General features: G+C 33.8%; 10 protein-coding genes and 3 pseudogenes across 18 annotated transcripts; 8 read left to right on the top strand and 5 right to left on the bottom strand.

Annotated features, from left to right (window-relative positions):
- Positions 1-17,945: 17,945 nt before the first annotated feature.
- On the top strand, positions 17,946-28,384 carry LOC129887904 (uncharacterized). 4 transcript variants are annotated; one of them, XM_055963145.1, is made up of 5 exons: positions 17,946-18,195; positions 19,060-19,101; positions 19,937-20,023; positions 20,621-22,069; positions 28,020-28,384. In XM_055963145.1, the coding sequence occupies exons 4-5, from the start codon at positions 20,623-20,625 to the stop codon at positions 28,052-28,054; spliced, it is 1,482 nt and encodes a 493-aa protein (XP_055819120.1). In that variant the 5' UTR covers positions 17,946-18,195; positions 19,060-19,101; positions 19,937-20,023; positions 20,621-20,622; the 3' UTR covers positions 28,055-28,384. The 4 variants fall into 4 exon arrangements, 2 of the variants coding, with proteins under 2 accessions (XP_055819120.1, XP_055819121.1); XM_055963146.1 differs by lacking the exon at positions 19,060-19,101; XR_008766511.1 differs by lacking the exons at positions 20,621-22,069; positions 28,020-28,384 and having other exon boundaries at positions 17,957-18,195; positions 19,937-20,301.
- A 2,229-nt stretch (positions 28,385-30,613) lies between these two features.
- Positions 30,614-34,394, top strand: LOC129887903 (zinc finger protein 4-like). 4 transcript variants are annotated; one of them, XM_055963143.1, is made up of 2 exons: positions 30,614-30,837; positions 33,302-34,394. In XM_055963143.1, exon 2 carries the CDS (start codon positions 33,397-33,399, stop codon positions 34,147-34,149), a length of 753 nt encoding a protein of 250 aa, XP_055819118.1. In that variant the 5' UTR covers positions 30,614-30,837; positions 33,302-33,396; the 3' UTR covers positions 34,150-34,394. The 4 variants fall into 4 exon arrangements, with proteins under 4 accessions (XP_055819118.1, XP_055819116.1, XP_055819119.1 ...); XM_055963141.1 differs by having other exon boundaries at positions 32,868-34,394; XM_055963144.1 differs by lacking the exon at positions 30,614-30,837 and adding an exon at positions 31,775-33,068.
- A 13,045-nt stretch (positions 34,395-47,439) lies between these two features.
- Positions 47,440-50,660, bottom strand: LOC129884431 (protein OBERON 3-like; annotated as a pseudogene).
- Positions 50,661-53,501: 2,841 nt separating this feature from the next.
- Positions 53,502-54,461, top strand: LOC129884430 (protein OBERON 3-like). The gene has a single exon (XM_055958727.1). It carries the CDS (start codon positions 53,502-53,504, stop codon positions 54,459-54,461), a length of 960 nt encoding a protein of 319 aa, XP_055814702.1.
- An 8,768-nt stretch (positions 54,462-63,229) lies between these two features.
- On the bottom strand, positions 63,230-64,165 carry LOC129887901 (uncharacterized). Its single transcript, XM_055963139.1, has one exon. It carries the CDS (start codon positions 64,163-64,165, stop codon positions 63,230-63,232), a length of 936 nt encoding a protein of 311 aa, XP_055819114.1.
- Positions 64,166-68,732: 4,567 nt separating this feature from the next.
- Positions 68,733-70,493, top strand: LOC129887902 (zinc finger protein 4-like; annotated as a pseudogene).
- Positions 70,494-72,892: 2,399 nt separating this feature from the next.
- LOC129884429 (protein OBERON 3-like) lies at positions 72,893-86,034 on the bottom strand (annotated as a pseudogene).
- Positions 86,035-88,700: 2,666 nt separating this feature from the next.
- Positions 88,701-98,828, top strand: LOC129884428 (protein OBERON 3-like; the record flags this gene model as incomplete). Its single annotated transcript, XM_055958726.1, has 5 exons — positions 88,701-88,760; positions 88,820-89,729; positions 91,228-91,781; positions 96,703-96,957; positions 97,423-98,828. Coding segments are annotated over 4 exons (1,608 nt in total), but the record flags the coding sequence as incomplete, so codon positions are not given.
- An 85-nt stretch (positions 98,829-98,913) lies between these two features.
- Positions 98,914-101,296, bottom strand: LOC129885213 (probable ascorbate-specific transmembrane electron transporter 1). The gene is made up of 4 exons (XM_055959410.1): positions 101,025-101,296; positions 100,576-100,624; positions 99,617-99,816; positions 98,914-99,361 (listed from the first exon to the last, which is right to left on the bottom strand). The coding sequence occupies exons 1-4, from the start codon at positions 101,193-101,195 to the stop codon at positions 99,113-99,115; spliced, it is 669 nt and encodes a 222-aa protein (XP_055815385.1). The 5' UTR covers positions 101,196-101,296; the 3' UTR covers positions 98,914-99,112.
- A 4,726-nt stretch (positions 101,297-106,022) lies between these two features.
- LOC129885212 (probable transmembrane ascorbate ferrireductase 3) lies at positions 106,023-109,264 on the bottom strand. The gene is made up of 4 exons (XM_055959409.1): positions 109,003-109,264; positions 108,597-108,645; positions 107,270-107,469; positions 106,023-106,477 (listed from the first exon to the last, which is right to left on the bottom strand). Exons 1-4 carry the CDS (start codon positions 109,162-109,164, stop codon positions 106,214-106,216), a joined length of 675 nt encoding a protein of 224 aa, XP_055815384.1. The 5' UTR covers positions 109,165-109,264; the 3' UTR covers positions 106,023-106,213.
- A 4,612-nt stretch (positions 109,265-113,876) lies between these two features.
- On the top strand, positions 113,877-115,797 carry LOC129887900 (U-box domain-containing protein 21-like). The gene has a single exon (XM_055963138.1). The coding sequence runs from the start codon at positions 114,014-114,016 to the stop codon at positions 115,364-115,366; it is 1,353 nt and encodes a 450-aa protein (XP_055819113.1). The 5' UTR covers positions 113,877-114,013; the 3' UTR covers positions 115,367-115,797.
- A 2,069-nt stretch (positions 115,798-117,866) lies between these two features.
- On the top strand, positions 117,867-119,180 carry LOC129884427 (putative clathrin assembly protein At1g03050). Its single transcript, XM_055958724.1, has one exon. The coding sequence runs from the start codon at positions 117,867-117,869 to the stop codon at positions 119,178-119,180; it is 1,314 nt and encodes a 437-aa protein (XP_055814699.1).
- Positions 119,181-120,727: 1,547 nt separating this feature from the next.
- LOC129887898 (zinc finger protein 3-like) lies at positions 120,728-130,687 on the top strand. Of its 3 annotated transcripts, XM_055963136.1 has the most exons (4): positions 120,811-120,899; positions 124,009-124,048; positions 125,403-125,569; positions 129,641-130,687. In XM_055963136.1, the coding sequence occupies exon 4, from the start codon at positions 129,650-129,652 to the stop codon at positions 130,556-130,558; it is 909 nt and encodes a 302-aa protein (XP_055819111.1). In that variant the 5' UTR covers positions 120,811-120,899; positions 124,009-124,048; positions 125,403-125,569; positions 129,641-129,649; the 3' UTR covers positions 130,559-130,687. The 3 variants fall into 3 exon arrangements, with proteins under 3 accessions (XP_055819110.1, XP_055819112.1, XP_055819111.1); XM_055963135.1 differs by lacking the exon at positions 124,009-124,048 and having other exon boundaries at positions 120,728-120,899; positions 129,892-130,687; XM_055963137.1 differs by lacking the exon at positions 124,009-124,048 and having other exon boundaries at positions 120,730-120,899; positions 130,165-130,687.
- Positions 130,688-144,179: the final 13,492 nt, after the last annotated feature.

Raw genomic sequence — 144,179 nt, 5'->3', positions numbered from 1 at the left:
CTTTCATTTCAAACTCCTTTTTCAGGCATTTTACTGCCTTTGAAAGTTCTTCTGGAGTTCCAATAATATTTAAATCATCAACATATACTGCTATTATGACAAATTCAGATCCATACCTTCTCATAAAGACACAAGGGCAAATTGGATCATTTTTATATCCTTCTTTTAGCAAATATTCGCTAAGACGATTGTACCACATTCGCCCTGATTGTTTCAACCCGTACAAGGATTTTTGAAGTTTTATTGAGCAATTTTCTCGAGAATCCTTGTATGCTTCAGGCACTTTGAACCCTTCGGGAATTTTCATAAAAATGTCGTGGTCCAATGAGCCATATAAATAGGCAGTGACCACGTCCATTAACTGCATTTCAAGCTTTTCATGAACTGCCAAATACATTAGATACCTGAAAGTAATTGCATCCACCAAAGGGAAATATGTTTCCATATAGTCAATGCCAGGTCTTTGCGAAAAACCTTGGGCTACAAGTCGTGCTTTATATCTTACGACTTCACCCTTTTCATTTCGTTTACGCACAAAAACCCATTTGTGCCCTACTGGCTTGACACCTTCAGGTGTTCGAACTATTGATCCGAAAACTTCACGTTTTTCAAGTGAAGTTAACTCTGCTTGAATTGCATCCTTCCATCTTGGCCAATCATTTCTCTGTCTGCATTCATCGACAATTTTTGGTTCAAGATCCTTATCTTGTTGCATTATTTCAATGGCAACATTATAAGCAAAAATATTATCGACCACAATATTATTTCGGCTCCACCGTTTTCCTGTCGAGACATAACTTATTGAGATTTCTTCATTCTCATTATTTTCAGGTACTTGGACCTCCTCGGTGGTATCACCATTTGTTGTGTCTCTGGGCTCTTCTTGAGCACTCGCCTCCAAATTATGATCTTCTTGATCATTTATTCCTTTCCTTTTCCGAGGATTTTTATCTTTGGAACCAAATGGTCTTCCACGTTTTAAGCGTGGTCTAGACTCATTTGCCTGAACAAGTTGTCCTACCGGGACATCAACTCGAACTTGAGCATTAGCAGCTGGGATATGCGATTTAGTAACCCGTGGAAGGTTAGTAAATGCATCCGGCAGTTGATTTGCAATATTCTGCAAATAAATCATCTTTTGAACTTCTTGCTCACATTGATTTGTTCGAGGATCTAAATGAGATAGTGACAATGAATTCCAATCTATCTCATTTTTCAACTGCTTATGTTCTCCCCCTAATGTTGGGCATACTGATTCATCAAAATGAAAATCAGCGAATCTTGCCGTAAATAAATCTCCAGTCATAGGTTCTAGATATTTTATAATAGAAGGAGATTCATACCCAACATATATTCCCAACCTTCTTTGGGGACCCATCTTTTTGCGGTGCGGTGGAGCAATTGGGACATATACCGCACACCCAAATATTCTAAGATGGGATATATTTGGCTCCCTTTCAAACGCCAACTGTAATGGGGAAAATTCATGATAATTTGTTGGCCTTATGCGCACAAGTGCTGCTGCATGCAAAATAGCATGCCCCCATACTGAAATAGGAAGTTTTGTCCTCATTAGCAATGGTCTAGCTATCAATTGGAGACGTTTAATCAATGATTCTGCTAGACCATTTTGAGTATGTACATGAGCGACCGGATGCTCAACTTTTAATCCAACCGACATACAATAATCATTAAATGATTGATATGTGAATTCACCAGCATTATCAAGACGAATTGTTTTTATTGTATAATCTGGAAATTGTGCTCTTAATCTTATAATTTGAGCTAACAATCTTCCAAAATCCATGTTGCGAGTTGATAATAAACACACATGTGACCATCTTGTAGATGCATCTATCAAGACCATATAATATTTAAATGGTCCACATGAAGGGTGAATTGGACCACATATATCACCCTGTATACGTTCCAAAAACGCAGGGGATTCAATCCCAACCTTAGTTGCTGATGGTTTGATAATCAGTTTTCCTTGAAAACAAGCAACACAAGAGAATTCCTTAGATTGAAGAATTTTCTGATTCTTCAAAGTGTGTCCATTTGAATTCTCAATAATTCTGCGCATCATATTATAACCGGGATGGCCCAACCAGTCATGCCAAATGATAAAATCATTAGAATCAGTAAACCTTTTGTTTACAATGGCATGTGATTCAACAGTACCAATATTTGTATGGTACAACCCAGAAGAAAGTGCAGGTAATTTTTCGTGCACAATTTTCTTCTCCATATTTATTGTAGTAATATAAAGGTATTCAACCTTTCCTTCATTTACAGTCTCAATATGATAGCCATTTTGGCGAATAACCTTGAAACTTAACAAGTTTCTTTGAGACTTACTACAATATAATGCATTATCAATTATCAATATCGTTTCTCCAGGTAGTAATAAGACTGCTTTTCCAGAGCCTTCAATTAATTTTGTACTACCAGATATTGTATTGACATAGGCCTTTTTCATAATCAAATAACAAAAATATTTTTTTTTTTAATATCGTATGAGTTGTGGCACTATCCAAAATGCACATATCTCCATTATTCATCTTGAATCCAATTGAACACTGATAAATTTATTTATCTTCATAAAATAAAAATGCATTGTAAGAAATAAAATAAGTAACAATTTTGCTAGAAAAACATAAGTCCTTTTTTTTAAAAAAGTTAAATTATGGTAATTTAGAATTTAAAAAATTATATGATTCAATTATGATGAATGTTACAATAATTTAGTTTATGGAATTGTATACTTATTAACCTTAAATAAATATTATACACAAGTATTAAAAACAAATATAAAATATTATAAAACATTAATATAATATTATTCATCATGTATAAATAATTTGTTTATTGACAAAAATAATACAATCATTATATATTATTAATGTCTAAAACATTAACAAGAATAAATAGTTATTATAATGACATTAAATAAAGCGAATATTATTTTTAGTAACAATATGATATTAAGATTAAATAATAGCACACTAATAGTAATTAATTACAACATTGTAAAATAGCACAATGTAATAAATAATATACAATTATCATAAAAATGTAACCTTGATTATTATTTTTTTTTCTTCAAATACATAAACGTAAAAACACAATAATTCAAAGTACATGATAACATATTGAAAAACATGAAATTAAACATCAATTAAGATCCTTAAAAAAATCTTCAACCTCCAAATGAGTAATATCATTGAGGTCATTAAAATCATTATCCCTTAAGGCCATATTTGCTTCAATATTATCATTATTCAAAGGCCTTGCCTCAACATTATTTTCGAACGCCAAGTGTGACTCTATCCGAGCATTAGAAGAAGAGGCACCACCTCTATTTGCCTTTCTTTTAAAAGAATTTTGATAAAGTCTTACAAAATGCTCAAGCGTCCGACATTCATTTTTCCAGTGGCCTTTCATGCCACAACGATGACAGTTACTTTTTGAAGGGCCATTTTGAGAACTGATATTGTTCTCCCTTTTATGTTGACCACCACCACGACGATTATTATATCGTCCTCTGCCATTGCCACGCCTACGCACATTATTATGACCTTGATATTTATTATGTCTTCTTTCAGACTGGCCATGTGCTTTTACCATATTTGCCTCCGGTAACGGAGCAGTTCCAGTGGGACGGGCTTCATGATTTTTCATTAAAAGGGCATTATGTTGTTCAGCCACCAGAAGGCATGATATCAATTCAGAGTATTTTTTAAAACCCTTTTCACGGTATTGCTGCTGTAATATTACATTAGAGGCATGAAAAGTAGTTAGTATCTTTTCTAACATGTCCTCATCATTTATATTTTCCCCACATAATTTTAATTGGGAAGTTATTCTAAATACAGCAGAATTATACTCAATTACGGTTTTAAAATCTTGAAACCGTAAGTGCATCCACTCATAACGAGCCCTTGGCAATACCGTTGCCCTGAGGTGGTCATACCTCCCTTTTAAGTCTTTCCACAATTCAAGTGGATCTTTCACTGTCAAGTATTCCATTTTTAGGCTTTCATCTAGATGATGACGAAGGAAAATCATAGCCTTTGCTTTATCCTGACTTGATGCTGTATTTCCTTCAATTATAGCATCACCAAGACCCTTAGCGGTAAGGTGAATTTCAGCATCAAGTACCCATGACAAATAATTTTTACCATAAATATCAAGTGCCACAAATTCCAATTTTGACAAGTTTGACATGATGAAAATTAATTTGAAAGTAACAAAGATAACTTAAAAATTAAATTTTTTTAGTAGATATACCTGATATAGAAGTTAATTTTCTGAAAAATTAGAGCTTCGTGCTGATAACGTGTTATGAATTAACTAACTTGACAATTTTATAAAGGAAGAAGAACAAGAGAATATGTATATAGAAAGTATTAATAGAGAGAGTAGTAATATAGAGAGAGTAATAGTAATTCTTTTGTTATGTGTTTGTGTGTTTTTACATTGAAGTTTAAGGCTATATTTATAGCCATATTTACAAGTGGAGGAAAATATTAATGGACATTTTACCCATTTAAAAAGTAAATGGATTATCCACCATTTTAAGTGGACAACCATTTTACTTGGTTGATATTACTTGGTTGATAATAAGAACTGATTAGTGATTAACAGTTTGCAATAAATATCAAGAAGTAATTTAATTTTTTTTTATACATTTGCAACAAAATGAGGCATTAAAGAAGGCGAAATGATCTTGGAGACCTCTCTACTTAGCTCACTTTGTAACCTAGGCCCTTCTACTTATGACTTTGCCAAGTGAACACTTAAAGTTATTAAAACACATTATTTTAAACCTCTCTGATCATGTGTGTCTCTCAAGCACGCTGATGTGGATAACACATCATTATCCACATCAGATATAAATTGCCACATCTTTTTTTATTACAAATAATATATTTTTGAAAAAAAAATTCGAGCTCATCTTCAAAGCCCTTTTTTTCTCGATTTCTTTCCAATTTTTCTTCTCTTCCCACATCTTTCATCTATTTTGCTATTTATATCTTATCTTCTTTGTTTTTTCTTCCCTTGTAAATTTTTTGTGTTGAAGAAGAATTAGAGGTAAGTAAAGCTTTGTTATGATATTTTATTATAAATTTTGTTATTTAATGGCGGTGATAAAGTGACTAAAATGGAGGGTGAGAGAAAGAAATGAAGAAGATGATCACTATAAAAAAATTCAGCAAAAAATGTTATATATAAAATTGCGTTCAATTTTGAAAGTATTAAACATATGTATTTCAAAAACCTAAAATCCGGCTCTATTTCACGATGAAGAATCTCTCTTCTTTTTTTTGCCCTTTTTCTTTTACCCAAATCTAAATAAATATCATTTTTCACAATCGTACTAGAACTTTCAAATAATATAAAGAATAAGAAAAGAGAGAAGGGGAGAATTGTGTGTAAGAATATGAGAAGAGATAGAAGAAGTGTGTGTGTTGGTGGTGGGGTTTGGATGGAAATTATGAGGAAGAAGAATAAGCATACAATAGATTGGGGGAAGGGAATTTTTTTTATTTCTTTTAATTGTTATATTTTTCCTTTTAACTTTAATATTTCTTAAAATTAAAATAATTGTCTTCACTTATTTTTAAATGCGTGTAACCACGCTTTTTATCCGATTCAGCAAAAAAACGCCATATAAGCTTGGTCATTGGTCAAAAGGATTTAAAATAATGTGTTTTAAGAGCTTTAAATGTTAAATTGTCAAAGTCGTAAATAAAAAGATCTAGATGACAAATAGAATCAAATACATGGGCTTCTGAAGTCATTCCGCCCTTAAAGAATATATGGATATTTTGTTGGATTAATTGGGCTATTTCTTCTAGGCCATTGGGGGTAGAATGATGGACCTATTATTCAACTAGCCCATCCTATTTTTCTTGTAAGATTAACAATTTAGTCAACTCATTATTTTTTTCCTTTATTGGTATTTCAATTCATGAGGTACAATTTGTGACCTTTTTGGGTGTGTTTGCATGGAGAAAAATATATATTTTTTACATTTTAGTTGGTTAATTTTTTAAAAATAATTGATAACATTTTTGATGTTTTAATTAATATTTTATTTTATTTATGCTTTTGAAATTTCTCTGTTTTTAGCACCATAAATTTATTATATAATTAAACCAAATGTTTATATTAAAACTGATAGTACTGGATGATATGTAGTATATAATTAATGAGTTCAACCTATCGAAATATAGATAATATTACTTTTTGAATAGATAAAAATTAATTTTGGACCTATAATTTTAAAAGTTTAACGGGTTCAGTAATAAGAACCTAAAGGTCAAACTGATTAAATTTATATTTTAAATTCACATTTTCGTAATAGTACACCAATCCTCTCGAAATTCTAAAAATGTCTCTAAATCTTAATAACTCAGCTGATTGATTACATGAAATTTTACTTTATTTATAAAGGATCGATTCTTCGCCTATTAATTCCCTCTCCTATTTTTGTTTCCCCGACACCCAATTTTATTTATTTTTAGAATAGATACCTAAAGAAAAAGTGTTGAAAAGAAAGGAATAAAAGGCATTCTGCGATTACAATTATTTTTCTATTATTTTTTCTTATTTGATTTTGAAGTTACTTTATTACTCCATCAATTCACTTTTACTTATCTGTTATTTTAAAAATAAATTTTTACGCTTTACTTGTTACTTTTAACATATTAACAAAAATATAATTTTTTTCTTATTTTACCCTTAACATTGATTACTCATCCCTATATCATTTTGTAAGACCTAAAGCTATTTATCAATTAATATGGCGTATCTAGAGGGGCTCCTTGGGTTCACATGAATCCAAATTCCTCTCCCGAGATCATTTATAATAATGTTATATTTTTTACATAAAAAAAGTTAATTATAAATGTGTGAATTCATTCTTCAAGTATCATGCAATGTGATGACGCTTGGGTGCACCTATATAAGTGGTTATTAATAGCACTTTTATCGTTTTAATTAATTATTATTATTTTCCTTTAATCTTTCATATATTCAAGTCTGTCAGATTGAATATTTCTAATTTTTTTGAAAGTTATTTTATTTTAAAATTAATTTCATAACTTCTTAGATACCTATAGAAAAAGTATTGAAAATAAATGAATAAAAAGCATTCAACGAATGCGATTTACTAATAGTTTTTTTTCTTATTTATTTTTGAAGTTACTTTATTATTCCATCTATTCATTTTTATTTGTCTTCTATTTTAAAAATAGATTTTCACTTTTTAAAATTTAAATCTTATTTTTATCCTTTTTTGTTCTTTTTTATAATTGGGTAGCACCTCTCAGTAGCTATTTGTAACATTTTGTTGTTTTAATTAAAACTTTTTTTCTTTAATCTTTTAAATTTTTCAAGTCTGTCACATTGAATTTTTTTAATTTTTTAGAAATTTATTTTATTTTATTTTATTTTAAAATTAATATCATAACTGCTTAGACACCTGAAGAAAATGTATTGTAGAGAAAGGAATAAAATGCATTCAAAGAATGCAATTTACTAATATTTCTTTTTACTTATTTATTTTTGAAGTTACTTATTATTCTATCTGTTTATTTTTATTTGTCCTCTATTTTAAAAATAGATTTTCACTTTTTGAAATTTAAATTTTATTATTGTCTTTTTTTTGTTCTTTCTATAATTGGGCAACACCTCCCTAAGTGGTTATTTGTAATATTTTTATTGTTTTAATTAATACTTTTTTTTGCTTTAATCTTTCAAATTTTTCAAGTCTGTCACATTGAAAATTTTTAAAACTTTTAGCACAATTTTTTTGTATATAAAATAAACCAAATGTATATGTAATTACTATTTGAATCTATAAGAATAAATTTTGGATGTATAATTTAAAAGTTTAACTGGCTCAGTGATAAGAATCTAAAGGTCAAATCGATCAAATTCATATGTTAGATCCACCTTTTCGTAATAGTGTACTCATTTTTTTGAAATTCTGGATACACCTTTAACTTTGGAATAACCTCAAAAACTATACTGAAAATATAAATTATATTAGGCAAGCCTTGTACGACGAGTTTGAACATGCAATTTGTGTCCTTTTGTGGCTAGTATTGGGCCCATTCATTTGAACTAAGGGTGTGTTTGGTATGGAGGAAAACAATTATTGATACTAATGGAAGTAAGGAAAACAAAAAACAAGTTGCATAAATTACATTTTAAATTTATTATTTTTTTCCTACTCACCAAGCACCCTGATCCCTATCCCTTGGCCATTCCACCCCCTGCCACCCTTGAACCCCAAACCACCCGCCATCTCACCCCCATAATATTTTGATAGATTATATATAAATACTCTTTTGAATAATATTCTTGATTTACTTCTCAACTACTAAAAAATAAGTAAAAAATTCACTTGTTTTCAAAAAAAAAAATGTCCCTTCGTACCAAACACACCCTAGGTCTGTTAAATCAACCAAAAGAAAGTTCGACATTAGTACGACCAAAGAGCACAAACACATGATTTTGGGTTCATCATTTTGAAACATTCTTCTAGTTCCTAAGAAATTAAAAATTTATTAGCTTCGAAAAAACTTCAAATATGTCAAACCTACACTTCAAACTATGACCGAAGTTCAACTATTTTTACTTTGAACTTAAGTTATATGAAGATGAAGTTCAATTATTTTTGTCTGAACTAATTTTGTTGTGTCTGAAATTGCCCCATATAAAATAAAAGTCCAAAACATTTTTAAATTTGATCTTAAAAATTAAATAGCGGTATCCAAATAATAACCCATCAAAATTTTTACTCTCATTACTAGAGAGCTCCAGTCCAGTCTACTTAAGACTTCCAGTTCTAGTCCAACAGAGTAGATGGGCCTCAATCTCATCCATTTTCAATTATTTTCTTTTGGAAAATTACATAGTTCTTGAGCATAAATTAAAAATAATTAGTACTATTGTTTTTGTTTGCTTATTTTTAGATTTATTAGTATTACCTAATTGTTTCTTTCACTTTGTTTATCTTACTATTTTGTTGATGTTACTGCTTGTTATTACTGCTTCTTTTCATCTATTCTTGAGCTGAGAGTCTATCAAAAATATTTTTTTTATTATCATAAGGAGAATAAGATCTGCGTATATACTATTTTTCTCAGACCCACGTATAATATTATACTAAATTTGTTATTATTATTGTTGTTGTATCTTTCCTCAAAAGATTAAATTAAAAATAATTGATATTGTTTTTATGTTTCCTTATTCTTTGATCTATTTAGTATCACGGAATTTCTTCATCTGAATGAGCGATAAAAGAGAGCCGAACTCTCTTTGTTTCGGGATCGGAAAGGTCGGCCGATTACCTGATTGTTTCTTTCACTTTATTTTTTTTATTATCTTATTGATGTTACCGCTTGTTATTACTATTTTTTCATTTATACTTGAGTTGAGAGTATAAAAAACAAGCATCCTACCATTACAGGAAAGAGTAAGGTCAACGTATATACTATCCTTCTCAAAATCCACCTATGAAATTATATCGAACTTGTTATTATTGGCTGAAAAAGAATATAAATAATAATCTACGTGGTGGATTCATGCACAACTTACTATTTTTATAATAATAATAATGTCAGAAACTCATTGACAAAAGAATACAAACATACTTAGTACGAAACATTTTTTAAATCCATATTAAATTAAAGGTTGGAGAGGCTCAAGGGAAAAGAATATTCTTTGTAATGAGTGATTAGTTTAAATTAAATTAAAGGATTACAGAACATTGGATAATGATATCTAAATATAATAAAGTGCAATTGGGATTTAAACAATTAAATAATAGTCATGTGATCTAATTTTCAAATATGATGATATTTCATCTTCCATCTTTTTATAGAAAAATAAATATTAAATATAATAATTAAACTCTAAATATATTTAAACATATAGTAGATAAGGATTTGTAATATTTTTGGCTTTTGCTATAATTATAATTATCGTAATATTTTATTATCTACAAATAACCCATAGCCTACACCCTAGTTCCGCCCCTGCTCTAGAAAATTGGCCAAAAATAATTAGTGAAATTAGTGTAAGTTTGCATTAATATATTTTACACTTTCTGTTAGAACACTTATTTGCTTCCTCTTCTTCTTATGTATTATTATAAGAGGAAAGTTTCCTTCGATACATTGTTCCTAGAATGTCTGTCTAGACTACTTTGGTCACGAACAGTGTAGGAATTATAAAAAACACGAGGGATTCAAAAGCTAAGCAATTCATGTCTTCTTTGCTGAGTATATCTGTCACCTTATTATGTTCTCTGAATATAAGCGTTGATGGTGCTATTTCACGTTTGATTTTTTCTAACCTATTTTGAAAATCGCTTTTCTTTCTATCCCACAATAGCAAGACAATGTTGTAAGAGTCTCTCGATAACAACCTCTCTATCCTATAAAAGTAGGACAATATTTATATATATCCACCTTCTCCGAAGTTCATTTATGCAATCTCACAGATATATTATTATTATTACTTCCCGTTAAATATTTAATTGAGAACAAAAATGATTTATTTTGACAAACTCAAAAACCAAAATTATTCAAAATTGTTTTGTTATTTTCCTAAAATGGATACATGAGCATGTGGAAGTAGAGAAAGTTCTAAGAGGAAGTGTTTTCATGTCTTTTTAGTCTTCCATTATTAAGTACTCCCTCCGTCCTTTTTTACTTGTCAAATTTTAACTTGACACACTTATTAAAATAATAATAATTGATATAGTGAGTTTACCATTTTATCCTTATTAATTGATAAAGTTTTAAATATATTTATTCACTATATTTTTCAAAGATGTCAATTCAATATTAATAAATTGAGGATATAATTAAAAGAAAAAAATTGTCTTTTTTGATTTATCAAAAACAGTAAATAAAAAGAGAAATTAAATTAAAAAATAATTAACAAATAAATAGCAACGGATGGATGAAGTACTATGTAGCATATGAAGCTGTCGGCAATTAATGCTTCTGACTGTAATAACATATAGTTTGGATTTTGGAATTGTATTATTGTCACCTTTTATTCAACAACTTTAAGGGGCAAAATAGCTGTTGTTTTTTAATGTCTTTTGATGGCAAAGTGGTCATTTGGACATTTACTACAGTAATTTTTTCATTTTGATTTGATTTTTATTTGAAGGTTGAGAGATGAAAACTATTACTTATTCCGTTTTATTTGATATGATATGTAGTTTGATTTGACACAAATTTTAGAAAGAAATAAATAAAGACTTTTAAAATTTATGATCTAAAATAAATCATAAATATTTATATCGCTATAAATTATTTTATTAAAAATAAACTAAGCATTTTAAAGCAAACGTTATATTCGATCATAACTTTAACCTGTCCATCCCAACCCATCACCTAGGTCTCGTCATAACTCATAGGCATGAATATCAGTATTAACTAATTTTAATTTACTACTTCAAAATATTTTTATATTTGTAGAACTTGAGAGAGAGATTATTTTTTTTGGTTCGAAAAGTAATCCTCTTTCACGAACACACATATTAATTAGTTTAAGAACCCAAATATTAAAAATTAATTGAACAATAACCATATAGAGTTTGCTATGAAAGTTAATTAATTAGTTTTTTAAAAGTCGATATCTATTATACTTTCTATCCATAGGGTTAGGGGTGGGTTTTAAATTTTAAAAGGAATGAAATGATTTGGTCTCACCAGCTGTCCACTATTGACATAAAACTATATTATTTTTAAATATGAATATTAAAAATATAAATTTAATATAGAGATAATTACATTATAGTGCAGTTCATAAAGTTACATGACATAATTTAAGGTTTCAAATTTTTTTTTGATCGAAAGTCATTTTACCAAAATATTCATAGGTTAATATATATCAAAAATAAAAAAATCGTCTAATTTTGCTTGAGTGACCCTTAAATGCTAATGTCATGGATCGTGATGAGGCTACACATACTTCTATCTGGATACTTACAAAGGATCCATAAAGATTTCAGAAAAAAATTGACCGGAAGTCATAACACCAAAATATTCATGAGCTAACATGCATAAAAAATGAGAAAATCATCTAATTCCGCTTAGTAGCTCCTAAATGCTATAAATATATCGTGGATTGTGCCTAGACTACAAGTACTGATCCTCGGAGTACTTACGAAGGGTGTTGTAAAGGTTTCGAAAATAAATTGACTGAAAATCATACCATCAAAATATTAATGGGTTAAAACACACAAAAAATGAGAAAATCACCTAATTCTGCTTGAATGACCCCTAAATATTGTCAATATGTTGTGGATCGTGCCGAGACTACATACTTCTCCCTCGGGTACTTACGGAGTGTCCCGTAAAGATTTCAAAAAAATTGACCAAAAGTCATACCACCAAAATATTCATAGGCTAACACACATGAAAATGAGAAAATGGGCTAATTTCGCTTGAGTGGCCCTAAATGCTATAAATATGTCGTGGATTGTGCCGAGGCTACACGTACTGCTCCCTTGGGTACTTACGGAAGGTCCCGTAAAAGTTTTGGAAAAAAATTGACCGAAAGTCATACCACCAAAATATTCATAGGCTAACACACACGAAAAATGATAAACTCGCTTAATTCCGCTTAAGTGACCCCTAAATATTATAAATATGTTATGCATCGTACCGAGATTACACGTACTGCTCCTCTGAATACTTACGGAGGGTTCCATAAAAGTTTTAAAAATAAATTGACCGAAAGCCATAACACCAAAATATTCATGGGCTAACACACACAAAAAAAAAAAGAAAACCATCTAATTCCGCTTGAGTGACCTCTAAATGCTATAAATATATCGTGGATTGTGCCGAGGCTACACACATTTCTCCTCTTGGTACTTACGGTGGGTTCCGTAAATGTTTCGATTTTTTTTGACCAAAAGTCATACCACAAAAATATTCATGAGCTAACGCACACGAAAAATAAGAAATAACCTAATTCCGCTTGAGTGACCCCTAAATGCTATAAATATGTCGTGGATCATGCCAATGCTACACGTCCTGCTTTCCAGGATACTTACGAAGGATCCCCGTAAAAGTTTCAGAAAAAAATTGATCGAAAGTCATACAACCAAAATATTCATTGGCTAACGCACACGAAAATGAGAAAAATGCCTAATTCCGCTTAAGTGACCCCTAAATGTTATAAAATATCGTGGATGGTGCCGAGGCTACGCATACTTCTCTTCTGAGTACTTACGGATGGTTCCGTAAAGGTTTGGAAAAAAATAGATCGTTAGCAATACCACCAAAATGTTTATGGCTAACATACAAAAAATGAGAAAACCGTCTAATTTTGCTTGAATGACCCCTAAATGTTATAAATATGCCGTGGATTGTGCCGAGGGGTCCTATAAATGTTTCCAAAGAAATTAACCAAAATTCAATTCACCAAAATATTCATTGGCTAACACAAACAAAAATGAGTTTAATTAGATATTTAGGAACTAAAATTAAGAATCGTTAATAATTCATGAGAGACTACAATTAACTCATTCTTGTTTGGATGGTTGTTACCCATTGTATTGTATTGTACTGTTAGCTTATAAACAGTATTTAATTTGTTTTGATTGTTACTTGAATTTTATTGTATCGTATTGTTTAAATTCATCATTAAATAAAGAAGAAAAAATTGATTTTGGGTAAAAATTGATTTGTATGATCGCGTCGTTACCTTAATATTTTCTTCTCTTTTTATCTTTATTTATTGTTTAATAATTCTATTTTATCTTTTACTCTATTTTTTTTTATAGTAGCTCTACTTGTTAGTATGTTACACTACTTTTCTTATAGATTTATCATTCAAACTGTTGATATACAATATATGTCATGACAAATAACGATACAATTTATTCAAATATTATATTTATTAAAATAATATTTGTAATATAATATAACATAATACAATATAATACGTACAATATATAGAGTTTGTTACACCCATATAAATAAAATGATAGTAGCTCTACTAGATAACTGTATATAAATTGTCCAAAATTCTTTTGATTATTACCTCTAGCTTAGTTATATAGATTTATAGGCACGTGGCTTAGTATACCCTTCATTTTTCTAATTATTATCTCAAGTTATTTGAAAGAACTAATATTGATTAATATAGGGCATAACGATAAAATTTATAGTTGATTAAGAATTTAAGTATAATATGAATTACTTGAGTTTCATATTGTCACTTTGAAAAAAATATATACAGTCCAATATCTCTACATACAATAACATCTTCTATAATTATATTTCACTATAATGGTCAAAACAATTTGAAATCTATTTTTTATATTATATATATTGTTTTTTATAATATATATAACATTTTGTTATAGTAGAAAAAAAATCAAACAGAAGACACTGCTATGGAAAGGCTTAACTATATATGATAAGTATTATGGACAAAAGGAGCAATAAAGTCTAATGAATTGAGTTAGCATATTAGGATCTTTAATTATTAAGCAACTATTATAGAAATTTGAAGTGTCTAGATGGATTTGACCAATTATATATATTTTTAATTTTGTTCTTTACAAAATATAGTTTTATTCACTTTAGTTTGATTCCACATCTTAGATTTTTTTATTTTATTGTAGTAGTTTAAATTAATATAATCCAAAAAATATGACTGGCTTCTACAACTTGCATTATGGAAGTGGTGGAGCCAATATCAAGGCAATCATTATTTGAACCAAAGGAAATAGATGAGGGAAAATGATGCGGATTGACAAATATTATTACTATATTATGTGATAAAAGTATAAAAGGGGAGTCTTGAAATAATTAGTAAAGTTGTTGTCATGTGACCAGGATGTCACGAGTTCAAGTCTTGGAAACAACCTCTGGCAGAAATGCAAAGTAAAGCTGCGTATACAATAGATCCTTGTGGTCGGGCCCTTCTCCGGACTCTACGCATAGCGGAGAGCTTTAATGCACCGAACTGTCATTTTTATGATATATCCAATTTCTATGAAAGCTCAATTTGTATAACTATGTTTCAAATCTTTGCTATTTTTGAAAGTTCTCTAAAAAAAAACAATTACATATAATATATAGTTTAAAATGTAACGAAATGTCAAAGTAGTAAACGAGATTGAGACAAGGGAAAAATAGACCTCGCAGAGAATAGGAGAGAGAAATGTATATTAATTATTCAAAGCTAGGAGGAGGTATTTGATTTTTAAAGTAAAGTCTGAGAAGTAAAATAACTTTCACCATAAAATGTTGTGAAACAAAGTATTTCACAATCTCATTTTTCTTTTCAAATGATAGGGATTGGTACCTAGCTATATATTAGCTCACTAATTTCCAATTGAGCTAATATAAACTTAAAAACTTTATATTCCAAAAATATATAAACATTTAAACTTAGGAATGGAGATGAGCACATTTTGTGGAATGGAATCTGCCAAAAAATTGTTCACACAACTTTATAGAGACTGTCTGTGGTCCATGCCCTTTTGTCTAGTTGCAATGTGGCTTGTTGCCATCAAATATGGTATGTTGCAATATGGGCTATACATAAATGAATGTAACTTCACATCTATAATGTGGATCTGGGGTGGGGGTGGGGGTGGGGGTTGCAAAGCAACTAAAATAATTATTATCGGATTATCTATTTTTAACGGTTCTAGATTTTTTTTAACGAGTTTATTGATTACCCGATAGTAAATTAAATAAGTATATTCATACCATTTGGTATATTAAGTTCTCGACTTAGAGTTCATACATACTTTTATTTCTTACTGTCCTCAAACTCTCGATTATTCTACAATGTGATAGTATTTGATTTTGAGCAAAATGCAATCTGTCAACTCATGCCCATGATTTATTTGGTTTGTCACCTTGTTTCTAAGTAATTTTCAATGGTTTTTTTGGTGTCAAATCTTAACGACTAAACTGATAACAATCAATAACCGATAAACAAATATCTTAATGATTCTATAACGGTTTAGCATGTCTACAAATCGATAACTGATAAGTCGAATCAATAAACTTCAAAATCGAACCGTCCAAACCAATACTCAAGTACTAATCACTTGTTTAATTCACAATCTACATTATTATTGGATCTAATTAAATCAATACGAGTTCATCATACTCTATTCAATTAGGTGTTCTTCACAAACCTTAAAATAGGGAGGAGTCTAGAAATTTCAATGTAAATTCATGTTAATATATACTAGGATTAATGGAATGGAATCAACTCATCAAAAAAAATATATGTAGCCCAAGCTCTCTGGTCCCTACCCAACTCATACAAAATTTATTTTTCAAACTTCAAATAGTATATTTCAGATTTGTCCCTCAAATAAGAATTAAAGGGTAAAAAATACATCTAAATTATTCTATTTTATTGAGTTTTATACTTGAAATATTGAGAGCGTGAGTTTTCTACCTGAACTATCACTCAATGATTAGCGAAACATATCTAGACATTGACTAGACCAAATATTTGTCTAGAAATGTTCTTGTCACGATCCGATCTAGGGCCTAGTCGTAACACGGCGATCGAAACCGCGAAGGACTCCAATCAAGCCTCTTGTACATATCATAAGCATACACAAGGTAAAATAAAAGCGGAAACATCATAAGAGAATCTAAACCATGAATAGGAGAATGTCGCATGACAACATAGACTCGAAATATTTGTCCAACTAGATGCCTCTACTCATGAATATGGGCGGGGGCTAAGACATGTCCCTAGCTCACCCTCAAAATGAAACATAACGAAAATCTTTGAAACAATAACCAACTCGATGACTAGTCCCCGATAAATGAGGACTCACCACAAACACCGCCGGATAGAAAATGAATATGATCTTCAACCTCACCCCCTACATTATGAGATAATGTAGGCAAAAGTATGCATTAGTACGTTGGAATGTACTAAGTATGAGGGCATGACATGCAACGTAAATCATGGAGTGCAAATGTCAAGTAAAAGACATGATAAGATGGAATAAGTAAAGTCATGAGAAAATCATATTGACCAAAGCATTTAAAAACATAAATTCAAAATCATAACATACTTAAGAGATCATACATATGTGGGATAGGAACCATAACCAACAATAAGACCATACGAGCTATAACATGAAATCCCGTTGTCTCCCCATACAACGAAGAAAAGGGGAATCTACTTGCCAAGGTAGACTCTACACTGCTAGACGGGTTATACATATGCTATATATGGATTCAATAGCCAAGCCATGAAGGCAATCTATGGTGGCACGTAGTTTATGAGACATGAGGTTGCTACTAGGGCTTTTGGTAGGCCCCCCACCTCAAGTCCACTCGGTGCTAAGTAAAATCCCACGGAATACATACATAACATAAAATTATAATTACATATATCATGGTCATGATCATAGAGTAGCTCATTTTCATAAAATTCTTGTAAGAATTGTCCTTTCATCATTACAATCATATTTGCATAATTCATATTTGTTACATTCCGTATTTTTGCATTTTGGATTATTCGTACGCTAACGATTATAAATTCAAGGACTTTTAATTTTGAATTTTAAAAGGACATGATTTGTTGTAGATGCCAAGTTATATGAATAATTTATGTGTAGTAAAATACATCTCAAGAAGGACCCTTAAGCCAAATCAAAATAGAAGCCATCAAATATGTTTTTCTTAAAGTTACGTTTCGGGTAAGCTGACTTCGGGAGGCCATAACCTCTTTATAATTTGAGAATTTGGGAAAACTCTCAACATGAAAGTTGTAGATAATTGAAATATCTTTCCAACCATAGGTCGTGGGACGAAATGTGATATCGGAGTAATAAGATATAGACGTTTTAAGTCTGACAGGCCAAACTAAATAGTGAATTTGGCCCAACCCAATTTTAATTCGGGTCAGGCCCAATACCCACGAAATTAATCAAAATTCTATGTCTTCCTTCATAGTTTAGACCAAGAAATATCTGGAAATTTCCAGAGAGAGTAAGATAAGGGAAAGCTAGAGAGAAACACCAACATCCACCACAATTAAAGCCCCGAATCTCAAAGCTCTTGAAGAGAAAATTGTTGTACGTCGCGTTGGCTTCAATTTGAGCTAGAAATCAGCCAATAAGGAGAAGATTTTATGTGGTGCTGCAAATTTAAGGTAATATTAAAGTCTCCTTTTCATTGTTAATAAGTTTAGTTAGAGTTTTAACGGATTAGAACGGAGAAAATAGTGTTATAAACTAGTTTGGTGATTTGTTGAGAGTTATGGGTTAAAGGGTTGATTTAGGTAGATTAAATAGATGGAATTATCTTAGTGATAATGTATAATAATGTTTGATATTGTTTTGATGTTGTTGATGAGTTGTTGTTCTTGAATTTGGAGGAAAAAGGTGTATGAAGATTGTGAATGTTCAAACCCGTTTTTGGAATTGAGTAGCTGGTAGTAATATTGGAATATCTCATTGTGTAGACCTTCGATTTTAGATATTAAACATGTTTTGGAAATCTAATACACGTACCTACAACTCTTATGTTTATGTCTTAGTCTATATCTGCTGTTATGATGTCGAAAACTGAGCATGAATCTTAAGACAAATTCTGTCCAGATTCTGGATTGAAAATTCCTTCATGTATAGCTGTTCGTATTTTGATGATATCTCTTTGTAGAAAATGAATTTTGAGTTGATTTCTTTTGCATTGGAAACTTAAGACAGAGATCTAAATGTTTCATGAAGGTTATAAAGTCCAGTTTTGCCGTTTTCATTTTCAAATTTTAGATACAACGTGAGGTACTTGACTTTCCGAATTTACTGCTTTGGTAACATGAATAATAAATCTTATTTTGTGTCAATATTTTGGATTGTTGATGTTGGTTGATGATCATATGGCTGGTTTGAAAGTGGGAAAAGTGAGTGGTATAGGGGAGGTGCTGTCCAATTTTTTTTAGAAATAACCTACTAACGATAGACTACGTTTTATTCTTGTCCATAGCTTAATCATAGTGCTTAACGTTTTAATATAGGTTGAGACAATATTGGACAACATATACGTATAAACGCTAAAGGTATGTAAAGTTAACATTTTCTTCTTTTGGCATGATCCATATGAAACGAACGAATGACGTATGCTTAAATTCCAAAGAAACTCTTATTCGTAGATATACTCGGATGGCTACCGTTCTTGATTTTCAAAATTTATATTGTTATGTCTTGACTCATGTGTATAATTCCAGCCATCCTAGTTGGTATAACTCATGTTGTGGTATAATTCATATTTTAGTATAATCCATAATTAGTGTGATTTATAATGACTATTGTCTTGGTTTTCAAATGATGGTCTGTTTTGCTTATTCTATTAAGTCTCCGATAATGATTAAATTTCACAAGGTTGCTAATGATATCTTATTCGTGCATGCTGTTATGGTATTATTCACCGAGTCCTACGATAGGCCGGGTATGTTATCATGTATGGATTCCACTACATTATTCACCGAGTCCCTTACTAGAGGGCCGGGTACGTGATATGATAATATGATATTATAATGATATGACGATATGATTATGGCACCGAGTCCCATAATGGGCTGGGTACGGTATCAGTGTACACTACTCTATTCACCGAGTTCCTTGCTAGAGGGCCGGGTATGGTATATATATACATATGACGATATATTGATATAATTGTGATACCGAGTCCCATAACGGGCCAGGTACGATATATGATGATGATATGCATGTCTTTATTTTATAACACAGGTACAGTGATTTATTGATTATGACACTTGACTCCTGAATCTTTATTTCAGATGTGATCTCCTTTACGATATTTTATGCTTTATATACTCGGTACATATTTCGTACTGACCCCCTTCTTTGGGGGGCTGCGTTTCGTGCCCGCAGGTACAGATACTTATTTTGGAGAGCCGCCACCTTAGGATTCTACTCAACGGGTTGAAGTGCTCCATTGTCTCGGAGCCTAAACTTTTGGTACTAATCCTTATAATGTATATATTTGTGTATTTTGGGGGTACGGCGGGGCCCTGTCTCGTCATATGCTATTGTTAATCCTCTTAGAGGTCTGTAGACACATGAGTGGGTTGTATGTAGATATTGTCTGATGTACTAGTATGGCATATGTTTTTGGACATTTACATTCGGAGTGAAAGCCTTGTCGGCTTACGTATTATGTTATCTTATTTTTGACAATTAAGACTCCCCAAGAAATAGCTAATTTTGGTATATATATAAGTGACAGTTTGAGACAACGTGCTACCCATATAAATTCTATATCGTGTTTAATTGTCGATTGACAAAAGATAATATGTGTGTATACGAGTGTCCAATTCGGACACTAGTCACGGCCTACGGGGCTAGGTCGTGACAAAAGTGGTATCAGAGCAGTTCATCCTCGGAATGTCTACAGACCGTGTCTAGTAGAGTCTTGTTTATCGGTGTGTTGTGCACCACATCTATAAACAGGAGGCTACAGGACATTTAGGATGTTATCATTTCTTTTACTTTAAATCGTGCGATAGAGCTGTATTATCAGGATAATTTCTCCCTAACATACTATTATATTTACAGCGATGCCTCCAAGAAAAGCGACAGCTGCCCAAAAGGGAAAGTCAGTAGTAGGAGAGACTAGTCGGACCCCGAGGATTACTAGGGCCCGTGCCCAGTCTATGCCTGAGGTTGTGCTCCAGTCGGCGAGCTCTACTACACCGCCATATGAGGAGAGAGAAGCAGCAACTGACACTATGGATCGGGGGGTTGCTTCACCGCCAGCTCCAGAGGCTCCAGTACCTGAGCCTCCAGCTCTTCAGCCAGGGGCAGAGGACAGGGCTATGAGAGATGCAGTTCAGTTGCTGACCAGAATAGCGACAGGGCAGGCTCGCAGGCATGGGTTAGGGGTTGACTATGCTGATAGACATGATAGTTTAAGGGCTCATGATTTCTTGACTTGTAATCCTCCAGAGTTCTATGGGTCAAGGCCCGGGGATGACCCGCAGGAGTTTATCCGACAAGTGCAGCGTACGTTGAGGATAATTAAGGCTTCTGAGACAGAGTCTGTTGAGTTAGCTTCCTATCGGCTGCGTGATGTAGCTGTTAATTGGTATGAGTCATGGGAGTTATCTAGGGGCGAGGGTGCTCCTCCAGCGGTGTGGGGTGAATTTGTGGAGGCCTTCCTTGGCCACTTTCTACCTCCAGAGATGAGACGAGCCAGAGTAGACAGGTTTTTACAATTGAGGCAGAATGGCAGGAGCATCAGAGATTATAGCCTTGAGTTTGACTCGTTGGCGAGACATGCGCCAGCTATTGTAGCTGACATGGCTGATAGAGTGCATCGGTATGTGATGGGGCTGGATCGTTATTTGATTGATAGCTGTATGGCAATGGCTTCTCAGCCAGGTATGGACATTGCTCGGGTACAGGCATATGCACAGGGGGTAGAAGATCGGCACAGAGGGCGTCAGCCCGATAGAGATCATGATAGAGGCCAGCGTAAAAGAGCTAGATCAGCTAGTTATTCTGGGGAATTTCAAGGCGGGCAGCCTCAGCAGTACAGTAGATATCCTTCTCAGCCAGCCTGGAGTGCACCCCCACAATTCAAAGGTAGTAGATTCGATAGCACAGGGTATTCAGGATCCGGTCAGAGCTCCAGGGTTTCAAGTTCACAGATAAACAGGGGTTCGCGTCAGTCGAGACCACCTTTGCCTCGGTGTCCTCGTTGTGGTAGGTCACATTTTGGAGAATGTCGTTTTTCTACAGGTGCATGCTTTACTTGCGGCCGTCAAGGCCATATTATGAGGGAGTGTCCATTTAGGGGTAATTTAAGTGGTGCAGCTCAGCCTACTGGGTCAGTTGTTGGCTCATCTTCTTCTGTAGCTATGCGCCCTGTGGGGCAGGGTATTCAGATAACAGCAGGCCGTGGTAGAGGCCGTGGTGGATCTTTCAGTTCTAGCGGTCCTTCAAACCGCATATATGCCTTGGCTAGTAGACAAGACCAGGAGGCGTCGCCAAATGTAGTTACAGGTATATTATCGATTTTCTCGCAGGATATATATGCATTGATAGATCCAGGTTCCACCTTATCATATATATCTCCCTTTGTTGCTAGTAGAATCGGAATAAAATCTGAATCAATAGAACCATTTGAGGTAGCTACACCGATAGGAGATTCTGTTATAGCCAACAAAGTATATAGAGATTGTTCGGTGATTATATATAGTCGACACACCAAGGCAGATTTGGTAGAGTTAGCTATGACAGAATTTGATGTTATTATGGGCATGGATTGGCTAGCTTCTTGTTATGCTAATGTTGATTGTAGAGAAAAAGTAGTTCAATTCCAATTCCCAGGAGAACCAGTCATAGAATGGATGGGCAATACAGCATCACCGAGGGGTAAGTTTATTTCATACCTCAAGGCAAGGAAAATGGTTAGAAAGGGTTATATTTATCATCTGGTTCGTGTCCATAACTTGGAAGCAGAGGAATCGACTCTTCAGTCAGTTCTGGTAGTTAACGAATTTACAAATGTATTCCCAGATGAACTTCCAGGTCTTCCTCCTGAGCGGGAGATAGATTTCAATATAGATATATTGCCAGATACCCAGCCTATATCTATTCCTCCCTACAGAATGGCACCCGCAGAACTGAAGGAGTTGAAGGAGGAACTGCGAGACCTATTAGAAAAAGGCTTCATTAGGCCCAGTATATCACCTTGGGGAGCACCGGTATTATTCGTGAGAAAGAAAGATGGGTCACTACGAATGTGTATTGATTATAGGCAGTTGAACAAGGTGACAATAAAGAATAGATATCCTCTCCCCAGGATTGATGATTTATTTGACCAATTGTAAGGTGCTAAGTGTTTTTCAAAAATAGACTTGCGGTCAGGCTATCACCAGGTACGGGTAAAGGAGGCAGATATTCCAAAGACTGCGTTTAGGACCTGATACGGGCATTATGAGTTTCGGGTGATGTCTTTTGGGCTGACCAATGCCCCAGCAGTGTTTATGGATCTTATGAACCGAGTGTTCAAGCCATTCCTAGACCTGTTCGTGATTGTATTTATTGATGATATTCTGGTCTACTCACGATCGGAAGGGGAGCACGTAGATCATTTGAGGAAGGTACTTGGCGTGCTCCAGCACCAGAAGTTGTATGCTAAATTTTCTAAATGTGAATTCTGGTTGACTTCAGTAGCATTCTTGGGGCACATTATTGGAGCTGATGGTATTCGAGTAGATACACAGAAAATCGAGGCCGTAAAGACTTGGCCTAGACCTACGACACCTACTGAGGTACGTAGTTTTCTTGGGCTAGCAGGATATTACAGGAGATTCGTTGAGAAATTTGCTTCAATTTCAGCACCTTTAACAAGGCTAATTCAAAAGGCCGTTAAGTTCCAGTGGACCGATGCCTGTGAACAAAGCTTTCAGTTGCTGAAAGACAAGTTGACTACGGCCCCAGTTCTAACCCTTCCTGAAGGACCAGATGGCTATGTTATTTATTGTGATGCTTCTGGTGTTGGGTTAGGATGTGTATTGATGCAACATGGTAGAGTCATAGCTTATGCCTCCCGACAGTTAAGGAAGCACGAAAGAAATTATCCAACTCATGATCTGAAATTAGCAGCAGTAATTCATGCTTTGAAACTATGGAGACATTATTTATATGGTGTACATATTGATATCTATACGGACCACAAAAGTCTCCAATATATCTTTAAGCAGAAGGACCTGAATTTGCGACAGAGAAGGTGACTAGAGTTGCTGAAAGATTATGATGTTAATATTCTATACCACCCAGGGAAAGCAAATGTTGTAGCAGATGCACTTAGCCGTAAATCCATGGGTAGCCTGGCAGATGTACAACCAGAACGAGAAAAGATAATCCGTGATATTTGCCAGTTAGCTAACCTTGGAGTCCGTTTGGCTGATTTTAGTGATGGTAGAGTTTTTATTCGAGGAGTTGCTGAATCCTCTATCATAGAAGCGGTAAAGCAACGCCAGTATGAAGACCCTATTCTGGCACAGTACCGAGATGAAACCCTTCAAAAGGAAAGGACCCTATTCGAGGTCACACCTGATGGAGTGCTAAGATATAGAGGCAGATTATGCGTACCTGAGATTATAGGGCTACGACAACAGGTTTTGGGAGAGGCACACTATGCCCGGTATTCTGTGCATCCAGGGTCGACAAAGATGTATCATGACCTTAGATGTTTATACTGGTGGAATGGCATGAAGAAGGATATAGCAAAGTTTGTAGCCCAGTGCCCAAACTGCCAACAAGTTAAAATTGAGCATCAGAAGCCTGACGGACTATTACAAGAGATAGAAATCCCGACTTGGAAGTGGGAAGCAATTAATATAGATTTTATTACAGGCTTACCTCGCACTCCACGGAAGTATGATTCCATATGGGTGATTGTAGATAGGCTGACAAAATCAGCCCACTTTCTTCCGGTTAGAACTACATATTCAGCGGAGGACTATGCAATGTTATATATCAAAGAGATAGTAAGACTTCATGGGATTCCCATATCTATTATCTCAGACAGAGGGGCTCAGTTTACAGCTAGCTTCTGGAGATCATTTCAGAAGGGATTGGGAACACAAATAAATCTTAGTACAGCATTTCACCCTCAGACTGATGGGCAGGCTGAACGCACTATTCAGACGCTAGAAGATATGTTACGGGCCTGTATTATTGACTTTAGAGGTTGTTGGGATGACCATCTGCCACTTATTGAGTTTGCCTATAATAACAGCTACCATTCTAGCATTCAGATGGCACCGTATGAGGCTTTATATGGCAGGAAGTGTAGGTCACCTATTGGCTGGTTTGATGTTGGTGAGGCTAAGTTAATCGGACCCGATATGATTCAACAAGCTGTTGATAAAGTGAAGCTTATTCGGGAAAGGTTATTAGCAGCCCAGAGTCGACAGAAATCATATGCAGACAATCGACGTCGACCCTTAGAGTTTCAGGTTAGTGATTGGGTATTTTTGAAGGTGTCACCCATGAAGGGGGTAATGAGATTCGGTAAGAAAGGAAAGCTTAGCCCGCGCTACATTGGCCCTTATCAGGTTACTCGTAGAATAGGCAAGGTTGCATATGAGTTGGACCTACCATCTGATTTGGAAGCAGTGCACCCTGTTTTTCACGTGTCGATGCTTCGCAAATACATTGGTGATCCTTCTAAAGTATTCCCCATGGATGATATCCAGGTGACGGAGGAGCTTTCTTACGAGGAAAACCCTATAGCTATACTTGATCGCCAAGTCAGAAGGTTACGTACTAAGGATGTGGCTTCCGTCAAAGTATTGTGGCGAAATAACAATAGAGAAGAGATGACCTGGGAAGCCGAGGAAGAGATGAAGGATAAGTATCCTCACTTGTTTTCTACGCCTACAGGTAATCTAAACCTCTCGATTAATTATATTGATTGACATATGAAACTATTTGTTGTTGCAAAAAAAAAGACTATTCCCCCAAATTTCTTATAAGACTTTATGAGGCGGGTTTAACATTCGAGGACGAATGTTCTAAAGGGGGGAAGAATGTTACATTCCGTATTTTTGCATTTTGGATTATTCGTACGCTAACGATTATAAATTCAAGGACTTTTAATTTTGAATTTTAAAAGGACATGATTTGTTGTAGATGCCAAGTTATATAAATAATTTATGTGTAGTAAAATACATCTCAAGAAGGACCCTTAAGCCAAATCAAAATAGAAGCCATCAAATATGTTTTTCTTAAAGTTACGTTTCGGGTAAGCTAACTTCGGGAGGCCATAACCTCTTTATAATTTGAGAATTTGGGAAAACTCTCAACATGAAAGTTGTAGATAATTGAAATATCTTTCCAACCATAGGTCGTGGGACGAAATGTGATATCGGAGTAATAAGATATAGACGTTTTAAGTCTGACAGGCCAAACTAAATAGTGAATTTGGCCCAACCCAATTTTAATTCGGGTCAGGCCCAATACCCACGAAATTAATCAAAATTCTATGTCTTCCTTCATAGTTTAGACCAAGAAATATCTGGAAATTTCCAGAGAGAGTAAGATAAGGGAAAGCTAGAGAGAAACACCAACATCCACCACAATTAAAGCCCCGAATCTCAAAGCTCTTGAAGAGAAAATTGTTGTACGTCGCGTTGGCTTCAATTTGAGCTAGAAATCAGCCAATAAGGAGAAGATTTTATGTGGTGCTGCAAATTTAAGGTAATATTAAAGTCTCCTTTTCATTGTTAATAAGTTTAGTTAGAGTTTTAACGGATTAGAACGGAGAAAATAGTGTTATAAACTAGTTTGGTGATTTGTTGAGAGTTATGGGTTAAAGGGTTGATTTAGGTAGATTAAATAGATGGAATTATCTTAGTGATAATGTATAATAATGTTTGATATTGTTTTGATGTTGTTGATGAGTTGTTGTTCTTGAATTTGGAGGAAAAAGGTGTATGAAGATTGTGAATGTTCAAACCCGTTTTTGGAATTGAGTAGCTGGTAGTAATATTGGAATATCTCATTGTGTAGACCTTCGATTTTAGATATTAAACATGTTTTGGAAATCTAATACACGTACCTACAATTCTTATGTTTATGTCTTAGTCTATATCTGCTGTTATGATGTCGAAAACTGAGAATGAATCTTAAGACAAATTCTGTCCAGATTCTGGATTGAAAATTCCTTCATGTATAGCTGTTCGTATTTTGATGATATCTCTTTGTAGAAAATGAATTTTGAGTTGATTTCTTTTGCATTGGAAACTTAAGACAGAGATCTAAATGTTTCATGAAGGTTATAAAGTCCAGTTTTGCCGTTTTCATTTTCAAATTTTAGATACAACGTGAGGTACTTGACTTTCCGAATTTACTGCTTTGGTAACATGAATAATAAATCTTATTTTGTGTCAATATTTTGGATTGTTGATGTTGGTTGATGATCATATGGCTGGTTTGAAAGTGGGAAAAGTGAGTGGTATAGGGGAGGTGCTGTCCAATTTTTTTTAGAAATAACCTACTAACGATAGACTACGTTTTATTCTTGTCCATAGCTTAATCATAGTGCTTAACGTTTTAATATAGGTTGAGACAATATTGGACAACATATACGTATAAACGCTAAAGGTATGTAAAGTTAACATTTTCTTCTTTTGGCATGATCCATATGAAACGAACGAATGACGTATGCTTAAATTCCAAAGAAACTCTTATTCGTAGATATACTCGGATGGCTACCGTTCTTGATTTTCAAAATTTATATTGTTATGTCTTGACTCATGTGTATAATTCCAGCCATCCTAGTTGGTATAACTCATGTTGTGGTATAATTCATATTTTAGTATAATCCATAATTAGTGTGATTTATAATGACTATTGTCTTGGTTTTCAAATGATGGTCTGTTTTGCTTATTCTATTAAGTCTCCGATAATGATTAAATTTCACAAGGTTGCTAATGATATCTTATTCGTGCATGCTGTTATGGTATTATTCACCGAGTCCTACGATAGGCCGGGTATGTTATCATGTATGGATTCCACTACATTATTCACCGAGTCCCTTACTAGAGGGCCGGGTACGTGATATGATAATATGATATTATAATGATATGACGATATGATTATGGCACCGAGTCCCATAATGGGCTGGGTACGGTATCAGTGTACACTACTCTATTCACCGAGTTCCTTGCTAGAGGGCCGGGTATGGTATATATATACATATGACGATATATTGATATAATTGTGATACCGAGTCCCATAACGGGCCAGGTACGATATATGATGATGATATGCATGTCTTTATTTTATAACACAGGTACAGTGATTTATTGATTATGACACTTGACTCCTGAATCTTTATTTCAGATGTGATCTCCTTTACGATATTTTATGCTTTATATACTCGGTACATATTTCGTACTGACCCCCTTCTTTGGGGGGCTGCGTTTCGTGCCCGCAGGTACAGATACTTATTTTGGAGAGCCGCCACCTTAGGATTCTACTCAACGGGTTGAAGTGCTCCATTGTCTCGGAGCCTAAACTTTTGGTACTAATCCTTATAATGTATATATTTGTGTATTTTGGGGGTACGGCGGGGCCCTGTCTCGTCATATGCTATTGTTAATCCTCTTAGAGGTCTGTAGACACATGAGTGGGTTGTATGTAGATATTGTCTGATGTACTAGTATGGCATATGTTTTTGGACATTTACATTCGGAGTGAAAGCCTTGTCGGCTTACGTATTATGTTATCTTATTTTTGACAATTAAGACTCCCCAAGAAATAGCTAATTTTGGTATATATATAAGTGACAGTTTGAGACAACGTGCTACCCATATAAATTCTATATCGTGTTTAATTGTCGATTGACAAAAGATAATATGTGTGTATACGAGTGTCCAATTCGGACACTAGTCACGGCCTACGGGGCTAGGTCGTGACAATATTGTTGGGCCTTAAGTCACCACATAGGACCCTAAGTCACCTTTTAGGCCTTAGGTCACCACATAGGGCCCTAAGTCACCTTACTTCATAATTTGCATGAAATTCATATCTTGAACTTAGAGTAAAACTCAATTGCATAGTCAATTGACTTTGAAAATCATCTAATTCACTTGAAAACATGCATGATCATAAAATTTATATCAACCTATACATGATTCATATAGATAATATTCTTTGGAAGTATAATTCAAAATACTCATAATTTACATAATGAACCATAGAGATCAAAATAGGAGAATTCATGAGAAAACTCTTCAATTTAATGCAATAACCATCAATTTATATCAAAATAGACTAATGATCATACTTTAAATCATAATTCATGCAATAGGAATAGAGATCATAAAATCTATAAAATACCATACTTTAATTTGATAAAAAAACCTTGAAAAATTGATTGGACTTCATAAATGAAAGAATTCATGAATTAATACCCACATACCTTAAGTGAGAATACCAATTAATTTGGAAGAACTTGAGAGTTTTGATGGAGAGCTTGAGTGAATTTACTTGAAGTCTTCAATGGAGTGTTTGACAGTCTTTTGTAGAGAGAGAAATATTTGAATAGGTGAATTGTAGAAGAATGAATAAAATTAGGGGTTTAGGTTAATTTATAGAGTTGAATTAGGTCCTAAAAACGTTTAGGTTCATTAGCTAACAATTTAGGAAAAAGTCTAATGTCCTTACTAAAAACTAAATTCGGCCAAAAACACATTGCTAGGTCCGCGACGCGGAGGCAAGCAAGTCCGCGTGAGCATTTTGTGGGGTGTTACAGTTCTAGATGTGTTTGTCCATAAAATCTCCGTCCACCTGACATATATAACAACTTTATTTACTACACATTAATTTTTTAAATATATTTTTAATTGAATTATTTAAAACTCTAAACTCTCTCCTTTTAAATCGAGATATAGATATCACGACAAAAACGAAACCACAATTAAGAAGGTGACGAAGAAGATGATGGAATACACAGTTAGAATACCATGCGACAAAATTTTATAAATAAATAAATAAATTAATAAAATAATATTTTATTTTATTTTTGAAAAAGGAAAATTAAAGATAGAAGAGGACAGAGGTGGGGGATGGGGATGTTATGGGTTTCCATTCAACAGGTTAAATGAAAAAGTTGAACAGAATCTTATGCCCCCTTTTAACTTGATTGATGTAAGGATTCTGTTTTCTTCTCTCTTTTTATGTGGGGACCTTTAAGTACTGTTGTACATTTTTTGAAAAGTTAGTTTAATTGGTGGAATAAATACCACAAAATATTTTATAAAATTATTTTATTTAATGAGTATTATTTAGTCTTAATTTAAATTATTTGACATTTGAGTATAAACAACACAATAAGTTATCTCATATAGAAGGTTTGTGATTAAAAATATAATTTTTTTTAAAAAAGTTTTTGAATCAATAATAAATTTATATTATAAAATATAATTTTTTTTACTGAACCAACTTACTGAAAAAATAAATGAATTTTCACTAAAACATTGAAAAACTTTTTAATTTTTCCTTGTAAATAGACTATTATATTTTTTTCTCATTGTTCAGTTAAAATATTTGTGAAAATAACCATTGAATATGTTTTTGTAGAAAATTTTAATAATATAATAATAATTTTTTTAATAATAAATAAATAAAATAATCTCATAAAATATCCCAACTCATGAGATATACTTGGCATGAATAATTTTACCCTTTTCTGAATATTATTTTGGAAAACTATTTGAACATAAAATTATTATAATTTTCTGACATTTAGAAAGCAATTTTTCACAAGTTTCACTCTTAAATAATCACAAAAATTTAAAAATAACTCTTGTATTATGTCTAAACTCCAAATATAACTTCAATTTTTAAAATTTTATAATTTTTATGTCCGAACATATACTTACTTATTTTTCATTTTCCCTAACCGCCCACCCCCACCCACTAAACCCCACACCTCTTTCCTCTGTCTTATTGTTAAATACCTTTTTCAGCTATGATTATGAAGAACAAAAATAGTGTATAGTATAGTACTAAACTACTATACTATGTATTATATCTCCTTTTCATTCTGACTTTCTCTGACATCCCACCATTTCTTTTCTTTTTCTTTTCTCTCTCTATATCTAATGATCTTATCTCCATCTTTTCTGTTCTTCTTTGTGTAGTCTCTTATAATTCTGCCTCACCATATTTAGTAAAAACTAAAAATGCTCACAAAGAAGAAGAACAAGAAGTGTTGTCATATCACTGAAAAAATTATTAATAAAAAAAAGGTATGTTTTTGAGATATGTTTTTTCCTTCAAGATTTGATATTTTCCCTTCTTTTTTTCTTGATTTTTTCCCTCTTTTTTTGTTGATAAAATGATTTGTAAGAGTTCCTTGTATCTACTTGTTTTGAGTTTTATATTATTTAGTATTATTATTAATTGTTTGTAAATTTTGGTACTTTTTTGTGCTTAATTTTTCTTGATGTGTAGCTTTTTCTAGTATAGTTTGTATATGGTTCTTGTTTATTTGATTTTAATCAATTGGGATCTTATATATATATTATTAGTTCTTTGGACTTTAGCCGACGTTCTATAGAAAATAGTCTACCTTGTAAGTCAGAGTAATATCTGCGTAGACGCTATCATTTCCGATTTATTGGTATGTGGACAATTCTGTTTTTTTAGAAATATTCAGCAAAGGGGAAAATGAACTTTTGTTTTTATCTTCTTTAAATTATTCATTTTTGTACTGAATTTTTGAACTATGATATAGTTAACTTGAGCTTATGATATGTATTTTGATAAGATCCCACTAGAAGGAAAACAAAATTGGTTGGATTGAAGAAGTCAATTGAGTCAGTAAAGTTTCTAATCTTTTTTTGAAAATTTTTAGTCAATAATAGAAGGTTTTAGATTCTCCTTTATATTTGAGATTAGATTAGTTGATTTGCTGCACTTGAGACATAATCTCTTTGTCATGAATCTCTGTATCTTCAAAAGGTAGGGATAAAGTCTATGTAGACTCTATTGTTAGGGTCTTTCGGAAATAATCTCTCTACCTCCACGAGGTAGGAATAAGCTCTACATACACTCTGTTGTTGATGTTGTTATATTTAGCCAATTGTTGTAAGGATAATAAGTGTGGTAATTAATTCTTTCTTCTAATAGTTGGAAATATGTTATAGTCTTGTTAATAAGTGTAGTAACGTAGGTTATATGTCTTTTAGCTATCTTACGCCCGACGTTGGAAATATAAAGAACTTCTAACTTTTTCATTTTTATTTTTACTTTGTATGGTGTGGGCCTTAAGATGAATTTAAATGATGAAACATAGTCAATGAGGATTTAATATCTGCCGATCCCAGCTTGTTTGAGACTGAGGTGGTAGTAGTAGCAGTAGTTGTTGTTGTTAAACATGAAAACAACAAATTCACAAACAAATGAAGAATTAAAAAGAAACGACCAAAGAATACCCAAATTTTGGTGGGGATCGGATTGGAGTTTCCTTAGGTAGTGACCAACCTACAGTTATCATTAAACTTCCGTGCAAAAAGCAAAAAGTTTACAGAGTGTTATGCATCTCGTTTCTTGAGAACACAAAACAAGTGGATGCAATTTAGCTTAGTGGAACCTTTTTTTATGGATCGGTTTAAGGAATTTTGACTGAAATATTTTTGGCGTTGTTGAATTGTGTTAGAAGGTTCAAGATGCTTCATTGTATGGTCAATTAGTCAATCATTCTGTGGAAAGAAGTGTATCGATTATTTATACAAATAGGACTTATGTCGAACGTAAGAAAAACATGGCAATTACATCTCTTGACATTATCTCCCGTTAGTTGTTCGTTCTTTGTCTTGTCAATTCTTTTTTTATCATTTCTCGGAAAAGAAAAACCAATGAGATTTGCGAACTAAAAGAAAAGAAGATAAAGATCGAGAGATACTACACATATTTTCTGATCTCTCCTAGAGCTCGCATTTGATTGGAGTTCATGTTTGGAGTTAATAATTTGTCTTAAAAGAAAATTTCACATGCAAAATATTTTCTTAAGCTTACGACAATTTATGTCTTGAGTTGATTTGAGGAAAATTTAGCCCTAGAGTACTGTAACTTGCAGTCCTGCTGTAACGTTATGTTAGCAACAAGTCTAAGTACATTATAACCTCAATGTTGAATGTTGAAAGAAGACTGATCTTTTTTTGATATCTAAGGAACTTATCGTCTTTTGTATGGTTCATTCTGGTTGATTTACAAGAATGTAATGATCAAAAAACATATAATCGTAACACATTGTTTGATTTCTCATAAATTGTAGTCTAGGATATCGATAAACAAGAGGTGAAGATGAATGTGAAATACAAGTGTCTGTGATGGTCTAGTTTTCTGGCTTTCTGAGATGATCTTCGGAGCACGTTTCTGTTATATGTTGCTTGGACTTTTCAAAATGTGCTACTTTTGGAGGATCCAACACAGATCAAGAGGCATGTTTGAAGAGTCCGAACAACATAGTTTCTAGGTACTCGTCTGAAGAGAAATACATGTTTTGTTTGTCCAAGCTCGGAACTTGATTACGTTATAATTTACTTATACTCTGTCTCTGGTTTGCTCAAGTACCTAGAGAATACTCTCGTGTACTTCTTGTTTGCATTTCAGTCAGACATATGCTGTGATGATTTCTGCTAACCAACACATGGCAAGGGAGATTATTTTGTCATTCGGAAAATGATTTACTTCACTGTATACCTGCAGGTTAATCAAGGATTGTAAGTCATCATTGCGTAAGTATTTTTTGACCTGTTTTTACCTAAGTATCAAATCTGCACAGTGTTTTTTTCCGGAGCAGCATGAAGCCGCCAAATTTCAATCTTGAATCGGAAGACGAGTCCGAAGTCAGCAGCAGCCAAGTTGCCTCCAACACTTCTGTCCAAGAAATTTCTCCTGATTCTTACAAGGACAACACGACCAATTCGTCCTGTCTAACGAACTCTCTCAATCTTCAGCAGGAGTCAAAACCGGTTACACTTGAATTGACTCTTGGCTTCAACATCAGTGATACCGAGTTGAAGGGCAATCCCGAGGCTGGTGATGAAGTTGTGCCTCCTCCTCCAGCTGCACCAGTATCGAGGATATTCTCGTGCAACTTTTGTAGGCGCAAGTTTTATAGTTCACAGGCTTTAGGAGGACATCAGAATGCACATAAGAGGGAGAGGACTCTGGCAAAGAGAGCGATGCGGATGGGAATGCTATCAGAGAGGTACGCTAGCTTGGCATCTCTCCCCCTTCACGGATCTCCATATCGATCTCTTGGCATCCAAGCTCATGCTTCCGTGCTCCAACGTGCCTCACAGCAACAAGAAAGGCATATGCATGCTATTAGAGGTGGGGCAAGATTCGAACAAGGCTATTTCGGGGTGCCAGTATACATGGAGGATGATGACGTGGAGATGTTTTGGCCCGGGAGCTTCCGACAAGTTGATGGGGTCGGTAACAACGTCGTGCTTAATTCAGGTCAGAGGTCCAACATAAATTTTGTACCTATGGCTCCACCACCTAATATTACAGAACCATCATTGCCTGATCTCAATTTGAAATTGTGACACTCATACCATTCACATTTCTATATCTATTCCGACGTCCTCCTTTTCCAACAAAAAACGCGATGTCACGTTGTCTTGCATTCACGTTGTATTGTACAGGGAGATTGATTGAATTGAGATTTCAAGTTTTATCACCTTAGACTGTTTTTATTCCTGAAATGTGCTTAATTCATTACTTTGTTTATATAACTTGTACAAGATTATAAGGAAATTTTCACATTTTTGGGACACTATTGATTACCATCTATCCTCTGTATCTACTTGTTTTCTTGTGAGTTATTGAGGAATGTTCAAATGGACCAATTTTTGTAGTTTGCAACTCAATCAGGGGCGTAGCTAGAGCGACAGAAAGTGGTTCGTTCAACCCCCTTAGTAGGAAAATTATACCGTATATGTAAGGTTGAAATTATTTTTATGTATAAATATTGACTAATCTTGTCTGAATTTCTTGCGCAACTTATAATATGACTAAACATCCTTATAATATGACATAGTTACAGATACATTCTTTGCATTTTATATATATATAATTATTAGTTCGTTAACTATTCTTCTAAGCAATCTTGATTATTTAAATTTGTCAAAAGTGAGCAATTTCGGTCTCGTTCACATATTTAACAAACTCTATCGATTAGACGGGAAGAAGTATAAAAAAAGGATTTAGCGGGAACTCATTTGAGTCAATAATAACAGTACCACGAAATTTTGACGTATCCCATGAGTCTCTTGCTAGGATCAAAATTGGCTCGACTTTGCTTGCAGATTTTTTAAATCGCAAGTTATTTATTAGTAAGATAATCAGAAGATAATTAATTAAATTATATAATGAATTAGCCAAAAGAAAGTAAAGTAACGTGGTACCTTTTCCTTGGCATTAGAATTATATAATTCAACTTATTAGCACTAAATGAGAATTAAGTGTTTTTAATGTATACTTATTCTCTTTGTAACAGTGAAGAACCCAAACATTTTTTTATGGCATTTACTGACATTTAATAGCAACAATCATAAAGTAAGAAAAAAATATAGCTATCAATTAAAATATCTTTTTGATTCACTATTTTATTTTATGATACAAACTTAAAGTAAAAATTAAAGATCAATGTGCAACGCACATTCCCAGAAATTAATATATATAATGAAAGGAAAACTTTCCCATTATTAATTATTGGATTTAACTTATAAGTTTCCTTATTTAACAACGCGTTAGATACCTAAAACGTATCACATATATATTTTAATTAAGAGATGTAATTTAATTTTTTCTATTTTGAATATAAAATTGTATTATTGTCAAATTGGTTGCAATTTGATGTGAACTGTGTTTTGTATTTGTCTTCAACCTCGTTGAACCATTGACACTAATACTACTTATTGGGATCAAAATGACAGTACAACATACAAAAGCTAATAATTGCAAATCATGACGCCGATAAATCAGAAGACAAAGAAAACTTTACTAAAATCATATTATTTTGGTATGATTTTGGTCATTTGACCTTACATACGAAAGATTAATATATAAAATATAGATATAAATGACTTTAAGCCAATATTGTATAAACAACATATATAAAGATACATTATTATACATTATATATACAGGGTTATATAATTTTTCTAATTTTTTTTTTGATACATTACATATATATAAGTATACATGACTATTCTTAAAAGATCATTTGAATTAAGATTCACAAAATATTCAATCAAAACTCGTTATTTACATTGAAATACTGTATAAGAGATAAGTAGAATTTAAATATAAATATATGCTTACAACATATGATAATTAAATTTTGTAGAAAATTAATAAAATGATCATTCTACTTATAATGTTTATGAACTTAAATAAAAATCTATAAATATCTAGAATAAAAATTAAAATGTTATAAATAATATAAGAAAATATTACAGAGATGAAAATTGAAAAAATCAAAAATAAAGGGGATAATATTGGGAAAATCTGATTTTTAACCCAAAGTTGAGTCAAGAATTTCACGCAGAATTTGTTTTTGAGCTTTTAAGTTTTAAGCAGTTTTTAAAAAAAAGGTAAAGACAGACAGATGCTGAGAAGACAAATTTCTGAAGTTCTTCCTACCAATCTGTAAGTTTTTTAATCTCTCTGCAAATTTTAATCTTCTAGTTCTATAAATAAAATGGTTTATGAGAACTGCAACAGTCAATCTGGGGGAAAAAATGTAAAGGGTATTCATTTTCTTGAAAAATAATCATCAGAAATGGAAAAGATTGAAACTTTAGGCAGTTAAGAGCTAAGTCTAAGCTATCTTTGTGAAAATTCCAAATTGGGTTTTCAAGAAAAGGACAATCTTGGGAAGGATTTGTTGTATCCTGTTGAGAAAGTGAATAGTTCTAAAATTGAGGCTGAAAATGAGGCAAAAGCTGAAACTTGCTTTTCTTTAGCATTCCCTAGCGTTTCCCTCTCCTCAGTTGGTTTGAACTGGGTCCGAGATGGTGACCTTACAGCCAACTTGTTGCCTAGCAGGAGCATACAGGAGATTTATGGTTATTCTGTGGGGAGTCACAGGAGGGGAAGTGATCAGATTCGGAACATTATGAGGAACTAATAAATTATAGGGATTAGGGTAAAAAAATTAGGTGGATATACCCTTTGGGGTGGCCCAGTGGTTTGGTTCCATGTTGGAGGTTTCAAGTTCGAAACCCCTTGCTAGCGAAAGCAAGGGTCAAGCTCGTCACACCGGGCTTGCCTAGTGAGGGTTACCTTTCCTGTGTGGTTTGCGAGCTATTGCATAGGAACAAGGGTTTTACCCTGTGTGCATCCAGAGGGTAGCGGCTGCGCGTTTCCCTTGTCATAAAAAAATAATAATCAGATGGATATGTACTAGGGATTACTAGTTTGAATGGATTAATTATATAAATTGAATGTTTTTTTATAGATATTGGATTAATTTAGTCCAATTGGTGATGGTGGTGTTGTGTTGTCAAACCATATTGGTGGAACTTTTAATCTTGATAGTCGAGTGGTTGATAAGGAGGCAATGTAGTGATGATATTCATAAGACAACAAGCTCGGATAACAATTCATTATTCCTACCCGACTTGCTTGCGAGACCTAGAATTGTTGATGATCAGTCAGGTGATTCTAAGCGAAGAGGCTCGGGATATTTGAATCATTTGGAGAATAGGGATGGAGGAAGAGCACATGAGCTTTCTAGGCAATGGAAAATACTTTGACGAATAGTGTAAGAGTTTATTCCTCTTATGGCTCAGATTGTGCAACAGCTTGGTAACGAAACGTTGAATGAACAAAAGAATACTTGAGGAACCTAAATACAATACCGGAAAGGAAATATGAGTTCTGTAACCTTTAGAACAGACTTGATGAGAGATCTTATCCAATTAGACTCTCTTAAACTTCCATAAGATCCAACTAGAATTTTTGGTTGCAATAAGAACAGGTCTTGGAAGCATCTTATCGGAAAACCCACTTCCTTTTAACATCGGAATTGGTTGAAGTATTCTTACTTGAAAGGTGTTGAAACATAAATTGCAGGAGGCTTTTGCCTGTTAAGGATTGTGGCTGCAAGATTTGTTCAACGAAGAAGGGATTCTGCCACAACTGCATGTGTCCTGTGTGTCTGAACTTCGACTATGCCAATAATACTTGTAGTTGGGTAGGCTGTGATGCATGCTTGCATTGGTGTCATGTTGTTTGCGGTATTCATCCAAATCTTATAAAGCCTGGTCCAAGTCTCAAAGGCCCTTTTGGGACAACCGAGATGCATTCCAAGTGGTCTATAAATATGTAGGGATAGTATTCATAGGACTACAAGCTTGGACAACAATTCATTTTTACCAAACGAATATTGAAGGTATTCCAAAGACTTAAATAGTTCACCAACCATTTACTCGCATCAATGAAATTAAGTAAAAAAAAAAACTAGCAACAAGGAAATTAATTAGCTGTCACAGTTACTTGAGAAATAGTCAAAGAAGAGATTAGGTTATACCAATAGTTGTTTGGATGCTTCCACTCTGCTTAACAAGCCTGCAATCTCCATATGCATTCTCATTTTCATCTCGTAGTAATTGCAATGTGAATTCTCCAAAGTCTTGAGCTCTGCTTCCTTGATCCGTACATTGCTTTCCAAGCTATAACCTCATCTTCCTTTGATGGTTTCATGGACCATTCATCTTCAATTGTTTTGATAGGCGTGAAAGAAGAGGCCAACTTCATTTGGACAATGATCAGCAGGCCTCATCTTTTCATCCGCTTGAAGAGCTCATGTCATAGATGGAAGATTTGGGAATAAGGGAGGTAGACGCTGGAAGATCAGTAACTACATGTTTCCTAAGACTACTAGCTAGATTATTGAAGTCTGTTGCAGGAAAACTAGAAGAAGAAAAGTACGACAAGCCGTCGGGGCCTGTTAATTACAGAAAAATCAAAATTATTAAGGAAATCGATATGCTTTGTGTCAATGAAACATGAAGTGGAAGTTGTAGGAAATGCACTTCTTGAGAATTAAAAACATTCAAAAGGCTTATAAGTAAGAGATAAATCACTGTTCAAGAACAAACACCATGAACAATTTAGTAAACTTGTCCATAAACTATAGGTTTCTTCAAGACTACAAACACCTAAGTAATATTTAATTAATAGAGATTATATCTTAAGACATACATGAGGGAAAAATAGTCAAAAATCTTCTTAATAAATGTTTTCTTAAGGGTTGAGACGGAGGGAGTAGTATACAAAATACTCCTTGATAGGAAACAAGATTTGACATTTTTGTAAGAAATATCCGATTTGCTTTTTGTTTTATGTTACTATGAGATATTAAGTAGAAGAAAATATAACGATATTAGAAAGGGAAAATGTTTAAATTTACTCTTGATTTTAAATATTTGATTTGTCTAACATTTGTCCTTTGTTTACCATTTGTTCGGTCCACCAAAGCGTCCAAATTTACCCCTAAAGTATAAAATAGGTTTATATGTACCCTCAGTAATAATTTGAAGCTTTCTCCTCATGAAGAATGAATAGGTCTACACACAACAATTGATAAAAAGTCCAACTATACTCCACATGACTTGACCAATTCTTCCACAGTGAAAAACCAATAACTGGTGGGGTATATTTGAGATGAACGATATTGATGGTGTTTCACATTAGCCAGAATGTAAATGAATAACATACATATATATATATATATATATATAAGAAGAAAAAACGCATACATTAAGGGTATATGTGAACTTTTTTATAAACTATTAGTTCACGGAGAGCAAGGAATGCTAGTCCTATCTCCTCCTCCCCCCTCTCCAAAAGTTCTATCACAATATATAAAAAGTTAGTTTCAAAATTTAAAGTTGATGAGTGAAAGCATCATTGAATGCGCTACTTCTTTATTACTATAGCAATAAACGTAACTGCTCCATCGTCTTACTAATCATTATTACCACTAATGGCTATTGTCCTTTTTTACCTACTTATTCCCCGGGGTGCGAATGTCAACAAGGTCAAAGGTGGAACCATGGCATGCCATAATTGGAATCACCATCTTCTTCATGACAATAGTAGCTGCAGAGATGGGCTTTGTGCAGAAATTCATATTATTGGTCGCCTTACAATGAACCAAGAAGGACTCATAGTTAATTTCATTGGGCTTTTGATCCTTCTCTTTGGAATTTCAGTTGATGTCACTATTCCCGTTTAAAATTCACAAATAGCTTCTTTTTCAGCCTACGTCATTGAAAACATATCCATTAATATGGAGCTTCACATGTGAAATATCAAATTCCATGAGAATGCTTTTAAAATGGGATGAAAAAGTGGATAGTGAACACTATTTTCACATATTCTCCTACTTGGTCAAATATTCAAATTTGTTGTAAATGTTTTCTATGTTGTTTCGTGTGCTATAAAGGATTACTAAGTCCTTGTACAAAAAAAGAATGAAATCTTTTTATATTTAGAAATAATTTAATTCTAAACTTCTCATTTGCCTAAATGAGATACCCCTCAATTTCAATCTGTTTGTCTCACTTTTCTTTTTGGTCGGTTTCAAAAAGAATGTCTCTTTCTTTTGTTGACAACTCTTTAATTCTAACTTTCTATGTGACATGTTTAAGACCACAAGAAAAAAAGGGCATTATGGTAAATCCACATATCTTTAGTATGGGTACCCTTGCTTAATTACTAGTGGAGAAGCAAACTCTGTCCATTGATGTTCAGACTTTAGCTAATAGCTACGTGAGACTTGACATTTCTGAGACTGGTAGAGTGTTTGCTTTTGTTGAAGCACAACTACTTTTAGTGGAGCAGATTAAGACTAGGGAGTTTGAAGATGACAAGTTATGCATGATTCGGGACAAAGTGTTGAAAGGTGAAGCTAAGGAAGCAATTCTAAACTAGGAGGGCGTTTTGAGGATCAAGGATCAGATTTGTGTTCCAAGAGTTGATGAGTTGACTAGGTTGATCATTGAAGTGGCTCATAGTTTTAAGAACTCCATTCATCCGGGAGCGGCAAAAATGTACCATGACTTGAAGCAACAATACCAATGGCGTAGGATGAAGAGGGATATTGTGGAATTTGTGCCTAAGTTTTTAATTGTCAGCAGGTGAAGCATGAGCACCAGAGATCGGTGACATGACTCGAAGGATGCCTATATTTGAGTGGAAGTAGGTGTTGCTCCCAATTGCACCTGCAAGTGTACGTGCCATACAAGTAATAGTGTGATTTCAAGCAATCAAATTTCGAACCCACAAGGACTTCTGACTTATCGTTTACTGAATCAAACTAGTTCTAGCATTTTCTCGCTTATTTTTCCACACTAGTAGTCGTAGCATTACTCCTGTAGTTTTTTCCTTCGATTTCTATTACTATTTATTATTTCATATATTTTGATCATCGTATTATTTTGTTGTAGTTACTGTTTAGAATGATTTGTCATGCTTTTTATAGGATTTTGTTATGGCTTTCTCACTTTTGTTATATCTTTTTATGTACTGCTTTGAATTGTTTTTCCTTGAACTAACTATCGAGGGCCTATTGAAAATATTCTCTCTACCTCCAAGGTTGGGGGTATCGTACACTCAACCCTTTCAGATCCAACTTTGTGGGATTACACTAGGTATGTATTTGTTATTGTTGTAGTATGTGGAGGTTAGTGACTCTTATCGTAATTTTGACGAGTCCCAATGTTTAATTGGCCCATTTTGAGGTTATTGACACTTGTCATAATTTGGACACATGTCAAAGGGTAAAGTGGAGTTTCGGGAGGGGAGACTTGTTGGGGTGAGGTTTAAAAAGTATAGAAGAGAAGTCAAAACTCGTCTTTGCTGAAAAATGAAGAAAAGCTCTTTTGTTAGAAGTAAGAACCTTTCTATAAAAAGAAAGAGGACTAAAATCTATATGTTGATTCACAATTTTTTTAAAACCGTATGCATCTAAAGGCGAAAGAACGACTTTAAGTAACTTATAAATCCCAATTTAATGCTTCATCTCTCCAATAATGCCTAAGGCTTTAACTCATTCTAAAAATATAGGGGTGGTGGTGGATGATTTGTAGGATCATATATTCTTCACATGTAATCATTAATATATATGCATCTAATGCACAGATATGTTGATCAGAATCAGAATCTAAGCTTCTTTATGTGATATATTTTCTTTTTTTTTATGTACCAAATGAATGCTATTTTTCTATATGTAAAAACAATTTAACTTTAAACTTCTTATTTTATCCTTAATAAGATAATTTATAGTCAAACAAATATCTATGATTTGTTTTAGAATACAAATTTGAAATGTATTTCTTCCTTTCTTAAACTCCGTTCAAGTCAAGGTCGGAACTAGCATGGGAAGTACGGGCTTGGCAAAACTTAATAACTTCGGTCCAAACCTTATATATTTGTTGGAAAATTCACCAAATATGTATATATAAAATACTCCAGAACCCAAAAACCTCAGATTTTTAATCCATCTCCGATCTTCGTTAAAGTGCATTACATAAATGGGGACGGATAAAGTAATATTTTGGGAAAACTTACATGTAACACTAAAAACTCCTACAAAATGTGGCAGTGTTTATATGTTATGTTCAATACTTCTGAACATCTAGACTCCAACTGTCCCAAAGATGAGATTTAGCCAAAGGCTATCCATAGCTGTCTTAATATAGCATATGGTTTTCCAAAGCCCAAAGTGAACATTAACACAAATTTCATAACATTAAGCCACTGAGCTAAAAAGAAAATAGTCAACCATTTGAAGGATCACTTGGTTTAGAAGCACGTTATGCAGGAATTAGTAACGTAAGAATTAGTCAGGCTGGGTTGTTACTAATCCTCACATTCTTATTCCATACACTATCCCGAATATAATTATATATAGATTCCAACATACCTTATACAAGTATTAGTTATGCGGAAAAGAAAAACTAGAACCAAACATTGAATTCAATAATGTTAAGCTTTATATGGAAAAAATAAATGAAACCAAACATTGTAACTTGAAGGTATTCCAAGACTTATAATAGTTCACCGACCATTTACTATTTAAAACTTGCAACAAGGAAACTAAATAATTATCACAATTTCTGGAGAAATAGGGAAGAGATTAGGTTATAACAGTAGTTGTTTGGCGGCTTCCATTCTTTTTAATAAGCCTGCAACCTCCGTATCCGATCTCATTTTCATCTCACAATAATTGGAATGAGCATTCTCCAAGGTCTTAAGCTCTTCCATTTTTTCCTCCTCCTTTCCTCCGTTTCATGCAAGCACAATTTGGAGAGTTTTTCATAATACGCTTCGTTCAGTTTCTCCTTCTCCAGCCAAGACAACGGCCTTAAATACACTGCCTCTCCTCGTGCATCATCTGCACGACTCTGAAACATTTGTGCCTCTGTTTCTTTGATACGTACAACGGTTCCCAAGCTATTGACCTCATCTTTCCTTGATTGTTTCACTAACCATTCATCTTCAATCATTTTGATAGCTGTGAAAGAAGCGTTCACATCATTTAGACAAGGATCAACAGGCCTCATGTCATGGAATGAGTATTTCGGAATAAGGGAGGTAGTTGCATGAAGATCAGTAATTGCATGTTTTCCAAGACTACCTAGATTACTAAAGTCTTACAATACGTCGCTGCTTGTTAATTAAAGAAAATAAAAATTAGTAAAGAAATGACATGTTTTATGTCAATGAAACAAGAAGTGGAAGCTGAGGAACTAAGGCGTATCGTGAAAAGTGTTTTCGTTGATGCTCTCTAATTCTTCTTAATTCACAAAGGTTAAAGAAGAGCAATACTTGAAAATTGAGAAAAAAAAACAATACGCTTATGAGTAGGAAAATAGAACATTTATCACAATTTGCAACTAGGAAATAAGTCATTCTTTAAGTACAATACCAAATACAAGTTAATAAACTTGCCCATTGCTAAGTGTCCCACACCATTTATGGGATGTGGAATTCGTATCCTTATATAGTCTTTCACAACCAAATCTCATCAGCTAGCTTTTGGAGTTGAGTTTTGCCCAAGATCTATTTTTTATCATGGTATTAGAGTCAGGCTCATTCCAAACTCTTGGTTTACCAGTATTGGGTCCCCTATTATGTTGTCCACTTTCCAATAGGCAGGTTGGGGGAAAGATATGTGTCCCACAATATTATGTGATGTGGAATTGGCCTTCTGTTATGATATCATGTAATTTTCACCTTATGAACTAGCTTTTAGGGTTAGGCTAGGCGAAGGTCCATTTCTTATCACCATAGACTATAGGTGTCACGACCCAACCCCATAGGCCGTGAATGGGGTCCGACCTGGACCCCCGTATGCATAACTATTAGATGTAACAATCGATATAAGAACTATACATAAGAACCCCAGTAGGTCATAGCATTTTAATATACATGTAGCCTCTTTCATTTGTATCTTATAATGAAATGGCGTGCAAGCTGACAAGACTGCCATAGCATCTTAACATTTACCATACATCATGCGGACATAACTGAACAGAACTTACACGTACAACCCACACACATGTCTACAGGCCTCTAAGAATATTAACAATAACATATGGCGGGACAGGACCTCCGCCGTACCCCTGAATAAACGAATATATACATTAGAAGATCAACACCAAAAGCTAGGCTCCAGAACAGTGGAGTACTTCCGACATAGCTGAGTGGAAATCTTAAGCTGGCGGATCCCTGAAATGAATATCTGTACCTGCGGGCATGAAACGTAGCCCCCCGAAGAAAGGGGGGTCAGTACGATATGTGTACTGAGTATATAAAGCATAACATACCATAAATGAGATTACAACTGAAATAGGGATGCAGGGAACAAGTGTAACCTTTAATAAATCATTGTACTTGCATCTTATAAAATAAAGTCATGTATACCCTCACCACACACCGTACCTGGCCCGCTAGGGGACTCAGTGTTACAAATACATCATTCTATCATCATAGGCCTATATGTACTATTAGCGCTGTGGAATGTACACGCCGAGGAACGACGGCTCGATCCACATATCGTATAATAATGCCGAGGAACAACGGCTCGATCCGTAGCTCATATAACAATGCCGAGGTACGATGGCCCGATCCGTATACATACATATCATATATTAATGTCGAGGAACGACGGCCTGATCCACATATCACATAATAATCGTATACATATATTATAGCCGGCCCGGGACTCGGTGAAAGATGTATTACAGTATGCGTGAGCAAAGCAACGCGTAACTATATGCAACTAAATTATCATCCGAGGCTCAACAGAGTAATCAAGCGAACCATCACTTGAAGATCAGGGTAGTAATCGTCTTAAGTACCCTCTAACGGTCAGTAGGAATCATATCAAGTGAAGTCTCAGGCATCAGAGGCATGTATCAAGGTGATGCCATATAGTTTATGCAATCAGGGACTTTTACCCTTGTAGAGCCTGTAGGAAGAGGAGCTGGTATCTCCACTTACTATTCACTATATAGAAGGCTCGAGAATAGTAGTTTAACTACTTTCAGACCTTTAATATTCAAAGGTGACTACAAGTCACGAGTTATACCCAGAACTTATAAATGGAGTCACCTCCAGATCCATGTCCTATATTACCTATAGTCCAGTCTTTCTAGAAGTAGGAAAAGACAAGCTTTACATGTACTACTTTTTATCACATGGAAGACTTGAAATGTAATGACTCAACTTATTACAGGAGTTCTAATCAATAGGAAGTGAACAAGAGTCTTAACTCATACTCAGAGCTTTAAGAATGGAATAACTCCCAATTTCACATACATAATACTTACATCTAAGACATGCCAAAAGAAAAGAAAGGGTAGCTTCACATACTCATCACTTCCTAACGTGTGGAAGGTTTGAGAAGCCCTAGTTCAATTACTGTAAGAGTGCTTTCATCAAGAAGTAAATAAGGACCGTGAATTACTCTTGGCATTTATGAGTAGATTTACCCTCAAGCTCATATCATTCCTTACTTAACTTGAAGACATGCCAAAAGAAAGGAGAGATAGGCTTTACATACCTCTTATGGGTTACTCGTAACCACGTTCGCGTTGTCTTCCTCTGAACCTATTTAACACGAAGATAATACTCATATTAATAACTTTCGACTCTCCAGTTCCTACATTTGTATTCAAGTATCCATAGGAACCATTTCCTTGTTCGCCTTTCTCGACTAGTTTATAAGTTAGTTAAGAAGTTAACGGAAATCGGGCAGCGTCTCCTCTATAACTTGCCCTATCCAAATTTCCGACTTAACCTCTAACCTTAGCAGCCATATTAACAACAACAACCAGCAGCTATGTACAACCAAATCACTACAATATTACACAATACAAGTTCCCAACGACTTGCCCAAAATCACGATACCAAAATAAGGTTTTTAGTCTTTATTTCGTAAAACCTTTAACCACACGAAACGGGGTACTATGTGGCTGCAACCAGCAGCATATATAGCCATTTTAAAACAAGTTCCAGCCCTGCAACATAGATAAACCACCTCCAAGGACAACACCACAACAGCAACAACACTAGTCAAACTTTAAGCCGACTAGAATACGTCAAAACAGCCCCTACACGACCTGCCATACCTTTCAGCAGTAACGTACATATTTTCATGTTTCCAACCTATATTCACATACCCCCAACATGCTTAAACACTCACTCAAACACGTGACAAGAGAATCAAGCCATACCTTAACAACTTATCTTCTGAAACTTGCCGAATGTTGTAGGCTCACGCTGAACTTTGTTGCTGCCCCAACTATCAATGTTTACGTTGTTAAACCCCCGTTACTTATTCGAAGAACACCTTAGATAATGAATTCACGGAGCAAAAGTCGAGGGCTCACCTTGTTCTCCTCCAAACCGTAGCTACTCCTCTTTTCCTCTCTAGTTTCTCTCCAATTTTTCTCCAAGTGTAAGGCTGAAGAAGTGACTCCGTAGTCATCATAAAATACATATATACACCTCCACGTGATCGAGAAACACCTTAGATAGTTAATTCACGGAACGAAATCGGAGGGCTTACCTTTTGGAGCCATGGCCGTAGCTCTTCTCCATTTTCTCCAACTTTGGCTAAGTGTAAAGGATGAAAGAATGACTCCTACATTTGTATTCAAGTATCCATAGGAACCATTTCCTTGTTCGCCTTTCTCGACTAGTTTATAAGTTAGTTAAGAAGTTAACGGAAATCGGGCAGCGTCTCCTCTATAACTTGCCCTATCCAAATTTCCGACTTAACCTCTAACCTTAGCAGCCATATTAACAACAACAACCAGCAGCTATGTACAACCAAATCACTACAATATTACACAATACAAGTTCCCAACGACTTGCCCAAAATCACGATACCAAAATAAGGTTTTTAGTCTTTATTTCGTAAAACCTTTAACCACACGAAACGGGGTACTATGTAGCTGCAAACAGAAGCATATATAGCCATTTTTAAACAAGTTCCAGCCCTGCAACATAGATAAACCACCTCCAAGGACAACACCACAACAGCAACAACACTAGTTAAACTTTAAGCCGACTAGAATACGTCAAAACAACCCCTACACGACCTGCCATACCTTTCAGCAGTAACGTACATATTTTCATGTTTCTAACCTATATTCACATACCCCCAACATGCTTAAACACTCACTCAAACACGTGACAAGAGAATCAAGCCATACCTTAACAACTTAGCTTCTGAAACTTGCCGAATGTTGTAGGCTCACGCTGAACTTTGCTGCTGCCCTAACTATCAATGTTTACATTGTTAAACCCCCGTTACTTATTCGAAGAACACCTTAGATAATGAATTCACGGAGCAAAAGTCGAGGGCTCACCTTGTTCTCCTCCAAACCGTAGCTACTCCTCTTTTCCTCTCTAGTTTCTCTCCAATTTTTCTCCAAGTGTAAGGTTGAAGAAGTGACTCCGTAGTCATCATAAGATACATATATACACCTCCACGTGATCGAGAAACACCTTAGATAGTTAATTCACGGAACGAAATCGGAGGGCTTACCTTTTGGAGCCATGGCCGTAGCTCTTCTCCATTTTCTCTCTATTTTTCTCCAACTTTGGCTAAGTGTAAAGGATGAAAGAATGACTCCTTAGTCATTAACTTAGGGTTATATACCCTCCTTTTGGAGAGTGACACGTGGCAGCCCCTAGGGGCTGCCACGTGTCCAGCCCCTAGGGCGCCACTCGCCTCATGCATCCACCCACATGCTGCACGTGGCATTGTGGGGTCCACCCAAGTAGGTGTTTCACCTACTTACTCCAAGTAGGTGCATCACCTACTTGTCACTTACTTGATTCTTTTCGTAAGTTCGGAATCTAGTTTTTGCTCCTTTTCATAGGTTCGTAGTCTTGTCTCACTTTAAGAATCTATATAATCTTTGCTACTTAAGCTCAACGTATACTCAAGTAGCTTAATTTTGTAAGCCATCCAAGTTGGTAGCTTACGCGAGTAAGTCAGGTTCCACGACTTTTTACTTTCATTCCAACTCCTTTCACATCCTTCCAAATCTATTTCCAATCATTTGGGACGGCCTCATCCTCCCTTCCTTAGGATTGTTTAGTCACATTGTAGCCAGTAGGGATCACATGACAACTTTCAAGAAGCTTAAGAACACGTCTCAACGTACAAAAGTACGGGGTATAACAATAGGTTTCTAGAAATTGTAGTCGAGCTATAAGGGGATTCAATAATGTTCAATTTGACAAATGCAAGACAGACCATGCAGCATATAGGTATATCGATTTTCGTTCTTCATCCAATTCTTATTACTCCAGTAATTTGCAAGATCCAAGAATACAACAAAGAAAAGGCAGAGAATGATATCTGATGAAAAGCTCACTGCCACTGTTGCCGATTGTGGTTATCTAAGCGCATCGTTAATTGTATGTATCCCAAGATGACCATTTCAAACAGAAGTAAAATAACGATTTAGGTAGCTAATATTTCTAACTTCATATTCCCTTCCGTGGTTTGTGCACCAAAAATAAAAAAATTAGGAATGAATATAACACAAGGAAAACTAGTACGTTGTAAAATGGAGACTTGTTCTTAAGCTAGTAATATAAAATCAATTGGTTTATATACATATCGCTGAAAAACTGAAATATGAAATTGCAAGCCTCTGAAGGGGAAATCATCTTTGTAACTAGCTTTGTACGCAAGATATCAGCCTTAACATGTAACTCCTTGCCTTTCAGATCTTTACTCTCTCGGAAGATTTTTCGAACACAATCAAGCTCTTTCATTAGGGTCTCCTCACCCCAATCCTTCGCACAAGACATGAACACGTCCTTAACGAAGCCAAACATTTCCAAAGCATGACCACATCCGAGACAATAAAATTGCATCTCGGCTGTCCCAAAAGGGCCGACCTGGCTTTATAAGATTTCGATAATACCACAAACAGCATGACACCAATGTAAGCATGCATCACAGCCTACCCAACTACAAGTATTATTGGCATAGTCGAAGTTCAGACATACAAGACACATGCATTCGCTGCAGAATCCCTTCTTCATTGAACAAATCTTGCAGCCGCAATCCTCAACAGGCAGAAGCCTCCTGCAATTTATGTTTCGACACCTTTCAAGTAAGAAAACTTCAACCAATTTTGATGTTAAAAGGCGGGTGTTTTCCGATAAGAAGCTTCCAAGACCTGTTCTTATTGCAACCAAAAACTCTAGTTGGATCTTATGGCAGTTCAAGAGAGTTTGATTGGTAAGATCAGATCTCTCATCAAGTTTGTTCTGAAGGCTAAAGAACTCATATTTCCTTTCCGGCATTGTAATTAGGTTCCTCAAGTATTCTTTTGTTGATTCAATTGTTTCGTCACCAAGCTGTTGCACAATGTGGTTCAAACTGTGCAACAGCTTGTTGACAAAACAGTTGAATAAACAAAAGAATACTTGCGGAACTTAATTACAATGTTGGAAAAGAAAGATGAGTTTATTAGCCTTCAGAACAGACTTGATGAGAGATCTGATCTTACCAATCAGACTCTCTTGAAGTGTCATAAGATCCAACTAGAATTTTTGGTTGCAATAAGAACTGTTCTTGGAAGCTTCTTATTGGAAACCCCCCGTCTTTTAACATCGGAATTGGTGGAAGTTTTCTTACTTGAAAGGTGTCGAAACATAAATTACAGGAGTCTTTTGCCTGTTAAGGATTGTGGCTGCGTGATTTGTTCAACGAAGAAGGGATTCTGCAGCGAATGCATATGTCTTGTGTGTCTGAACTTCGACTGTGCCAATAATACTTGCAGTTGGGTAGGGTGTGATGCATACTTGCATTGGTGTCATGCTTTTTAGGGCATTCATCGAAATCTTATAAAGCCAGGTCAGCCTTTCTAGGACAACCGAGATAGAATTTTACTGTCTCGGATGTGGTCATGCTTCGAAAATGTTTGGCTTCATTAAGGACGTGTTCATGTCTTGTGCGAACGAATAGGATGAGGAAACCTTGGTGAAAGAGCTTGATTGTGTTCGAAAAATCTTCCGAGGGAGTAAAGATCTGAAAGGCAAGGAGTTACATGTTATGGCTGATGTCTTGCGTACAAAGCTAGTTACAAAGATGATTTCCCCTTCAGAGGCCTGCAGTTTCATATTTCAATTTTTCAGCGGTATGCATACAAACCAATTGATTTTATCTTATTAGCTTAAGAACAAGTCTCCATTTTACAACGTACTAGTTTTCCTTATGTTATACTCATTCATATTTTTTTTTATTTTTGGTGCACAAACCACGAAAGGAATATGAAGTTAGAAATAATAGCTACCTACATCGTTATTTTACTTCCGTTTGAAATGGTTGTGTTGGTATATACAATTAACCATACGTAGATAACCACAATTGACAACAGTGGCAGTGAGTTGTTCATCAGATACCATTCTTTGCCTTTCCTTTGTTGTATTCTTGGATCTTGCAAATTACCAGAGTAATAAGAATTGGATGAAGAACGAAAATTGATATACCTATATGCCGCATGTTCTGTCTTGCATTTGTCAAATTGAAACATTACTGAATCTCCTTATAGCTCGCCTACAATTTCTAGAAATCTATAGTCTATGGGTGATAAGAAATAGACCTTCCCCTAGCCTAACCCTAACAACTAGTGCATGATTTGTGAATTACATGATTTCATATAAGAAGACCAATTCCACATCACACAATCGATGTGGGACGCATATCATCCCCCAACCTGCCAACTAGAGTGTGGACAACATAATAGGGGACCCAACACTGGGTAAACCAAAAGTTTGGGAAGAGCCTGATTCTAATACCATGGTAAGAAAAAATGGATCTAGAGACAAAAATTCAACCCCAAAAGCTAGATGATGAGGTGCAGATTGTGCAAGCCATATAAGGATACCAATTTCACGTCCCACAATTGGTGTGGGACACAGCAATAGGCAAGTTTATTAAATTGTTCATGATATTGTATTTAAAGTTGCTGCCATGTGACCAGGAGGTCACGGGTTCAAGCCTTGGAAACAGCCTCTGGCAGAAATGCAAGGCAAGGCTGCGTACAATAGACCCTTGTGGTCAGGCCCTTCCCCGGACCCCGCGCATAGCGGGAGCTTTAGTGCACCGGGCTGCCCTTTTTATTGTATTTAAAGAATGATTTATTTTCTAGTTGTAATTTGTGATAAATTTTCTAGTTGCAATTTGTGACGACCCAATTACGGCATACCATGGAGCCACCCCAACCTTGTTGATGTTAGCACCCTGGGGAATAAGAAGGACAATGGCCACTAGCTAAAATTAAAAGGTCGTCATAGTAATAATGATTAGTGAAATGATATAGCAGTTACATATATTGTTTATTAGTTAAGAAGTAAAGCATTCAATGAAGCTTTCACTCATCAACTTGGAATTCTGAATCTAACTTTATATATTGTAATAGAACTTTTATGGATGGGTGAGGTAGGACAATGACATTCCTTCTTGTGCCCTAGTGAAGAGAACACTTTCCTAGTTCAAGACGGTATTTAATGAGTATGTATTAAGTAAGTGAGAATTGGTGAATTGGCCAAGAGGAATAAAGCTTTTTTAGAGACCTAATAAAAAAAATTATAAGAAAAAGTTAAAAAATACCCTTAATGTTTGTGATTTGTCTTATATTATATCATTTGTTTACATTTCGGCTAGTGGGAAAACCCATAAATATCGTTCGTCTCAAATATACCCCACCCACTAACCGTTTTCCACCATGGAAGAATTGGTTTAGGAGTATAGTTGGACCTTTTCATCGACTACGTAGCTCCATCATAGCAATGTCAGAGCTATACTAGACCGTCAATGAAGGGACGTATAAATATGTGATGAAATTGAAGATGTGACGCTTTGATGGATCAATCGAAAGGTAAACTAGGGACAAATGTAAGACAAATTGAATATTTCAAGAGTAAATTTGAACATTAATTATCCGTTTTTTGTACCATTAAATTTAGCTCTAGTTTTCTTTCACGCGTAACTTATACCTGGATAAGGTATGCTGGAATCTGAATATTATTTTATGCTGGATAGAGTATGAAATAAGAATGTGAGTGTAGTAATGCATTTAGTAAACCATGCATTACTATTCCTTCCATTAATAATCGCTGCATAACTAATCGCTGCGTAACTTGCTTCTAAGCCAAGTAATCCTTCAAATAGTTGACTATTTTCTTTTTTAGCTAAGTGGCTTATTCTAATGAAATTTGTGTTGATGTTCACTTTTGACTTTGGAAAACTATATTTTATATTAATACAACTTTGGATAGCCTTTGACTAAGGAGACAAATCCAAAATTTGAGGTTTATGAGTTCTAGAGTTTATTATATATACATATTTAGTGAATTTCTCAAAATATATAGGGTTTGGGTGGAATTTGTTGGGTTTTCGAGCCCGTACTTCCCAAGCTAGACCTGACCTTGAGTCGGATGGAGTTTAATAAAGAAAGAAATACTTTTGAAATTTGTGGTATAAAACAAACCATAGATTTTTGTGTGACTTTTTGAGGCGGTCATTGGAGAACCTCTGTAGGTACTAGTTTGAAGAGAAATGCAAGTTTTGTTTGTCCGAGCTCGGAATTTGATCACGTTATAATTCACTTATACCTAATAAATATTCTTTTGTACTTATTCTTTGAACTTCAGTCAGGATAATGTGTGATTTGAGCATGTACATATCACTTTTCCTGTTTAATTATGGTAAACTAGAGTGACTTGATAATCTAACAAAGAGATGATGAGAGTTTATACATCCTTGTCTAGTAAAGGAGCTAATTACCTATGAGATTTATGCTCTTCTAGAGGTTATTGAATTGAATTTCTTCGAGAAAAAAAATTCTCATTGAGCTGTAGCACATATTGTTGTGCTGATTGCTGATCTATGCAATTTTATATCAAACCTATTGATAACTGTCGTTGTGGACTTCATCGCGCTAAACATATTAATGAAGCCGGGTTCTCTTTTTGAGATTATTTGATTAACTAAAACTTGTTTCTTAGTGTATTTTTCTAAGATTTTGAGGGGAAAAAAGAGAAAAAATATGAACAAAAAAATAGACACTCAAAATCAAAAAGCTCCGGAGACAATAATTACAATCAGATTATATTTAACAAATTACTTTGAACTTATCCTCAGACATAACAAACCATTTTTGTCATTTTGCTAATGTCTACCTGTAAAGACAGATAGGATTTTGCTTTTATGCTTTAGCATAAAAAAGGTGTGAAAATATTTATGCTCAGACAGAAAGAGAAAGATAGAAATTTCTGAAGTTTCTTCCTTCCAATCTGTAAGTCTTTTAATCTCTCTGCAAATTTTATTCTTCTAGACATAATGGTTTGTGGTCAGTTAGGTGATTCGAGGGGAAGAGGCTCGGGATATTTGAAACGTTTAGAGAAAAAGGATGGAGGAAGAGCATATGGGCTTTCTAGGCAACAGAAAATACTAAGAAGAATAGTGTCAGAGCCTATTCCTCTTATGGCTCAGATTGTGCAACAGCTTGGTAACGAAACAATTGAATCAACAAAAGAATACTTGAGGAACCTAATTACAATGCCGGAAAGGAAATATGAGTTCTTTAGCCTTCAGAACAGACTTGGTGAGAGATCTGATCTTACCAATCAGACTCTCTTGAACTGCCATAAGATCCAACTAGAGTTTTTGGTTGCAATAAGAACAGGTCTTGGAAGCTTCTTATCGGAAAACACCCGCCTTTTAACATCAGAATTGGTTGAAGTTTTCTTAATTGAAAGGTGTCGAAACATAAATTGCAGGAGGCTTCTGCCTGTTGAGGATTGCGGCTGCAATATTTGTTCAATGAAGAAGGGATTCTGCAGCGAATGCATGTGTCTTGTATGTCTGAACTTCGACTGTGCCAATAATACTTGTAGTTGGGTAGGCTGTGATGCATTCTTACATTGGTGTCATGCTGTTTGTGGTATTCATCGAAATCTTATAAAGCCAGGCCCATGTTTCAAAGGCCCTTCTGGGACAACCGAGATGCAATTTTACTGTCTCGGATGTGGTCATGCTTCGGAAATGTTTGGCTTCGTTAAGGACGTGTTCATGTCTTGTGCGAAGGATTGGGGTGAGGAGACCCTGATGAAAGAGCTTGATTGTGTTCGAAAAATCTTCCGAGGGAGTAAAGATCTGAAAGGCAAGGAGTTACATGTTAAGGCTGATGTCTTGCGTACAAAGCTAGTTACAAAGATGATTTCCCCTTCAGAGGCCTGCAGTTTCATATTTCAATTTTTCAGCGGTATGTATACAAACCAATTGATTTTATCTTATTAGCTTAAGAACAAGTCTCCATTTTACAACGTACTAGTTTTCCTTGTGTTATATTCATCCCTAATTTTTTTATTTTTGGTGCACAAACCACGAAAATGGTTATTTTACTTCCGTTTGAAATGGTTGTCTTGGGATATATACAATTAACGATGCGCTTAGATAACCACAATCGGCAACAGTGGCAGTGAGCTTTTCATCAGATATCATTCTCTGCCTTTCCTTTGTTGTATTCTTGGATCTTGCAAATTACTGGAGTAATAAGAATTGGATGAAGAACGAAAATTGATTTACTTATATGCTGCATGTTATGACTTGCATTTGTCAAATTGAACATTATTGAAATCCCTTATAGCTCTCCTACAATTTCTAGAAAGCTATAGTCTATGGGTGATAAGAAATGGACCTTCACATAATCAATGTGGGACACTTATCTTTCCTCCAACCTGCCAACTGGAGCGTGGACAACATAGTAGGGGACCCAACACCGGGTAACCAAGAGTTTGGGATGAGTCTGACTTTAATACCATGATAAGAAAAAATGGATCTAGAGCAAAAAATTCAACCCCAAAAGCTAGATGATGAGATGCGAATTGTGCAAGACCATATAAGGATACCAATTCCACATCCCACAACTAGTGTGGGACACTTACCAATGGGCAAGTTTATTAAATTGTTCATGATATTGTACTTAAAGAATGATTTGTTTCCTAGTTGCAATTTGTGATAAATTTTCTTTTTTCCTATTTATATGCTAAGTTGCTCGGACTTAGGTGTGGGTGTCCGAGACGGATGTGAATTCGAGAGTTGGATTTGGCAAAATCTAAATTTTAAGATTCGGGGATACGAATCCGAGTCTGGATACGGGTGCGGGGATATTATAAAAATATGGTTATAAAGATAAAGATATTCTTCCTGTCACGCCCCGGGAGGGTACCCTAGACGTAACCGGCACTCAGAAACCATTTTTGGCTCCCAAGCGAACCACATAGCCTGATCACACATCTGTTCATTCATTCGATCAGCGGAAGACAAAATAATAAAGAAAATATTCAGTGGGCAACTCAAACCTTAGTCTAACTCAAAGAATAAAGGCCATGGGCCAACAAATTCAACTCTAATATTTATCATTATAAACAGTTTGACGAGAATAACTCAATCGACTCATCACTATCTAGTCTATGAAGCCTCTATCACTACTATCTAATTGGTGCCAATGACATGTTCATGGCTACCTCAAATCAAAATGAAAAGGGCTAACTCAATGTAAGAATACACAAACGGTGTCCTCCGAATGTAGGGGAGGACTCACCAATACGCTGAGTGCGAATAGATCCCCAATGATGCTCCTATTGACGATCTCTTAAACCTGTCTCTGCATCATGAAACGATGCAGGCCAAATGGCGTCAGTACGTGGAATGTACTGGTATGTAAAATGGCAGAATGAAACATACCTCAAGGAAGAATAGCAGCGGTCCAAATATCTCAAATTGAAAAGATAAGAGAGACTCAACAAGGCGTCATAAGTCTAAAGTAATAATACATTTTTAGACAAAGATCAATCATATACCATACAGTCCAATCCAATCATACACAATACCGTTCAATCAACTCATTTACAATTCAATCCCTTTCAATCATGTACAATCCGATTATATACACTCAACTCAACAATTAACTCAATAATCAAATCCAATCTAGTCACATACCATTCCATTCATTCTAATCGCATATTCATCTACTCCAATCCAACCGTATACAATCTACTCAACATTCAACTAATACAATCAGCTCAAAGGACTCAACTCAGTAAATATGCAAATTAAATTATGCAACGTTTTACAATTCAACTCAAAGGACTCAACTCAATAAATATGTAACAACTCACTCAAGTGTCCTAAGTCTAACAAGAAATAGTATAGACCGGACTAACTCATAAGCATATAGCGACTCACTCAACTCAACTGACTCAGAGTACTATAAAGACCTAAATGGGAGTTTCTCTTAACCGACAACCAACACTTATGAGCCAGTGAAGGTACAACGAAACGACGTCGTTGCCACGCCCGTTCATACCTTGCCAGGGCATGAACGACGAACCTCATGGATCCAATCCAACCAAGTCCTATAATGTCAGGACAAATCTCTCGGGGAAGCATCCGACTTAACGGTTCAATCCCCCCTACGTTTGGCAACACAGGTATTGGGTTCGAGTATGGACTGTACTCTTGCTCAATTCGGTGCTCGATACTCCTCCCATGACTCCATGCTCATAAAACTCCTTCAATCATCTCAAACAAGCCCTCACGGCTAGTTTCATGTGGAACATTGCCACCTCATCAACTCTGTTCTCATTTCAACTCAATTAACTCATAATGACAAGTCTCATTGGACCCTCTTTCAAATCGACTCATCTCAAATCATCAAACTCTTCTCTTTAAAAATTTATACAATCTCGACTCAATGAATGTAGAAAATGTTATGTACATCAAAATATAATTTCAACTCCTCAACTCAAACTCAAAATAAATACTTTAATGTAACGATACTCAACTCATTTAAAGGCTCTTCATACTCAACTCATACTTAAACTCCTTTCTAAATCAAAGATGAAACTAATAATTCTTTAGACTCAAAATAGTGTATAAATAGGTTATGCAAAAAGGTTCACAAATACTTTATTTAAAGCTCCTCCTCAAGAGATAATTTATTTTTAAAATATTCCTAAGACTCCAATCAACTCAAATTATGCACATCATATACCACAAAATCACATTAGACTCCAATCTATTTCATCACATAACATCCTCATCACTATACCTCTTCGTCAACCATTCTACATATATTAAATAAGCACCATTCACATCATCACTCACATCGTCACCAAAACATCATCATCACATCATCATCATATATTATCATTTACATCATCATCAAACATTATCATCACATCATTGACAAGTATCATCATCACATCAATCATCAAACATCTACTCTAAAATTCTTATTTTTAGTCCTATGTTCAATTTATAGAAGCAAAAGAACATTCTTAACTAATCAATTCATTCTTTTCATTCCAATCAATACATATATATACACACAACTATCCATCTCAACCTCAAGACATTTAGGACAAGAAATCTCATCTTGAGTTCATGTGAATGAAACATGGACCCATACTCTCAACAAATTTCAACTCAAGAATATCGTCAATACCTATAAATCTATATACAAAGATACATTTGTAGCCAAAAATACGAAAGATAACTATTTAGTAACTCAAGTCATTAAAAACATCAATCAACTAATAGTACTTAAAAACATTCCATAGTTTAGGAAAACTTTCAAGAAAACCTTCTTAGAAGGTTCAACTCTTTCACAACTTCTACCCAACACATATATGGGCATATGGAAGAACTAAATCCATATTTTAGGTTAGCCTTACATACCTTATTTGAAGACTTTTGAAGAAAAACCTTGTGTTGGGTCTTCAATGGAGAACTCAAATCTTGAAGCTCTTGGAACTCTTGAAGGCACCCTTTGTTGGAGAAGGATTTGGAGAAGAAGAAGAAGAAGAGAGGGAAAATATCTAGGGCTTTTTGAGAGAGAGAGGGACTGAAAATATGGTCCCAAAACGTCCAAGGATAGGTATATATAATTAGGGAAAAAGTCCAAGTTGCCCCTCTTCAAAAATCTGAAAAATTGGGCAAAAGTCTTTCTGGCGCTATAGTGGCGCGTCGCGCCACTGCAGCGCCAAGCCAAAATAGGCCTAAAACCCTGCACATCTAATAGTGGCGCGTCGCGCCAAGGATCAAACTACTGAGGCTGTTTTCTGGCGCTATAGTGGCGCGTCGCGCCACTGGGGCGCCAAGCCTATATTTCGCCCAGGCCTGAATATTCCTGCAGTGCTAGTTCGTAGAAAAATGGCCATAACTTTTGACTCCGAACTCCAAAAATTGCAATCTTGGTGGCGTTGGAAAGAAGACTCAAAGACCTTTAATTTGGTAGGTTGTGGGCCACCCAGTTCTTTATATAATAGGAGATATGGTCGTTTGAAGTTGACCCTTAAACTAACTCGTCCGAAAACTTAATCAATTGGAGTTCTTTGGACTCGACTTGGTGTTAGAGATCCCTTATGACCCCTAAACACATCTAACACACTTCAAATACTTAGGAATTAATCCTAACTCATGTGTAGAATTACAAGTCCTCCAGTTCGAGTCTACCCACACGTGAAGAAATGTTTGATTCTTCGCGAAAAATTTTCCGGGGTGTCACATTATCTCCCCCTTGGGATCATTCGTCCTCGAATGATGAGTAAACCAATGGTGGACTCGAGGCACGAATAAAAATCGATACTCTACCAATCGAATCATTCAAACATCTAGATCATCAACCGTCGAACTCTAATTCATGAGTGACATCTTTAATCCCCTCCACAATTTCGTAAGGCCAATATATAGGTGCCCAGGCTCCCCTTTCTTTCTAAGCCTCATAACACCCTTCATGTACCTCCAATCTTTTCTCCCAAATGCAATCGTTAGCCTACTACCATCACTCTCACGGTGACAATCATACACTCAAGCTTATCACTCTAACTACCTCACTCATATCTAAGAGTTCCCTAGCTTACTTCAACACTTATACCCTCATCATCGTATGAGCTCTTTCTCGGAGACATAATAACATACTCTTACTTACCTATTGCTCATCACAAGGTCTCATCTCACTCCTCCTCCACACATCTATCCTCAACTAGACAAGTACAACACAACTATCAAAATCAACAAAACTCACTCTTCCCCATCTACTCTCACTTAACTCCGCCTACTATCATCTTGGTCAACTCACCACTATCGAAAGCTCAAGACCTACTTTGGCTCATTACCCTATCATCTCCCCCTTAGCTTAAAGTCATCAACTAAGGAATACTAACTAGTCACTTAGAGCAATTCACAATTCAGAACCTCATATAACTCTATACTGTTTCACATACACCTCTTAAGCCTCTTCTCACCATATGACTTAGACTCAATTCGCTATTTACCTCTGAGGGTCACATAACCCCTCCATTCATAACACACACTCCTCGCAAGTTAATATCTTAATCTCTCGCATACGTCATGTCAAGCCTACTAAATAAAATCTTAAAACTAGAACTATCATAATCATTTATTACACCTCATTACTCACCCCAATCAACCACCATTCTTACTACTTCAGTTCTACTCCTCTAACTCCCTCTTTCTAACTCTACAATCATCCTATCAACCATAGCTCTCCATGCCTAGGATTACACTCCATCGGATGGTGACACTTATCACTTAGATACACAACTTCCCACTCGAAGGTGACATTCAAATCAAGATGTAGGGATAAGATTCTAGGATACATCTCGCTCTGACTCAACGCATGATCCATACGAATGAGAGTACATCCTTACAAATCAATAGAGTTAAGCACAATAATCGGCTCCTCTCAAGCCTTGTGCAGTCTCTTCACTTCCTCAAGAATTTATCTTAACTCATCAACAAGAACCTCATATCTACCGTTTCAACTACCTTGAGTATGAGGGGTAGTCAAATGGATTTGAGCAACGCACGAATTAGAAGGGAACATTTATAGAGTTAAACTCTATCGCACGAATTTCAGAATATGAAAGAAGGGAAACAAATTCTTAATGTCCTATAGCCTCCTGATTATAAGTGTGGTGCACAACACACCCATAAGCAAGACTCTACTAGACACGGCTTCATAGACTCCCTAGGACACTTGAACTCTGTGCTCTGATACCATGTTTGTCACGCCCCGGGAGGGTACCCTAGACGTAACCGGCACTCAGAAACCATTTCTGGCTCCCAAGCGAACCACATAGCCTGATCACACATCTGTTCATTCATTCGATCAGCGGAAGACAAAATAATAAAGAAAATATTCAGTGGGCAACTCAAACCTTAGTCTAACTCAAAGAATAAAGGCCATGGGCCAACAAATTCAACTCTAATATTTATCATTATAAACAGTTTGACGAGAATAACTCAATCGACTCATCACTATCTAGTCTATGAAGCCTCTATCACTACTATCTAATTGGTGCCAATGACATGTTCATGGCTACCTCAAATCAAAATGAAAAGGGCTAACTCAATGTAAGAATACACAAACGGTGTCCTCCGAATGTAGGGGAGGACTCACCAATACGCTGAGTGCGAATAGATCCCCAATGATGCTCCTATTGACGATCTCTTAAACCTGTCTCTGCATCATGAAACGATGCAGGCCAAATGGCGTCAGTACGTGGAATGTACTGGTATGTAAAATGGCAGAATGAAACATACCTCAAGGAAGAATAGCAGCGGTCCAAATATTTCAGGCTTATTAAGCAGAATGGAAGCTGTTAAACAGCTACTGGTATAGCCTAATCTCTTCCCTATTTCTCCAGAAATTGTGACAGTTACTTAGTTTCTTTGTTGCAAGTTTTTAAATAGTAAATTGTTGGTGAATTATGATAAAATCTTAAGAATACCTTCAAGTTACAATGTTTGGTTTCATTTGTGTTTTCCATATAAAACTTAACATTATTTAATACAGTGTTTGGTTCCAGTTTTTTTTTCTTCCTATAATTAGTACATGTATAAAGTATGGTTGAATCTATACATTATTTTATGTGGGATAGTGTATGGAATAATAATGCGAGGATTATTAATAATCCTTTGTGATTAATCCGTGTGTTACTAGTTCCCACATAACATGCTTCCCAAGTTGCTCGGACTCTCCAAAAATGTTGCCGCAAGTGTCTCGGATACTCCAAATTACACTACTTTTGAAGGATATGCACGCACCCAGTGACAATTTTGAAGATTCCGAGCAACATAGCTTGCTTCTAAACCAAGTGATCCTTCTAATAGTTGATTATTTTCCTTTTAGCTCAGTGTCTTATTGTTATCAAATTTGTGTTTTGTTCACTTTGGCCTTTGGAAAATCATATGCTATATTAAGACAACCATGAATAGCCTTTTGGCTGAGTCTCATCTTTGGCACAGTTGGATTTTTGATGTTCAAAAGTATTGAACATATCATATAACACTGCCACATTTTGTGAGTTCATGGTGTTACATGTAAGTTTTCCCAAAATACTACTTTTTCCCTCCCAATTTATGTAATGCACTTTAATTGAGTTTAGAGATGGATTAAAAATTTGAGGTTTGTGGGATTTGGAGTTTATTATATATATACATATTTAGTGAATTTTTCAACAAATATATACGGTTTGGACCAAAGTTATTAAATTTTTTCTAGCTCGTACTTCTCATGCTAGCTCCGACCTTGACTCGGATGGAGTTTAAGTAAGAAAGAAATACTTTTTTAAATTTGTGGTCTAAAACAAACCATACATATTTGTGTGGCTATAAATTATCTTATTAAGGATAAAATAAGAAGTTTAAAGTTAAATTATTTTTAAATATAGAAAAATATCATTCTTTGGTACAAACTAAAAAAGAAAATATATCACATAAAGAAGCTTAGATACCGACTCTGATCAACATATTTGTGCATTAGATGCATGTATATTAATGATTGCATTTATGTGAAGAATATGTAATCCTACAAGTCCTATTTTTTTTAGAATGAGTGCATTAGATGCATATTTACCTATGTATTAGATGCAAATGAATATAGGTTCATCTTGTTTGAGGAGGTGACAAGTGTTTGTAACCTCAAAATAGGCCAATTAAACATTGACACTTGTCCAAATTATGACCATTGTGAATAACCTCAAAATGAGCCAATTAAACATTGACGCTCGTCAAAATTATGATAAGGGTCACTAACCTCCAAATACTGCAACAACAATAGCAACATACCCAGTGAAATCTCACAAAGTGCAATCTGGAAGGGGTGAATGTACAATATTCCCACAACCTTGGAGATAGAGAGGCTATTTTCTATAGACCCTCAGCTTAAAGGAAAAACAATTCAAAGCAGTACTAAAATAGAAATAACAAAAGTGAGGACGCTTGAAAAAAATACTATAGAAAGTATGGCGAATTATTTTGAACAATAACTATAACAAAATAATACGATAATCGAACTAAAGAAACAACAAATAGTATCAGAAACCGAAGGACAAGAAACTACAAGACTAATGCTGCCTACAATTAGTAGTATGGAAGGTAAGTGCGACAACACTCTACTACCTTCTACCCTAATTTGTGTCCTCCAAAACCTCTTATTTACAATCATGTCCTCGGTAAGCTGAAACTGCGTCATGTTCTTTCTAACCACCTCTCCCCAATACTTTTTTGGCCTATCTGTATCTCTTTGAATCATCCTTAGCCAACCTCTCACATCTCTATATTAAGGCATCCGTGTATCTCTTCACATGTCCAAATCATCTTTTAAAGTACTTTGTAGACGAATCTTGGAGATGATTTTTTCTACTTTTGTGTAAGTACAACAACAACAACAACCCAGTGAAATCCCACAACGTGGGGTCTGGGGAGGGTAGAGTGTACGCAGACCTTACTCCTACCAAGGTAGGACGGCTGTTTCCGAGAGACCCTCGGCTCAAAAAAGGCATAAAAGGGGGTCAGATAAGGTTAAGAAATTCAAAGCGCTATAGAAAAATAAATAACGAAGGCATCACAGATAAAATAGAGTAATCAAAAGTACTGAAAGCAATAAATAGTAACAGAAATAGCAGAAATGAAAGTACAAGGAATTGTAATGTGCTAGTGCGCCTATGAATAGGGAAGAATAACGAGACTATGTACTAGCCTTCTACCCTAATGTGGGTCCTCCACAGCCTCCTATCTAATGTCATGTCCTCGGTAAGCTGTAACTGAGCCATGTCCTGTCTAATCACCTCTCCCCAATACTTCTTCGGCCTACCCCTACCTCTTCTGTAACAATCCATGGCCAACCTCTCACACCTCCTCACTGGGTCATCTGTGTCTCTCCTCTTCACATGCCCAAACCATCTCAGTCGTATTTCCCGCATCTTGTCTTCCACCGAGGCCACTCCTACCTTGTCCCGAATAGCCTCATTTCTAATCCTGTCGCTCCTGGTGTGACCACACATCCATCTCAACATTCTCATCTCGGCAACTTTTATCTTTTGAATGTGAGAGATCTTAACTGGCCAACACTCTGCCCCATACAACATAGCCGGTCTAACCACCACTTTGTAGAACTTGCCCTTAAGTTGTGGTGTCACCTTCTTGTCGCATAGCACTCCGGAAGCGAGCCTCCATTTCATCCACGCTGCCCCAATACGATGTGTGACATCATCGTCAATCTCCCCGCTGCCTTGCATGATAGACCCAAGATACTTAAAACTACTTCTCTTTTGAATGGCTTGGGCACCAAGCTTAACTTCCACGCCATCCTCCTGAGGTGTCTCACTAAACTTGCACTCTAAGTACTCTGCCTTGGTCATACTCAGCTTAAACCCTTTAGACTCCAAGGTATGTCTCCAATCCTCCAGCTTAGCATTAACTCCACTACGAGTCTCATCAATCAGGACTATGTCATCCGCGAAAAGCATACACCATGGCACCTCACCTTGAATTTGTCGCGTCAATGCATCCATTACCAAGGCAAATAAAAATGGACTTAGAGCTGATCCTTGATGCAACCCCATCCCAACTGGGAAATGCTCTGAGTCCCCTCCTACTGTCCTTACCCTGGTTTTGGCTCCCTCATACATTTCCTTGATCACCCTAATGTATGCCACAGGTACATCTTTAGCCTCCAAACATTTTCATAGTATCTCTCTTGGAACTTTATCGTAGGCCTTTTCTAAGTCGATGAATACCATATGCAAGTCCCTCTTCCTCTCCCTATATTGCTCCACCAGTCTCCTCATAAGATGGATGGCTTCTGTAGTTGAGCGTCCCGGCATAAATCCGAACTGGTTCTCTGAAATAGACACGCCTCTCCTTACCCTCATCACCACCACTCTTTCCCACACTTTCATAGTGTGGCTTAGTAACTTGATACCTCTATAGTTGTTGCAACTCTGGATATCCCCTTTGTTTTTGTATAGAGGGATCATTACGCTCGACCTCCATTCTTCAGGCATCGTTGCCGTTTTAAAGATGACATTAAATAACCTAGTCAGCCACTCCAAACCTACCAAGCTGGCGCTCTTCCAAAATTCCCCAGGAATCTCGTCAGGTCCGGTTGCTCTTCCCCAGCGCATCCTACGAACAGCACCCTTAACCTCTTCGACCTTAATACTCCTGCAATATCCAAAATTGCGACGCCTCTCTGTATGTTCCAAATCTCCCAACACAAAGTCTCTGTCCCTTACGTCATTCAAGAGTTTATGGAAGTATGACTGCCACCTCTGTTTAATGAGAGTCTCTTCTACCAATACTTTTCCATGCTCGTCCTTAATGCACTTCGCTTGATCCACATCGCGTTCCCTTCACTCCCGCGCCCTGGCTAGCTTGAACAATTTCCTATCCCCATCTTTTTCTTCTAGTTCAGCATAAAGGCGTTCAAAAGCTATCGTTTTTGTCGTCGAAACAGCCGACTTCGCCTCCTTCTTCGCTATCTTATAAAGTTCCTTATTCGTCCACTTCTCCACCTCATCCGTGCTTTCTATCAACTTCACGTACGCCATTTTCTTTGCTTCCACCTTCCCTTGCACTTCTACATTCCACCACCAGTCCCCTTGATGTCGACTACGACTACCTGTCGAGACTCCCAACACTTCCCTTGCTACAACCCTAATACAACTAGTCGTCCTATCCCACATACTGTTCGCATCCCCACTACAATTCCAAGCCCCCATGTCCTTCAATTTCTCTCCCATCTCCAGGGCACTAGCCGTGGTCAAACTCCCCCATCTGATCCTAGGTCGATCATTCCCGACCCTCTTCTTCATCGTCATCTTGATCCCTAAATCCATTACCAAGAGCTTATGTCGGGTTGTAAGGTTGTCTATCGGAATGACCTTGCAGTCTTTGCACAGACCTTTATCATCCTTCCTAAGGAGTAAAAAGTCTATCTGAGTCTTAGCCACCGAACTACTGAAGGTTACCAAGTGGTTTTCCTTTTTTGGGAAATTCGAATTAACTATCACCAACCCAAAAGTTCTTGCGAACTCCAAAAGTGAAACTCCTCCTCCATTTCTGTCCCCGAAGCCAAAGCCTCCATGCACATCGTCATACCCTCCCGAAATAGACCCGATGTGCCCATTGAAGTCCCCTCCCACGAAAAGCTTCTCAGTAGGCGGTATGCTTCCCACTAACTCGTCCAAATCCTCCCAAAAGCGCCTCTTCTCCTCCTCTGCTAAGCCCGCTTGCGGCGCATAAGCACTAATAATGTTCAAAGTGGTCCCTTCAACGACCACCTTAATCGACATCATCCTATCAGTGATTCTCCTAACCTCCACCACCTGATCCCTTAGATCACTGTCTACTAAAATGCCTACCCCATTCCTATACTTTGATCTACCAGAGAACCAAAGCTTATACCCGTCTACCTCCTTAGCTTTAGTACCTACCCATTTGGTCTCTTGGACACAAGCTATATTAATCTTCCTTTTCTTAAGAATCTTAACTAGCTCTATTGACTTTCCCGTTAACGTCCCAATGTTCCAAGAACCTACTCTTAGTCTAGACTCTCCTTTAACCCATTTACCCCTCCTTACCCTCGTCCCCGACCCTAAATGAGAACATGACCCTAATCTACCATCACTATCCAAAGCCACGAAAACGCGTATGAACTACTAAAGTATTCAATGGTCTAAAGTCAGCAAAATATAACGACAAGTGTATGAACAAAGAATATTTGGAAACCGGAGGTACCAACTCCAGTTGAAAAGAACCTGGTTCACGCCGGAAATATTGTTCGCGCGCTGAAAATACTGTTCACCTTGAAACACTGTTCACGCGCCGGAAACACTGTTCACGCGCCGGAAACACTGTTCATGCGCCGGAAACACTGTTCACTCGCCGGAAATACTGTTATGTTCTAATATTTTCACCATAGCTTTCTTTACTTTTGTATTTGTCAAATCTATTTTGAAAAAACTTTTTTTAGCCGAGTTAAGGTCGGAGCATGAGAAGTACGGGCTTGACAAACTTAATGACTTCGGTCCAAACAAAAATTCACCAAATATGTATTTATAAAAAAATTCAAAACATACAAGCCTCAAATTTTTAATCCATCTTTGATCTTAGTTAAAGTGCATTACATAAATTGGGACGGAGAAAGAAGCCCGGTGCACTAAAGCTCCTGCTATGTGCAGGGTTCGGGGAAGGGCCCGACCACAAGGGTCTATTGTACGCAGCCTTACCTTGCATTTCTGCCAGAGGCTGTTTCCAAGGCTTGAACCCGTGACCTCCTGCTCCCATGGCAGCAACTTTACCAGTTACTCCAAGGCTCCCCTTCCTAGGACGAAGAAAGTAATATTTGGGAAAACTTACATGTAACACTAAAAACTCCTACAAAATATGACAGTGTTATATTGTACGTTCAATACTTCTGGACTCCAACTGTGTCAACGATGAGATTTAGCCAAAGGCTATCCATGGTCGTCTTAATATAGCATATGGTTTTCCAAAGCCCAAAGTGAGCATCAACACAAATTTAATAACAATAAGCCACTGAGCTAAAAGAAAATAGTCAACTATTTTGAAGGATCACTTGGTTTAGAAGCAAGTTATGTGGGAATTAGTAACGCATGGGTTATTACTAATCCTCACATTCTTATTCCATACACTATCCCGCATAAAATAATATATAGATTCCATCATATCTTTTACAAATATTAGTTATGCGGAAAAGAAAATTGGAACCAAACATTGTATTGAATAATGCTAAGTTTTATATGGCAAAAATATGAACCAAACATTGTAACTTGAAGGTATTTCAAAGACTTACAATAGTTCACCAACCATGTACTATTTAAAAACTTGCAACAAGAAAACTAAGTAAATGTCACAATCACTTGAGAAATACTCTAGGAAGAGATTAGGCTATACCAGTAGCTGTTTAGCTGCTTCCATAATGTTTAATAAGCCAGCAATCTCCATATCCATTCTCATTTTCATCTCATAATAATCAGAATGAGCATTCTGCAAGGTCTTTAAGCTCTTTGAATTTTTTTCTCCTCCGTTTTCTGCATGCATAGTTTGGAGAGTTTTTCATGATACTCTTTGTGCAGTTTCTCACTCTCCAGCCAAGACAACTGCCTTAAACTCACTGCTTCTCCTCGTGTATCATCTGCACGACTCTGAAACATTTGTGCCGTTGTTTCTTTGATGCGGACAACGCTTCCCAAGCTATCAAACTCATCTTTCTTCGATCGTTTCACTTACCATCTATCTTCTATCGTTTTGATAGCTGTGAAACAAGCGTTAACATCATTTGTATAAGGATCAATAGGCCTCATATCTTTTTGTCCACTTGAAGAGATGTCATAGAATGAGGATTTGGGAAAAGGGAGGTCGACGCAGGAAGATCATCAACTGCATGTTTTCCAAGACTAGTTAGATTACTAAAGTCTGACCATCCATCGCTGCCTGTTACTTAAAGAAAATATAAATTAGTAAATAAATGACATGTTTTGTGTCAATGAAACATGATGTGGACGCTGAAGAACTAAGGGGGACTGGGATAAGTGTTTCCACTGATACTCTCTAATTCTTCTTATTTCATAGAGGTTAAAGCAGCACAATACTTGAAAATTGAAAAAATTCAACAAACTTATTAATTGGAAAACAGAAATTTATCTCAAATTGCAACTAGGAAATAAATGATTCTTTAAATACAATACCATGAACAATTTAATAAATTGCCCATTGCTAAGTGTCCCACATCGGTTGTGGAACTGGTTTCCTTATAGGGTTTTGCACATTCCTCACCTCATCAGCTAGCTTTTCGGGTTGAGTTTTGCCCAAGATCCATTTTTTCTTACAAAAATGCCAAATCTTGCTTCCTATTAAGGGGCAATTTTTATAAAACTTCCGTCTCAAATTATCTATGGTGTTTCTCTTTTACGTGCCCCTTAAGAAAACATTAATTAAGAAGGATTTTTTTTGACTATTCTACCCTCATTTATGTCTTAAAATATGGTCTCTGTTCATTAAATATTTATTCGTGTGTTTAGTCTTCAAGAGACCTATATTCTATGGGCAAGTTTATTAAATTGTTCATGGCGTTTGTATTTGTTAGACTGATTTATATCCTAGTTGCACTTCACATATATGTTCTATTTTCCTACTTATGAGCCTGTTGAATGTTTTTCATTCTCATTGTAGTCATACTTCTATAAACTCTTGAATGAAGAGGGGACATAGGCATTGTGCTGGGGATTTGGAACACTTAGAGAAGCGTCGCAATTATCGGTATTGTAGGTGTATAAATGTTGAGGAGATTCAGGGTGCTATTCGTATAGGATGTGTATGGTTAGAACGACCAGGCCAAACAAGATCCCAGTGGAAATTTGGAAGAGCACATGCAGGGCATGTATGATGTGTCTGTCTATAAGTTGTTTAAGGTTGTTTTCAATGTGGCGAGGATGCCCGAAGCATGAAGTACAATGATTCTGTGAAATACAAGTTTCTGTGATGGTCTAGTTTTCTGTCTTTCTGAGATGATCTTCGGAGCACGTTTCTGTTATATGTTGCTTGGACTTTTCAAAATGTGCTACTTTTGGAGGATCCAACACAGATCAAGAGGCATGTTTGAAGAGTCCGAACAACATAGTTTCTAGGTACTCGTCTGAAGAGAAATGCATGTTTTGTTTGCCAAGCTCGGAACTTGATTACGTTATAATTTACTTATACTCTGTCTCTGGTTTGCTTAATACCTAGCGAATACTCTCGTGTACTTCTTGTTTGCATTTCACTCAGACATATGCTGTGATGATTTCTGCTAACCAACACATGGCAAGGGAGATTATTTTGTCATTCGGAAAATGATTTACTTCACTGTATACCTGCAGGTTAATCAAGGATTGTAAGTCATCATTGCGTAAGTATTTTTTGACCTGTTTTTACCTAAGTATCAAATCTGCACCGTGTTTTTTTCCGGAGCAGCATGAAGCCGCCAAATTTCAATCTTGAATTGGAAGACGAGTCCGAAGTCAGCAGCAGCCAAGTTGCCTCCAACACTTCTGTCCAAGAAATTTCTCCTGATTCTTACAAGGACAACACGACCAATTCGTCCTGTCTAACGAACTCTCTCAATCTTCAGCAGGAGTCAAAACCGGTTACACTGAATTGACTCTTGGCTTCAACATCAGTGATACCGAGTTGAAGGGCAATCCCGAGGCTGGTGATGAAGTTGTGCCTCCTCCTCCAGCTGCACCAGTATCGAGGATATTCTCGTGCAACTTTTGTAGGCGCAAGTTTTATAGTTCACAGGCTTTAGGAGGACATCAGAATGCACATAAGAGGGAGAGGACTCTGGCAAAGAGAGCGATGCGGATGGGAATGCTATCAGAGAGGTACGCTAGCTTGGCATCTCTCCCCCTTCACGGATCTCCATATCAATCTCTTGGCATCCAAGCTCATGCTTCCGTGCTCCAACGTGCCTCACAGCAACAAGAAAGGCATATGCATCCTATTAGAGGTGGGGCAAGATTCGAACTAGGCTATTTCGGGGTGCCAGTATACATGGAGGATGATGACGTGGAGATGTTTTGGCCCGGGAGCTTCCGACAAGTTGATGGGGTCGGTAACAACGTCGTGCTTAATTCAGGTCAGAGGTCCAACATAAATTTTGTACCTATGGCTCCACCACCTAATATTACAGAACCATCATTGCCTGATCTCAATTTGAAATTGTGACACTCATACCATTCACATTTCTATATCTATTCCGACGTCCTCCTTTTCCAACAAAAAACGCGATGTCACGTTGTCTTGCATTCACGTTGTATTGTACAGGGAGATTGATTGGATTGAGATTTCAAGTTTTATCACCTTAGACTGTTTTTATTCCTGAAATGTGCTTAATTCATTACTTTGTTTATATAACTTGTACAAGATTATAAGGAAATTTTCACATTTTTGGGACACTATTGATACCATCTATACTCTGTATCTACTTGTTTTCTTGTGAGTTAGTGAGGAATGTTCAAATGGACCAATTTTTGTAGTTTGCAACTCAATCAGGGGCAGAGCTAGAGCGACAGAAAGTGGTTCGTTCAACCCCCTTACTAGGAAAATTATACCGTATATGTAAGGTCGAAATTATTTTTATGTATAAATGTTGATTAATCTTGTCTGAATTTCTTGCGCAACTTATAATATGACTAAACATCCTTATAATATGACATAGTTACAGATACATTCTTTGCATTTTATATATATACAATTATTTAGTTCGTTAACTATTCTTCTAAGCAATCTTGATTATTTAAATTTGTCAGAAGTGAGCAATTTCGGTCTCGTTCAAATATTTAACAAACTCTATCGATTAGACGGGAAGAAGTATAAAAAAAGGATTTAGCGGGAACTCATATGAGTCAATAATAATAGTACCACGAAATTTTGACGTATCCCATGAGTCTCTTGCTACGATCAAAATTGGCTCGACTTTGCTTACAGATTTTTTAGATCGCATGTTATTTATTAGTAAGATAATCAGAAGATCATTAATTAAATTATATAGAGCCCGTTTGGATTGGCTTTAAGTTGGTCAAAATCAACTTAAAGCCCCTTTTCAGCTTTTGGACGTGTTTGCTTAATGCTAACTTTAAGCCAGAAAGTTCTTAAAGTCAGTCAAAAATGAAAAGTTAGGATTTCTAACTTTTTTTTTAAGTGCTTAAAGTCATTTTCTTTGACCATAAAAATTACTTTTATATTCCTTATATTTTAACTAAATTCTCAAACTATCCTTTTTATTCTTTTAACCCTAAAATTCACATAATTTTTCTCATTTAAGCACTTTTATTCAAACACTCAACTGCTTATTTATAAAAATAACTTTCAGCACTTTAAAATTCTAAAAGCACTTCATACATAAAAGTTACTTTTTTTAAGCCCATTCAAACGGGCACATAATAAATTTGCCAAAAGAAAGTAAAGTAACGTGGTACCTTTTCCTTGGCATTAGAATTATATAATTCAACTTATTAGCACTAAATGAGAATTAAGTGATTTTAATGTATACTTATCTTCTTTGTAACAGTGAAGAACCCAAACATTTTTTTATGGCATTTACTGACATTTAATAGCAACAATCATAAAGTGAGAAAAAAATATAGCTATCAGTTAAAATATCTTTTTGATTCACTATTTTATGATACAAACTTAAAGTAAAAATTAAATATCAATGTGCAACGCACATTCCCAAAAATTAATATATATAATGAAAGGAAACCTTTCCCATTATTAATTATTGAATTTAACTTATAAGTTTCCTTATTTAACTAACGCGTTAGATACCTAAAACGTATCACATATATATTTCAATTAAGAGATGTAATTTAATTTTTTCTATTTTGAATATAAAATTTTATTATTGTCAAATTGGTTGCAATTTGATGTGAATTGTGTTTTGTATTTTTCTTCAACCTCGTTGAACCATTGACACTAATACTACTTATTGGGATCAAAATGACAATACAACATACAAAAGCTAATAATTACAAATCATGACGCCGATAAATCAGAAGACAAAGAAAACTTTATTAAAATCATATTATTTTGGTATGATTTTGGTCATTTGACCTTACATACGAAAGACTAATATATAAAATATAGATATAAATGACTTTAAGCCAATATTGTATAAACAACATATATAAATATATATTAATATATACATCTAAGATACATTATTATACATTATATATACAGGGTTATATAATTTTTCTAATTTTTTTTTATACATTACATATATATAAGTATACATGACTATTCTTAAAAGATCATTTGTATTAAGATTCACAAAATATTCAATCAAAACTCGTTATTTACATTGAAATACTGTATAAGAGATAAGTAGAATTTAAATATAATATATACTTACAACATATGATAATTAAATTTTGTAGAAAATTAATAAAATGATCATTCTACTTGTAATGTTTATGAACTTAAATAAAAATCTATAAATATCTAGAATAAAAATTAAAATGTTATAAATAATATAAGAAAATATTACAGAGATGAAAATTGAAAAAATCAAAAATAAAGGGGATAATATTGGGAAAATCTGATTTTTAACCCAAAGTTGAGTCAAGAAATTCACGAAGAATTTGTTTTTGAGCTTTTAAGTTTTTAAAAAAACGTAAAGACAGATAGATGCTGAGAAGACAAATTTCTGAAGTTCTTCCTTCCAATCTGTAAGTTTTTTAATCTCTCTGCATATTTTAATCTTCTAGTTCCATAAATAAAATGGTTTATGAGAACTGCAACAGTCAATCTGAGGGAAAAAATGTAAAGGGTATTCATTTTCTTGAAAAATAATCATCAGAAATGGAAAAGATTGAAACTTTAGGCAGTTAAGCGCTAAGTCTAAGCTATCTTTGTGAAAATTCCAAATTGGGTTTTCAAGAAAAGGACAATCTTGGGAAGGATTTGTTGTATCCTGTTGAGAAAGTGAATAGTTCTAAATTGAGGCTGAAAATAAGGCAAAAGCTGAAACTTGCTTTTCTTTAGCATTCCCTAGCGTTTCCTTCTCCTTAGTTGGTTTGAACTGGGTCCGAGATGGTGACCTTACAGCCAACTTGTTGCCTAGCAGGAGCATACAGGAGATTTATGGTTATTCTGTGGGGAGTCACAGGAGGGGAAGTGATCAGATTCGGAACATTATGAGGAACTAATAAATTATAGGGATTAGGGTAAAAAAATTAGGTGGATATACCCTTCGGGGTGGCCCAGTGGTTTGGTTCCATGTTGGAGGTTTCAAGTTCAAAACCCCTTGCTAGCGAAAGCAAGGGGTTTGCCTTGGGTCAAGCTCGTCGCACCGGGCTTGCCTAGTGAGGGCTACCTTTCCTGTGTGGTTTGCGAGCTATTTCATAGGAACAAGGGTTTTACCCTGTGCGCATTCAGAGGGTAGCGGCTGCGCGTTTCCCTTGTCATAAAAGAATAATAATTAGATGGATATGTACTAGGGATTACTAGTTTGAATGGATTAATTATATAAAGTGAATGTTGTTTATAGATATAGGATTAATTTAGTCCAATTGGTGATGGTGGTGTTGTGTTGTCAAACCATATTGGTGGAACTTTTAATCTAGATAGTCGAGTGGTTGATAAGGAGGCAATGTAGTGATGATATTCATAAGACAACAAGCTCGGATAACAATTCATTATTCCTACCCGGCTTGCCTGCGAGACCTAGAAATGTTGATGATCAGTCAGGTGATTCTAAGCGAAGAGGCTCGGGATATTTGAATCATTTGGAGAATAGGGATGGAGGAAGAGCACATGAGCTTTCTAGGCAATGGAAAATACTTTGACGAATAGTGTAAGAGTCTATTCCTCTTATGGCTCAGATTGTGCAACAGCTTGGTAACGAAACGTTGAATGAACAAAAGAATAATTGAGGAACCTAAATACAATGCCGGAAAGGAAATATGAGTTCTGTAACCTTTAGAACAGACTTGATGAGAGATCTTATCCAATCAGACTCTCTTAAACTTCCATAAGATCCAACTAGAATTTTTGGTTGCAATAAGAACAGGTCTTGGAAGCATCTTATTGGAAAACCCACTGCCTTTTAACATCGGAATTGGTTGAAGTATTCTTACTTGAAAGGTGTTGAAACATAAATTGCAGGAGGCTTTTGCCTGTTAAGGATTGTGGCTGCAAGATTTGTTCAACGAAGAAGGGATTCTGCCTCAAATGCATGTGTCCTGTGTGTCTGAACTTCGACTATGCCAATAATACTTGTAGTTGGGTAGGCTGTGATGCATGCTTGCATTGGTGTCGTGCTGTTTGCGGTATTCATCCAAATCTTATAAAGCCTGGTCCAAGTCTCAAAGGCCCTTTTGGGACAACCGAGATGCATTCCAAGTGGTCTATAAATATGTAGGGATAGTATTCATAGGACTACAAGCTTGGACAACAATTCATTTTTACCAAACGAATATTGAAGGTATTCCAAAGACTTAAATAGTTCACCAACCATTTACTCGCATCAATGAAATTAAGTAAAAAAAAACTTGCAACAAGGAAATTAATTAGCTGTCACAGTTACTTGAGAAATAGTCAAAGAAGAGATTAGGTTATACCAATAGTTGTTTGGATGCTTCCACTCTGCTTAACAAGCCTGCAATCTCCATATGCATTCTCATTTTCATCTCGTAGTAATCGCAATGTGAATTCTCCAAAGTCTTGAGCTCTGCTTCCTTGATCCGTACATTGCTTTCCAAGCTAGAACCTCATCTTCCTTTGATGGTTTCATGGACCATTCATCTTCAATTGTTTTGATAGGCGTGAAAGAAGAGGCCAACATCATTTGGACAATGATCAGCAGGCCTCATCTTTTCATCCGCTTGAAGAGCTCATGTCATAGATGGAAGATTTGGGAATAAGGGAGGTAGACGCAGGAAGATCAGTAACTACATGTTTCCTAAGACTACTAGCTAGATTATTGAAGTCTGTCGCAGGAAAACTAGAAGAAGAAAAGCACGACAAGCTGTCGCTGCCTGTTAATTACAGAAAAATCAAAATTATTAAGGAAATCGATATGCTTTGTGTCAATGAAACATAAAGTGGAAGCTGTAGGAAATGCACTTCTTGAGAATTAAAAACATTCAAAAGGCTTATAAGTAAGAGATAAATCACTGTTCAAGAACAAACTCCATGAACAATTTAATAAACTTGTCCATAAACTATAGGTTTCTTCAAGACTACAAACACCTAAGTAATATTTAATTAATAGAGATTATATCTTAAGACATACATGAGGGCAAAATAGTCAAAAATCTTCTTAATAAATGTTTTCTTAAGGGTTGAGACGGAGGGAGTAGTATACAAAATACTCCTTGATAGGAAACAAGATTTGACATTTTTGTAAGAAATATCCAATTTGCGTTTTGTTTTGTGTTACTATGAGATATTAAGTAGAAGAAAATATAACGATATTAGAAAGGGAAAATGTTTAAATTTACTCTTGATTTTAAATATTTGATTTGTCTAACATTTGTCCTTTGTTTACCATTTGTTCGGTCCACCAAAGCGTCCAAATTTACCCCTAAAGTATAAAATTGGTTTATATGTACCCTCAGTAATAATTTGAAGCATTCTCCTTATGAAGAATGAAAAGGTCTACACACAACAATTGATAAAAAGTCCAACTATACTCCACATGACTTGACCAATTCTTCCACAGTGAAAAACCAATAACGGGTGGGGTATATTTGAGATGAACGCTATTGATGGTGTTTCACATTAGCCAGAATGTAAATGAATAACATACATATATATATATATATATATATAATAAGAAAAAACGCATACATTAAGGGTATATGTGAACTTTTTTATAAAACATTAGTGCACGGAAAACAAGGAATGCTATTGTCCTATCTCCTCCTCCCCCCTCTACAAAAGTTCTATCACAATATATAAAAAGTTAGTTTCAAAATTTAAAGTTGATGAGTGAAAGCATCATTGAATGCGCTACTTCTTTATTACTATAGCAATAAACGTAACTGCTCCATCGTCTTACTAATCATTATTACCACTAATGGCTATTGTCCTTTTTTACCTACTTATTCCCCGGGGTGCGAATGTCAACAAGGTCAAAGGTGGAACCATGGCATGCCATAATTGGAATCACCATCTTCTTCATGACAATAGTAGCTGCAGAGATGGGCTTTGTGCAGAAATTCATATTATTGGTCGCCTTACAATGAACCAAGAAGGACTCATAGTTAATTTCATTGGGCTTTTGATCCTTCTCTTTGGAATTTCAGTTGATGTCACTATTCCCGTTTAAAATTCACAAATAGCTTCTTTTTCAGCCTACGTCATTGAAAACATATCCATTAATATGGAGCTTCACATGTGAAATATCAAACTCCATGAGAATGCTTTTAAAATGGGATGAAAAAGTGGATAGTGAACACTATTTTCACATATTCTCCTACTTGGTCAAATATTCAAATTTGTTGTAAATGTTTTCTATGTTGTTTCGTGTGCTATAAAGGATTACTAAGTCCTTGTACAAAAAAAGAATGAAATCTTTTTATATTTAGAAATAATTTAATTCTAAACTTCTCATTTGCCTAAATGAGATACCCCTCAATTTCAATCTGTTTGTCTCACTTTTCTTTTTGGTCGGTTTAAAAAAGAATGTCTCTTTCTTTTGTTGACAACTCTTTAATTCTAACTTTCTATGTGACATGTTTAAGACCACAAGAAAAAAAGGGCATTATGGTAAATCCACATATCTTTAGTATGGGTACCCTTGCTTAATTACTAGTGGAGAAGCAAACTCTGTCCATTGATGTTCAGACTTTAGCTAATAGCTACGTGAGACTTGACATTTCTGAGACTGGTAGAGTGTTTGCTTGTGTCGAAGCACAACTACTTTTAGTGGAGCAGATTAAGACTAGGGAGTTTGAAGATGACAAGTTATGCATGATTCGGGACAAAGTGTTGAAAGGTGAAGCTAAGGAAGCAATTCTAAACTAGGAGGGCGTTTTGAGGATCAAGGATCAGATTTGTGTTCCAAGAGTTGATGAGTTGACTAGGTTGATCATTGAAGTGGCTCATAGTTCTAAGAACTCCATTCATCCGGGAGCGGCAAAAATGTACCATGACTTGAAGAAACAATACCAATGGCGTAGGATGAAGAGGGATATTGTGGAATTTGTGCCTAAGTTTTTAATTGTCAGCAGGTGAAGCATGAGCACCAGAGATCGGTGACATGACTCGAAGGATGCCTATATTTGAGTGGAAGTAGGTGTTGCTCCCAATTGCACCTACAAGTGTACGTGCCATACAAGTAATAGTGTGATTTCAAGCAATCAAATTTCGAACCCACAAGGACTTATGACTTATCGTTTACTGAATCAAACTAGTTCTAGCATTTTCTCGCGTATTTTTCCACACTAGTAGTCGTAGCATTACTCCTGTAGTTTTTTCCTTCGATTTCTATTACTATTTATTGTTTCATATATTTTGATCATCGTATTATTTTGTTGTAGTTACTGTTTAGAATGATTTGTCATGCCTTTTATAGGATTTTGTTATGGCTTTCTCACTTCTGTTATATCTTTTTATGTACTGCTTTGAATTTTTTTTTCCTTGAGCTAACTATCGAGGGCCTATTGAAAATATTCTCTCTACCTCCAAGGTTGGGGGTATCGTACACTCAACCCTTCCAGATCCAACTTTGTGGGATTACACTAGGTATGTATTTGTTATTGTTGTAGTATTTGGAGGTTAGTGACTCTTATCGTAATTTTGACGAGTCCCAATGTTTAATTGGCCCATTTTGAGGTTATTGACACTTGTCATAATTTGGACACATGTCAAAGGGTAAAGTGGAGTTTCGGGAGGGGAGACTTGTTGGGGTGAGGTTGGAAAAATATAGAAGAGAAGTCAAAACTCGTCTTTGCTGAAAAATGAAGAAAAGCTCTTTTGTTAGAAATAAGAACCTTTCTATAAAAAGAAAGAGGACTAAAATCTATATGTTGATTCACAATTTTTTTAAAATCGTATGCATCTAAAGGCGAAAGAACGACTTTAAGTAACATAGAAATTCCAATTTAATGCTTCATCTCTCCAATAATGCCTAAGGCTTTAACTCATTCTAAAAATATAGGGGTGGTGGTGGATGATTTGTAGGATCATATATTCTTCACATGTAATCATTAATATATATGCATCTAATGCACAGATATGTTGATCAGAATCAGAATCTAAGCTTCTTTATGTGATATATTTTCTTTTTTAGTATGTACCAAATGAATGCTATTTTTCTATATGTAAAAACAATTTAACTTTAAACTTCTTATTTTATCCTTAATAAGATAATTTATAGTCAAACAAATATCTATGATTTGTTTTAGAATACAAATTTGAAATGTATTTCTTCCTTTCTTAAACTCCGTTCAAGTCAAGGTCGGAACTAGCATGGGAAGTACGGGCTTGACAAAACTTAATAACTTCGGTCCAAATGTATATATAAAATACTCCAGAACCCAAAAACCTCAGATTTTTAATCCATCTCCGATCTTCGTTAAAGTGCATTACATAAATGGGGACGGAGAAAGTAATATTTTGGGAAAACTTACATGTAACACTAAAAACTCCTACAAAATGTGGCAGTGTTTATATGGTATGTTCAATACTTCTGAACATCTAGACTCCAACTGTCCCAAAGATGAGATTTAGCCAAAGGCTATCCATAGCTGTCTTAATATAGCATATGGTTTTCCAAAGCCCAAAGTGAACATCAACACAAATTTCATAACATTAAGCCACTGAGCTAAAAAGAAAATAGTCAACCATTTGAAGGATCACTTGGTTTAGAAGCACGTTATGCGGGAATTAGTAACGTAAGAATTGGTTAGGCTGGGTTGTTACTAATCCTCACATTCTTTTTCCATACACTATCCCGAATATAATAATATATAGATTCCGACATACCTTATACAAGTATTAGTTATGCGGAAAAGAAAAACTAGAACCAAACATTGAATTCAATAATGTTAAGCTTTATATGGAAAAAATAAATGAAACCAAACATTGTAACTTGAAGGTATTCCAAGACTTATAATAGTTCACCGACCATTTACTATTTAAAACTTGCAACAAGGAAACTAAATAATTATCACAATTTCTGGAGAAATAGGGAAGAGATTAGGTTATAACAGTAGTTGTTTGGCGGCTTCCATTCTTTTTAATAAGCTCTTCCATTTTTTTCCTCCTCCTTTCCTCCGTTTCATGCAAGCACAATTTGGAGAGTTTTTCATAATACGCTTCGTTTAGTTTCTCCTTCTCCAGTCAAGACAACGGCCTTAAATGCACTGCCTCTCCTCGTGCATCATCTGCACGACTCTGAAACATTTGTGCCTCTGTTTCTTTGATACGTACAACGGTTCCCAAGCTATTGACCTCATCTTTCCTTGATTGTTTCACTGACCATTCATCTTCAATCATTTTGATAGCTGTGAAAGAAGCGTTCACATCATTTAGACAAGGATCAACAGGCCTCATATCTTTTTGTTCGCTTGAAGAGCTCATGTCATGGAATGAGTATTTCGGAATAAAGGAGGTAGTTGCATGAAGATCAGTAATTGCATGTTTTCCAAGACTACCTAGATTACTAAAGTCTTACAATACGTCGCTGCTTGTTAATTAAAGAAAATAAAAATTAGTAAAGAAATGACATGTTTTATGTCAATGAAACAAGAAGTGGAAGCTGAGGAACTAAGGTGTATCGTGAAAAGTGTTTTCGTTGATGCTCTCTAATTCTTCTTAATTCACAGAGGTTAAAGAAGAGCAATACTTGAAAATTGAGAAAAAAAAACAATACGCTTATGAGTAGGAAAACAGAACATTTATCACAATTTGCAACTAGGAAATAAGTCATTCTTTAAGTACAATACCAAATACAAGTTAATAAACTTGCCCATTGCTAAGTGTCCCACACCATTTATGGGATGTGGAATTCGTATCCTTATATAGTCTTTCACAACCAAATCTCATCAGCTAGCTTTTGGAATTGAGTTTTGCCCAAGATCTATTTTTTATCATGGTATTAGAGTCAGGCTCATTCCAAACTCTTGGTTTACCCAGTATTGGGTCCCCTATTATGTTGTCCACTTTCCAATTGGCAGGTTGGGGGAAAGATATGTGTCCCACAATATTATGTGATGTGGAATTGGCCTTCTGATATGATATCATGTACTTTTCACCTCATGAACTAGCTTTTAGGGTTAGGCTAGGCGAAGGTCCATTTCTTATCACCATAGACTATAGGTGTCACGACCCAACCCCGTAGGCCGTGAATGGGGTCCGACCTGGACCCCCGTATACATAACTATCAGATGTAACAATCGATATAAGAACTTTACATAAGAACCCCAGTGGGTCATAACATTTTCATATACATGTAGCCTCTTTCATTTGTATCTTATAATGAAAGGGAGTGCAAGCCGACAAGACTGCCATAACATCTTAACATTTACCATACATCATGCGGACATAACTGAACAAAACTTACACGTACAACCCACACACATGTCTATAGGCCTCTAAGAATATTAACAATAACATATGGCGGGACAGGGCCCCCGCCGTACCCCTGAATAAACGAATATATACATTAGAAGATCAACATCAAAAGCTAGGCTCCAGAACAGTGGAGCACTTCCGACATAGCTGAGTGGAAATCCTAAGCTGGCGGATTCCTGAAATGAATATCTGTACCTGCGGGCATGAAACACAACCCCCCGAAGAAAGGGGGCTCAGTACGATATGTGTACCGAGTATATAGAGCATAACATACCATAAATGAGATTACAGTTGAAATAGGGATGCAGGGAACAAATGTAACCTTTAATAAATCATTGTACCTGCATCTTATAAAATAAAGTCATGTATACCCTCATCACACACCGTACCTGGCCCGCTAGGGGACTCGGTGTTACAAATACATCATTCTATCATCATAGGCCTGTATGTACTATTAGCGCTGTGGAACGTACAACCCGATACATGTATATAGTAAGTACATGCCGAGGAACGACGGCCCGATCCACATATCGTATAATAATGCCGAGGAAGAATGGCTCGATCCGTAGCTCGTATAACAATGCCGAGGTACGACGGCCCGATCCGTATACATACATATCATATATTAATGACGAGGAACGACGACCTGATCCACATATCACATAATAATCGTATACATATATTATAGCCGGCCCGGGACTCGGTGAAAGATGTATTACAGTATGCGTGAGCAAAGCAGCGCGTAACTATATGCAACTAAATTATCATCCGAGGCTCAACAGAGTAATCAAGCGAACCATCACTTGAAGATCAGGGTAGTAATCGTCTTAAGTACCCTCTAACAGTCTGTAGGAATCATATCAAGTGAAGTCTCAGGCATCAGAGGCATGTATCAAGGTGATGCCATATAGTTTATGCAATCAGGGACTTTTACCCTTGTAGAGCCTGTAGGAAGAGGAGCTGGTATCTCCACTTACTATTCACTATATAGAAGGCTCGAGAATAGTAGTTTAACTACTTTCAGACCTTTAATATTCAAAGGTGACTACAAGTCACGAGTTATACCCAGAACTTATAAATGGAGTCACCTCCAGATCCATGTCCTGTATTACCTATAGTCCAGTCTTTCTAGAAGTAGGAAAGGACAAGCTTTACATGTACTACTTTTTATCACATGGAAGACTTGAAAGGTAATGACTCAACTTATTACAGGAGTTCTAATCAGTAGGAAGTGAACAAGAGTCTTAACTCATACTCAGAGCTTTAAGAATGGAATAACTCCCAATTTCACATACATAATACTTACATCTAAAACATGCCAAAAGAAAAGAAAGGGTAGCTTCACATACTCATCACTTCCTAACGTATGGAAGGTTTGAGAAGCCCTAGTTCAATTACTGTAAGAGTGCTTTCATCAAGAAGTAAATAAGGACCGTGAATTATGCTTGGCATTTATGAGTAGATTTACCCTCAAGCTCATATCATTCCTTACTTAACTTGGAGACATGCCAAAAGAAAGGAGAGATAGGCTTTACATACCTCTTATGGGTTACTCGTAACCACGTTCACGTCGTCGTCCTCTGAACCTATTTAACACGAAGATAATACTCATATTAATAACCTTCGACTCTCCAGTTCCTACATTTGTATTCAAGTATCCATAGGAACCATTTCCTTGTTCGCCTTTCTCGACTAGTTTATAAGTTAGTTAAGAAGTTAACGGAAATCGGGCAGCGTCTCCTCTATAACTTGCCCTATCCAAATTTCCGACTTAACCTCTAACCTTAGCAGCCATATTAACAACAACAACCAGCAGCTATGTACAACCAAATCACTACAATATTACACAATACAAGTTCCCAACGACTCGCCCAAAATCACAATACCAAAATAAGGTTTTTAGTCTTTATTTCGTAAAACCTTTAACCACACGAAACGGGGTACTATGTAGCTGCAAACAGAAGCATATATAGCCATTTTTAAACAAGTTCCAGCCCTGCAACATAGATAAACCACCTCCAAGGACAACACCACAACAGCAACAACACTAGTTAAACTTTAAGCCGACTAGAATACGTCAAAACAACCCCTACACGACCTGCCATACCTTTCAGCAGTAACGTACATATTTTCATGTTTCTAACCTATATTCACATACCCCCAACATGCTTAAACACTCACTCAAACACGTGACAAGAGAATCAAGCCATACCTTAACAACTTAGCTTCTGAAACTTGCCGAATGTTGTAGGCTCACGCTGAACTTTGCTGCTGCCCTAACTATCAATGTTTACATTGTTAAACCCCCGTTACTTATTCGAAGAACACCTTAGATAATGAATTCACGGAGCAAAAGTCGAGGGCTCACCTTGTTCTCCTCCAAACCGTAGCTACTCCTCTTTTCCTCTCTAGTTTCTCTCCAATTTTTCTCCAAGTGTAAGGTTGAAGAAGTGACTCCGTAGTCATCATAAGATACATATATACACCTCCACGTGATCGAGAAACACCTTAGATAGTTAATTCACGGAACGAAATCGGAGGGCTTACCTTTTGGAGCCATGGCCGTAGCTCTTCTCCATTTTCTCTCTATTTTTCTCCAACTTTGGCTAAGTGTAAAGGATGAAAGAATGACTCCTTAGTCATTAACTTAGGGTTATATACCCTCCTTTTGGAGAGTGACACGTGGCAGCCCCTAGGGCGCCACCTCGCCTCATGCATCCACCCACATGCTGCCACGTGGCATGGTGGGGTCCACCCAAGTAGGTGTGTCACCTACTTACTCCAAGTAGGTGCATCACCTACTTGTCACCTACTTGCTTCTTTTCGTAAGTTCGGAATCTAGTTTTTGCTCCTTTTCGTAGGTTCGTAGTCTCGTCTGACTTTAAGAATCTATATAATCTTTGCTACTTAAGCTCGATGTATACTCAAGTAGCTTAATTTTGTAAGCCATCCAAGTTGGTAGCTTACGCGAGTAAGTCAGGTTCCACGACTTTTTACTTTGCCTCCAGCTCCTTTCACATCCTTCCAAATCTATTTCCAATCATTTGGGACGGCCTCATCCTCCTTTCCTTAGGATTGTTTAGTCACATTGTAGTCAGTAGGGATCACATGACAACTTTCAAGAAGCTTAAGAACAAAGTACGGGGTATAACAATAGGTTTCTAGAAATTGTAGGCGAGCTATAAGGGGATTCAATAATGTTCAATTTGACAAATGCAAGACAGACCATGCAGTATATAAGTAAATCAATTTTCGTTATTCATCCAATTCTTATTACTCCAGTAATTTGCAAGATCCAAGAATACAACAAAGGAAAGGCAGAGAATGATATCTGTTGAAAAGCTCACTGCCACTGTTGCCGATTGTGGTTATCTAAGTGCATCGTTAATTGTATATATCCCAAGACGACCATTTCAAACAGAAGTAAAATAACGATTGAGGTAGCTAATATTTCTAACTTCGTATTCCCTTTCGTGGTTTGTGCACCAAAAATAAAAAAATTAGGAATGAATATAACACAAGGAAAACTAGTACGTTGTAAAATGGAGACTTGTTCTTAAGCTAGTAAGATAAAATCAATTGGTTTGTATACATATCGCTGAAAAACTGAAATATGAAATTGCAGGCCTCTGAAGGGGAAATCATCTTTGTAACTAGCTTTGTACGCAAGACATCAGCCTTAACATGTAACTCCTTGCCTTTCATATCTTTACTCCCTCGGAAGATTTTTCGAACACAATCAAGCTCTTTCATCAGGGTCTCCTCACCCCAATCCTTCGCACAAGACATGAACACGTCCTTAACGAAGCCAAACATTTCCGAAGCATGACCACATCCGAGACAGTAAAATTGCATCTCGGTTGTCCCAGAAGGGCCTTTGAAACATGGGCCTGGCTTTATAAGATTTCGATGAATACCACAAACAGCATGACACCAATGTAAGCATGCATCACACCCTACCCAACTGCAAGTATTATCGGCACAGTCGAAGTTCAGACATACAAGACACATGCATTCGCTGCAGAATCCCTTCTTCATTGAACAAATCTTGCAGCCGCAATCCTCAACAGGCAGAAGCCACCTGCAATTTATGTTTTGACACCTTTCAAGTAAGAAAACTTCAACCAATTCTGATGTTAAAAGGCGGGTGTTTTCCGATAAGAAGCTTCCAAGACCTGTTCTTATTGCAACCAAAAACTCTAGTTGGATCTTATGGCAGTTCAAGAGAGTCTGATTGGTAAGATCAGATCTCTCATCAAGTCTGTTCTGAAGGCTAAAGAACTCATATTTCCTTTCCGGCATTGTAATTAGGTTCCTCAAGTATTCTTTTGTTGATTCAATTGTTTCGTCACCAAACTGGTGCACAATGTGGTTCAAACTGTGCAACAGCTTGTTGACGAAACAGTTGAATAAACAAAAGAATACTTGCGGAACTTAATTACAATGCTGGAAAGGAAAGATGAGTTTATTAGCCTTCAGAACAGACTTGATGAGAGATCTGATCTTACCAATCAGACTCTCTTGAAGTGTCATAAGATCCAACTAGAATTTTTGGTTGCAATAAGAACTGTTCTTGGAAGCTTCTTATTGGAACCCCCCCGTCTTTTAACATCGGAATTGGTGGAAGTTTTCTTACTTGAAAGGTGTCGAAACATAAATTACAGGAGTCTTTTGCCTGTCAAGGATTGTGGCTGCATGATTTGTTCAATGAAGAAGGGATTCTGCAGCGAATGCATGTGTCTTGTGTGTTTGAACTTCGACTGTGCCAATAATACTTGCAGTTGGGTAGGGTGTGATGCATACTTGCATTGGTGTCATGCTTTTTGGGGCATTCATCGAAATCTTATAAAGCCAAGTCGGCCCTTCTAGGACAACCGAGATAGAATTTTACTGTCTCGGATGTGGTCATGCTTCGAAAATGTTTGGCTTCATTAAGGACGTGTTCATGTCTTATGTGAACGAATAGGATGAGGAAACCTTGAAGAAAGAGCTTGATTGTGTTCGAAAAATCTTCTGAGGAAGTAACGATCTGAAAGGCAAGGAATTACATGTTAAGGCCGATGTCTTGCGTACAAAGCTAGTTACAAAGATGATTTCCCCTTCAGAGGCCTGCAATTTCATATTTCAGTTTTTCAGCGATATGTATACAAACCAATTGATTTTATCTTACTAGCTTAAGAACAAGTCTCCATTTTACAACGTACTAGTTTTCCTTGTGTTATATTCATTCCTAATTTTTTTATTTTTGGTGCACAAACCACGAAAGGGAATATGAAGTTAGAAATATTAGCTACCTAAATCGTTATTTTACTTCCGTTTGAAATGGTTGTCTTGGGATATATACAATTAACGATGCGCTTAGATAACCACAATCGGCAACAGTGGCAGTGAGTTGTTCATCAGATACCATTCTCTGCCTTTCCTTTGTTGTATTCTTGGATCTTGCAAATTACTAGAGTAATAAGAATTGGATAAAAAACGAAAATTGATTTACTTATATGCCGCATGTTATGACTTGCATTTGTCAAATTGAACATTATTGAAATCCCTTATATCTCTCCTACAATTTCTAGAAAGCTATAGTCTATGGGTGATAAGAAATGGACCTTCGCCTAGCCTAACCCTAACAGCTAGTGCATGATTTGTGAATTACATGATATCATATAAGAAGACCAATTCCACATCACACAATCGATGTGGGACGCATATCATCCCCCCAACCTGCCAACTAGAGTGTGGACAACATAATAGGGGACCCAACACTGGGTAAACCAAAAGTTTGGGAAGAGCCTGATTCTAACACCATGGTAAGAAAAAATGGATCTAGAGACAAAAATTCAACCCCAAAAGCTAGATGATGAGGTGCAGATTGTGCAAGCCATATAAGGATACCAATTTCACGTCCCACAATTGGTGTTGGACACTTAGCAATGGGCAAATTTATTAAATTGTTCATGATATTGTATTTAAAGAATGATTTATTTCCTAGTTGTAATTTGTGATAAATTTTCTAGTTGCAATTTGTGACGGCCCAATTACGGCATACCATGGAGCCACCCCAACCTTGTTGATGTTAGCACCCTGGGGAATAAGAAGGACAATGGCCACTAGCTAAAATTAAAAGGTCGTCATGGTAATAATGATTAGTGAAATGATATAGCAGTTACATATATTGTTTATTAGTTAAGAAGTAAAGCATTCAATGAAGCTTTCACTCATCAACTTGGAATTCTGAATCTAACTTTATATATTGTAATAGAACTTTTATGGATGAGTGAGGTAGGACAAATACATTCCTTCTTGTGCCCTAGTGGAGAGAACACTTTCCTAGTTCAAGACGGTATTTAATGAGTATGTATTAAGTAAGTGAGAATTGGTGAATTGGCCAAGAGGAATAAAGCTTTTTTAGAGTACTAATAAAAAAAATTATAAGAAAAAGTTAAAAAATACCCTTAATGTTTGTGATTTGTCTTATATTATATCATTTGTTTACATTTCGGCTAGTGGGAAAACCCATCAATATCGTTTGTCTCAAATATACCCCACCCACTATCGTTTTCCACCATGGAAGAATTGGTTTAGGAGTATAGTTGGACCTTTTCATCGACTACGTAGCTCCATTATAGCAATGTCAGAGCTATACTAGATCGTCAGTTAAGGGACGTACAAATATGTGATGAAATTGAAGATGTGGCGCTTTGATGGATCAATTGAAAGGTAAACTAGGGACAAATGTAAGACAAATTGAATATTTCAAGAGTAAATTTGAACATTAATTATCCATTTTTTGTACCGTTAAATTTAGCTCTAGTTTTCTTTCCCGCGTAACTTATACCTGGATAAGGTATGCTGGAATCTGAATATTATTTTATGCTGGATAGAGTATGAAATAAGAATGTGAGTGTAGTAATGCATTGAGTAAACCATGCATTACTATTCCCTCCATTAATAATCGCTGCATAACTAATCGCTGCGTAACTTGCTTCTAAGCCAAGTGATCCTTCAAATAGTTGACTATTTTCTTTTTTAGCTAAGTGGCTTATTCTAATGAAATTTGTGTTGATGTTCACTTTTGACTTTGGAAAACTATATTTTATATTAATACAGCTATGGATAGCCTTTGACTAAGGAGACAGATCCAAAATTTGAGGTTTATGAGTTCTAGAGTTTATTATATATACATATTTAGTGAATTTCTCAAAATATATAGGGTTTGGGTGGAAGTTGTTGGTTTTTCGAGCCCGTACTTCCCAAGCTAGACCTGACCTTGAGTCGGATGGAGTTTAATAAAGAAAGAAATACTTTTGAAATTTGTGGTATAAAACAAACCATAGATTTTTGTGTGACTTTTTGAGGCGGTCATTGGAGAACCTCTGTAGGTACTAGTTTGAAGAGAAATGCAAGTTTTGTTTGTCCGAGCTCGGAATTTGATCACGTTATAATTCACTTATACCTAATAAATATTCTTTTGTACTTATTCTTTGAACTTCAGTCAGGATAATGTGTGATTTGAGCATGTACATATCACTTTTCCTGTTTAATTATGGTAAAATATAGTGACTTGATAATCTAACAAAGAGATGATGAGAGTTTATACATCCTTGTCTAGTAAAGGAGCTAATCACCTATGAGATTTATGCTCTTCTAGAGGTTATTGAATTGAATTTCTTCGAGAAAAAAAATTCTCATTGAGCTGTAGCACATATTGTTGTGCTGATTGCTGATCTATGCAATTTTATATCAAACCTATTGATAAATGTCGTTGTGGACTTCATCGCGCTAAACATATTAATGAAGCCGGGTTCTCTTTTTGAGATTATTTGATTAACTAAAACTTGTTTCTTAGTGTATTTTTCTGAGATTTTGAGGGGAAAAAAGAGAAAAAATATGAACAAAAAAATAGACACTCAAAATCAAAAAGCTCTGGAGACAATAATTACAATCAGATTATATTTAACAAATTACTTTGAACTTATCCTCAGACATAACAAACCATTTTTGTCATTTTGCTAATGTCTACCTGTAAAGACAGATAGGATTTTGCTTTCATGCTTCAGCATAAAAAAGGTGTGAAAATATTTTTGCTCAGACAGAAAGAGAAAGATAGAAATTTCTGAAGTTTCTTCCTTCCAATCTGTAAGTCTTTTAATCTCTCTGCAAATTTTATTCTTCTAGACATAATGGTTTGTGGTCAGTTAGGTGATTCGAGGGGAAGAGGCTCGGGATATTTGAAACGTTTAGAGAAAAAGGATGGAGGAAGAGCATATGGGCTTTCTAGGCAACAGAAAATACTTAGAAGAATAGTGTCAGAGCCTATTCCTCTTATTGCTCAGATTGTGCAACAGCTTGGTGACGAAACAATTGAATCAACAAAAGAATACTTGAGGAACCTAATTACAATGCCGGAAAGGAAATATGAGTTCTTTAGCCTTCAGAACAGACTTGATGAGAGATCTGATCTTACCAATCAGACTCTCTTGAACTGCCATAAGATCCAACTAGAGTTCTTGGTTGCAATAAGAACAGGTCTTGGAAGCTTCTTATCGGAAAACACCCGCCTTTTAACATCAGAATTGGTTGAAGTTTTCTTAATTGAAAGGTGTCGAAACATAAATTGCAGGAGGCTTCTGCCTGTTGAGGATTGCAGCTGCAAGATTTGTTCAATGAAGAAGGGATTCTGCAGCGAATGCATGTGTCTTGTATGTCTGAACTTCGACTGTGCCAATAATACTTGCAGTTGGGTAGGGTGTGATGCATGCTTACATTGGTGTCATGCTGTTTGTGGTATTCATCGAAATCTTATAAAGCCAGGCCCATGTTTCAAAGGCCCTTCTGGGACAACCGAGATGCAATTTTACTGTCTCGGATGTGGTCATGCTTCGGAAATGTTTGGCTTCGTTAAGGACGTGTTCATGTCTTGTGCGAAGGATTGGGGTGAGGAGACCCTGATGAAAGAGCTTGATTGTGTTCGAAAAATCTTCCGAGGGAGTAAAGATATGAAAGGCAAGGAGTTACATGTTAAGGCTGATGTCTTGCGTACAAAGCTAGTTACAAAGATGATTTCCCCTTCCGAGGCCTGCAATTTCATATTTCAATTTTTCAGCGGTATGTATACAAACCAATTGATTTTATCTTATTAGCTTAAGAACAAGTCTCCATTTTACAACGTACTAGTTTTCCTTGTGTTATATTCATCCCTAATTTTTTTATTTTTGGTGCACAAACCACGAAAATGGTTATTTTACTTCCGTTTGAAATGGTTGTGTTGGGATATATACAATTAACGATGCGCTTAGATAACCACAATCGGCAACAATGGTAGTGAGCTTTTCATCAGATATCATTCTCTGCCTTTCCTTTGTTGTATTCTTGGATCTTGCAAATTACTGGAGTAATAAGAATTGGATGAAGAACGAAAATTGATTTACTTATATGCCGCATGTTATGACTTGCATTTGTCAAATTGAACATTATTGAAATCCCTTATAGCTCTCCTACAATTTCTAGAAAGCTATAGTCTATGGGTGATAAGAAATGGACCTTCACATAATCAATGTGGGACACTTATCTTTCCTCCAACCTGCCAACTGGAGCGTGGACAACATAGTAGGGGACCCAACACCGGGTAACCAAGAGTTTGGGATGAGTCTGACTTTAATACCATGATAAGAAAAAATGGATCTAGAGCAAAAAATTCAACCCCAAAAGCTAGATGATGAGATGCGAATTGTGCAAGACCATATAAGGATACCAATTCCACATCCCACAACTAGTGTGGGACACTTACCAATGGGCAAGTTTATTAAATTGTTCATGATATTGTACTTAAAGAATGATTTGTTTCCTAGTTGCAATTTGTGATAAATTTTCTTTTTTCCTATGTATAAGCTAAGTTGCTCGGACTTAGGTGCGGGTGTCCGAGACGGATGCGAATTCGAGAGTTGGATTTGGCAAAATCTAAATTTTAAGATTCGGGGATACGAATCCGAGTATGGATACGGGTGCGGGGATATTATAAAAATATTGTTATAAAGATAAAGATATTCTTCCCCTCAGAAAAGAAAAAGAAAGTCATTCAATATCTTCCACCAACTCTCCTTACAGATCATTGCTACTGTCTACCAAAAATTGAAACACAACCGCTTGAATATTTAGCATCTTTCTGTTTGGCTTGAAACATGAAGCAACGAATATTGACCAAGAGGAAAAGTATTTGATGTGTGTTGACCAACTCCCACACGTATCTCGCACCCGCACCCGCACCCGCACCCGCACCCGTCTGATGTATCTGATGTGGGCTGTACTTGGTCAAAGTATCTGATGTGGGTTTACCGAATCCAACATGTATCCTGCACCCGCACCCGTCTCGTGTCGACACGGGTGCGACAAAAAAAATAAAGAGTCCGCGCAACATAGCTTATAAGTATATTGTATATTTTCAAATTTCAAGTGTTGCTCTTTTTTAATCTCTATGAATTAAGAATTATTGGAGAGTATCAATGGTAACACTTCTCCCAGTCCGCCTTAGTTCTTCAGTGTCCACTTCATGTTTTATTGACACAAAACATGTCATTTTTTACTAATTTATATTTTCTTTAATTAGCAGGCAGCGACAAATTGTTAGACTTTAGTAATATAGCTAGTCTTGGAAAACATGCAGTTACTGAGCTTCCTGCATCGACCTCTCTTATCCTCGAATCCTCATTCCTTGACGTGAGCTCTTCAAGTGGACATAAAGATGTGAGGCCTGTTGATCCATTTCCAAATGATGTTAACGCTTCTTTCGCAGCTACCAAAACGATTGAAGATGAATGGTCATTCAAACGATTTAAGAAAGATGAGGTTAATAGCTTGGAAAGCATTGTACGCATCAAAGAAGCAGAGGCACGAATGTTTCAGAGTCGTGCAGATGCTGCACGAGGAGAGGCAGCGAGTTTAAGGCGGTTTGCTTGGTTGGAGAGGGAAAAACTGAAGGAAGTGTATTCTCAAAAACTCTGCAAACTGTGCTTGCAGGAAACAGAGGAAAGGAGGAGGAAAAAATTGGAAGAGCTTAAGACTTTGGAGAATGCTCATTCTGATTATTGTGAGATGAAAATGAGATTGGATACGGAGGTTTCAGGCTTATTAAACAGAATGGAAGCTGTTAAACAGCTACTGGTATAGCCTAATCTCTTCCCTATTTCTCCAGAAATTGTGACAGTTACTTAGTTTCTTTGTTGCAAGTTTTTAAATAGTAAATTGTTGGTGAATTATGATAAAGTCTTTAGAATACCTTCAAGTTACAATGTTTGGTTTCATTTGTGTTTTCCATATAAAACTTAGCATTATTTAATACAGTGTTTGGTTCCAGTTTTTTTTCTCCCTATAATTAGTACATGTATAAAGTATGGTGGAATCTATACATTATTTTATGTGGGATAGTGTATGGAATAATAATGCGAGGATTATTAATAATCCTTTGTGATTAATCCGTGTGTTACTAGTTCCCGCATAACATGCTTCCCAAGTTGCTCGGACTCTCCAAAAATGTTGCCGCAGGTGTTTCAGATACTCCAAATTACACTACTTTTGAAGGATATGCACGCACCCGATGACAATTTTGAAGATTCCGAGCAACATAGCTTGCTTCTAAACCAAGTGATCCTTCTAATAGTTGATTATTTTCCTTTTAGCTCAGTGTCTTATTGTTATCAAATTTGTGTTTTGTTCACTTTGGCCTTTAGAAAATCATATGCTATATTAAGACAACCATGAATAGCCTTTTGGCTGAGTCTCATCTTTGGCACAGTTGGATTTTTGATGTTCAAAAGTATTGAACATATCATATAACACTGCCACATTTTGTGAGTTCTTGGTGTTACATGTAAGTTTTCCCAAAATACTACTTTTTCCCTCCCAATTTATGTAATGCACTTTAATTGAGTTTAGAGATGGATTAAAAATTTGAGGTTTGTGGGATTTGGAGTTTATTATATATATACATATTTAGTGAATTTTTCAACAAATATATAAGGTTTGGACCAAAGTTATTAAATTTTTTCTAGACCGTACTTCTCATACTAGCTCCGACCTTGACTCGGATGGAGTTTAAGTAAGAAAAAAATACTTTTTTAAATTTGTGGTCTAAAACAAACCATACATATTTGTGTGGCTATAAATTATCTTATTAAGGATAAAATAAGAAGTTTAAAGTTAAATTATTTTTAAATATAGAAAAATATCATTCTTTGGTACAAACTAAAAAAGAAAATATATCACATAAAGAAGCTTAGATACCGACTCTGATCAACATATTTGTGCATTAGATGCATGTATATTAATGATTGGATTTATGTGAAGAATATGTAATCCTACAAGTCCTCGTCCACCCTCTATTTTTTTAGAATGAGTGCATTAGATGCATATTTACCTATGCATTAGATGCAAATGAATATAGGTTCATCTTGTTTGAGGAGGTGACAAGTGTCTGTAACCTCGAAATAGGCCAATTAAACATTGACACTTGTCCAAATTATGACCATTGTGAATAACCTCAAAATGAGCCAATTAAACATTGACGCTCGTCAAAATTATGATAAGGGTCACTAACCTCCAAATACTACAACAACAATAGCAACATACCCGGTGAAATCTCACAAAGTGCAATCTGGAAGGGGTGAATGTACAATATTCTCACAACCTTGGAGATAGAGAGGATATTTTCAATACACCCTCAGCTTAAAGGAAAAACAATTCAAAGCTGTACTAAAATAGAAATAACAAAAGTGAGGAAGCTTGAAAAAAATACTATAGAAAGCATGACGAATTCTTTTGAACAATAACTATGACAAAATAATATGTCGAAATAAAGAAACAACAAATAGTATCAGAAATCGAAGGACAAGAAACTACAAGACTAATGCTGCCTACAATTAGTAGTATGGAAGGTAAGTGCGACAACACTCTACTACCTTCTACCCTAATTTGTGTCCTCCAAAACCTCTTATTTACAATCATGTCCTCGGTAAGCTGAAATTGCGTCATGTTTTGCCTAACCACCTCTCCCCAATACTTTTTTGGCCTATCTGTACCTCTTTGAATCATCCTTAGCCAACCTCTCACATCTCTATATTAAGGCATCCGTGTATCTCTTCACATGTCCAAACCATCTTTTAAAGTACTTTGTAGAAGAATCTTGGAGATGATTTTTTCTACTTTTGTGTAAGTATGTTTGTTCTAATATTTTCACCATAGCTTTCTTTACTTTTGTATTTGTCAAATCTATTTTGAAAAAAACTTTTTTTAGCCGAGTTAAGGTCGGAGCATGAGAAGTACGGGCTTGACAAACTTAATGACTTCAGTCCAAACAAAAATTCACCAAATATGTATTTATAAAAAAATTCAAAACCCACAAGCCTCAAATTTTTAATCCATCTTTGATCTTAGTTAAAGTGCATTACATAAATTGGGACGGAGAAAGAAGCCCGGTGCACTAAAGCTCCCGCTATGCACAGGGTTCGGGGAAGGGCCCGACCACAAGGGTCGATTGTATGCAGCCTTACTTTGCATTTCTGCCAGAGGCTGTTTTCAAGGCTTGAACCCGTGACCTCCTACTCCCATGGCAGCAACTTTACCAGTTACTCCAAGGCTCCCCTTCCTGAGACGGAGAAAGTAATATTTGGGAAAACTTACATGTAACACTAAAAACTCCTACAAAATATGACAGTGTTATATTGTACGTTCAATACTTCTGGACTCCAATTGTTCCAACGATGAGATTTAGCCAAAGGCTATCCATGGTTGTCTTAATATAGCATATGGTTTTCCAAAGCCCAAAGTGAGCATCAACACAAATTTAATAACAATAAGCCACTGAGCTAAAAGAAAATAGTCAACTATTTTGAAGGATCACTTGGTTTAGAAGCAAGTTATGTGGGAATTAGTAACGCATGGGTTATTACTAATCCTCACATTCTTATTCCATACACTATCCCGCATAAAATAATATATAGATTCCATCATATCTTATGTTATGCGGAAAAGAAAATTGGAACCAAACCTTGTATTGAATAATGCTAAGTTTTATATGGCAAAAAAATGAACCAAACATTGTAACTTGAAGGTATTTCAAAGACTTACAATAGTTCACCAACCATTTACTATTTAAAAACTTGCAACAAGAAAACTAAGTAAATGTCACAATCACTAGAGAAATACTCTAGGAAGAGATTAGGCTATACCAGTAGCTGTTTAGCTGCTTCCATAATGTTTAATAAGCCAGCAATCTCCATATCCATTCTCATTTTCATCTCATAATAATCAGAATGAGCATTCTGCAAGGTCTTAAGCTCTTCCAATTTTTTTCTCCTCCGTTTTCTGCATGCATAATTTGGAGAGTTTTTCATAATACTCTTTGTGCAGTTTCTCACTCTCCAGCCAAGACAACTGCCTTAAACTCACTGCTTCTCCTCGTGTATCATCTGCACGACTCTGAAACATTTGTTCCCTTGCTTCTTTGATGCGTACAACGCTTCCCAAGCTATCAAACTCATCTTTCTTCAATCGTTTCACTTACCATCTATCTTCTATCGTTTTGATAGCTGTGAAACAAGCGTTAACATCATTTGTATAAGGAACAATAGGCCTCATATCTTTTTGTCCACTTGAAGAGATGTCATAGAATGAGGATTTGGGAAAAGGGAGGTCGACGCAGGAAGATCATCAACTGCATGTTTTCCAAGACTAGTTAGATTACTAAAGTCTGACCATCCATCGCTGCCTGTTACTTAAAGAAAATATAAATTAGTAAATAAATGACATGTTTTGTGTCAATGAAACATGATGTGGACGCTGAAGAACTAAGGGGGACTGGGATAAGTGTTTCCACCGATACTCTCTAATTCTTCTTATTTCATAGAGGTTAAAGCAGCACAATACTTGAAAATTGAAAAAATTCAACAAACTTATTAATTGGAAAACAGAAATTTATCTCAAATTGCAACTAGGAAATAAATGATTCTTTAAGTACAATACCATGAACAATTTAATAAATTGCCCATTGCTAAGTGTCCCACATCGGTTGTGGAACTGGTTTCCTTATAGGGTTTTGCACATTCCTCACCTCATTAGCTAGCTTTTCGGGTTGAGTTTTGCCCAAGATCCATTTTTTCTTACAAAAATGCCAAATCTTGCTTCCTATTAAGGGGAAATTTTTATAAAACTTCCGTCTCAAATTATCTATGGTGTTTCTCTTTTACGTGCCCCTTGAGAAAACATTAATTAAGAAGGATTTTTTTTGACTATTCTACCCTCATTTATGTCTTAAAATATGATCTCTCTTCATTAAATATTTATTCGTGTGTTAAGTCTTCAAGAGACCTATATTCTATGGGCAAGTTTATTAAATTGTTCATGGCGTTTGTATTTGTTAGACTGATTTATATCCCAGTTGCACTTCACATATATGTTCTATTTTCCTACTTATGAGCCTGTTGAATGTTTTTCATTCTCATTGTAGTCATACTTCTATAAACTCTTGAATGAAGAGTAGGTGAGGCTTCTGTTCTTGATATCCTGGAGTTCAATTATATTCAAGTAACTAGCCTCAGAGGTTCTTGGTGAGTTTAAGAATGATGTTGGTCCTTCTGATGCACTATGTTATTCCTGAGTACCACTTCCTTGTGTGAACATTAGTATAGTGCTCGAACTCGTGTCCATGTATTGATTTTGCACGAGAAATTTTCTTGGTTATACAATTGTACACTCATCTGAGCATAATTTTGTCTTCTGCACTCACACACATCAAAACAATGCTACCTTTTTTACGAATGCCTCATGCTACGAACCCCCTCTTGGAGCTGCCAATAGAACTTGACTACGAATTATGTATCTTAAGACATCTCATTGAGAGAATACAACAGTACACTTGCATCAACCTCAGACTTCTATTTTTTCCTATTGAACCTTTTTCCTCTAGCTTTATAATATGGAGGACCAATTCATTCCTGTAATTTAATATGTCTGCCCGACGCATCATCATTTTGTGCTCAAGAACTGCTCCTAGCTGTATTTTGATGTTGATCTTTTTTCACGTCATCAGCACATGAGAAATGCTTACCTGGGCTCCAATATGCTGGTGGTAACCTTGACAAATGGTGAGTCGAAATGTGTGGGAGCTATCTGATCAAGAGACATATTAAGAGAAGCAATGGAAGTGTTAAGAAACATGTTTGGGCCTGACATTCCTGATGCCACCGACATATTAGTCCTACCTTGGTGGAATAATCGGTTTAAGCGTGGTAGCCACAGTAATTACCCCATATATGCAAATCATCAACTCGTCCATGATATTAAGGTTAGCAATCTTCTTCTTTTCTCACTTGACAATAGTAATTTACTGCGTCCCATCTAATCAAATTTACAGAATTTTGAATAACTGACACAAGACTGTATTGTCAGTCTTGATTAAATTGTACAGTTGTGTCATAGAGGAATGGTCTCATTTGCGAGTCCTCTATGTTGAGACTACATAGAACAGGACTGTCTTCACCAGTCTAGTGACCATTATTCAAATTTTTGGAAACACCTGTATTTAAGTTGATTTTGAAACCAAATATTGGCTTAGTTTATTCTTGGCGGACACATTTTTCTATTTCGAACTTTCGTTCATCTTATTTAAATTACAGAACTACCAATTGGAACCCCAACGATGTTGGAAATAGCTTCTTCAAACTTTTGATTAGCCAGTGTTGTGGGCAAAAACTGTGCTTGAGAAAACTACTTAATGCTCTTGTTACAATGACATTCTTTCTTTCATCAGGAAACAGTGGGGCGGATATTTCACAGGAGAACACACAAGTGACAATTTTAGTGGCTATGTCCATGGAGGTTATCTTTCCGGTTTGTTCAACTATAAAAAAAGTTCCATAGAAAACGATCAATTGGACAAAAACCACAATTTCATACGTTTCTATTTTCTGATTTCCTGCTATAGATTTTGGCATTGCACTCCCACACTGATCTTTTCTTGAGGTAAATGCATATACGTATGAAGGGTTGGTTTTGTCTCTCTTTTATATTGTAAGTTAACCAATGATTTTTTGGTCCTGAAACCGATTTCTTTTTCTGTCCCTGTATTCTACTGCATATTTATTTCTAGTCTTGAAAGCGGCTTAGGTGATCCGAGGAGATAATGATTTTGTCCACATCTTAGTCATTTAATTTATCATAATAGCTTACATGTGGCTGATCGATGATTGGTGACCTTCAGGAACATCCAACATGATGCATTTGTCTAGAGAAACCAGCACAATGGTTAATGGTTATAGATGCTTGCTTGAGTTTTAAATAGTGAACACACTTGTCTAACCTTAGATATCACAATATTGGACCAGTGTTAGCACGGGCCATCACCACCTTTAGAAGTTGGAATCCTACCGTTGTTGATAGAGCATAATGAATACAAAGAATTCATATAGTATTTGGCAGTGATTTGTTAACACTTGATATCAACGAATTTCTCTATTAAATGGTGAAGGCTAACCTTCTTACTCTTAATTTCTCTGTCAAATGGTGAAATATTTTGTAGTGGAACAACAACACTATGAGCCTCGACTCAAACTTCAATGCACGCCTCAGTGATTTTTTCCTGGCACGAGAAGACCTTGTATGTTGATGAGACCAAGGGGGTGCTTGGCATGATGGGGTACACATCGCGCTAGAGTGCTTCCACACTGGAAAAAGCCATTCAATATACATTCTGATTTGTATGTGTTCGGGGAAGTGTTGTAGTATGTGTTCAGAGGCCTGGAACCAATGTTAATAACTTTCATTTCTTCCTTGATTGGGTTTGGTACTTGCATCGCCATGGAATAATCCTCGAAGCTGTTGAACGAGACTCGGGGATGATACCGTGGCAGATGAAGCAAAGAGATTGTTGTTGCTGGCTCTCTCTTGCAACCATCTGATTGCTAGTGAATGGCTTAAACTATTCAAGGTCTCAGTTCCACCATTCAAGACAGCATTTTCATCAAGTTTTCTTGGAGATGATTTTTTTTTTCCTTGTATTAAAGTATTTTTTTGATATTTTCATCAAGCTTCCTTTACTTTTATAGTTATCAAATCTATTTTGATTTTTTTTTTTTTTGAGTCGAGGGTCTATCAAAAACCACCTCTTTATCTCATATACATAAGAATAAGATGTGTGTATATTTCACTCTTCTTAAACTCCATGTATAAAATCACACTAAATATAATTATTGACACTGTTTTGAAAATTTCCAATCAATCGACTAAAAGAAAAAACAGCCTATTCACAAAGCCATTTTAAATACAAGAATTAACGCCTGAATAAACAAAAAAAGGAAAAAAAAATATGTAGTGAAAAAATATACAAAACCAAACCACCCATACAAGGACTAAGTAATTCTTTATAGCACACGAAATAACATAATTTTTTTTTGAATATTTAACTAATAATTGCAAGGATGAAAAGTAGTTATTTGTGAATTTTACATGAGAACAGTGACACCAACTGAAATTCCAAAAAGGAGGATCAAAAGCCCAATGAAATTAACTATAAGTCCTTCTTGGTTCCTTCTAAGGCCCAAAAATATGAATTTTTCCACCAAGCCTGTCTCTGCAGCTACAATTGCCATGAAGAAAATAGTGATCCCAATTAGGGCATGCCATGGTGCCACCCTTGACCTTGTTGACGTTCGCGCCCCGGGGAATAAGAAGGTCAAAAAGGACAATATCCACTAGCAAAAAAAATGTCGTGGTAATAACGATCAGTGAAACAATAGAGGAGAACGTTTAAATATGTTGAATTTCGAGATTCAAATGAGTCTTTCTTTACTATAATTTTTTTTAACGTTTTGTAAATATTTTGACAATATTTTTATTTATTATGACTTATGTCTGAATTCATGATCAAAATTAAAAGATTTAATTATCGAAATTCGAACTGTATCACGTAAATTGAGACATAGAGACTAAGTTGTACTAATTTCTACCTGCAAACCAAAGAGAATGATGGTGGAAAGACCAATCCAAGAGTGAAGTGTGTACACATGAGGAATTCCAGATTCATTGTGATATTTAAAAACTGCAATTACTCCAATAATTCCAGTCAAAAGAGCTATCAAATGAAGAATCATGTGAAATAATTTATGATTCTTCCTTGATGTTGGAGTTGTTGTGTATGCCATTATTGCTGTTAAAAAAAAATCCAAATTTTAGATTGTTAATTCATAATTTAGTAAGAGAAACAAATTTAAAAGAAAAAGTCCGGCCCTCCTTAGTATCACCTAGTAAGAGAACATTGATTAAAATAGAAAAAAGTAAACAATAACAACGATAATATATTTAGTGTGGTTTAGGAGCATAAAGTGTACACAGACTTTATCCCACGGCCCATCTTGTGTGAGGTAGAGAGATTTTGATAGACACTTGACTCAAAAAAAAAGCGTTTCAAAATCAAATTTTAAAAATACAGAAGTGAAGAAGCAAAAACCGAGGAAAAGAACAATATCTACTATAATAAAAAAGATACTGTTTCAAAAAAAATGTCTTTTTTTCCTTTTTAGTATGTTTAAAAAAGAATGATTCCTTTTTTGTAACACTTCAATTTTAATTTTCCACATTGTAGGTTTAAGACCAAAAAATTAAAGGATATTTTAATACATTTGATATAACTTGAATTTAAGACCATAAGATTGAAAAGTCTTTTTTTTATTTTTTTAAATTCTGTGCTAAATCAAATTAGACCATTCTTTTTTAAACGGATAAAAATATTTATTATTGCCGCTAAATATAAAATAGTGGCAATTTTATTATTCTTGTAAAATCTTTTATTCATTGTAGTGATCTAAAGCAATAGTTGGATAGCCAAAAATAATACTATAATAAAAATAAAAAGTAAAAATAAAAAATAAAAAGGATTTCTGATAATGTCAGAAAAATAATATCCTACCTTCTCCAGCCATTAAGACAAATCCAATAACCATAAGCATTGGGTGAATCTGCAAGTACCAAAATACCCAAATAATTAGTACAACAGAAATTTAACAAATAAAACATAGAAAAAAAGAAGAAAAAAAAACCCCAATATATCCTGCAGATTTCTTTAGTTTTGAAAAAAAAAAAGATACTTGTTAGGTAAAAATTCACAAATAATTACTTTTCACCCTCTATAATTGAAAATAGCTGCGACCCTAAAGTTTAAATTTCACGAGTGAAACTTTAGAAAATAATCACCTTAAATTTTTAGTTCTGAAATTTGAAATATTTCTCAAAAAGACAAGGCCGAAAAGTGGTTAGCTTACGCTATTTGTATGATAATTTAACATTTAAGGATAAAAGATATTTTTCAAAGACAGAACCAAAAAGTGACTAGCAAACACTATTTTTACGATAAGTTACATTGAAAATCTTGGACTTGTTGGATGAAGAGAAAGCAAGTCCTTCTCTAAAGTGTAAAAGCCAAACTAACACAAGTGTTGTTATAGCTATGAACAATAAGTGTCCAAATATTGTTATTGCCATTGGAGATTTCACTTGGTAGCTTGAACCACTACTCTTGTTGATCACCATTTTTTTCCTAAAAAAATAATAATAAAAAAAAAACTCTCAAATACTTTGGTTAATTTCAAGACAAGAAGAAGATGGAAAGAATAATATGATGAAGAAGAAATAGTGATAATATAATAGTAGTGCAAATGGATATATAGTTTTGAAAAAGTTTATAAAGGGTAAAATAGGCAAAACAAGAAATGTTTGAAAATGGTTGATTGCTAACTACTAAGTTTACTAAGCAAATATTTGTGTGTATATATAGTGAAACTTTTATTTTATGTTATTTGGTTTTCCCTTTTTAGTTTTATGTTTTTGTTACTTTAGTGAGGGGAAAAAGAAGAGATATAACTACTGCTTCTTATATTTGATTATGTGATATATTTTTTTTAAGTCAAAAAAAATATCTCTTTTATTTAGAAATAATTTAATGTAAATTTTTTTATTTGTATTTTAATAATGTAATTTTTATAGCTATATGAACGTTTATAAGATATTTCAAACCAAAAAATTCGAAAGTCATTATTATTTTTTTAATTTCCGTATTTAATCAAATACTATCATATAAAAATATACGTCCGAAAATACTAAGAACTTAATTTAGGAGAAGTTTGTTAGAACTTTGACTGAATTTTGGTAAAAGACTTCATCACATTCGTATTTATAGTAACCCTTGAATACATATTATGATTTACGTGTCTTTAGATGTACTATTAACTATGTTTACCACAAGATCACATAGTGTTTTCATTATTGATCGCTGAGATTTAAATATGAGATATTACGATTTTCAATTCATTTTGATTGATTACTAGATCACATCTAAATGTTCTTTTTAAATATATGCTATCACTAAAAATATAATTAATTAATACATATTTTCATAGTAGCTTATTATTTGATTATGATCATAAAATAATACTAATATGCACACAATTTGATGTAAACACAAGGCACGATTTCTAATCGGAAAAGGGTCAAAATTAACCCTGAACTTTGAAAAATAGTTTATTCATGCCCTTCGTTATACTTTAGGGTCAATTATACCCTTATTATTATACTTTGGGCCAAATATGCCCTTGAGTATAACAGAGTGCCACGTGTCGGCCTCTCAGTGGACAACTTATTTTCCCTTTTAAATATGTTTTTTTATTTGTTTTTAAATCTGTTTTTTATTTGTTTTTAAATATGTTTTTAAAATTTATTTTTTAAAATCTATTTTTTTAAATATGTTAATTTTAAAAAAATAGATTTTTTTAAAAAGATAAAAAAAAAGATTTAAAAAAAAAAGAAAGATTTTAAAAACAAATAAAAAAAACATATTTTAAAAAATAGATTTAAAAAAATAAATTTTAAAAACAGATTTTTTATCTTTTTTTAAAAAAATCTGTTTTTTATCTTTTTTATTTTAAAATCTGTTTTTTATCTTTTTTATTTTAAAATCTGTTTTTTATCTTTTTTAAAAAAAACTTTTTTTAAAAAATCTGTTTTTTATCTTTTTTTAAAAAAAATCTGTTTTTTAAAATTAACATTTTTAAAAAAATAGATTTAAAAAAATAAATTTTAAAAACAGATTTAAAAACAAATTAAAAAAATATTTAAAAGAGAAAATAAGTTGGCCACTGAGAGGACGACACGTGGCACTCCGTTATACTCAAGGGCATATTTGGCCCAAAGTATAACAATAAAGGTATAATTGGCCCTAAAGTATAACGAAGGGCATGAATAAACTATTTTTCAAAGTTTAGGGGTAATTTTGACCCTTTTCCTTTTCTAATTTATGAAATTAACTTTGCCTCAAGGGATTGGCAAAGCTTTTGGTTGATAAAATAAAACAAGCATTTAATATGCTTACGTTACGTAGGGAATATGTAGTTTATAACAATTCATAAACAATGTCTAGATTTGTCATTATGCTTTATGATGAATATCTTTGAACTTGTTAAACATTAAAAGATTCTTAGTAACGAAGAGATAAGGATAACCTGGTGCACAATATGCGAAGGGTCGCATCACAAGGGTGCGATTTAGAAAATTAGTGCAAATATTTGTGGCGATTTCTACGAAGATAATTTTACTGTTGCTCAAAGACTCTCCTTCTAGTAAAGAAGAGATAGGATTGTCAATTTAAATATAACAATATTAGAAAATGGGATTAGACATAATGATAATTAATTCCTTGTCTCATTTTATGTGGCACTCTTTTTTTAGTACGTCTCAAAAAGAATGTCATCTTACTATAATTAGAAATATTTTAACTTTAAAATTCTTCTTTTATCCTTAATGAAATGATTTACAATTACACAAATATTTAAGAATTGTCTTAAAACACAAATTTTAAATTTTTTTATTTTTTTTAAATATCGTGTCAAGTCAAATTATGTCACATAAAATGAAAAAAAGGAAGTATTATTCAAAGACTCAAATAAGGATCAAATTTTCAAAATTATGGACCTCTTTGTTGGATTTTTGATTGTTACATGTTACCCCTTTTTATGCCTCATAATAATTAAGGTCCTTATCAAACAAGTATGTAAAATGTACTAAATAAAACTGGACCATATAATGTGAAACAATATTATTTACACAAATTCTTCGATGACTCATCCATTGCTTTGATTGAGGAATAGTAAAAATAAAGACGAATCAGAATAATGTCATCCTAATTCTCATTTAAGTTTGATTAAAATTAGATTAGTTTTACTAAAATTCGTTTAAAAATTAGCGTCAATTAAGGGAGGGAAAAGCCTCAACTTGGCATGTTCAGACTGGGAATGCCTCGACGATGATTTAGTTGTAGTAGGCCTCTGATGAAAAATCTGTTAAGATCCTCCAATGATTCACATGCTATTGAAATCTTAGATCTCAAACACTTTTTTTGTGTTTTTCGTTCAATATTCACTTTAGAATTTTGACAAACTCGAATTTATGTTGCATATGCATGTTCTATTAAGAAAGAAACACTCTTTATCAAAAAAAAAATTATTTCACAATTTAAATTTAAGATCTCTAATTATTAAGGAGATAATCGGGTCGAAGAGCAATTTGTATTTTGAAATAAAGATATGAAAAGATGTCATTTGTATTTTGATTGGAAATACTAGTTAGGGACCCAATAACATGAATTTTGATACCTTTTATTGCTTAAATATTTTGGCAATATAGTGTTCAATATATATTGATGTGATGATGATGCTTTGCTTTCATAAGCACTACATTAAAGAGAGATTAATTACAAAAGATAATTATTATTTTTTAAAAAAAGAAAGAAGAATGATCATAAAGTCAAAAACAGTAACAACATGGGACACTTGCACCAAATATTTGTGGTTTTGGTTAACTAGTCAATTAGCTTTTAGTAAATACTATATAATACTCCACTTGCTATGTTTATATCAAGGCCATTTGGACTTCCTTTCTCTTAGATAGTCACTTAAGTATGACAAGTAGGGGTGTACATGGATCGGGTTGATTTAAATTTTTTACAAATCAAACCAAATTATTTGTGTCGGGTTATTAAATCTATAAATCAAACCAAATCAATAAAAGTCGGGTTTTTCGATATCAATTTTTCTCAGATTTTTCGGGATTTCTCGGATTTCTCGGATTTTTTGAGTTTTTTCGGATTTCTCGGGGTTTTTCATAGTATCTAATAAAAAGCATAGAGCAGTGCTTCTTAAAAAGAGTTCTAGTACAAAATATCAACATATAAGATGGAGGCAGAACACTGTTTGAAGTTTTAACTTTATAATATAACTTTATAAGATGAGCTTTTTTTGTATATTATTTAGATGGGCTTCTCAAGTCCAAATCTAAATGTAAGAAAGAAAACAAAAATTATGAAAAATTTTTAAAAAATATCTATAAATTACATTTTAATAAATATTTTTATGTATAACATAATTTAAAAGTAGTATATCTATAATCGGGTCGGTTTGGGTTCGGTTTGACTTTTTTTAGTTAAAACCAAACCAACCCTATAATGGTCGGATTTTTTTTCCAAACACCAAACCAAGTCAAACCAAACCACTAGTCGGGTTTTTTTTCCGGTTTGGTGCGGTTTGTCGGTTTGGTGCGGTTTATCGGTTTGCCCTGTACAGCCCTAATGACAAGTGACAATTTTTTTTTTATATATAAAATAGTCATATGGTTTTGGCTTTATTTAGCAAAAAAGATTTGTAGACATTAAACTAGGCTGTCCAAACATTAATAAATGGCGACTACTTGTCATTGTTTGATTCATTTTCTCCTTTAATGTTTTGAATGCCCTGCTTGAGTGATTAGTTGGTTACTGTGGGAAGATTTAAGAGAAAATGACAAAAAAGATTTCCTTATATTTGGGGTAGATTTAAAGTAAGAGAAAACAATACAAATCTTACTAATTTAGGTCTTAATTACATACACTCACATCAATTTATTTAGAAAGCTATCCGTCGTACCATTTTTTTCGTTAGAGATATGTATCTGACATACTTAAATACATGCATTTTGGATTATATGCTGGTCAAAATAAGTGTAATTTATTTTAGATATATTATATCCAAGCGTGATTCTTATGTACTTGGAATACATTGACTCTCTCGCTTGCCTCTGATCTCCTATCTCGCTCGCCTCTCTTGTATCTCATTCGCATCTCTCCTTCTCTTCCTATGTATTTGTATTTCAGAATGTATCTAGTATCAAAGATATATGTATCTAGTATCAAATATACATTTATCGAGGGGAAAATTTAAAGGAGTGATGTATCTACCTTGAAATCTGGTACAAAATTATTAATTAATAAAATTATATGTAATATTTTAAACTATAGAGTGGATACACCAAGAAGAAAAACATGGACAAATAAAGTAAAATAAAGACAAACATTTCATTAAAACAAACTTCAATTACAATTTACACAATTCAAAAGCAAAACAAACCCCACCAAAAAACAAATTATACAAGTACCTCAGCCCATCAATACATCACTCCTCTAGAGTATAAAATTGCGAATTAATTGATTGATAATATGAGATTTAATTATGTTTAACAAATAATTATCATGCATAACGTGCAAGAGCAACAGAAATATCAACAGTGACACCAAAAAGTAGAATGAAAATTGCAAGGAAATTAATCAAAATTGATTCTCCTGAAAAAAATGGGAGTTGCATCAATGTTGATTTTTGCATTAATCCAGTCAATGCTGAAACAATTATCATGTAGTATATTGCTCTACCACCTGATATGTGCCATGGCAAATTTATTGATCTTGTTTCTCTTCTTGTATATGGTAACATGTACATACATAGTCCAATCACCCACTGAAAAAAAAAATTAAACTTAAGAGTCAAGATAATAAGAAGAAAATTAAAATTAACAATATAGTAGGGATAACAAACATACACAATATAATTCTACATGTGGGTTTGAAGAGAAGTAGAATATACGTAGATCTTACCTCTATCTTATTGAGGTAAATAGGTTGTTAACGATAGACTAATAAAATCCAAGGCGAAAATTAATCATAATCTTTTATTTTTCAAAAAAATTGTCAGTATATATATTGTATAATGAATGTATAATTTGTGTACAATCAAACCGCTCTATAATAACCATCTTTAATAATCAATATTTCACTAATCACTATAACAATCATAATTTTGTGGGATTGATATTTCATGTTATGTTATATTATATTACATGTTTTCTATAACAAGATTTCGCTATACCAGTTAAAAATATGGGAACAAGCGATGTTGTTATGAGAGGCTCGACTGTATAATCAATACGTATACATTATATACTGATTATATATTTATTATATATTGAGTATACATTTGTCAACGGCTACAACTATGCCTAGGCAGATGAAATTATATTTTTAACCGGTTGGTTAAGGTGTGGTTTAATACGCAGATGGTGATAGTTCAGGTAGAAAAAGGAATCACTAATAGTTGTAGTGTGAAACTCGCGAAAAAACGATAGTTTGGATATGTTTTTGACCATTATCTCTATATCTTAATAAAATGAGGGTAAAATAGTTAAAATTCCTTTTGATTAATATTTTCTTAAGAGAAACATGACAGATAATTTAAGACGGAGGAAGTAAGTACCTGTAAAATGTAAAGGCAAAAGGTGCCAATGCCTATCCAGGAGTGAAAGCTATACATGTTTCTCAGACCCCTTTTATCATGGTACTTGAATGCAGCATGTAATCCAACAATCCCCAGAATAATTGCACCTAAATGAAGTAAAAAATGTACAGATTTCTGTACTCTAGTCTCTCCTCTCACTGTCTTGTATGCCATTAGTGCTGCTCGGGAAAAAAAAACATGTCATAATATTTGTATGATTATAAATTTTAAAAAAAGTTATTATAACATAATTTGATTAATCGATCCTAAATTTAAAAAAGAAATGAAGGCTTTTGATACTTATAGTTCTGAACATGACTAGAATTTGTGTGTGCGACTATAACATTTTTCTGGAACTTGTGAAATTAAACATGTCATAATATTATTTATGTGATTATAATAACTTATCATTAAAAAAATTATTAATTAATAAAAAGGAGGAGTATTTGGAAATAATTTACCAAACTACTAATTTTACCATTAAAAAAAGATTTTATAGCCACATAAACGTTGAGCTCCAAGATTTTGCTCTTATTGTTAACTCTTTTCCTTTTATGTCTGGCACTGATCAAATGTGCCTTATCCGCTATTTGAAAAATTGTTGATTTGAATTCTTTTTGAAATCTCGTTTTTTTCTTGTTAATTTCTCACATATACAAGCTAAAACTACAGCCCAGAGGGTGGAAGTTGTGTGTTTACAGTCACTCTTGCCCAAAAACTTTCTTTATTCTCATTGGAGAAAGACTCTCCCGCGGCAAGGTTTTACACATAGGGCCAGCTTATTAGAGATACTGATTCAAGTTATAGTACTTTCTCAGAGCGATTGAACTAGCCTAAGCTCTTCAAGTCTAACTGGTTAACTTATCCATATAATGGGTGTTTGAGAATATGCACAAAAAAAAGATCAAAATTTTAATTAAAAGTGTCTAATAGAAATAACTACTTTTACCATGTATTGTTTAGGTGTCAATTTGAATAATTTGTAGTTCGAGTGTTAAAATTTATTGACAAATTTGATAGATTGTCGGTGTATTAAGAAGTTTAAAAATCCTATAACCACATGAATGTTAATGCATGTTTATGACCACATGTTTGAAAGCTCTCATTTTTTTTCTTAAAACTTTGTGTCTATTAAAGCTTTGTCACATAAATTGAATCGAAAAAATAAATATTGACAACGTAATTATTCATACACAATTTTCAACTTATTTTAATTTTCTGTTACGCTATCTTACAACTTTATAAAATATGAATTACAATAATAACTTATTATAACCGATTAAATACATTGATAGTGCATATATACCTTCGCCAGACAAGAAAATCACCCCTAAGAACATCAAGAGTGGGTGAACCTGAGAAAGTAATAGTGACATTTAACATTGATAAAAAGTACACTATTAAAAAATATATTTTTAGTAGCAATAAATATACGCATTAACAAAGAGTGCTAAAGTCATCAGCATTAGTTAATTGTCATTGAATTTAATATTGTTATAGGCTTTAGGGACATTTACAAAGAATGTCAATTACCTCTAAAAATACATATTTAGTTGCAATTAAGCTATTGTCATTAACTAATTGCTGTTAAAAAAATATTTTTAATGCAGTGGTATAAGACGTTACTTAGCTAGGTATACTTTTAATTAAACTTTAACAATAAAATTCAATCAATTAAAAATCAAGGTATATATAATATAGTATATACTTACATTAAAAATCTTATTAGGATCGTATGAATCGAGATCAACGCCTTCACGATAATGCAACAACCAAACAAGCATAAGAATCAAAGCTATAACACCAAATATGTGAGAAAAAATTGTTATCCTTGAAGCCGGTCGATAATATCGATATGTTACAACAGTATCCATGGCTTCTAATTAGAGGCAAAAAATGCTTTTAAAAAAAATGGAATGTGGATGAAGAAGATGAAGAAGAAAGAATAGAAAAAATTTAGTTAGTTTTCTTTTTTTTTTTAGTTTGATATTTTTAGTGTATGATTTGATCCACTATATATGTATATATAGAAAGCTAGCATATAAATAAGTAAAAATTAAAAAGGAGAGGATTTATACTTTGTTAAAAGGGTTTTAATTTGCTTCTTATGAAAGTTTGGTATTTATTTCTTTTTAACTTTGTGCATTGGCAAGGCATAAGAGAAAGGACAAAGCCACCACTTGAAGGCCTATTTTTTTAATTTTAATTTTTATAATCAACTTTATATTATAGGGGAGGGATCCAAAAAGAAAGTTATTATATTTTGCATTTATATATACCTTTTTTTTTATGTTTTCATTTTCTTTTATTTTTGTTTCTCACTTCTTTTATTCTCCTGTTATGTGAGTTTACACAAGAATTTTTATATGGCGTACAAAAATTTAAAGGATTCTATAGTAATTATTTAGCGACAATAAATAATTATTGTTATATTATATTTAACGATAATAATATAATTTAATGATAATAATATAATATGGATAATTATAATCAAACTAAATATAATATAATTTTAGCAATTTTGAATGTAATGACATTAACTCAATTACCATTGAATATTTTTACAGCAAAAATAAAAAATTTATTGATATTAAATATCTCTTTTGTTATAGTGACTGTTTTGTGAAGAATCTTGCTTAAACATTTATAATTAAAAATCTCTTCAATTAGAAAGCTGAATTGAACAAGCTATCCAAAAATAAAAAGTTTAAGTACGAGAGACCAATATTAGAGAATAAGAAAAGCAAATGCAAAAGAAGAATATGTAAGACAAAAGTATCTACCACATATACAAATGAGATACCTTTTTTTTTTCTTTTTTCTTTTTTAAATTCGTTGTTTGATTCAAATCGTGATAAAAGTAAATCTATATTTATTTGGGTTCGAATTCAAAAAAAAATTATTAAAAATAAAGAGGTTTTTACTGCTCCATTATAATTCGAAACCATTTTGAAGCATTCCTCGCAAGGATTAATAACTGGAAAGATTATCTAAATTCTACAGTGTTAAACATTAATTACATCATTTTCCTATTTTTTTCTAAATTACAAAAATTTCTTAAATTTGGTGGAATCCGGATACATCTCAAACGTCCTGATACATCGTGTAAAGTGATATATCCGACCAATATATCGCGTAAAGTAATGTATTTGCATCCTGATACATCACGAAAAGTGATGTATCCGACCGACATATCGCATAAAATGATGTTGACCGAAAGATTGTGTAAAGTGATGTAACTGGCGTCTTGATACATCACGTAAACATCACGTAAAGTGATGTACCCAAGAATAGGAGAGAGTAGCGATTTTTGTAATTTTCTCAAATAATAGGGAATTTTAGAGAATATGATAAAATAAATTGTGTATTTAGGTAATTTTATGACAACATGAATTTATAAGTGCTCCCATATGAATATTACAGTAAACCCCGTTAATGTTTTGTCTGTAAGATTGAGTTACTGTTAATAAAAATTGTAAGTTATTATAATGGAAATTTATGAGAAAAGTCAGAGTACGGCAAAAAATTTGGTAGTTATTGTAAACGCTAGACGATATTCTGATCTTTTATCGATAAAATTAAGCAATATACGAGCAAACATTGAAAAAACAAAAGAAAAAAAAGAGGCAAACATTAGCTCTGAATCTTAAAAGGGTAATTTTCTAAGGCATATATTTTCACATTTTTTTTAAAATAGGGACAAAATCTGAACCACGACCTAAAGAGGGACATTTGAGCAAATCAACCCCTGCTAAATCTCTTACATGAAGAAAAAATAACTTATAAAAAATAAATTATAAAAAAGCTACGCTTTTTGTTTTAATTTATTTATTTTTTTACTTCGTATAATTTTTTTTTTGGTAACTCTATAATTTTAGTTTTTCACATTAGATATTCAATATCATAAAATTAAAAGATATTTTGATATATGCTTAATTTAAGATCACAAGATTCTTTAATTTCTTAAATTCAATATTAACTTAAAACCAGATAAATAAATTAAGACGGAGAAATTTCCGTAAAGCGTGCGCGTTGGTTACGCGTACAAGCAGCGTAACTATATATTTACCTGAAAAACGAGTGCGCATAAACACGAACAAAGCCAAAAAAAAATTAAAAAAATATTGGTACAGTTTAGTCCTTTTACCTTTTATGTTTGACAAATAGTCTCTCTAATTTTTGTAAACTTATGTTATAACCCCTTCAATTTGTGGATTGAATTGGAACAATTAAGATTATATGAAACTTAATTATTTTAACGTATGGATGGCAAGAGTCGGAGTTAGAATTTAAAGCTTATGGGTTCTTAATTCTAATCTTCTCAAAATATTGAATTTTAAATTAATAATTTTTAATTTAATTTAAAAATACTGAGTTCGACCATACCTTCTACACCCTAGCTCCGCCCTTGTGGATAGTCTAACTATTGCATTATGTTAACGATAAGCCTCAAAAAGCTTTTGGACCTAACGCAAAGGGCTCTACGCCTTCACGCAAGCAAGCGCGAGAAAAGCAGAGTACTCCTCTTTCATAAGAAGTATTTTGATCTTGAAAATTGAAAGAAAAAAAAATCATGTCTAAAAGAAGAAGTTTTCCTCCTTTAAATTAATGCAAGCAAAAAAAAAAACTTCAAATATAAATGATTTATATTAAAATAAAGATAATGAAAAAGGTTCACGAAGTACTGGTGATTAGGAGCAAGGTAGGAACCAGAAAATAATTAGACAAACGTTATACGTAGAATTTAGATGCATATCATAGTTTTGAGCTCATAAAAGGGTTGATGAAATTAATTATATAAGAAAATTCATATAATACAATAATACTTGGAAATAAGAATGGACTGATACATAATAAATAAAACTTATAGGGGGGGAAAGTGTAGTTAGCCCAAATAAAAAAAAATTTGATCAAACAATAAACGTTAGTATTTTCAGTCGGGTCACACCGACCGACCCCGTCCTTTGACGGACTCGTTCTTTATCATTCTCTCGTCAAACATCAATCTTGTTGTTTTTGTCTTTTTCATCTGATTTTCAATACATATTTTGGAATCTCGACTAATTCAGACTTATATCGTATAGAACTTAGTAAAAACAAGAAAATGTTCTTTGTCAAAAAAAATAATTATTCGAACAGATCGAACTCAAGATATCTGATTAGGGGTGTGCATCGGTCGGTTCGGTTTATCAGTTTTCGATTTTGAAATATGCTAAACCAATAACAAATCAATAAGGTTTTTTTTTTTATCAATTTTCGGTTTATCAGTTTTTGGTCCTTAACGATTCGGTTTTCGGTTTAACCAATAAGAAAATGCTCATAAAATTATTATATGACTTCTCCAACAATTTGGCGCAACAAGACAATAATATAACTTTACGGAATGCTCATAAAATAAAAATAATAGTGATTAATTGAAAAGAACTCTACAGATGCAACACAAATAAAAGAACTAGGACAATAATGTGAATTGAAGGCTAAAGAGTAAATGTAGTAACCAATAAGGTATTGATATTAACATTTAATATTTATTTAGGAGTAAATTAGTAAATTACTATAGTCTTAATGGATTATCGGCTTACCCAATAACCCAATATTAAAAATCAATATCGAACCAATAACCCGATAATTTTTTTTATAAAATCATTAAAAACCCATTAATTCAATAACATTTTTTTCGATTCAATTTTTGCACACCCCTACATTTGATTAAGCGAGGGTGCGAAGCCAGAGACAGGGGCAGGGGCAGGGCGGACGGAGGAAAATTCAAGATTCAAAGTTTATGAGTTTTTATAAGGACCTCAAGTTATAAATATTTAGTAAATTTCTTACTCTCTCTATTTTAATTTATGTGGCATTTTTTTCATTTTAATTAGTCTAAAAAGGAGGGACACTTTCTTATATTTAGTTATACCCTAATGAGAGATTTATGCCACACAAGAATCTATAATTTATTTTAGACCACAAATTTAAACATCTTTTTTTTACACTTATCACAAAGAGAGTAATAATATATGGTGACAAAAGCTATTGAATTCCCATGAACCTATAATTTATATGACAGCTCTTCTTGGAGAGGAAGGGGTTCATTCAAACTCCCTTCATCTAAGAATAACACAATACATACAAGGTTTACTTCTTTTCATATACATATAGATGATAAATACCTCGCAAAAATCTATCTTTATCATTAGACGAAAAAATTTTATTCATCACACCACGATACTGAGCGATTGTTATTCTAATCTTTTTTGATGAAACAAAAAATTCCCATTCCAAACTCCCCGGTCTAAGCCAACCTTCTTGGTCACCATTTTTTGGGTTCACTTTTACCAAGTCAAATCTTTCATATTATGGTCAATATTCAAGTCCTCCCCCTAACCCCCCGCCCCCAAACCCCCCGCCTTTTTTTTCTCTCACTCACAACACGTTCTTGAACGGTTTTTTATTATTGGACTAACTAATTTAAATAATCTTCAAAGTTTGAATTTGAACCGCGTAACATCAAACACATATTAAATCTCCACTTGTATATATAACACAAACAAACCTACTCGAGTCCTATCCCTAACAAACAAAAAAAACCAAAAACCAAAAAAAAAAAAAAACTTTTCAAGATTCTAGTAAAGTTTGAGTTTTTTTCTTTTGAGTTCGGTTCGTTAGCTGATATTTGTTTAGTCATTCAGATAGTGATTGGTGTTTTTTTTTTGTTAGTTGTAGCAAATGATGATTGCAACATGGAGAAAAAAGAGAGCAGAGAAAAGGGTCACAAAGAAAGGATTTATGAAGAAAAAAAACATGGAGTTAGTGATACCAAGCCAATTTACATGTCCAATTTCATTAGAATTAATGAAAGATCCTGTGACTTTATCGACAGGGATTACGTATGATCGAGAAAACATCGAAAAATGGATTAATGAAGGTGGGAATCAAACATGTCCTATCACAAATCAAGAATTGAAGTCATGTGGAAGTGGCATTATTGATCCTGTTTTAATTCCAAATCACAACATTCGAAAAATGATCCAACAATGGTGTGTCGAAAATAAGGAATATGGTATCGATAGGATCCCAACTCCAAGAATCCCCGTTTCATCGTCTGATGTCACTGCATTGCTCGCGAAAATAACTAATTCGAGCAAGTTGGAGAAGCAAGAATCTAATTTATGCAAAGAATTAGTAACTAGAGTGAAAGATTTGTCTAGTGAAAGTGATCGAAACAAATGTTGTTTTGTCACTAGTGGCACAGGAAAGGTGTTATCATCAGCATTTCTTGAACTATCAGAGGGAACAAACGTGAAAAACGCTTCAACAGAGGAAGTTATCTTGTCAACTTTGACACTTTTTTTGCCTTTGGATGTTAAGTCCAAGGCAATTCTTGGGTCGATTTCATCGTTACGTTGCATAGCATGGTTCTTGATGAAGGGGAGTTTATCAAGTAGGAGGAATGCAGTTCTTGTCCTTAGAGAAATATTGAAAATGGAGGAACATGACAAGGTTGAAATCTTGTTGAATATTGAAGGTGCTTTGGAAGGCCTAGTGAAGTTAGTAAAAGAGCCAATTTGTCCTAATACTACAAAAGCTTCTTTATTAACAATTTATCATATGGTAATTAATTCATCATCAAAATCAAGATTTGTTGATGTGGGGTTAGTTGAATTGTTGATAGAAATTCTTGTGGATTGTGACAAAAGCATATGTGAAAAGGCATTAGGTGTTTTGGATGGGATATTGAGCTATGAAGAAGGGGTGAAAAGGGCTTATAGTTATGCACTTAGTGTGCCTGTTTTGGTCAAGAAATTGTTGAGAGTTTCAGATTTGGCTACTGAATTTTCAGTTTCAATTTTGTGGAAGATTTGCAAGGCTGAAAAAAGGGACAATAATGAAGATTGTGATGTTCTTGTTGAAGCACTTCAAGTTGGTGCATTTCAAAAGCTTTTGTTGATGCTACAAGTTGGTTGTAGTGAAACAACAAAAGAGAAGGCTAGTGAGTTGTTGAAGTTGTTGAATGTGCATAGGGATAGAACAGAGTGTGTTGATTCTTTGGACTTCAAAAATCTCAAAAGGACATTTTGAATTAGAGTTCAAGATAGAATTTACACTGAGAGATTTCAGCATTTACTATATATACATAAAAGAAAAAAAATTGTCTTATATATATAGTATGATTTTCTGGCGAAGAGAATTCAGATGAACTCCTTTCCTCCCCTTATTATGATTATTACTATACATGATTCATTTTTCATTGTATACAAGTAAATCCAAGAATAAGGAAAAATATATAGTTTAGAGTACACTTTTTTTTATTTATCATTTTATATAGATACATATGCTGATAAATTAAGATGCAATAGCAATTCATGTATTAAATATCTGTATGGAGGGGTCTTCACCTCCAAGTGTTGCCATAGATTTGATGTGAGGATTTGTACTTTTGAAACTATAATAATGATTATAAAGGAATAAGCCTTATATTTAAGGTACATTCAAAATAATTTCTTTAAATATATTCTTGAGCAATTTTGATATATATTTTACACTCTCGCTATTAGATTTTATGAGAACTCTAGAAATACCAGGAAACTCCTGTCAAATCTTCAGAAATCGCAATACAAAAACTACACAAAATTTTAAAAATAGATGAAAAACATCATCACCGTAGAAGTTGCATTAGACTCTAGAAATAGACCAAAATAACATAATGGTAAATCCATTTTATTTCACATTTGTTGCTAAACCTAACAAGCAGAATTAGTTGAATATTTGAAGGAGATCGAAAATGCTAATTTTCACAAATTTAAAAGAACCAAAACTGCTCTGAAATAAATTATAAGGGTGGTTTTGAATCAACTCTCAAACATAAGGGACTATTTTTGTCATTTTCTTCAAACTTTGTTCCTCTTTCCTTTCAAGCTTAAATTGATTATGAATAGAAAATGTGTAACATTATCTCATTATGTTAATATTTTAAGGCAAAATACATAGATAATAGACATTCAAACTTAGTCTTAATTTTCATGTCTGACAATAAAACTTACCTAGTGATCATTTAAACATTTCAACTTGATACACATGTGTCTCAAGGACACCCCGATCTAGCATACCTCACACATGAACTGCAATCGCAAATAACATGTCAAATGGACGAATTAGCAATGACACATGTATTTTTTTCTAAAAAAATATTTTTATTTAAATTTTAGTTTATTTCTCATGTATAATACATAATACATGTCATTACGAGTTTGATTTCACAAATTAAAAAATATATAAAAATGAGGTAATCCTCAAAAAGAAAATAAAAAAGAAAGGAGTATGATAAAGATGACTTTGAAAGAAAAGTCTTGAGTCAATTTTCTTTACCTACAACAGCCTAAAATGAATTGAACTAGCAAAACTTTAGTCAAAGTAATTAAGGTTTGATCAAGAATTAATAAATTTCAACAAGAATTCTCTGTTCCCCAAAAGGGACCAAATCAATGAAATTAAAAAAATGTGTGGTAGCTTAACCTAGTTGATATATTTGGCTGACTGACAATTCAAATTACTTTCTCTTTTTCTTGTCCAAGAACAAAATACTTCATCCATCTCATTTTTTATTTGATATTATTTGACTGAGTACAAAATTTAAGAAAGAAATAATATTTTTTGAAACTTGTAAAGTGTGTTTGGTATGAAGAAAAATATTTTTCAGAAAAATAAATGGACTTCTTGCTTATTTAGTCTGGTTAGTTATACATCTAAGCCTTCACCTATCGATAGTTGGAGGCAGAACTAACACTAGTGCATGTAAGTGCATATCGCAAACTTAGTGCCCCATTAATAAAAGCTTCAAGCTTGAGTTATAAAAATAACCACTCATGAAATTTACTCTACATTAGTCATATTCATATTCCTATATCAAAGGACAAAACAAGGGTACTTTTCCCCTTTTCTTTATGATCATTGTCAAAAACTATAGTATTTTCATAGTGGTCTTGATGGTACAATGAAAATGAATTTAATATAATATAATATAATTTAATATAATATAATTGAAGTTACAAAGTTCATGGAATGTTCTCTTGAACTATCTTGTAAACCTCGTTTTTCTCAAAAATTCAAATGTCATATACTTCATTTTTTTTAAAAATAAATAAATAAAGTATATGCCACACCTCATTTCGTTACTCCTTAGGTTTGGCCAAGTCGTATTAATCGATCAGTTGAATATCATTCATTAAAAAAAAATTATATTGTGTATATAAGTCAAAAAATATTCTTTATACATATATATTAAAACTTGAATATTCTTTGCGAAATTCTTGATTTCGTCAATAGTTGTCTTAAGGGAGTCAATTGACACCTTTTTATCAATATATTACAAAGCGGCGAACTTTTTTAATGTATATACACTATATGTTGATCCCTTGACTTCAAATTATGAATTTCGTCAGTGAAAATTCTGGTTCTGTCACGACTTAAGAGGCTTCCTCATTGAGTTCTATAACCTCAAGCATAAGTACTCCTTCCTATAGTTTCCCTTCATCTCCTTTCTATTCAAATCCATCTACAAAAAAAGAATTGATCCAAGAAAATGCACAGAAGAATCAAGAAAGTATTCACTTTTCTTAGGGAGCACACATGTGTTAGCTATGCAAAATTTGCAACCATTGGAGGCCTATGTGACCTTGATCACATTGTTGTCAAAGCCACTTCCCCTGATGACACAACATTGCCTGATCGATATGTACTCGAAATCCTCCAAATTTTTTCCATTTGTCCATCTTCCTTTGGTTCATTCGCGTTGTCTTTTAGTAGACGTTTTGGCAACACACGATGCTGGAGAGTCGCATTGAAATGCCTCCTCCTCTTCCATAGACTCCTTAAGGCATTGCCTCCTACTAGCCTTTTTCGCGAAGAACTCTTGTTGGCACGATCAAATGGTTTGATGTCTCTTTACCCTTGTAACTTCAAAGATCAAACGTCCTCTGCCTCTCAAGATTACACCCATTTCATTTGGTCATATGCACGTTTGCTCGATGAATCCCTAGATTGTTGTGCCACTCAGGCAAAAGAAATCGATGAATATCACACGAGTAGTCATGAAAGCTTTATTGACAAGATGGATGAAGTAAGGCTAATGTTAGAATTTTTGCCACAGGTACAAAGCCTAATAGACAGAGTTATAGAGTGCAAGCCAACAGGGAAAATAGCCCGTAACACTATAGTTCAATCGGTCATGAAACATGTAATTCGCGATAGTTTCACGTGTTACACTACTTTCAAGAAAGAGATTGTTGAGGTACTAGATCATCTCATACAATTACCATACATGAATTGTGCAGCAGCATTTGAGATTTACAAGAAAGCAGCAAATCAAGCAAATGAACTTTGTGAATTTTATGATTGGTGCAAGTCTTTAGGACTTTGTGGCATGTATGAGTGTCCATTCATTGAAAAAATCCCACAAATACAAATCACAGCTCTTGAGAACTTCCTCAATGGGATGTGGCAATCGACAGATGATCCGTCCTCTTCAACGTCTGTTTCTCCTCTAACATCAACCGAAGATGGCAACGATTATAAGCAGAAACAGGTTATGTTGCTTGGACCTTCCAAAAATGTTGTTGCAGCCGTGTCAGATCCTCCAGAAATGCATGGCAACATTGATAGTGAAGAGTCCGAGCAACATAGAAAACAGAACAGGCAATCAAGATTTGATAGTGAAATGCAACCTTTGATACAACTTGAAGATGACAATCAAGATTGGGAGACCCTTTTGGATGCTTCTGTTTCTTTTCAATTAAGCACATCTTCAAGAAACAATTTTTACCTACAAAACAATAAATGGGAAATACAAGTGTATCAACCAGATAGTGGTCCTCTTCAAAGTAGAATATATCCATGATTTCTTACATAATCACTCAATTAATAGCTATTATCTAAGAAAGTTATTTTCTTCGTTGAAGAAAATTGGAATCAAGAAGAAATACGACTTTCTGAGATAATAATTATTAGATGAGTCACTATCAGAATAATCAACCCTCTATAACGGGGGCATATGAGACATTTCTAATTGAAAAGTAGTCCACATTTTAGCTTTGTGCAGGCAATGTCATTACAAAGTCATTCAAATAAGTAGATGGTCAAGAAGTTTTCATTGATGGTTTGTTGAGTTTCTTATATCGACTATATAACAAGGGATGGGAAAGTCTCTTTATATTATCTTGGGTAATTCTCACCTTTTGAACTAATTTTTGGGGTTGAGTTAGATACAAAATAAGTACGGAACTCAGTTCTCTTGTAAATTGGAATCCTTGTGGAGTTGTGGTTTCTTGATTATTCATTTACTAGGAGTGAGAATTATTTGTAGTGGCACTATGGTGACATTATAAGAGCAAAAACAACCCTTCACCTATATTTATTTTCAAGTACCAAGTTATTTCAAGAAAATCTTGGAATCCCAAATGACCATTCATGGCTTTTCTCTAGTTGTTTTGGTAGACCACAACACAATTGATCTGTCCTATGATCTTTCTATTGGAGTTGGAGGTATGTACTATGTACACTAATTGTTATATAGTACTAAGTGTAGATAACTGAACACAATGGATATGTGGATGGTGAATGGCTCTTTTGGTCCCTATGTTGATGAACTGGTGATACTAAGTTCAAGAAAGAGAGTGATGACAAAGCAAATGGATATAATGTATATTGGATTGTCCAATGTGTTAACTACATGGTTACAAGAAATTAGTGGTCTTCACTCTTCAACATTGTGATGTTACTTTTTTAAAAAAATAATAATTATAATTTAAGCATGTTATAATATTTTTATGACTAAAAAAACTCACTCGAACAAATTTAGAAATACTAATAACGCAAAAACATTAAGTGATTTCCTTCTATGTGTATAATACTTGATGAGCAAAGTCATCTGTAATATGTTCTTACGAAGATAGCAAGTATCTCATAGAATTAATTCAAATACAAACAAATTAATCCAGACTCCATATGATAAAAATAAAAATAAAAACTTGAAACTCTTAATGATCTTCTAAAAATCAAGAATTAATTTAAACGTCTCTATGGCTTTTTTAGATATCGTATGTGTTATTTTTAATAGTTTTGATACAAAATTAATTCAAAATCGGTTGGTACATAGAGTAAATTATTCAAGAATTATAGTCCTGAAATTATAATTTCAACTATTATTGTACTTGAGAGGTGGGATAAATAATGATTCTAACATTAATGAAATAAAATGGAATATCTTAAAGTTTTTGAAATTACATTTATATACTATTTGATTGATGTATAAATTTATATGTCAACCAATAAATGTAATTAAAAAAAAATTAATCCATATCCTATCTTCTACTTTTACAAAGTTCATATTCCCCTTTTACAAATTACAAAACTCATTATCTATAAATACAAAATCAGTATAAAATCAAAGCTTATTTAGAGCTCACAATGATTAACCATTGCTTCACTACAGACCTTCAGCTCCATGGAGCAACTAAGGCCGGCGAAAAGCGCCGCCGTGCTGTTGTTGATTTACTGCTCAGTCGTACTTACCACCGTTAAGTCTCTCCGTTACTTCACCGGCTTTCTTCTTTCTCCGGTAATATCCCTAGTTTGATTTGAATTGGTATTCAGTTTTTATTTATGATGAATAATATATGTAATTGAAGGATGTATAGTTGTAAATTTCCTTTGCGGACGTGAAATTATTCCTAATTTATGGTTCGAATAAGTATTGGAGAGTGTGATTAGATACCGCACGATGCAATTTCAGTTAGAGGATACGGATTAGTGTAGAAGGTTAGTAAGTAGTTGACTGGTGGCTTGCCTTTCCTTAGATACTAGTTAGTAGTAGTATTACTATTGTAGTTTCTTGTCCTTCGATTTGGGTTAGTATCTGTTGTTTTTTGTGCTTCCATTATGCATGTTTGTTATTTCTTTTTTCAAACTGCTTTGAATTGCTTTTCCTTGAGCTGAGGGTCTGAAAAAACCTCTCTACCTCCCAAGGTAGGGCTACGCTCCCTAAACTCCACTCGTGGAATTACATTGGATATGATAGTTGTAGTGTTCAATAAAGTGGGAGGAGGTTCCATGAGGTCTTAGGTTCAAATCTCACTGGAGTTTAAAAAATTGTCGGGTGATTTCTTATTATCTATCTAAGTTTAGTTGATAGAATTACTTGATACTTTTGCTGGTGGGAATGAGCCTTGTTGGAGTTGCTACATCTTTGTGTTGATGGAAGGTAGCAAATACCCGATAAAATAGTCTAGATGCGCGACATCACCATCATTAAAAAAAAGTGTGCTATTTTAGAAGGTAAGTTATGAAATTAGTTTGACTTATATATTATATAAGTGATGGTGGGAAAAAATGTTGAAGTAATGGTTGAAAAATTAGTTTGAATAGAGAAGAAAACATACTTGAAAAGTTATAAAAGTCGTCGTCATCGACCATCATATATATATATATATATATATATATATATATATATATATATATATTTGTTTTTAATATTCACGTGCTTTCATCAATTTATTAAACCATGATGGTTTTATGTAAAATGATACATGGTAAAAGAACAGTTATATTTTAAATATAGCGTGATGAATTAGCCTTAATGTTTGGTACCACGTACATGGATCATTTGCTTCCATTGTCTTTTTTCTTAGCTAAAGACCATTTTGATACCGAGAAATCGTAGATCTTTTGAAGCAAATTGTAGGCCTTTAGTCATCATGGTTCTACACCTATTAGCTGGTGCATTTGGAGTTTTACATATAGCATAAATAAACCATCTCGAGCTGCTTTCTGTCGTTCTATCCACTATGTGCTATTTGCACCCTCTCTCTGATGTCATCAATGTCCACACATCCATCTAAGTATCCACATTTCAGTGAAACTATGTGCTATTTGCACCCTCTCTCTGATGTCATCAATGTCCACACATCCATCTAAGTATCCACATTTCAGTGAAACTTATAATTTGAATGTGTCGGTGGTTAAAGGCCTATAGTTTACTTCCGAACAATATTGTGGTTTCACAACCATCTTATGGAACTTGTCTTTCCCTTTATTAGGTATCTTCCTATTGTGAAGCACTATTACAAGTACTCCTCCATTTTAGCCATCCTAATTTAATTTCATATGCTAAATCTTCATCTATCGTGCCATTCTTGCAATATCTGGTGCATTACATTCAAATACTTTTGTGATTATTAAAAAAGATAAAGATATCACATGCTTTTTTGTGAAGATTCATGAGATATAAGACTACGATTACACTTGGATATCGAAAAGCTTCTCTATACAAAGTATATTCCTCCAGGCTTAGATGTGTCTTTAGGATTTTTATTTTTTGGTTTTAGACCTCTATGTTTCTCGGGACTCTTAGTAAAAATATCGATGGATGCGTGTTGGATTCTCCAAAAGTAGTGCATTTTTGAAGAACCTGACACTGGTGCGAAAACATTTTTGGAGAATCCGAGCAACATAGTTGGACCACCTGTAGATATGGTTTTAATATTTTTGGTCTATGTATGTGCTTTAATGTAAGCCTTCTTATACTTTAAAAAAGGTCGTACAAGTCTGCATGTGTAGGTGTAAGTTAACTATACTGCATCCAGTGGCGGACCCAGGAATTTTATGAAGGGGGTTCAAAAAACATTAAACACACTAATTAAAAAAAAATGTGCTTATTCGGATTCGAACTCGCGAGCTGAGACAAGCTAAAGCAAAATATTGAACCCCACTTGCCACTGAGCTAGTCCTTTGACTTATGCTCAGGGGGTTCAGTATTAAATATATACACATAAATCAAAAAATTTATCTTATATATACAGTGTAATTTTTTAACGAAGGGGGTTCGGATGAACCCCCTAAACATGGCTTGGGTCCGCCCCTGACTGCATCATCATCATGCACTTTTGTACTAAGAGATTCATGTTGCTTGAAAGAGGACCCTCTTATATCATCTTCTGTAATAGATATTATATCAATTATATCACCTATCTTAGTAAAACATTCAATAGCTGAGCTGGGCATTTTGCTTTTGATGGTGTGGGAATGGCCCATTGGAATCACTTTCTGTTCCGCCTTTCACGTGCACGAGAATACAGACAAGGAACACTCTCTTGGATCCTTATTTACTTTACCCTTTATGAGCTGTTTAACGACAAAAGATCTTCACAAGAGACATCACAAGCTATAAATGGCAGTAATAGTAAAGAGTTAAGTACTTCAACTGCTACCTGGTGCAAAAAAAGTAATTTAAATTAACTCTTAGTCCTGCTTAATGTTAGTTTTTGTAATTGTTCTTAAGCAGCATAAAAGTCTTGTCGATGGATATTTCCTTCAGCTGCTCTTAGGAGCTGCCAATACTCAGACCTTGCCGGCAGAAGACCTCCTCCAAGAGACTCAGCAAATTTTTAATAGCTTATTTGCTGCATACATCACCCCATTTCCCAAGTTATTTCTTAAAAGGGTTTTCATGCGACTATCCTAATCTAATTGTGCTAATTGATGAGAAGATTAGCCTGTAGCTTATCTCTCTGCATTAATTGCGTGCAAAGTGACAAAATAGCATGTTTTGCCCCATAGCTTTGTGGTAGATGTCATCTCAAAAGTCTTTCTGCTGTACTATTTTTCACATCTCTCGAATTTTCTGAACTCTTTCTACTATCTCATTCCTTATGTTCTGGTTAATTGTGCAGATTCTCTATGTCAATATAACTGAAAGCTAGAGTATAATAGGTATCTTGTTTTTATCCTTTTGAATCTGAGTTAACTCCAAGAACATCTAAATTTGCACGAAATAAAATGTTGGCAAATTCAAGTTTAGACACATTACTTATTGAAAAGGTAATATCTTTAGAGTTTAGACACATTCTTAATGCTGATATTTGACTCAGGAGGAAAATCTTCTTGACTAGAATTCTTCTAATTGAAAAAATGTCACTTATACTTCATTGAACACAGACAACAACAAAGAGGGGAAATGTCATTTGACCAATATCATTCTTTTCAAGATTGATATTACATTGTTTGTCCAGTATCATTCTTTTCAAGTTTATAAACCTTGTATGGTTTTATTGGTGGAATGTCTGTAATCTAGTGTATCTTTTCAATGTTTCTGATTAGGTAAAATTCATCTTCTCTGATATGCTGTGCTTTTTCTAATCAATGAAATAGATAGTACTCACATAAAGGTTTCTGATATCTCACCTGGCTGCCTTGGAGATGCGCATAAAATATTTAACACTGCTAAGTCAGCATTCAGTTTTCACTGTTCTTTTTCTCAGTAGCATCTTTTTTTTTTCTAATTATTTTAGCTTGTGTATGAATAAGGTGTTCTTCATTTCTTCTCTTTGAAACATAAGCAAAGATTTCTTTTCCTGTTTCATAAACATCTCTCTTTTTATGTTCCGAAGTATGTCTGCTCTTCAACAGATTTTAATAGAGTCCAGAAAACTTCTTGTTGTATATGTCAATTTTGATGACTAGTAGTCTAGTACTGAAGCATGCTAAAGAATGTCCCCTCACTGGACTGTATTAATTAGAGGGACATACTCTAATTTTAAAACTAATCTAGCCTATAATATAGTTTCATGTGCTGTTAAAAAAGGATTTACCTTATGTTGATTTGTTCACTGTTGATTTTATATGGTGTTGCCAAGTGGTTTTTGAATATCGAAGTACTTAATTTCTTCTTTTTCTCCAGAGAAATCTTAATAGGGAGGGGAAAATCGATCATTTAAAATACTAAGAAATGTTAAGGGGTCAGAAAACTCTAAGAATTGCTTCTTCATGACAGCTTATATTGGTAATTATTTTCTATTATTATTTTCAAACCCTGAAAAAAGTGCATATTAGAGGATGAAAAGGTCATTATAGATTACAAACAGCTATAAACTATACCTTTCTAGTAAATGCTTATAGAAGAACTTAGTAAAGTTGGAATTTGATAAAGAAACTGACCATTAAGTATCACAAACAGAACTGCACATTGATACATCTTTAAGTAATATAGATAGCTTATACTTTATTTAGCAACTGCTTATTCCTATAAACCATATTGTTTCAATTAACAGATAGTCTGTAATTGCAGCAATACAATCAACATTCATACTTAAAACTTCCCATAACCTTGAGCTTGGATCATCGAGAGCAAGAAGAAGCACTTGGAATCACTTTAGCTGCGTGGAGGTGGCTGAGGATTCTTGGGTTTCATCTGATTTGCAGCAGAACTGGGGCCAAGCGTGAGTTCAAGTTCAGGTAATTTGTTAATTCTTGCTGCAGCTAGTCTCTGTTTTAGCTCAGAATACAAAGCTTCATTCTCCTGTCTGAGCCTTTGAGCAGTCTTCCTTAGCCTGTCATTCTCCTGCATAATCTGAATATTCCGCCAGTACAAGTCTAAGTTCTGTTTCTCCATAACTTGCTTGAATTGACCTGAAACTGGAGAAAACATCAAGAATTATGAACAGTTCTGCAAGATATATTTTGAAAACCTAGCCTAACAGATTATGCAAAAAGAGCAGATGATGTCATAGTAAATTTTTCTTATCTACATATGCATGACATAAGTTTATACACAGTATATTGATCAAAATATTGCAGAAAATTGATAAGAATTTCCATAGTGATTTATTTCTATGGGAAAAAATAAGATGGGATAGTAAATGTAAAACAATGAGAGATTGGATTTAAATCTAGCCCTGCTTTGTCTCATGAAATTTGAGTCATAGAAGGCAAGAGTCCGCGGAACATTTTAGAGGCTACTCTCGGTACACTTAGCAAGTAACCAGCTTCAAAGAGGGGAAGCAATTTTGAGACCAATGGAATGAAGGAAAAAAAACTGGTTTTGCAAGAACACTTGAACAATTACTTACGAATAGAGAACAGGCTCCGAACCTTTAGATTCAAAAGCTATTAGAGGGCAACTGGTTTTGGTTGGAGTCTCTTTGATATTCGTGCTTATTTATACTACTATTTTATTACTTTTACGGATGGACAAAGTAATACTAGAAGCAGCACACGAGAATCGCACTCCTAGTTCAAGAAAGGCTCCCAAAACCAATTTGCAAAGCCCCCTTTATTCCTCCTTTATTCTCACATAAAAACACGTCACATTTTTAGTCAAGAAGACGCTTCATCGATGATTCTGTTAGAAGGAAAGAAAATTGTTGCTCAAAGTGGTTTTTGCATGTGAATTTTGCTTGTTTAGTTATGTCAAATTAGTTAGAAAGCAGCATAAAGGATGATATTCCTGAAGAAGCAAATGCTTGAGCAAAGGGAGAAATAGCATGGGAGACAGCGAGATCTAAGGGGGTGGGGGTGGGGGGTGGGGGTGATGAATTGTGAGATTTCGATATTCGTGAGAGGAACCTGAATGTGAGTAGCAAAATAATAAGCATTCAGTGAACTTTACAGAATCAACTCATGCCTTTTAAAGTGATTTGGCTAAGCCATGAGTAGATCACAATAAATATAAGGAGTAGAATTTTATTACTGTTAATCTATCTAGGATATGTTGTTTTTGGAAATTACATTACAAGAGAATCCCTCCTTTTTTTGGAACATAACTGATTAATTCATTATACCTATTAAAGAAAATAATGAATGGTGACATATATGGTATATGGTAAACTCTATTGAAAGTGAATAATAATTGAAGAAAGAGAAAGAAAATCTTGAGTAGTTAGTAAGTATGGATCCAAGTATTATTATTATTATTCTTTATTTTTGTTTTGGATGAGTTCTTGAGTTCATTATGTATTAATTTTCTTTGTTTTTATTTTAGAGAGTATTTGAAAAACAATGTAGGAACTAGGATGTTTTGGGAATTTTAAGTATAGATTTATCTCATCGTGACCAGGAGGTCACGGGTTCAATCCGTCGAAACAACCTTTTGAGAAATGTGGGGTAAGACTGCGTACAATAAATCCTTGTGGTTCGGCCCTTCCCGTACCCCGCGCATAGCGGGAGCTTTAGTGCACCGAGCTGCCTTTTAGATTTATCGCATTGTGATTACAGATATGTCTAGACTTTCAAGTTTTTCTTTTGGTTTAATCATCGGTATTCGAAATTTGTTAGTCTGATTGATTTTGTATTCGTGTTTGGTAAGCAAATTAAGGGGGGGTAAAACGCTCTCTATTAAGAAGTTCTTCATTCCTAGAGTTCAAACTCGAAACCTCTCGTTAAGGAGAGTTTTCATTACTGGTGACAATTGGCTCCTTCAGTACAATACAAATATAAAAGTGGAGAAGTCGAGAAAATATGTGTAATATTCACATTATAAAAAGGAATTTCATCATTCTAATTTGCTAACTATGTTTCGACTCATACAAGTTGTTGTCGGTGGTTATTGTTGTTTTACTCGTTATAGGGAACGGAGTTCAAGGGCAACAAAGTCCCTTAGATATTTGTTGTTTTTCTCATTAAAGAGAACGGAATTCAAGGGGGAAAAAGGACCTTAGATAGGACTTCATCTTATATGGCTAGAAGAGATTTTCTTTTTATTGTTGCTTCACGCGTTACAGAGAATGGAATTCAAGTGAAACAAAGGTCCTTAGATAGGACTTCATCAATGACTAAAAGAGATTTTCTTTGTATTGTTGTTTTACTCGTTATAGAGAACGGAATTCAAGGGAAACAAAGGCCCCTAGATAGGACTTCATCTATATGGCTAGAAGAGATTTTCTTTCTATTGTTGTTTTACTCGTTATAGAGAACGGAATTCAAGGGGAAAAAAGGCCCTTAGATGATACTTCATCTATGACTAGAAGAGATTTTCTTTCTATTGTTGTTTTACTCGTTATAGAGAACGGGATTCAAGGGAAACAAAGGGGCCCTTACATAGGACTTCATCTATATGGCTATAGAAGAGATTTCTTTCTATAGTTGTTTTACTCGTTATAGAGAATGGAATTCAAGGAAAACAAAAGCCCTTAGATAAGAGTTCATCTATGGCTAGAAAATATTTTCTTTCTATTGTTGTTTAACTCGTTATAGAGAACGAAATTCAAGGGAAACAAAGGCCCTTAGATAGGACTTCATCTATGAATAGAAGAGATTTTCTTTCTAGTAGAACTCATCAATCAAGTCGTTAACTAGTCCAAAATAATTTTATTTGCTTTCATGGAAAAAGGATTGAATATTATTTACTATGACCAAACTTGTAATTAGATGTCAAAAGCACCATAGTCTATTATATTCCCCAATAAAACTAAACAATGAAAATAAGACAAGTTCATAGCATATCCTAATTGCTATAGATTTTTCTACTTATAACCATCATATTCTCTTCATTCCGACAGGTATGTTATTAGCTACTCTTGTTGAGGTTCCTTCATTTTAACAAGAGTGAATAGGTTAAAATAAAAAAAATAAACTATCATCCTTCAGGAATTTCATATAAAAAATTATCAGATGCTCACAGAATCACCATGAACTATCATGAACTCATATCAAAATACTCAAGGGAAGAATATAACATGATATGTGAACATCACACTCCAAAACCTCCTTCAAAGAGTTTCAAGTGGCAACATATGCCACACGTAGAAAATTTGAGCGAATAGGTTAAAACTCTCCCTATATTATCATGTTTTGTGAGGTTCACACCTAAACTATTGGTTGTTCGTAGAAACTCCCCCCCCCCACACACACACACACACACAACAAACTACCATGAACTCATTATGTCAGGTGGGATATAGTCAAGTTTGGTTCAAATTTTTAAAAAAAGTAGATGTACTAATATTTCAAGCCATAATGATCACCTTAAAAAAGGAAATGTAATTAATCAATGTTTAACCAATCAAAAGTTAAACTTGTAATAAATTCAATATGTGATTATATACAGCTAGAATTAATTAAAATGCAAGATATAGAGTATCAAATCTGGATAGAGATACCTTTTAGAAAAAAACAGTAACGGATGACTACATGTATCTAGAGATTATGCATTAAACTTATATATATCCATATAAAATGAATCATATTTAACTCAAAATAGAACTCAATAAACGTGTGATAATAAGACAGTTAATCTACATCTTACCATTTTTCATAATTATTATTAATAGTGGCATTTAATTAAAGCAAAGATATGATAAGCATGAAATATATTGATGGAATTACTATTTCTAGCAAGTTGATATGATCCTCTAGTAGAACTATGAGTTGGTTGTTTGAATTTGTAAATTTGTAATGCCATGCAATCAATAATTTCCCATATTTGGAGGATTTTGTATTTACTACATGGTCTATTTAAAAGATTTATTATTCTCTTCATTCTTTCATCAAGTTAGTTTCATCTCAATAACATAAACATTATTAGTATAGAGAGGCAAAATGGATGATTTTGCAATTAAAAAGCCATGTTCTTCTGAGGCTTCTAGTATATCGGCAACATCAGAAGAATCTCATAAAATCGTCACAAACATGAAGAAAACCAAAGAAAAAGTTGTGGAAGGCTCCCAATTGAAGCCACATGACTTATCATCTGTGGGTCTACTTCTTGATCTCAAAATCCACAATGGTTACAACAACAACAAAAATACTAATTGTTCAAATCCTGAACTCAATCTTTTCAGTACAACTCCGGCTCATGCTAGTGAGTCTTCCAACGAGGCAACGCCCAAACAGAGGCGTTCCTCGGATGCTAGGACTTTCTCTTGTAGCTTCTGTAAGAGAGAATTCTCCACTTCCCAAGCCTTAGGGGGACACCAAAATGCTCACAAACAAGAGAGGGCATTGGCTAAAAGGAGAAACGGGCTTGTTGATGTTGTTGCGCCTTTTGTCCCTCCCAATTATCATCCCTACTATAATCCCTACTCGAATTTCAACTCACGCATGCCATTTCACAGTTCTTTTGCTTCTCGATCATCGCTTGCTGTTCAAGGAGATTCTCCCGCGATTCTTAAGCCTACTTCCTATCAGACATGGCCATTTTTTTCCAGTTACAATTTTCCATTTAACCCTGAGAAGTGGTCATCATCAACATCAAGCTCATCATTTTTTAGGTCAGAAAATCTCCAAGAAAATTATAACATGGGTAAGATTGGAATAGGAGGTGCTTCTTTGGAGAATTCCCCTAATTTTGAGAACAAACAAAGTGGAAAGGGTTTCAACTTAATGAATTCACCAATCAATGTTGATGATAATCTTGGTGAAAATAATTATATGAAGGTGAAATCGGGAGAGGAAGAAGCAAAAAGGAAAAATGAAGAAGAAGAGCTTGATTTGAATCTAAAGCTGTAATTTAATTTGTTGCTTAGAATTAGTTTGTTATTCTATGGAGGTTTAATTTTATTTGTGCATTGTTTTTATTCGAACATGTGATGTATTTTAATTCCCATTTTCTTGTAGTTTGATTTGAATTCCATTGAATCACTCTTTACTCTTCTTTTTTTTTTTATATTGGGGGGGGGGGGGGGGATGTGGCATTTATATTTTTGACTTTTTATAACTAGACATTTACAAGCCTAATCAAATAGTCATTTCCATTTTTGTCAGAACAAAAATCTTTAAATTAAGACCCATGATTTTTAAGTGTTAAAAAATATTCATAGATATAATTCAAAAAGGCAAGGCAAGGCAAGATTTCAGACAGTATAAGTGAGTGATGACGATCTGGACTGAGATGTAGTTATTGTTGTTGTATTGAGTCATAACGTGCAAAACTTCATTTTGGAATATAGCTTTAATTCCCGCTTTAGGGTTCAAAAGTTGACCTTAATTTACCTGAGTTAATTTGCCTAAGCTATGTTGGTTTTTGGAAATTACATTACAAGAGAATCCCTCCTTTTTTGGAACATCACTGATTAATTCATTACCTATTAAAGAAAATAATGAAGATTTTAAACATACATGGTGTGTGGTAAACTCTATTAAAATCTTGAGTAGTTAGTATGGGTCCAAATACTATTATTTTTCTTTGTTTTTGTTTTGGAGAGTAGAGTCCATTAACTATTGTTTTTATTTTGGAGAGTACTTGAACTCATTATGTATTACTTTTTATTATTATTATTATTATTTTGGATAGTCTATTATCCGAAACAACTTCTTTGCCTTCCGTAAGTAAACAATCGTGACCTCTTCAAAAGGCGATTTGTAATTGCTACCAATGTTTTGACTTGTATAAGTTGTTGTTGTTGTACTTGTTATATATAGGGAACGGAATTGAAGGGAAACAAAGGCCCTTGGATAGGACTTCCTCTATGAATAGAAGAGATTCGTTCTAGTAGAACTCATCACTCAAGTTGTTAACTAGTCCAAAGTAGTTTTATTTGCTTTCATGGAAAAAGGATTGAACCTTATTTACTATGACCAAACTTATAATTAGATGTCAAAGGCATCATAATCTATTATATTCCCCAATTTTTTTCATTAATAAATCACGACTAGAACTTAGGAGAAAATGCAAAGGTGCATTCAAATTGTGACAAAACAAGCTCTGTATTGATCAGAAAAATGAAGTTACAGACCAGTTGAGGACGATGGCAATGGCGATGGCTCCCACCCCACCGTGCCCTGCCACCAAACAATCCTTCGTGATCGCGATGCCTAGCTATTTCCCTGGTGCACCAGGGCCTAAATACCTTTTCAAGAAGAGTCACCATAATCTTAAATCGGTCCAAGTACACCACCATATCATGAAAATTATGTTGGCCACCACATGATTAGGGTGTTAAATAAGCGGGTTAAAGGGGTGGATGGGTTAAAATAGGGAGAAATAATTTGATGGCATGTTTTGCCCTTCAAATGATTTTGTCTTTAAATTTTGCTCTTAGAAATCGAATTTATGCATAGAGAGGAAAAGTTCTTTAAGAGCATGTGTGGTTATAATTTGTGGAATATTATAATGTAAATATATAAATTTATGCCCTGTGACAAAAATCAACGATCAACACAAAATAAAAGGGAAAATTCAAATGACCCAAAATAAATGTTTGTGCCAAAGTTACTTGGACTAAAAATTGGCTAAATAGTGAGTCATAACTAACTCGGCCAATTCTAAATAAGTTTTAATTATTTCGTTTGCTTTCTAATAATTTTTTAAAGTACTTGATAAAATTTCGTTTTCTTTGTTATAGCTATGTATGACATACTAAACAAAAAATTTATCTTTAACATGAGTTTTCATTGCCCAACTTTTAGATGAATTGAATTGTGCAGATCAAATTAGCTGAATTAATAACCCACTCAAACATTAGTAGATTGATGAGTCATGTTTTCATGAGTTAAATTTACCACTTCTACACTTTGCATGAAACTTTGAGTTCACAATGAACAATTCTAAGATGATAATGATACAACATAAGGAAATGCGAAAATATAAACTTCTTGACATGTAGGCTATTAATTTATTTTTCTTAGTTGAAGAATGAAATAGGGAAGGTATAATTTTAATTTTGATTTAGGAATCACAGATCCGCATATGAAAAATAAGTTTATATGAGGTATCGAAAACTAGAAATCATGACAATTTAATAAAGTAAAATTGGAATAAATTTATTATGAGGTCTCATGAGCGAAAATTAAAATTAAACCATCCAATAAGATGGTAAAGCTAAACATGTATCGATTAGTCATGACTTGTATATCATAGTTACTGCATTGCTTAACCATCTCTATCACTCGATTTAAGGATATTTTAGTCTGAATTTTTTTCCATTAAACTTAAAAAGGTCATTTCTGAATCGTTGTTAAAATCGGGATATTATATTAGTAATATAATGCATTTAATTGTGGAAATATCTTTGTAGAAAGAATCTGTCTATCATATATTTATGTACTGTTTATGATATGAGAAAAAGATATTGGCTTAATGCCGTGAGATGGCATACAGTCAAAAGTTTGATTCAAATTTTAAAAATCAGATGTGCTAATTTTTCAAAATCATAATGATCGCCTAAAAAAGGAAATATAATTTATCAATTTTAATAGTTTAAACTTGTAATAAATTTAATATGTAAATTATATACAGCTAGAATTAATTAAAATGCAAGATATAGAGTATCAAACCTTAATAAGACACCGTTTAGAGAAAAAACAGTAACGCATCACTACTTGTATCTAGAGATTATGCACTAAACTTATTTTTGTTAATAAATTTATTTATATCCATTCAAAATGAATCATTTTAAACTCAAAATAGAACTGAACAAATGTGTGAGAATAAGACAATCTCCATATTACCATTTTGTATAATAATAGTGTCATTTAATTAAAGCAAGATATGATAGTTTGATGGAATTAGTATTTCTAGCAAGTTGATTTGATCCTCTAGTAGAACACCCCATTAACTATGAGTTGGTTGTATGAATTTGTAACGCCATGCAATCATTAATTTCCATATTTGGATGATTTTGTATTTATAACATTGTCTATTTAAAAGATTTATTCTCTTCATTCTTTCATCAAGATAATTTTCAAGAATATAAACATTATGTGCTTGCAATAAGCCCCTTAAAATTATAGAACAAAAGAAAAAGGGAAAAAGTGACACTAAAAACAATGAGAACTCATGATCTTCTTTCCCAGAAAATTTACATTGGATTAAAGATCAAGTGGGAGAATGCTTGTAACCGTTGGCATATTTTGATTTAAAGTTGCAACTATTGAAGATTGGTAAAAGTTAATATGTGTGACTATGGAATGGTATTTTTCTAAAATTAAATTTCACTGTTACGTGAAAAAGTCAAAAAATTAAGAGAAGAGAAAATATGAATACTAATGTATGAGAGCGTCATATCACCGGGTTAAATATTTTCTTTATATATATAAGATTAACTGATTATGTGGTGATCTGATTGTGTTTGGTTTATGAATTGCAATGCAGATAAATTCTTAAGAATGATTTATTATTACTTTTGTTCTGTAAAGCAGAATTCTCTGTTGATTCAATATTTTTTTCTTCGAAAATAACGGATTTAATATATTAATTGTTATTTAAGATGATATATTAGGAGTTGAGATTCTTTCCGTTCCTTAATTTTTTTTAAAGAAATTAAAGAGCGACATTGGAAAATCGAACTTTCACTAATCAGGTAACACAAATATTCCCCTATCAATCCATTTATATTGTAGTTTCTGTAACATGATTATTCATTTATTTATTTTCAATTATTTTGCTCACGAGTAACACAAATTGTAATGTTGATTTTTTGAGTTATTATCTCATAAAATCACTTATTTATTTTTATTTTTATTTAAGTTTAATAATTTTTTTAAAAAAATTATTATTATTAATCGAGTGATCATATGTTGAAATAGTAAAATACATTTGCATGGTGCGTCAATACCTACACCTACCACCGGTCATGACCCTAACACACACCGCAAATATAAAATTATTCATTTTATTCTGATTTATGTGAAAGTGTTTAATAACATATAAAATTTAAAAATAAAAGTAAGATTTTAAAATTTTTTGATCCAAAATAAATTATAAATATTTATACTGCTACAAATTATATCTTATTTAGTGTCGTTCTTTTTTTAATGGATAAAAAAAGTGTCATATAAATTGAAAGATAAAAAATTGTGGAACCATGAAATGATAAGGCCTCTATAGGGGATTATAAAACTAAAATTATTGTTATCCAAAGTGAATTACTTACCTCCTTTGAGTGGAAATTGACTAAGATGCATTTCCATGTCTTCATGTGGAAATAACTTCTCTATTTGTCTATAGCGAATTTATTGTAAAATAAATTGTGAATAAGTAAATTAAAATTCTAGATCTCTTGTAAGTAGAGTCTTAATTAAATAAATAAAACAAGTCTAATTTTTATATAAAAATTTGCTAATAAATATTAAGTATTATCTTATTCTATGCTGGCGTTTTGTTATAAATTATTGTTCAAAACAACGTAGCACCTAAAAATTCAAAATCCTTAATCTGCCTCTGTTTGGGATTACCAAATACTTGTTTCACTTTAATATATTTTAAGTCTAACAATAGTTTTAAAAGATGCACAAAACTTTTTAGGAGAAATCTAAGATAATTTTATTTATTTGGAAATTGGAAAGCACTAACTAAAAAAATAAGATAAAAAATCATTAACTATACCAATGAGTCAATGATTATCTCACCATCAACATATCGAGGGTAATTTCATAAGTAAAATTTGCAGAGAGTAAGATTTACCGCATCTCACACCCACCTTTGTGGAATAAAAAAGTTGTTTTCAGTAATCCTTGATTCAAAAGAAGTTTAATCAAAGTAGAATTGAAAGAAAAAGTAGCAATAACAAAAAAGCAACGGACAATAATAAGAATAGAAGAAGTCAGTAACTATCTCGATTTCAAAAAATATTTGTCAAAAGAAACTTTTGAACTAAGATAATAGCAAAAACTAATGGTACTAAAAGACTATTAATACATCACGTGATTCAAATGAAAACAAACTAATGTTTTTGTTACAATATAACGAAACGAGCAAGACATAATATAAAGAAAAGTTAATGACTATGATCCACTTGGATTTAAAAACAAAGCTCTATATTTGGTAGTTGAAATGATTGAAAAGGTGCATACATGATAACAATACTCTTAATAATGAGAGGTCTTCCGAGAGAAAATTGTACGAACTTGATACAAAGTAGTTAATATCTATCATATTAAGAGAGTCTTAGAATTGATTTAGTCTAACTATTGGTATCACAACCTATGATTAAATCGGACGAGTATCAGGATGAACATGTCAAACATAGCTTGGAGATACACGTGCACAAGAGAAACTAAGCTCTGAGCTTCATTGGCCATAAATGATCGGGTCTCATATGGGTGGCACATGATGAACCTCGAAAATTGACTTGTGGAAATAGGTCATACATGGAACTTAGCTCGAGTGAGAGATTGTCAGGTGCACGGATATAGTCTCAATTATTAGTAGTTTTTTAAAAACATCATATACGTGTGAGAATATTCTTAATAGTGTTAAGGCCTTTCTGAAAAAATGGAGCGAGTTTGAAAAAGACGAATTTGTAAACAATAAATTTTCGAGCCGAGAAAAATAAATAATCAAGACCAGAAAATTGGAGTAACAAAGTGTAATATTTGATTTTAAAATATAGTGCGGGTTACAATCTCTATGATAATCCTCTGATTCTTCAAATAATATGAAATACGTTGAACTTGAATTTGATTTAGAGTCAAGGGCTTGAATAGCTTGATCTTGAATCTTCGTCTTCAAATTTGGATTTGAATTATTCGTCACGAACACTTGTATGGTTATGACGAACAGTAAATGTGAACAAGTAACTTGATCTTTATCTTCTTGATATTCTTCTTCGTTCTTGATCTTGAACTTGAACTTGAATTTGATTACTTGAACTTTATAGCTTTGTAGAGAATTTGCGGTCTTTGATCCACGAGCTCTCTTCTTGCTTCTTGTTCTTCCAAAAAAACCCTTTCTCTGAATAATGAGGACCCCTATTTATAGTTGTAGGGAGTGGTATGAGGGTGTGATTTGATTGGTCGGTTTGAACTGACCAATCAGATTTCTTTGTTGAAGAGTTTTAATTTGATTGGTCAGAACATGTCACATAGTCACGTGACATTATTCTAGTGGCTCATTTAATTTGACTTAGATTGCCACATAACTTTGACATGTGGCATGATTTTAGTGGCTTATTTAATTTGACCTGGATTGCCACCTAACTTTGACATGTGGCATGATTTTAGTGGCTTATTTAATTTGACTTGGATTGCCACCTAATTTTGGCACATGACATAATTCTAGTGGCTTATTTAATTTGACTTGGATTGCCACCTAACTTTGGCACATGGCATAATTCTAGTGGCTTATTTAATTTGACTTGGATTGCCACATAACTTTGATATGTGGCATGAAAATGGGCCTCTAGGATGAGATGATATTGGGCTTAATAAAGTGGGGTCATCTTTATAACCCAAATCAATGGATTTAGATTTTTTTAATTAAATCCATATTTATTGGGCTTAAATAATTGACTCAATTTTATTAATCCAAAATATTTATTTGAACTAATATATCTTGAATTTAATATAAATTGAACCATTCTATAAATTTATATTTAATAAATTATAAATGATTACAGAATTATAAGTGACCAATTTAATTTACAACAATAACAACATAGCAGTATAGTTTCATAAGTAAAATTATGACCAATTTTAAAAAGGAAGGGGAGAGAGAAAATGCGTGTGTGGGAGAGAGAGAAAAAATTGACTAAAAAGAGGGAACAAGTTGAAAAAATCATGGGTTAGAACATATTTTGACATAATTTTAAAGAGAAGATAAGAATAAGTACCATCAATCTAAGTGCCATAAAAACCATGTTTAGTGCTATTGGGAAATAAGAATCTCTACAACTTGCAAATTTAAAGTGTCTTTGAATTTGTATTAACGTTTAAAGTGTTGAGTTAGTGATTAGTTTAATCAAATATAGTAAAAGAGAAATAGCATGATAGTATAAATTATTCTATCATGAAAAAGAGTTGACTATCAACAAATATTCTGATGGGCTGAACTTCGGCATTAAATTAGAATTCTCACATTCAAGCGTTTAATTTTTTTAAAAGTCAAATAGAAAATGCTTTTTTTTATTAAATATTACACAATACAAATTTATATTAGTCGAGGTCCTAAAACAAGATACCACGTTGGGAAACATAAGAAGAAAGAGTTGACTATAAAAATGCAAAGGGAAAATGGGGAAAGGGGAGAATATAAATTGCTCTATCATGAAAGAGTTGACTATTAGTGAAAAGTGATTTTATTTTTTTTGGTTTAAAAAAGATGTGTTCATTGATTTTACTATGTCAAATTCATTTCTCACCCAAATAATTTTGATGGAGAGTGGAGCGAGCACTATATCGAGAAAAGTCATACTACAATTTCAAATATATACAATAAATTAATTAGTTTACGATAAATATAGTCATATTTTATTTACACTACTTATACATGAGCTATACATTTAATATACATTATGATACACTAAAATATTGAATATAGTTTAACTATACATGGAATATACATTGACTATATATGTTTATACAGCGAATGACCATTTTTTTGGTAATTATTTTTGTCGAATGACTATCTGGCGTAATTATCCCAAAAATGATTATATGGATATATACACCTATATTAAAAAAAAAAAGTTCTAATATCTTATTTTATTAATTATTTCGGATTCAATCCAATTGAACTTCATCGTCTCTCAAATCTCAGACATAACAATGTAAAAAATCAAGAAATTTGAGTAATATTTGCATCTCTTTAAGCTGATCAATGATTATGCATAAAACATATTGAAATAAGTCTTCGAATACTTTAAAAAGGGCAAGTACTATAATTTGTTTTAATAATCAAGACAAGTAGATGGAAACAAAGAGAATATTAGTTCTTTTACGTTTGGTTAGTATGTCATTTTCAATATAATTTATATTATACACAATATCAATTTAATGCACGATACCAATAATATATGTTTCAATAATTCTTATGTAATTATTCTTTCATTATACTTTATGCATAACAAATTTATAATCAATCAAAATTATCTTAATTGGTTAATTTATCCCGAATCAATTATAAATTTGAGTGTGTGAATATTGTACTACTCTTGCATATATTGTTATTAATTGTCATTAATTATGTTACAAGATTATATTTTAATAGAACATGTTTATTAATAAAATAATAATAAAAATTTATAGATATTTTTAATAATTTTTAATCCCAAACATATAATATAACTTTACACAAAACATCATCCAAAAACATCTGAAAATTTATGACCAAACGCTAATTTAAGCGTAGCTATATGAATCTTCAAACACTAAAATTAAATCAAAATTGAGTGTCTATGCACTTTGGCGTATTAGGCTATTAGGATTAGAAGGACGAAAATATCCAACACAATAGTGGGACCCACAAATGTGGGACCCAATTAGGATAAGGTCAGTGTAAGAGCGACAGATGTATATCTTTGGAAATAGGAAATAGCATGTTCTTTTGTTGTTTTGTTTTTGAAATTTACAATCATTGTCCAGAGTTAATTTAATTAATTTTTTTATTATTTAATTATTATAAAAATATATAATAAATTATAATTTTTTTATATTTATTTATTGAAAAATTATATATTAAGATATTTATTAAAATTTAAATAATTTCATTCTTAAAAAAAATATATATGATAAATATTTTTAAACGGAGAAAGTCTGTTTTAATTTCTTTGAAAAAATTATGCATATACCAATTTCTTTGAAAAAACGGAGAAAGTGTTTGGCTTTAATACAATTTAAGAGTAAGAGAATTTTTTTTAAAAAAAAATTATGATTTAAAAGAAGTTATAAATATTTATGTGATGATAAATTATCTCATTTATAATAAAATAAAAAAATTATATTTAAATTATTGCTAAAAGTAAGATATCATTTTTCGAAACGGATTAAAATGAAGAAGAATATTATTTCATAATTTAGTATAGAAAAAGTACTTACTTTGTCTGAAAAACAATACTGTAGGATTCTAATTTTACATTACAAATTTTGAGAAATCAAAAAAGTTTTATATACAAAATTACTGTAACAAAATTGACTTTTGTACCAATAAATTTATGATGATAAGAATTTAAAATGTGCTCTCATATTTCTCTTTAGTTTAATGATTGAAAATTTTACTTACAAGTCATGTCAAATTCAATAAAAATAAAAATTATAATTATAATTATAATTATAATTAAAAATGTATATAATAAAAAGTGTGACATACAAAAAGAAATACTTCACAAAAAGTGACACAAATGAAGTAGTAGTCATAAATATTGCAAGCTCAATAATCAAAATATTATGTAGGTTGAAGAATATTTGAGTTGAGAGTCTCACTTGAACAAATAAATTTGGGAAAATTAATTATTTGTAATTGGAAATAGATTAATCTTATTTTAGTTTAATTATATTGTAAGAAAATATTATTTTGATATTTCATTTGAAGTCCAAATAGTATTTCATTTTGAATTTTATTTATTCATAGATGCCATATTATAAGTTTCTTTCTTTTAATCGAAATTTAAAGCTTTATGGCAAAATTAATACTTGCAAATATCAAAGTCTTGACTTTTGTTATTAACTCTTTAAAATAAAAGAAACTTCCTTATATTACTTACCATTTTATAAGAATTGTTCTAAAACCCACATCACAATACATCATTATCGACATTTTAATTTAATTATTGGTTTGAGGTAAAAATAAAATATCATTAAATATTATATATATATATATATATAATATTTGTTGAGAACCCAATAACAAAGTGTTCACTAGTCCTATGGTTGTAAAGAATTCCCCATAAAATATTGACATAATATATAAATGTGTCCTTTAATTTAACATCTATAAAATTGAACAAGTAGACACACATGTTCTACGTGGCACAATACAAGTAGGATGTCACGTAGGATATAAAATTACCATGTAAAATGTCATATAGAACGAATGTGTCTATTTGTTCAAGTTTTAAATAATTAAAGTATCTACTTGTGCATTAATAAAATTAAAAATCATAATTGCCAACTAAAATTAAGTTAAAGATCATATTTATATATTATACCTAAAATATTTTCTTCGTATCGAACAGTCTGGAAATAATCTGAATATATCCAACATAGAGAAAGAGAGAGAGAAATTTTAACGTTGGAGTGGTACAGCCTTTTTCGTCGGAATTAATAAAAGTCTCATTTGGTTCAAACTGTTGGCTTTATTCCTGCAATATGACCGTCTAATCCGTTTGGAAAACTTTTATATTCTTTTAAAAAATATTAATTAATTATTTCTATTTATGTATTAAAACAACAACATATTTCGTAATTCCACAAAAGTGAGAACGAGAGAAGATAAAGTGTACGAAATTTTTATCACTATTTTTTTAAAGTTAAAATTGTTTTCGAAAGATTCTCGATTCAAATCAAAATAATAATTAAAAAAAAGACAGTGGAGAGGAACTTGACAATTAATAGCAGAACAATGTGAGTATATATTTATATGCGAGGAATCGTAACAAACAACAAAGTGCGATCACGTAAACACGGTAAATTACAGATGATGTCAGATATCAAAATACACCGACTACATGAAAAGGTTAATACTACAACAGTACAATGTAATTGACACGATGCTCTATACTATTATCAAGCCAAATACATGAATAAGCTAGTAATATGACAACTCTTAACTACCTACTACTATCTCCGTCTCATATTAGATGTGCACATCTAACTTTACACGATAATTAAAAATTTATTAATACATTAAAAATGACATATTAATTGTAGGGGTAAAATAAGAAAAAAATAATTAATTATATCTTAATTTAATAAGTGATCAAGTAATATGAGATAAATATTTTTTGTAAGATGTCCATCTAATATGGAAAAGATGTAGTAACATTCTATCCTTACACATGATCTTCATACCTTTCTATCTAATGTCATATCCTCGATAAATTAAAATTACGATACAGCAAATCCGCACATTTGAAGTCTTGTCGAGGATCCTTCTCCTGTTGGTGACTGACCTCTTCCTTTATATTTAGAAAATGGAACAGAACCAAGCTTTCTGTACATTCAAGAGGAAGTGCAATTTTTGTGGAGATAACACCCATCATTTGAGAATAAATGACATCAAACTCAAAGTTTTTCTTACTATATAGACGGCTAAACGAAGCCCAGCATCATCAATAAAAAAAAAAAAAATGGACAAAAACTTATTTGTGGACTAGCCTCAGGATATACACTATTATTCTTTGTTAAATATTTACTATTGACCTCTTTTCCCTCCCTGTCAAGCCCTGTTCGTGAGAATTTAAATTATTTGAATTTCAATATAAATATCGAACAAACGAATCAGAAACAACAGTTTTGTGATGGCCTATTTGTAATTTGAAGTAACCATGAGGGCTATTTATAGGACCACAAGTATAGGTCCCACATGTTCTCGACTTCAACGAAACCTTGTGGATAAACTCGAAGAGTTATGATCCTATATAACTCACCTCTACGTACTTCTATGCACCATTCCTTTTCTTAATTTATTTTTGTACTAATAATAACATATAATTCAAAATTTATTGACTCAATTAATTTATATGACCAAATTATTAGAGAAAGGATGTATTTTTTGAATTTTAATTAAAGATAAAAAGAAATATGCCAAATATGAATAGTTAAAATTTTGTCAAGAGACACTTTTGAACCTTTGATCAAATAAGAATAACTATTTTGATATTAGCAAGAGTAATTTAAATTGATTAGTTAAATATAAAATTGCTAGTCTATGAAAGTACATTTCAAAATATTTTTTGATAAAAAGCATTTTTTTAAATTGAAAATTTTTAAATATTCGATTATTATATATATTCAATGTGATTTTACAAGTGACGTTTGAACAGAATAGAGTATACACAAATTTGAGGACCTTGTGAAAAAACTTGATCAAATATGACCAACAACAACATATTAGTATAAATGACAAAGTAAAATCTGAAGAGAATGGTGTATACATAATCTTATTTATACTTTATAAAGATAGAAAAATTAATTCAAATTCTCATAGTGTAAATCTCTACAAATGAAAAATGCATTTCCGAAATATTATCCATTCAATCACATTCATAACTAATACTATTCTTTCTCCTTTGGTACTTTGTAAGCTTGAGTCGTTGAAACTAATGCCTCAAAGCTTATTAAACTTATGGAAATATTTAAAAGTTAGGTCAAATAGATAAATTTATGACCCCTAAAAATTAAAGAGTTTTGTGTCTAGATATTATTGGAAGTACCCAAAAATATATAAACAATTCCACATGAAAGCAGTTTCAAAACTAAAATAATCTATTTATCTTCATAGAAAAATAGGTCATCTTTATACATATATCAAAGGGACCCTTTATGGATGATACTAATTTATGTTATACGGTTTGATGAAGCATAATTTTTTTTTTCTTAAGAAAAAGACAGATTTTAAAACTATATAATTTAAAATAATTTATAAATATTGATGTGATTATAAATAATTTTGCATGTGGAATTCAAAAAAAAAAAAGATGTATAAACAATTTTATTCTCACAATATAATTTTACATTCTTTTTTTACTATTCAAGATTTCGATACATTTTATCGTCAAGATATCTCCTTGAAGCAAATACCAATTAGTTTAATGATTTTTTTTTAAAAAATGGTGCAAGTATTTTAATTCCACCAAAATTGTACATTTCATTATTTCAACATTGTGATGAAGAATGTGACATGTTAACAAAGTATATTTATAATGCAAAACATATATTACAAGAAAAGATCCCCTTAATTAACAGCTGGTTCAATAATGTTCAATAGTAACTCCAGATTAGGATAAGTCGGTAAAAGAAAATCTTGTAACTATAATTTATTCATACAAAAAAAATCATGTATTTTAATATGATTTTTTTCCCTCAAATTTAGATTAAACTTAGATTTTTTAATTAAGAACTTTTCTAATTAAGATCAGTGAAATCATATCCATCGCATAAACAACAAAGTGGTGCACTCACATCATAAGCTCATGTTTGACAAAATTATTGGCAATGTGACAATAATATTCAACATTATCTATATATATTAATTAATTCAATTTTAAAACACCTTTAATTACAACTTATAACATAAAGAACCATAAAAACACATTTTTTTTAATTTTTGCCCGGTGTTTGAAGTCCCGACTAAATTTAAATCGCACACGCTTTTAATAAGATTTTTTTCATTTTCAGGATTCGAATTCGAAACACTTCTTATTAAGAATGAAACATTCTAACCACTGCACCACAAACCATATTAATACAAAAATAC

This window comes from Solanum dulcamara, chromosome 4 (genome assembly GCF_947179165.1).
Source record: "Solanum dulcamara chromosome 4, daSolDulc1.2, whole genome shotgun sequence".
Classification (NCBI taxonomy): Eukaryota; Viridiplantae; Streptophyta; class Magnoliopsida; order Solanales; family Solanaceae; genus Solanum; species Solanum dulcamara.
Note: the sequence above shows the minus strand (reverse complement) of the source record. Positions and strands in the feature narration are given on the sequence as shown.

Coding starts and splice junctions, on each gene's coding strand:
- LOC129884427 (XM_055958724.1), top strand. CDS start 117,867: ATGCACAGAAGAATCAAGAAAGTATTCACTTTTCTTAGGGAGCACACA.
- LOC129885213 (XM_055959410.1), bottom strand. CDS start 101,195: ATGGTGATCAACAAGAGTAGTGGTTCAAGCTACCAAGTGAAATCTCCA. Junction 99,817..100,575: donor TGTCTTAATGGCTGGAGAAG/GTAGGATATTAT, acceptor TTTTTTTAACAG/CAATAATGGCATACACAACA. Junction 99,362..99,616: donor TCATTCTCTTTGGTTTGCAG/GTAGAAATTAGT, acceptor TTTTTTTGCTAG/TGGATATTGTCCTTTTTGAC.
- LOC129887900 (XM_055963138.1), top strand. CDS start 114,014: ATGATGATTGCAACATGGAGAAAAAAGAGAGCAGAGAAAAGGGTCACA.
- LOC129884430 (XM_055958727.1), top strand. CDS start 53,502: ATGGTTTGTGGTCAGTTAGGTGATTCGAGGGGAAGAGGCTCGGGATAT.
- LOC129887901 (XM_055963139.1), bottom strand. CDS start 64,165: ATGTATGAGGGAGCCAAAACCAGGGTAAGGACAGTAGGAGGGGACTCA.
- LOC129887903 (XM_055963143.1), top strand. CDS start 33,397: ATGAAGCCGCCAAATTTCAATCTTGAATCGGAAGACGAGTCCGAAGTC.
- LOC129885212 (XM_055959409.1), bottom strand. CDS start 109,164: ATGGATACTGTTGTAACATATCGATATTATCGACCGGCTTCAAGGATA. Junction 108,646..109,002: donor ATCCTAATAAGATTTTTAAT/GTAAGTATATAC, acceptor TTACTTTCTCAG/GTTCACCCACTCTTGATGTT. Junction 106,478..107,269: donor TTTGCCTTTACATTTTACAG/GTACTTACTTCC, acceptor TTTTTTTTTCAG/TGGGTGATTGGACTATGTAT.
- LOC129887904 (XM_055963146.1), top strand. CDS start 20,623: ATGCCTCCAAGAAAAGCGACAGCTGCCCAAAAGGGAAAGTCAGTAGTA. Junction 22,070..28,019: donor GTCGCCAAATGTAGTTACAG/GTATATTATCGA, acceptor TCGTGCCCGCAG/GTACAGATACTTATTTTGGA.
- LOC129887898 (XM_055963135.1), top strand. CDS start 120,786: ATGGAGCAACTAAGGCCGGCGAAAAGCGCCGCCGTGCTGTTGTTGATT. Junction 120,900..125,402: donor CCGGCTTTCTTCTTTCTCCG/GTAATATCCCTA, acceptor CTGTAATTGCAG/CAATACAATCAACATTCATA. Junction 125,570..129,891: donor AAGCGTGAGTTCAAGTTCAG/GTAATTTGTTAA, acceptor CAATCTTTTCAG/TACAACTCCGGCTCATGCTA.